The following is a 144,179-nucleotide window of genomic DNA, read 5'->3' as shown; positions in this document are numbered from 1 at the left end:
TTTAATCACTGTGCTGCCCATAGATTAGGTGTGACTGCTAATAAACAATAGCACTACATACAAAGAGCAGCTTAACATAGTGACTACTGCTATAATCTTATTATCATTTGAAATGAGCCAATACAGCACCATGACAGTTGTGATCTGTTACCCAAGGGAGCACACAAACATCACCACATGGAGCACATAGGGTATGCAAGGATTTACATAGCCCAACCATGAAAGCAAAATACGCCAACATTGCGAACAGGCAGTTACTAAAGAAAATGCATACAGCAAAGCTATTTTAACAAGCATTATCTCAACCCCTTGGGCCCCATATCGGGTATCAAAAAAAGGACTGTCATGGTTTAGACCCATCTTGCAGCCAAGCCCCATGCAGCCGCTCACACAACTGTTCCTGACACAACAAATTCCATTCCATTGCAATGGAAAATTAAATCAGGAAGAAATCAGAGCCCAATGGGTAGAGATAAAGAGAGTTTAATAGAATAATAGAGAAAGAAACTGCAAACTACTGATCACAGGGGAAAGGGGGAAAAAAAAAAGAGGGGGGGAAAGAGAGCAGAAAAGAGAAAGAGGAAGAAAAAAGAATTACCACATCACAGTCACAAGCTCAAAGTCCCCCCAACTTGCCTTTTCTCCTGATAGCCTTTTCTCTGTATAGCAGTCATGACATTAGTATGGTATCAAATATCCATTGTCTGCTTCAGCTGGCTGTCTTGGCTGTGTCCCATCCCAGCTTCTTTCGAGGGAGACCAAAATCTTCACTCTATCCTAGCCTAACCCAGAACAGGCATGTAGTGAAAAGACGAGGGGTAATAGCTTCAAACTGGGAGAAGCTAGATTTCGATTGGACATTCAGAAGAAATTCTTCACCACAAGAATGAAAAGGTGTTGCAACAGGTTGCCCAGAGAAGCTGTGGAGGCTCCAAGCCTGGAAGTGTTCAAACCCAGGCTGAATGGGGCCTTGAGAGACTTGATCTAGTAGAAGGTGCCCTTGCCCATGACAGGATTTGGAACCAGGTTATCTTTCTAGGTCCCTTCCAACCCAAACTATTCTATGAAAAAGTGACCCTCTTAGTGAATGAGATAAAAGCTGTGGATGTCTTTTACCTGGACTTTACTAAAGCCTTTGGCATGGTTCCCCACAGCATGATCTTGGACTGGCTGCTCACGACCTGGACATCTGACTGGATGTCCAGACCCAAAGAGTGGTAGTAAACACAGTTAAATTCAGCTGGTGGCCAGTCACAAGTGGTATTCCTCAGGGCTTGGTATTTGGGACTGTGACTGTTTGAGGCTGTGCCTTTAAGGAAGGGGCACACTAGCTAAATGTTTATAAAATATTTTGGTATTCTAAATGAATTTCATTGGTAGGATTGTGGGAGGTAAGGTCTTGGACCCAGGGGAGCTGGGACTTGCTCAGTCTTCCTTTCCCCGCTCTCGCTGCTGGCTGGATTGCTTCTGGGCTTCTGGCCAACACATAAGAACTAACTCCCTGTGGCTAGGCCTCTGTCTGCTGTGCTTACTCCCCTTTTCTCTCTTTTTCTACCTCTTTGGGGGAGAAGGGAGGTAGTGGGGTGAAGGGGGTACAGGGGGAAGCCCCCTCTGTTGGGGGCTGGTTTCTGATCATGTTCATTTGCTGTATATTCCTGTATATATTGTAAAATACCTGTATTTGTGGTGTTACATATAATCTGCTTCCTATGTATGCTTGTAAATATATAGTCTGCTTTTTCTCTGACTGGGTTTAGCCATGGCTTCTTACTCAGTGGGGGAGGGAAAGTGGAGCTTTTCCTTTCAACCCACCACAGGGACAATTCTATTTAACATCTTTATCAATGACCTCAATGAGGAAATGAACTGCTTCCTCAGTAAATTTGCAGTTGTTAGCAAGTTGGGTGGGAGTGTCAATCTGCTGGATGCAAGGAAGGTTCTGCAGATGGGGCTGGATCAATAGGCTGAGGCCAGATGTATGTTGGTCAACAAGTCCAAGCGCTGGGGTTCTGTACTGTTGCTGTAAGGTTAGGGTGCCAACTAAAGCAATTAAGATAAAATGCAAGCAGAGAATAGAGGGACCAAAGACTCCTCTTGAGAAACTTGTATTTGTATCTCTGCTCTTAGTGTGGCTGCACAGGATTGGTGAACAAACTTAAGTTTTCTTAAGAGTTTTACTGGCTAGTGATACTTGTTAAGCTAGTGCAGGTGGTTCCTATCTCATCTCGCAGTTTCTCACCCTTAAACATTCAGTCCAGGGACTTGCCAGAGCTCTTCAATTGGTCCACAGATCCATCAAAGTCACCCACAATTCCCCCTTTTTGTTTTCCTGCTACAAATACTGCTCTGATCATCTGCTGCAGGGCCCTTTGCAACAGATTAATCAGGCAAGGCAACATCAGTAACATTACAATCACAATTAGCAAGATTAATAACCCAGTTTTAACAATCAAAAGAAACCAGCCAAAGAATCCCCATCCTTTAAACAACTCTTCAAATTCTTGACAATCATGACCCTGAATCAACAAGAAATCTATCTCAGCCCTACTTTGCAAAAAGGTATGTCAAAGAGAATCCACCAAGAAAATGCACCAAGAAACAAATATGAAATGTTCTTTTTAAGCTTAAAGGTTCAATCGTTTCAGCAATGTCCTTCCATTTATTCAGTAGAATGCCCACCAGACAGGTGCTGAAAGGATTCATAGGTGTTGATACCGAGAGGCACAGCTTGTCTTGTTTCAGGACATTAGTAAGTGTGATCCACGCATTCTTCTGTGGTTGCTTTGGAATCCACATGACTATTACAACAATCAGTGTCCAGAGGGTGATGAAAATGATGATGTGAAATCCGTAGATTGTTGTGCTGATTACATTCCTCCTTTTTTTTTTTTTAACATGTTCTTTCAGCTGCTTTCTCAGTCAAAATCATGCTGCTGGCCCCATAAGAGTAATTTTTAAATTCAAAATCTTCAACATTTAGGCCCCTTTATTTCAACAACATTTTCCAGGTTCCAAGGACTAAATCCTCATCCTTTGTTAATTCTTGACCCATTATGTTCCCAGCGGCTCACCTACCTCAACCAGGCAGGTGTCAAAGTTTAGGTTCTGGACCAAAAGGCAGTATCTCCACTGCTCTCAGCTACAGTGGGCTCACCTCACTTCCTGGATCACATCAGGGTCACAATTTGTTGCTGTAAGGTTAGAGTGCTGACCAAAGCAACAAAGATAAAACACAAGCAGAGCATAGAGAGAGACACCAAAGACTCCCCTCAAGCAACTCATATTTGTATCTCTGCTCTTAGTGTGGCTGCATGTGATTGGTTAACAAACTTTTCTTAAGACTCTTACTGGCTAGTGCCACTCATTAAGCTAGTGCAGCTGGCTCCTATCTCATCTACTATAGTTACTCATTAAGCTAGCACAGGTGGTTTCCAGAGCTCTTCAAAAGGTCCACGGATCCATCACAGTTCCCCACACTGTACTTGAGTCATAGAAACCCCATACAATGCTACAAACCAGGGGAAGAGTGCTGCTTAGCACAGAGGGATCTCGAGGTATTGGTCAACAGACAGGAGCCAGCAGTGTGTTCAGGTGGCCAAGAAGTCCAACAGCATTCTGGCATTTATCAGAAGCAGTATGAACTGCAGGACCAGAAAAATGATCTTACCCCTGTACTTGGAAGTGGCAAGGATACATCTCAAGCACTGCATTCAGTTTTGGGCTCCTCCCTACAATGACTTTGAGGTGCTGGAGCTCATCCAGAGAAGGGCAACAAAGCTGGTTAGGGGTCTTACGAGGAGCAACCAAGGGCACAGGAATTCATCCTGGAGAAGATGAGACTGAGGAGAGACCTCATCATGTTCTACAACTGCCTGAAAGGAGGTTGTAGCAAGGTGAGGGCCAGCCTCTTCTTCCAGGTAACAAGTGACAGGACAAAACAAAATTACCTCAGGTTGCACCAGCGGAGGTTTAGATCACTTGGATCTATAGTGGAAGTAGACTTACCTGCAAAAGTGTGTAATCTACCAAAGTGCTGACACTGGGGCTTAGTGTACTTTGGGTTTTCTAACTTCTTTATTGGAAAGCAGACACAATGCTGATGCCTGGATATCTGAAATCTTCATTAAGATGTCTGCCTATGACAGGGGCCTTTCTTTTCCCTTCCAGTGAAGTGCAAGGATTGAGAACAAGAAATCTGATTGAATAGTAACACTGAACCAGCCTTTAACACCGGGGAATAGAGAAACAGCTCCTCAGTTGTCTGAAACATCCCATTGCCTCAGTGAGCTTTCCAGTGCTGCCAGCTGGACAGAGTCTCCTTCTGCTACCTGAAATCCCTCTACCTCCCATCAGCCCCTGACAGGTCTCCTATGCTTCTTCATGCAGTCACACTGTAGTGCTGGCTCCATCCAAGGCCATTTGGGGTACAGAGGGAATGCATCCAGGCCAGGATGCCTACAAGGATGGGAGTGAACAGGTGTGCATAGCAACTGGAGAGCAATCCCAGACAGCAGACAGGTGGATGAAGTAGCAGAAGGGCAACACCAGATGAGTGGCAGGTGGAGAGTGCAACAGGAGGGCAATACCAGTTTGTACTTAACTTGATGTTAATTACACCTGTTGAAACCTGAGTGGTTCCTAAGTTGTTTGTTTGTGGGTGTTAAATTATAAGTTGTTTAGATTCAGGAAATAGGTTCCTCTAATGAATGAAGACTTGGGAAGTGGTTGGAGTGGGGAGAAAACCTTGTTCTGTCCTTTGCTTTGAAACTTCACTGGACTTTGGGGAACAGTGTGAGCTTGTGGTTCATTAATTTGCCCCTATCCACCCAGGCCTTCTACAAAAAGCCCTCAGAAGTGTTAAAATGTTGATGGCTTTCTCAATGGCTCGATCGTGTGGAGTTTCTCATTGTGGTGTTTGCTGAGGTGCCCAGATATTTGTAATTAATTTAGTCTGATTACTTCTAATTACTCTTTCCTATCTGCATTGTCTTGCATTTGTAAAGTTTGTATGTAAGTAGCACTGCTATCTATTCATTTAGTTTTGTAAGGTCTCTGTGGACCTTCTTAACCTTCTCCAGTGATGGCCAATCTAAATAACTGTGCTGGCTGCAAATTTTTTTCTCACTCTTTTACCCAGAATATTAATAAAGAGAATGGAGTCTTATTCTAGTACAGAAACATCAAGAATTCCATTGTAAACGTCTCATGATGAAAATTGTCCACTGTTTCTCTTTTTCTGCCTTATGGTTTGTTTAGGTGTTGGGTTTTTTTAATTTCTTAAGCTATTAACTGAATTCTGCTTCCTGGTAGTATTTAATCCTTCAGTCTTTACCATTAGAATTTCTCAAGCCTCTTGCAAGAAATTTTATCAAAGTTTTTTTCAAAACCCAAATGACTTGTATCTATAACAACCACATTATTGCCATTCTAGAAATGTTAGGTGAAAGGGATGGATTTTTGTCTCTAGAAGGTGATTTCTTGCAACATACCTTGCTCAACTACTTGTTCTAAACTTTTCATTACTTTCAATCATTTCCTGTTGATTTCTCTGACCTGAATTGAAATGTAATATGTAACTCAGGAGTCTTTTCAAGAGTCTATTTGTAAGTCCATCTAAAACTTGCATCTACAACTTCTTACACCTCAGTCCCATTCCTTGAAGTTTCTACTATTGGCAAAACTACATTTCAAACAGTCTGCATTAGTCTCTTCTGCTTGTTGTTCTCTCTAAAGAAAAATAGAATGCTTGAGAGAAATGTATAATATTTGCTGGTCACAGCTACAAACATCTTCCAGAAGAACAATCCTTTGACAACAGGAAGAAATTATAAGGCTCATATTCAGGAGGACTTCACTCTCCCAGGAACCAAAAAAAAGGATCTCCTTCATTCTTCTATGCTGCTGACTACTTTCAAGTTTACATTTCTTTGTTTTGTGGATTTTGGTCCACATGCTAGAGCATGCTGAGAAGCACAAACCTTCCTGTGTAAGACTTTCTAATTGGCAAGTTTCTCCAAGGTCTGTTTATACAGCAGTACAGGAAAAACTGCTGGGATGAAGACAAAGGCAAGGAATATAGAGATATCATTGCTGTCTGCCCTCTAAGGGAAGTGAATTCTGTCTATCCACTTCCCTATGTCACTCCCATGCCTGAACACAGGTCCTTGAGCAGTAAGTACTAAGGGGGAACTTCCTAAGGGAGTTCTCGGAAAGGACAGAGCGTGAAACATTCACAGCTTCCCATTTCTAATTCTTCTTTCCTAATGTTCTTGCTTGTAGTTATTATGCTACAAAGGAACAATGCATTGCACTGCACTGCCCCTAAAAGTTAGAGAATTTGAAGCGGAAAAAAAAACTCTCATGTTTTCATGTGAACTTTTCCTCTTTGAACCTTTCCTTTTTCCCACAGAAGCTAACCCATTTACTGTTACCTTAGAGGGACAGCTTTGACATAAAGCACTGTATTTTTATCTATTTTCTACTTTTTCTATTCACACCCTCCCAATCAATTCTGTATGATCTGAGATTAAGAATTGTGATCTCTTTCTTTCTGAAACAGCTTAGAAAAGACAGGTCTCACAGTTTTGCTCAGATTTCACTTGTGTGCAACGGTTGGATATGTCCAATTTTCTAAAATAGCATATCCCTTTTATCAAGACCTTTAAAGATGAAACCTGTTTATAGGTAGTGGTGTTGTAGAATATATATGTCTACTTTCTTGGCTGAACATGACTCATCATTTCCAGAATATTTTCATCTGATGGTTTCAAATCTTTACAAACTAATTAAGCCTCACAGTTCTATACGGAATAAGTTAGATCATGTCTGTGCAACCATTCAGCAGTTTAACTGTAAGAGCAGTATCACATTTTACAATATCAAGTAAGTCTATTTCTTTAAAAACACAATTCCAGTTAAGTTCTCTGAAAAGGTGTATATTCAAGGGGGAAAGAGGTCAGAATGAAAGATGACTCCTCACAAGAATATTAAAGCTAGGGCTACCAAAATTTTAACCTTTCAGGGGACTCTGCATATCTCTGGGTCAGCTGTTCATCCCTACACCCATATGCAGGTTGTTTTACTCCTCCTGTTCTGGTTTGCTTGAGGACTGACCATCAGAGGCACCCTGACCTGTCTCATTAGGCAGGTGGATCTTAGACATAGCAAAAACTCACCCAGTTCAGGCTACCAAGTCTGAACTTGCTGTTTCTAACATCTCACAGATAAAACAAATCTAAACCGTTCAGTAATGTTTCTGCTATTGCACTGTAAATTCCTCTTCCTGCAGATAGGAGACAGTGGGTCACTAGTAATGATTAGGAGACAAAATGGCACATTTACATGTAAATAATTTGGGCACCACTTGAAACTTGTACAAAATCAAGCACATTTCTAGTGCCAAAATCAGTAACTGAGCCTGAACACCTTGTATCTGCCCATGCTGGCAGGAGCTCTTTTTTGTGTTTGGATCTGCTTCAGGGTTTGCAGCCAACATGTTCAGCAGTCTCCACAGCTCTTTCCCACCACACTTGGGCTAATTGTGGGTATGTGAAGCACATGTGCAGAGGTGGGAGCACAAAGCAGGAAGGTCAAGGACTGTTCACCTGCAGCCTGTGGGGGTTCCTCAGAAAAGTTAATTTACAAAGGCTCTGTGTTCTGGGCCCCATCCCTCTAAGCCTTGATGAGGAATTTGAGTAATGGTTCTGGAAGTCAAATACCAGGAATGTACCCTTGGTTTTGAAGGTCGCAGGTAAATCCTGGTCTCATTCTGACTCAAATAACACATTTATCTAAATGCCACATCTAAGTCATAACCACTCATCAAAGTAGTGACTAGGTAGTGCAGCAACTTCTGTTGAAACATAAAGCACCATATGATAAATTGCATCTGCAAGATTTGTTTAGTATGTCAAGCAAATACTACTTCTAAATCAAATGCTAAAACATGCCTTATTTAGTCAAAAGTAAGCAGAATGCTGTAATTTATAATCATCTTGAAGCACACTGCAGCAAAAATGGAAGCAGACTATTAAAATTTAATGCCTATTTGGTGAACTAGCATATTTCTGGACACGTTTAATGCAGCATCATTTTCTCACACCATTGTGTATGCACAAAAAGTCAGCATATGTTTGCCAATGTTTGTGGAAACTAATTGAGAAAAAAAAGAAAAATTATTTAGCTGTTTAAAGCTGACATTGGGCTAGAAAATTGTCAGCACAGACACTAATGGCAGTGGCTCCTTTCTCCTCCTCTAGCCCCCATCTGCTTGCTTTTAACAATTGTCTGTTGTTCTTGAACCCAGCTCCCTGCAGTACAGTTGCTAACAAATATTCATTGGGGTGTCATCTCTGTTTAAAGTCTTGTCCTACACACCTATTCATCTGCGCTAAGTGAACAGCAGCCTCAGCTCAAATTAAGCTGGCATGAAAACAGCCACTGTTAAAAATTTCTGCTGTGCTTCAGCTTAGCTTTGGATAACAGGTGAAGATGTTTCATAACGGAGGCAATTATAGCTCTGTAAGCTCTTTCCGGCTGCCTGTTTAATCAGAGGAATAGAGCACGGTAGCTGCTGGAGCATGTAGCACGGCTGGGCCCAGCCGCCATCAGACCACATTTGTTATCTGCTGGATTGAGCAGGCTGCCTGTCAGGGGCAGATGCTGGGCGCAGTGATTAGCATGCAAAGTGTTTGGAAAGGCTCGGTTGAGGGGGTGGGAGACAGAGCACTTCATCTGAACTTGCTGCAGACCTCCCGCGGAAGATAAAAATCTTCTCGACCACCATTCCTTGGTCTGGAATGCAAACGTGTAAACAGGCTGGCACGGGTGTGTCCAGGCATTGCATGTGCGCACCCACGTGAGCAGGGTGCCGATGAAAATTAAATTACAGGAAGCGCAGAGCTCTGTTTCACAAATAAAGACAAAATCCTGTTTGAAAAATAGTAATAATCAGTGAACTTCTGAGATCATAATCAGGTCTGCTAAAGAAGTAACCTTTTAACACCTGCTCATTAAGATGTAGATGAAGGAGTAAGATGAGTGGAAATTAATAACTAGAAAAATACAAATGAAGCCTGTACTTTCATATGAGAAATGTTATGCTATTGTGACAGATTTTTAGCAATTATGTGTTGTGTTTAATTAAAGAACAATGTACTTCTATCTACCAAATCTCTATTGTTCTATTATTTATCTTTCATGTCACTGCCACATGATTTGAAGTATATTAAAACACAGTCATATACTTAATTGTGTGGATTTGCAGATGGTTCATTTTCAGACAAATATTTTTTTCCTTAGACCTCAGAAAAAAATGTCTAGCAGCCTAAATTGAATTCTTATACGTTGTGATTTCCAGAAATGCAATTCTTGATAGACACATGACTCATGAACTACTTTCTTAGAAATGTGTTAGTGAGAAATGCAGAAGAATGTATTGTGCTGTACATTTTTATTATTATTATTTGGTTGGTTTTGTTTTGGTCTTTGTGTGTGTGTGTATTTGGTTAGTTTGATTTTCGTTTTTCCACAATTGCAAATAGTGAATTTCAATTCTGTGTGTTAACCTACTTCTCTTGTGTTGCTGTAGTGTTTTCTTGAGGATTTGTAATAATGAAAATATAACAATGTGTATTTCAGAAGTGTGTTTGATCACAATTGCTCTTTATCTGCAACATGTACATCTGCAATGTACACTGTACATTGGTTTCCAGAAACAAACCACACATCTGCTTCCTTTTCAAAGTGCAGCCTTAGTTGCTTTGTAATACTTGAAGTTTATCTCTGACAGAGGTAGCACTAACGCTGACCTGTTTCCATATTCCCTTTTTTTCCCCCAAATGTGACATTGAAGGATTCTCCTTTCAATTAAGGGAAAATATTTTCGCAATTATTTTTAATTGCCTGAAAGATTAAATTGTTTGTGAGCTTGTATGCATATTCAAATTCTCATCTCCCCAGCATGTAATTATTTTATGCAGTTCTGACAATGCTCTATCTATTGTCATCTTGGACGATATTCTGCATACTGTTGCTTCCCATGAAAATTCCTACTGTTCCTTATCCCCACAGCCTTTAAAAGCTCTGTGTAACATTAGCCTATCTAGCCCAGTGAAAATGTCTTTACAGATTAGTGTAATGTTAATACTACTGTCTCCCTGCTTTTGACCTAAAGTGGAATATACGGCACTGCTGGAGCAGATGGAATCAGGTCTTCGCTGGAAAGCGGAGATTGCTTGGCTGCCCGCCAACTGCGGTGCGCCGGCGGCTGCCGAAGCGCCAACATCGGGAGGGGTAGCGCCGCGGGAGCCTCTCCTTGTCCTGGCAGGGGGTGGGAAACTGGGGGTGGGAAGGGAGTGGAGGCGAGCATGGCTTAAATTTGCTTTGCATAGCAAAGCAGTTAAGGTTCTTTATCCACAGATGTTTACACAGCTTTCTAGGAGGAGATGAAATGGAAATGTCTTTATGGGTTTAGATTTGAGGCATTCATTGTGTTTTGTTTATAGTGGTGGTGGTATTTTTTTTTACTGTCTTTTTTCTTGGTTTTGTTTTTTGTTGTTGGGGAGGAAGGGGTTGTGTGGTGTTGTGGGGGTTTTGCGGGGGTGGGATGGGATTGGGTTTTTTTTTTTTGTTTGGGTTTTGTTGCGGTTTTGATATTCTTGTTGATTTTGTGGTTTTGTTTTGGTGTTTTTTTGTGGTGTTTTTTTTTTTTTTTTAATTGGGCTTGGTATTTTGGGGGGAGCTTTGCTTGTTTGGTTTGTTGTGGTTTTGTTTTGTTTTGCTTTACTGAAAACTTGGAGGGGAAAAAAGCATAAAATACAGAAAACTCACTTGTAAACATCTAATACTCTTCTAAACAGATATTCACTGGGTGATAAGGACAATTTAGTGTAATGTTCCCATTGCCTTTAGTGAATCAAAACCTTTGTTTTGTGTTTGGGCAGTTGGTTTTGTTTGGCTTCTTTGTTTGTTTTGCTTGTTTGTTTTTAACAAAATATTATGCTCCAATAAAAAATTTTTAAGTGTTCCTTAAAAATACACACTTTTAGATCTCATATGAAGATCATGTGGTGAAAAAAAAATAGAAGTTCATGGAGGATTAGGATGGACATATCTTCTCTTGCATGTTTTCTGTGGCTCAGATATTAAATACATCAATCTCAACACATGCACTCTATTATTATTACACCAATCAAAGCTTTTATTGAATCTGTCACCCCAGATATCTACCTCACTTTCCCTGCCTCGCCACCTTTTCTCCCCTCCATCCCACCCCCCCCCCCCCCCAAACATCACCCACCTTCCCCAAATCATATTTTTTTCTCAAGTTCTGCATTTCCCTAGCTGTAAAACATATGCTGTTTTCTGTCTAAGTAGATGGATAATGTAAGCTGTGATGTGGAGAGCACTTTTTCTTATCATTTGCTTTTCTGAGGGTGTAGTTATAGTAACATATATGTGCTTTTATCTGTGATAAGAACTACCATCTGGTAGCTAAATGTGCACAGCTTATTGCTGGAAGTGCTTATACACATTGTGAAAACATACAGCTTTTGTGTATGTTAGGATACCGCTTATATGTATTATTAATAAACCTACATATTAGCTATTTGAGTATGTCAAATGACTGTAAAATAGAACAGTGATTCTAGACAGGAAGGATTAGGACTAGCACCCTGCCAGCTGTATATTTATTCCAGCAGTATTATTGTGACCTTTTAATATACTGTTTGCAATGTCTTCCAGATGATAATTGTTTGAGGAGGGAAATGGAGCCTCTGACAAAGGAAAAGGCATTTGTTGTATTCATAGAGCTGAAGCTTTCATTCTTGGTATACCAATTCACAAAGATGTGTGCTAAATGTGTGTGAGCATCAAGAGAGACAGAACGTATAAATTTGAGTTACTCTGACCTTTAATCCAGGAGACCAAGAAGAGAAATGCACTAGAAAGGCTGGTTTGTAGCTGTCTGGAGACTGATAAGCTGTAATAAAGGTGCACTCCATTGCAACTCATCTAAAGCTTCCATTGCTATCATCCTCTTTTTTCGATTTTTGTTACCTCAAGTACTTATCTAAATCCCTTTCAATGCCAGCTTGAATGCACTTTGTATTCTCTCCAACGGTGACTGGTGCCGTCTGTGCCTGTCAGTGTTCTTCAGTATACACTCTTTCCCCTTGTTTGACAAGAGCCAGTGCCAACACCTAATTAAGGATAAGCCATGGAGCTCTCTGCTCTATCATTGTCAACTGCTATGTTCCCAGCTTTCTGCCTAGTTGAGCTTTTCTGGCCTCTCAGTTCCCCATGTGAAAACTACGTGTAACTTGGTTGATTTTAGAAACTTGAATGGTAACAGAATCCATAAATCTCTTCTGTCTTATTCTGAAGTAGGTGCATTTGCACATAGATTTTTCTCTTCACATCTATATGACTACACATGAATGCACATGTGTATCTGAACATTTTTCAGACTTCCCTTTCTTTTCTAGTTCCCCCCACCTCTAAATGGTTACCTAGGAGACAATCAGAGGGGTTGGGCCAGTATGTTTCTTTTTCAGATACTGTTTCTAAAACTCTGTGAGGAGCCTAGATTAGAAGGACAGAAAACCACTGGCTCAGACACCTGTCAATCTGTTCTAAGCACTTTTTCTCAATAATACAGATGTATTTAGGTCACAAAACAAAAAATTCTTTCAAGGAGTTAAGCATTTGATAAGCTTGATAATCAGATTAATGCAACTGACAGATGACTGCTAGCCAATTAAATAACTACATGAATTTTTATTTTTTTTAAGTGTAGGCCTGTCTGTATAACCAGGTTAAATCACTTTAAAAAGCAGACTTAATTCTCTGCCTCCAAATCTTTGAATACAAATTCTGATCTGAATTTTATGTAAGCCTCAGTAGTTTGCCAGACACACTGCAAAGTTACAATGGTGATACACTGATTAAGTAATAAAAATAGCTGAAACCTCTAGGGGGGAAAAAAAAGAGATAATAAAAAGGGGACTTCCTTTGCTACTAAATGCATACATAACTGACAGAAAAAAATAAATAAATTACTGACTTCAGTGTTTGAGATCCTGCTTCTTGTGTTGTTAATCTGACAAGCAATGGGTGGAATTTGAGTGTGATTTTCTATCAAATGGTTCTGAATCTTAACTGTGTGCTAATTCTAACATCTGAAAAACTACTTACAACATTCAGGACACATATAGACAGTTAATAGAATTTAGACAGCCCTTCCCAGCTGTACTTCACAAGTTGGCCAGGACTTAATTTTGAAAGATAGTTAATACCATTTTCCTTTCCAGCAATGAGTCTGTCCCTTCCTTGGGCTTTGCCAGTGACAGTAGACTCTGAGATGCTCTGGTTTTCAGATCTTCCTTTTAGTCTCATTTTTGTTCTCCACCCATACTTCATCATTACATTGGATAGGAAGAGAGAGGGGCTCTCATGAAGCCAATTCTCTGAACAGAGTCTAACTGTCTTCATAAAATGAGTATTCATGTTGAATTTTTCCACAGCTGATTTCCTGGGATACTAGAAGGGGGGGGGGGGGAGAAAAAAAAAAAAAAAATTAAAAAAAATAATAAAAAAAAAAAAGGAGGGGGGAAGAAAAAACAAAGGGGAAGAAAAAAGGAAAAAATCAAACCATAAATATTTACCAATATTGAGTAAAAACATGTCAATAGCATCTCTGCTGTAATTCAATAAAGTGTACAAAGATATTGTCTTGTCATTGATCTAAACTACAATAAACCCAGCTTCTAACACTTTTAATTGCTCAGGTATTGCAATGAGTGTTTTGCATTTCAGAGGGTTACTTTCTACATTAAAAGCAGTATTTCCTGAGGAGTAAATCTTTGGAAAAGCTATTTAGAAACCAGAGGAGAGCAGACAGAGTACACTTCACTCATTATCTTAATCTCACTTTTATTTGTTTATTTATTTCATGTCAAGCAGCTCCCCAGCCAAAACAGCTGGAGGCTGAAAGTTAAAACCTGGCAGTGAAAGAGATCATAATGGGCAGATATGCACTTTGTGTGTTCCAGAGGAAAAATGGATTTGATTTGACTAGGTTATGAGCCTTGGAAAATCACTCTTAGTGTTAGCTCAGTACATTTAACAATGATAGTAAAATCAGGTTCAATCATGTTAAATTCTGGAAGTCACATAAATGATTTCAAGAGCTTTAGTCAGGCAGGGCATGGAAAAGATATATTATTGCAATGTGTGTTACCTTTGTATCTTAAGTAAAAAAAAATAATTCCAAACAAGATTACATTGCTCTTCTTAAGAAACAATAGTGTAGACACATTATAAAATGTTGTGGGTTTTTTTTCATTACATTACAATTACAAGAAAAAATAGGCTGACAATCATCTTTGGTCCCAGAAGTCTAAATTATATAATCTTTAACTGCTTTACTGCTTTTTTTTTCATGGAACAGTAGGTACAAACACTCTGCTACTGCTCACTAAAAATATTGAAAAAAATTATACCCCATCTGCTTAGTGTCTGCCATTTTTACTACAGCAATCAGTTTTGTATTACTAGAAGGAGCCACTTCATCTATTTTCCCACAATGCAAACAGATATGTATAAATTACCTTGGATTCTAATGCAGCTGAAGAGTGTAGATTGTAAAAGTCTTGAAGAATGTGTCTATATTAGCAGCTTTAAGCAGAACTGGCTTGAGTATTTCACACAAGTATTTAAATTCAAGTGTTCTTCTCCCTACCCTGCCCAACACCCCATCATAAAGGACATGAGAAAATCCCAGCTACAATTGTTTTGCCTCGGTGCTTTGATTCAGATACTAAAATAAAATTGCTTATATGAACACAACCACTGACACGTGGTAAGAGCCAGATACCTTCTTGCTCAAGGTATTTGTTAAAAGCTATTTTTAAAGCCTTGTAAAGTGTTACCTCAAGGAGATGACAGACCCGAAGAATGGTCATTCCCATGCCAGCCAGAGACAGCAGGGAAAATACATAAAATTTAGCAGTGCAAGAAGCTCTAAGGGCTGTAAAACTAATAGCAACAAAATCAGGTTATCCTCTACAAAATGTTATGCACAGCACTGATATTCTCAACGGTGCCAATGTCACAGACAGCACCACATATGGGGCCAAGATATAATCTTTTTTCTGGCTTTAGGAAACTGCAGTAAGTTCTGCATAGGTGTATGTGCTCTTGTGTACACATACCTACACATTACGCATTTGGAAAATGGCATTCTTACCCTGCTCCTAGCAGAGTACCTGCGCATGTTGGATCTGCTCCAGATTTCCAGCTCTCTGGGGTTTCCTTTGTAGTTAATTTAACTAATAACAAACATGCCTGCCAAATTTTGCTTTGGAGGTTGGCTGCTTCTTGGGCTGCTCTCTGCAGGACCTCCTTTGTCCCTGACATTAGTTTCCTGTGCTCCAGAAAGGCATTCACAATCTGTTCCACATACAGAGACAGTGCCAGAAGGATCCACCTGCTCTGCTTGCTGACAGGCTAAATATCTCTACATTGTTCAAGAAATCCCTAAAGCTTGACCACAAGAGTGAGCAAACAAAATAGCTTGGCATTTGCATACAAGGTATAGGTACTGCTGTCTTGTTTATGAGGTGCTAGGAGGTGTTTGTGCGCTGACATGTCATTAATGTGACAGAATGGGGCTGGGGGGTATTGAAGCAAACAGAGTTTTCTTGAGTAGTTAATATGTGCATTTCTGTGATTGTGGGTACCAGGCCTTTTCATCTTCGTGCTGGTGTTTGATGGCTTGGATTTACATAAGAATCAGCTCTGCTGTTTTCAATCACATGGCACCTTTCCTCTCAGTCCTTGCCCACTTCCAGACTCTCCTCCTATATCTTGCCTGCACTAAAGAGAAGTCAGTCATCTAAGACAGTAGATAAGCCACTCAGATGTTTTACATGACAGCGCACAAAGAGGGCACTGACTTAGAAATAGAGATAACTTCTCAATATCCCAGGAATAGAATAGAATAGAATAGAATAGAATAGAATAGAATAGAATAGAATAGAATAGAATAGATCAGGTTGGAAAAGACCTTCGAGATCATTAAGTCCAACCTATCACCCAACACCATCTTATCAACCAAACCATGGCACCAAGTGCCTCATCCAGTCCCCTCTTAAACACCTCCAGTAACAGTGACTCCACCACCTCCCTGGGAAGCCTATTCCAATGGCCAATCACTCTTTCTGTGAAGAACTTCTTCCTAATATCCAGACCAAACCTCCCCTGAGCCTCCTCTTCTCCAGGCTAAGCAACCCCAGCTCCCTCAGCAGCTCCTCATAGGGATTGTGCTTGAGATCTCTCACCAGCCTCGTTGCCCTTCTCTGGACATGTTCAAGTGTCTCCATATCCTTCTTAAATTGAGGGGCCCAGAACTGGACACAGGACTCAAGGTGTGGCCTAACCAATGTTGAGTACAGGGACAGAGTTACTGCCCTGCTCCTGCTGGCCACACTATTCCTGATCCAGGCCAGGATTCCATTGGCCTTCTTGTCCACCTGGGCACACTGATGGCTCATGTTCAGCCTACTGTCAACCAGTACCCCCAAGTCCCTTTCTGCCTGGCCACTCTGACCCCAGCCTGTAGCACTGCATGGGGTTGTTGTGGCCAATGTGTAGAATCTGGCACTTAGATGTGTTAAATCTCATGCCATTGGACTCTGCCCATTTGTCCAGCCTGTCAAGGTCCCTCTGCAGAGGGATCAACACCTGCCCCCAGCACCACCTGCCCCTATTGTTCCTCGTAAGTACTATGTTGGTAATTTCAAAGTAAACAGTAATGAATAAACCAGAAATGCCATGCACAGTGTCAGCTTCTGGGTTTGTGCTCTCTGTGGAGTGCAATGAATGACACAAAAAAATTGCACCTGAAGGTTTAATTTTCTTTTGTTTACTTTTGGTAAAGTCTATATGTACATGTTCATGCCAGTGTGAACTCAGAAGTCCTGGTATGACCATAAGAAATGTTGTTCAAGCTGTAATGTGTTTTTCAGAATGTGCTCTGACACTCTCATTTTTATTACTGGGTCAGGAGACAAGGATATCAGTATGAGTCCTAAAACATCTTAACTGATAACAATAGCTCCAAGCAAGCAGGTCAAGACTCCAGAGAAATCCAGTTAATGCTACTAAATTTCTTCAAATAAGAGTAGATATAACTCCCTTAGCTCGCATATGCTTTGGCAGTATTTTTTTTTACAAATATGCTAGCACTTAGAGAACACCCTGGATTCCTAAACCTTTTCTAATTAAGGTTAAATATACTCCTTTCTGTAAGCACACATAACTCTCATTAAAGGAATATGGTGTTAAATTTCCCTCCATATGTTGCTTAGAAGGCAAAATTATGAGGTTCCTTTTGCTTAGGGAGAAAAAAGGGAAAAAAAAGTAACAGCATCTTATTATGGTAACTTGGTCACAGAGATGTAAGTTAGTTTCAACTACAGCAGAATCTGATGTCAGCCTGGTAATTACTAAGCAGAGTCAATAATACTTCTCCTCAGTATAATTGCAAATCCAGTACAACCATGAACAGAACTAAATTGCTTGAGAGCAATCAATAGAACTCTCCTGATTGCATTCCCTGGTGTACACATCAGATATAAAAAGGAAAACTGTCCATCCAAGCAAAAGGTCAGCTTTATAAATGAAAACTATGTTATAAAGCAAGGAAGAAGTCTGTCCATACAGAAGCCTCCTGTCACTAGAGGTGACAGGCCTGAATAAGAAGACATATGTTTTGAAGGATAGTTATGCCTACATGAACAGTAATTTGATGCAACTGGAGTGGAGCAATAGATTCATGTAGCTGATGCTGAGTTTCTAATATTTGTTCCCTATGTGGTTTATGGCTTTTAATAAGACTAAATTTCCTCAAACCAAATATTCTCTTCACATGTGGTTCAAAGCCATCTGAAGCATCAGTCTTTGACTCAGATATCTCTGTTCCTATGCAAGGCTGAATGTCATTAGATTTGCACCTGGGGTGGAACTTCTGGTTCAGCTTCCTCTTTGTTGAATGCAGTTCAAGTACGCCAAAACCACAGTGAGGACCAAAGCAAAGCATTGTAAGTGGTAAAGCTCAAGGGATTAATTTTGAAACCTCACTGCTGCTTGAACAAAAATACTACTACAGATGCAGCCAAAGATTTGCTCCAGAAATCTTAATTATTACTTTCGTAAGTGCTTAGGCCCTTATCCTTCTGTTTTTAACTTGCTCAGTCACTTTTCCTTGTACATAACTGACTGAATAATCACATTGCCTTTGGCGCCATGTAGTTCTTACCACTTGAGGTTTTCCTGCAGATATTAAGCAGAGATACCTAATAATTTAATAGAATACAAGATGAGTTTTACTTGCTGTGAGTTTGACAGTCTTGGAGACAATGAATAAGTTCAGTGCTGATGTTGTGAGAGGGCTCTTTTTAAAGGAATGAAAGGCTTTTCTGTATGTGTTTCAGGATTGGAACATGAGGTTTGAAAGTGCTTGAAGTCCCTTGAAACTTCAACAAGAATATTTAGGGATCAGAGCTGTGAGAGCCCAGCTACTTACTCAGGACCCTCAAAACCACTGTGGAAAACAGGTACCTAATCGTCTATAAAATACCCTTGAATATCTCCCCCTGGTTACTGGGTTATTAAATTCTGTTTTTATCATATTGTCATTATTTTCTCCATTTGTAGTTTGGATGGAGTGAAGTGACAACTCTTACTTGTTCTGTTTGCTATATATTTCGTTTTGGAGGTTTCTCTTGCAATGGATTAGCTTTCTAAAGTGCCTGGAGGATAAATCTGCTTTAGCATAAAATTGTTAGTTTTCTCACTACATCAAATTACGCTGCCCACACAGTACACAATACAAAATAAATAAACCTGCACAAAGCTGTGGTGTGGGAAACATCAAGAGTATTTTTTCTTAGGCTGTACTGACAGAAATTGTTTTCTTTCCAGTTTAACTATATCTTTCTTTTGTCATGTCATTTGCTACAACTTTATGAGCCAAATATTTTCAACAGATGCCGAATTTTAAAATACACATTTATTTTTTTTTAAGATGCTCTCATAATGGAAGAAAAAGATATTTACACCGTAAGAAAGTGCTTTGTAGAAGTAAGTATAAAAATCTATTCATAGCTCAACAGAGATAAATAATGGCGGGGACTGCATTTGCATTATGGTATGGATTAAAGTACTGCAGTCAGAATAGCACAATAAGACTGTTAAATAGCTGATAATTTCATCAAGTTGGAACCAAATGCAGAACTACAATGCACTTACATTGGTACTGTAATGCTATGAATATTTTCAATTATCATGCTTAACCTTGCTAAGAAGCTAAAATGAACCCTATCAATACAGTGTGTCAGGAAGCAGCATGATAGGAGCCTGCAACTCTCTTGCTTTCTCTCCCTCTTTTTCTCCCTTTTTCTTCCTGTAAGGGACATGTGTGTATTCTTGCCCACACCTTTTCTAAATTGCTCAATAAATTGTTTCCTGTATATTAATTTGTAGTACTCAAGAAGAAGAAGATGAGAGCACATTCCTCCCCCAGGCCATTTAGAGATCTGGAGCAGAGGCTGAGGAATGAATCCATGAGGAATGGGAGGAAGGCAATGACAGCGTTTCCTCCTCAAAGGCTTTGCTTTGTGTGCCAAAAAAACTTGCTTTACCCAACGTTTCCAGCTTCCTTTCTGTTTTCTCTCATGTCAACAGGTTTACAAGAAAAAGCTGTGGTAGTGAACGTGCGCACAAGGTGTATATAGACACAGAGGGATATATTTCAAGGAGGCCTATGTATGACTGCCTCTGTTGCACATGGTTGCTCTGATGATGATAGATAGTTTCCTTACATGGAATACTTAAAACAAGCAATTTCCATCAGCACCAATGCTGTTCTTCATCCTGTCTACACAGGGCAGTTTGAGCTGTGCTTTTGACATTATTTAGGCATAAAAAGAAGCAGACAGGCAGATTTCAGGAAGAGTTAGAAAATATGTAATTAGTCATCTGAACACTGATGTCTTTTTAACATTAAAAGCCCCTCCAGTGCTTGTATATGATTTAGTTTTCTAAATATCATTTAAAATCTAGTTTTCCATAAGGACAGAATTCCCCATCTTCACTTTCTTCTACCTTTTTGGGCTACTCAGAACAATTAAATCACCTCCATCAATTTCTATATAGATTTTTTTCATTCTTCCACAGTAGTGAAGTTTTATGCTTACCCTGAGCTGATCAGTCCACAATAAAGAAAGGTGAAAAAGTGGAATAGATGAGACTAGAGGGACCCAGAAGAACCTTTTTTGCAGGCTTCCCAGAAGACAGAGCACAGTTCCTGAAAAGTATCATTGTTCACTTCTCAGGATGAATGGAGAGAAGTCTCCAGTGACAGGGAAAAAGAAGTCTGTACATGGGAACACAATGAGCAGACATGTCATGAATGTTAGAGAAAAAAGTTTTTGTGTCCTTATCAGTTTTCATAGCCAATTGCTACTAATCCATTTTAACCAGAATAGTCATGGGATTTTTGTATTAAGGGTCTTTTGATCCCTGCTTCCAAATGGGAAGCTATACTTCCTGATGGCAAGTATAACTTTGGGTTCCCTGCCTCAAGGTTACCCCTTTCTTTCTGTCAAAGAACATCATTTTAGGAAACATTGCCTTCAACAGAATTGAAAAAAAATACATCTTGGGAGAAAGCAAAAGGCAGGGAATCAAATTGTCCTCCACCATTTCACCTGTGGGTGCTCAGTCTCCATAACTGTGAAAAGTGCATGATCTCCTGAAAAATTGCCCAAAAAAGCTGGTTAAGGAGGAGAGAGGAACTTTTAGAAATGTGACCGTTTGAGGCTGTGCCTTTAAGAGACAGACAGTGTGGGGACACTCTGGCTGAATGTTTTCGGTACTAGAACAAAAACACTGAGATATTCTAAACGAATTTCATTGGTGGATGGGCAAAATGCAACTTTAAATTGTAGGGCAGTTGGAATTTTTTCTCAGTTTGGGTTTCAGCCTGTTCTGCCTGCCTGCTTCTCAGTGAACTAGCTGGAGCTGACCTTGAGAAAAGCAAAACTAACCCTGCATGTGCTTTTGAAGCTTAATAGCATCTCCTTTTTTTACTAGCTGCCTTTTTCTCTCTCTCTAACCCCTTTTTGGGAAAAAAAGGGAAGTAGGGGGGGAGAGAGGGGGTTACAGGGAGGGAAACCCTCCTCTCGAGGAGGGAATTTTGTTGTGTTATTTTTTAATTTGCTGTATATTTCTGTATATATATTGTAAATACCTGTATATATTGTGTTATATATAATCTGCTTCCTATATATGCTTGTAAATATAGTCTGCTTGTCCGACTGAGTCTAGCTGTGGTTTTCTTTCTCTGTGGGGGAGGGAGAGCTAGGCCCTCTCTCAAACTACCACAAGAAAATATAGGTCTGTGTGGTGGTGAGAGAAAGTTCAGTTCTCCCACACACACAAAGAAACCACAGCTAACTCAGTTGGAGAGGCAAAGATATGAATAAGCTATATTTACAAGCAGGATGAAATGCAGATGGATATATACACAATATACCGTATTTACAATATATATACAGAAATATACAGGAAAGAACATAATACAGAACAAAACTTTCCCTCCCCCAGCCAGGAGGGTGTCCCCCCCCAACCCCTCCGTACCCCCTATATCCCCCTATCTCCCTTTTTTCCCAAAAAGGGTTAGAGAGAGAGAAAAGGTAATTATTAAGCAGGAAATTCTGTTAGCTCAAAGCATGTGCAAGAATTAGTTTCTTATCTGTTAGTTCAAGGTCCACTCCGTCCTGCACTGCTGTTGCTCAGAGAGAGGCTGAAACAAACAGACTGAAAAAGACAGACTGAACTGACTGAGATTCAAACTGAACTAAAACTTAAAGTTGCATTCTACCAATCTACCAATTAAATTTGTTTAGAATATCTTGTTTTCATTATTTCACCAAAACATTCAGCCAGTGTTCCAGTAACTGTCCCTTTCTTAAAGGCACAGCCTAAAACGGTCACAATCCACCCCTTCTAAACAATTTCCTTGGCCGTTGGTACTGTCCATCCAATCTAAAACAGTATCTACAGTTTGTAAGTAAAGTTCATAGTCCATTCCGGCTATCCTCAGACGTAGATTATTCAGAAGTTCAAGAAAATGAGGAAACAAGAAAAAAGGAAAATAGTTTGTCTCTCTGCAGACGAAGTGAAGAAAAGGGAACCAGGGATACAAGGACTCTCAGTTGACTCAGGGCTCTCAGGGTTCTCAGGGTTCATACACCATAGATTCCTCATGGATTCTTCCTTTGGGCATGAAGTATCTGTACAACACTCTGAAATTAAGCTCTGTCATCTAAAGTTAGATTTCTTTGTGGAATACACTGAATTTAACCATTCTCTTGCATTACCCAATAAGTGTGACCAGGACCTTCAGCTGAAACCACAGGTTTAGCCTCTCCTGAGGGCAAAAATACCCAAACAGTCTTACCTAACAGATTCTTTTCTCTAACAACAGGAACTCTATCACCTTCTACTTTCTGTAGCAGATCTGAATGCGCCGGTCCAGCTCAGTTCACTGAACCTCTACTATTCACCAGCCAAGTTGCTTGTGCTAAAAGTTTTTCCCAGTTTTTCAAAGATCCACCCCCAATGCCTTTAAGAGTGGTCTTCAACAAACCATTGTAGCATTCAATCTTCCCCGCAGCTGGTGCATAGTAGGGAATGTGGAATATCCACTCAATGCCATGCTCTTTTGCCCAGTTCTTTACAAGTTTGTTCTTGAAGTGAGTTCCGTTGTCTGACTCAATCCTCTCTGGAGTTCCGTGTCTCCACAGGATTTGTCTCTCCAGACCGAGAATGGTGTTGCATGCAGTTGCATGTGAACTGGATAAGTTTCCAACCATCCAGTGTTTGCCTCTACCATAGTGAGCACATATTGCTTACCACAACGAGAACGTGGTAGTGTGATGTAATCAATCTGCCAAGCTTCACCATACCTGTACTTGGACCATCTATCACCATACCACAAGGGCTTAATTCATTTTGCCTGCTTAATAGCAGCACAAATGTCACAGTCATGGATGACTTGTGTGATAGCATCCATGGAAATGTCTATGGATCTGTCACGAGCCCATTGGTATGTTGCATCTCTGCCTTGATGTCCTGATGAATTGTGAACCCACTGAGCTAAGAATATCTCACCTCGGTGTTTACAGTCAAGATCAATTTCGGAGTCCATGTCTACTTGAGAAATTCTTGCAGCTAGATCTGCCTGATGATTGTGTTGCTGTTCCTCAGTAGCTTTGCTCTTAGGAATGTGAGCATCAATGTGTCTCACCTTCACTGGAATTCTCTCAATTCGGTCAGCAATGTCCTGCCACAGGTCCGCTGCCCAAATAGGTTTTCCTTTACTCTGCCAACCATTCTTTTTCCAGTCCTTTAGCCAACCCCATAGAGCATTGGCTACCATCCATGAGTCGGTGTAGAGATAAAGCTTTGGCCACCTCTCACATTCAGCTACATCGAGAGCTAGCTGGACAGCTTTTACCTCTGCAAACTGACTGGACTCTCCTTCTCCATCCTTCGCCTCTGCAACTCGGCGTGTGGGACTCCACACTGCAGACTTCCACCTTCGCTTGTTTCCGACAAGACGACAGGAACCATCTGTGAACAAAGCATATTTCTTTTCATCATCAGAAAGGTCATTGTAAGGAGGAGCTTCTTCAGCACGAGTTACTCTCTCCTCTGGAGGCTTTGTACAGTTGGTACCTTCAGGCCAACTTGAGATCACCTTCATCAGACCAGGTCTTTCAAGATTTCCCATTTGAGTTCTCTGTGTTATCAGAGCCATCCACTTGGACCATGTTGAATCTGTGGCATGATGTGGTGTGGAACATTTAGCTTTGAACATCCAATTCAAAACTGGTAATCTGGGAGCTAAGAGAAGTTGTGATTCAGTTCCAACTACTTCAGAAGCTGCTTTTACTCCTTCATAGGCAGCCAGAATCTCTTTCTCTGTTGGAGTATAATTAGCCTCTGAACCTCTGTAACCTCGACTCCAGAAACCAAGAGGTCGTCCACATGTCTCACCTGGAGCTTTTTGCCACAAGCACCAGGTTGGACCATTGTCACTTGCAGCCATGTACAAAATGTTCTTAACTTCTGGACCATCTCAAACAGGTCCCAGACCCACTGCTTGAACTACCTCTTGCTTTATCTGGTCAAAAGCTGCTTGTTGTTCAGGTCCCCAGTGGAAACTGTTTCTCTTTCGAGTCACATCATACAGAGGTTTCACAATCTGACTGTGCCCAGCAATGTGTAGTCTCCAAAATCCCACTATCCCCAAGAAACTTAGAGTTTCTTGCTTGTTCGTGGGTGTGGTAGGTTGAGAGAGGGCTTAGCTCTCCCTCCTCCACAGAGTAAGAAACCACAGCTAACTCAGTCGAAGAGCAAAAGCTATATATTTACAAGCATATATGGAAAGCAGGTTATATATAACACAATATATACAGGTATTTACAATATATACACAGAAATACACAGCAAAGACAAATAACACAACAAAAATCCCTCCCTCAGGGAGGGATCCCCTCTTTGGAACCCCCTCTCTCCCCCCCTTACCTCCCTTTTTCCCCAAAAAGGGGTTAGAGAGAGAGAAAGGCAAGTTACTAAGGAAAAGAGTTGTTAGCAAGCTTCAAAAGCCCATGCAGGATTAGTGTTTGCTTATCTGAAGGCCAAGTCCAGCAGTTCGCAGAAGAAGCAGGCAGGGAGAACAGGCTGAAACACCAAACTCCCCCAACTCCCAAACCGAACTGAACTGAGGAAAAAAAAATTTTCCAACCGCTTCACAATCTAAAGCTGAATTTTTGTTTATCAACCAATGAAATTCGTTTAGAATATCAGAATGTTTTGGTTCTAGTACCAAAAACATTAGCCAGTGTGTTCCAGCAGTGTTTGTTCTTAAAGGCACAGCCTCAAACGACCACAGTGGGATTGGCCATGGTAGAGACTCTGTTTACCACTTCCACTGGAAGTGGTAAACATCCTGCCACTGCACTCCCAGAAACTGGATCTCTGTGGTAGGACCTTTAACCTTGTCTCTCTTGATGGCAAAACCTGCATTCAGAAGAATGTCAATGACTTTGTTACTTCAAAGACTTCTTCAGCAGTCTTACCCCAGACGATGATATCATCGATGAAGTGGATGTGTTCTGGAGCACGACCTTCCTCCAGAGCATCGTGGATTACTGCATGACAGATGCTGGAGCTGTGGATCCAGCCCACTGGCAATCTGTTGAAAGTGTACTGGATTTCTCTCCAGGTGAAAGCAAACTGAGGCCTACATTCCTCTGCTATGGGAGTAGAATAAAATACATTAGCAATGTCTATGGTAGCATACCATTTGGCCTCTTTGGATTCCAGCTCATATTGGAGTGCCATCCTGTCTGGTACTGCTGCACTCATGGGTGGAGTTACTTCATTCAGGGCTCAGATGCCAGTTGTCAGATGCCAGTCTCCATTCTGCTTTCGCACAGGCCACACTGGACTGTTGAAAGGTGAATGAGTTTTACTGACGACTTTCTGACTCTCCAGCTGATGAATCAGATTCTGAATGGGCAACAAAGAGTCACGGTTGGTTCTGTATTGTCTGTGATGCACAGTCCGAGAAGCAACTGGCAACTTAATGTCTTTTATCTTATGTTGTCCCACAACTGCAGATTCATCAGAAAGCTCAGGTCTAACAGACAGCTTCAATTTTTGTCCATCAGCTTCTACAGATGCTACTCCAAAAGGCCATTTGTAACCTTTAGGGTCTTTGAAACACCCTTCTCTCAGAAAATCAATTCCCAAAATACAAGGTGCATCTGTATGCACCTGTATGTCACAACTGTATGCTTCTTCCACTGTTTACCAGTTAAACTTATATCAACTTCTACCTTAGTTAACTCTTGAGATCCACCAGTGACTCCCAGAATAGTTATAGGCTCTGATCCCTGATAATTTGATGGCATTATGGTGCACTGAGCTCCTGTGTCAACCAGGGCCCTGTACTTCCAAAAATGTGAAGTTCCAGGCCACTGGATGTACACACCCCAATAGATTCTGTTATCTCTCCTCCCCCTAGTGGGAGGAGTCACAGTCTGTAACTTTATAGAATCACAGAATGCCAGGGGCCAGAAGGGACCTCAAAAGATCATCTAGTCCAATGGCCCTGCCAGTGCAGGACCACCTATACCTGATCACACAGGAATGCATCCAGGCAGGTCTTGAATATCTCCAGAGAGGAAAACTCCACAACGCCCTTGGACAGCCTGTTCCAGTGTTCTGTCACCCCCACAGTGAAAAAAATTTTCCTCATGTTTCCATCAAACTTCCTGCGACTCAACTTCCACCCATTGCCTCTTGTCCTGTCACTAGGCATCACCAAGAAGAGCCTGGCTCCATCCTCTTGACACTCACCCTTTACATATTTATAAACATTAATGAGGTCCCCCTTCAGTCTCCTCTAAACTAAAGAGTCCCATCTTCCTCAGTCTCTCCTCATAAGGAAGATGTTCCACTGCCCTAATAATTTTTGTGGCTCTGTGCTGGACTCACAAATAGTTCCCTGTCCTTGAACTGAGGGTCCCAGAACTGGTCACAGTATTCCAGATGTGGCCTCACAAGGGTAGATTAGAGCGGGGAGGAGAACCTCTCCCAACCTACTAATCACCCCACTTCTAATACACTCCAGAATGGCATTGGCCTTCTTGGCACATTGCTGGCTCATGGTCAGTCTCGCAGTCTCCTTCACTGTTCTCCAGCAGGTCACTCCCCAACCTATACTGATACCTAGGGTTGTTCTTCCCCAGGTGCAAGACTGTACACTTGCCTTTGCAATTCTCCCTGCCCAGCTCTCCAGCCTGTCTAAGTCTCACTGCATGGCAGTACAATCTTCCACTGTCAGCCACTCCATCCAGTTTTGTGTCATCAGCAAACTTGTTAGCAACGCACTCTGTTCCTCATCCAGGTTGCTGATGAATATATTGAATAGAACTGGTCCCAGTACTGAGCCCTGAGGGACTCCACTAGATAAAGGCCTCCAACTAGACTCTGTCCCATTGACCACAACTCTCTGACGTCTTTCCTTCAACCAGCTCACAATCCACCTCCCTACCTGATCATCCAGACCACATTGCCTCAGTTTAGTTGCAAGGATGCTGTGGAAGACAGTGTCAAATGCTTTACTGAAATCAAGATAAACCACATCCACTGCTATACCATCATCTATCCACCTGCTTATGTCCTCATAAAAGGCTATCAGGTTGGTCAGACGTGACTTCGCTTTGGTAAAACCATGCTGACTGCTCCTAAGGACCTTATTGTCCTTGATACACCTAAGGACATCACCAAGGTTGCTCTGTTACTTTTCTGGGGATGGAGGTGACACTGACTGGTCTACAGTCACCCCTGGAACTCTAGCCAAATTTTTTTTTTACTTATATTTTGGCACAGACTGGTGTTGATTTTGATTGCTTAGTAGAACTACCTTCATTAGAAAGTTAAGGGAGTATTGTTAAATAAATATTCAGTAGTACTGTGGACTCTAGAGCATGCTTGCTTCACAGAGGTGTTCCCAAACATTCTATTGCAGTGAGGAGAGGGGCTGAAAAGCTTATCTGTTTTCTGCCCAAGGTTTATTAACTCCAGACAAAAATGGTTTTGCTCAGACAGCAATGTTAAATCTCAGCCTAAAATCATGCAAAAGGCAAATAAGGACAATATCAAATGAGCATCAGAATAGGAGGAATTTCCAGGTCCTGTGGAACAAAGGAAAAAGGGATTCTGGCCACAACAGCTAAGAACTGCTCATCTTGAACAATTTTCCATGACACCACTGTGTCACTGAAAGCATCAGATCTTTGTCATCTATAATGGGGAACTCACCAGTCACCTGAGCACCTCTTGATGCCTGAACACAGCTGGATGTTTGAAAAGGAAGGTCAGGAATCTGGAAAAAGGGATATGGGCTAGAATCAGGACATGCCATTTGACTGAGTTTGACCACCTTGCTTAATGAAGGTTGAGAAGAAAATCTCATTTCAAAATGAGATTCTGGGGATTTGCTGTTTATCATGGATCTGTTTTCCAGTTACAAATACTTAAATCTTCCAAGATACAACTGATATCCACACCAGCAGCTGGGCTAGAAGCCCACTGCATGTCTCCAGTTGTAACTATTAAATTTAGTTTGCCCAGAAAAAGGGAAGACTTGTGGAACTGCACTGTATTTATGTTTCCCTTCTATCTGGTCTCTTAACTTCTGTATGTCTCAACTATCCCAGTTCAATTTAAGGAGTTAGAAGGCTCTTTCATGCACAAGCAAAATGTCATCCAAATGTTGGGTGAAGCATGCTAGCAATCTCTCATTTCTGGTTTCCTTTGCCATTGCTTTTACTGTGCTTGTCATGTGTGAAGGTGATGTTCTATCACTGTCCCTCACGGAGGGACTGTTGGTGTGCATTCCTGGTGTAGCTAACCCAGGCCTTTCAGAGTGATCTGAGATCTCCCTGTTGCTTCCACCCACCACAATATCTCTGGAGCTTTCCAGGGTAGCTTATCAGCTTGTCTGATAAGCTTTTTGAGGGAGAACTTTGATACAGAGATCCTTCTTTCCAGAAAAAAAATGGCAGCTGTGTGAGAACCTTGAAAAATCTAGACCATTCTTTTATGACAAGTTGTACTCCTTGGGCCAGAAGAATTTAGTAGTGGGAAGGCAATATTTACACCTAAGTGGCCTGAAAAATGTTATGTGGAACCTGTCAAGTGTTGCACTGTCAAACAACTTTTCTTTGTGTTTTAGTCTCTGTAGATCTATATTAGAGAATCAAACAAACAAAAACCCCAACAACAACACCCATATTTCTCAAGTTATCCACCTGAAATATAAATGACTCAGTTTTCCCATTGAGCTTTTTGAAGTGCTTGCTGAGATTGCTCTGTATCTCAACACGAGACTTCACCACACAATTTGCCTTTTCTCTTTACACTTCCCTTTAATTTTTTTCTGCTTGGTGACTCTTGCAATCTGACTTCAAGAGCCCTTCATAGGTTTGTTGTCAAAAGCATTAAACTCCCAATGCTCAACATGTTCATTCCATTTTACCTGCCCTATAGTCTTGTTTATGGTTGTTTAACACTGTTTTTATATGGTCCTTAGGTTTTTTAGCTATAGTCAATCTTTGAAAGCTGGCAGGATGAATTGCTTGGTTTCCAGTCTTCAATGTTTATCTCCCCTTGGATCTCACCATCTGTTCATATTTGGCAGTGCAGGTAAATGATTTTTATTTTTTTAACTTCCTTTTCTTTGCCCTGTTTCCAGGCATCAAGAAGGATTTGGTGATGCTTACTGAAGCTGATGAGTCTGACTGAAATTTTCATTATGAGTTGTGTATTGCCATCTTTTCAGGGGCTTACTTTGCGTAACACATCCTCATGGAGTATAATACAATGATGTCCAGAAAGTTTGGACTGAGCTTTTTTCCCCTTTCATTCAATGTGTTCCATTTACCTTCATTTCTTAATGTCACATCTCTGTACACATCAGCAAGCCACATATCTATTATTTCAGAATTAGCATCTGTTATATATGAGTTCAATTCCAGCATAGTCACAGCTACTGGGGACAATCTTGCCTCCATACAATAGAGTCTTGAACTTCAAAGATGCTGCCCTTTGTTTTTTCAAGTTTTTCATTCTATGGTCAGTCTCAGAATGACTGGAATCATTCACTCTCTTTACCTTCTGGATTACAAAGTCTCAAGGAGAAATCTCAAAACCTAGTGATCTATTGCACCCTTCTGCTTACAGTTGAAGAGTAAGGAAACAAGGATGGAACACTGAATGTGGAAAGAAGGCATTTGTTTTTCTTATATTAATTACCTGTAGCAGGAAGTTTGACTTTGAAAAACTGCCCTCAATTTTAAAAGTACTCTGCTGCTACCCCAGATAACTGTATTTGTAAGCATTTGGAGGTACAAATGCTATCTCTCGGAGGTGGAGGTAATATCCTTCTTGTGCACTTAAGGCATTTGACAGTTTTCTCTCACTGTGCCTCTACTTTCATTATTTTCTAAAGTTGACACCAGAGTCAAATGAGATCAGCTTCTAGTGTATTCTTTAATGAATTACTGAAGGACAGTTAAGGATTTGCCTTATGAAAGGATTCATCTGAATGAAAACCCACCTGCTGTTCCCTTTTGTCATTCAACTGTCCTCAGGCTCTCTCCTCGGTCAGACCTGTGAAATAATTTGCCAGTTGTTGCAGTCTGTCAAATATGCCCGTTAACTAGAAGTCATTTCCATACAACAGCTGTCCCTCCGTAGCTTGTGCATGGAGTTGGTTGTCGGTACCCTTCCAAAATCAGAACACACAGCTATTTGGAGTCCTTCTTGGGAATGCTCATAAAGAACCCAAGAGCCAGGCCGACACCAAGGCTGAGTGCCAGTCTGGGAGTCAGAGTCCTTCCTGCAACAGCCTCTAGGATTTTCAATCATTTTATCTAGTTCATTAGGTTACAGTCATGCTGAACGGGCAAAGTGGATCTTGTGTAATGGTTGGTAATGTTTTATCTGCTGTGCAGTTAAACAGAGGATTATGTTTTTTAGCTCTGTCAGCCAAGCATTTTTTCTGAACTCGTGAAAATTATTTTTTTACCTGTCTTGTAAGAGTCTTTTGCAATATTTTTCCCTTCTTTTCTAGCAATTTTTGGTAGCTACTGTAAAACCTCATGCAGGACTATGAGATCCTTTAGACAGCTTAGTGGGAGTTTCTCGTTCATACTGACTAAAGCCAAAGGACCTGTGCTAAAAGCATTGTCTGGATAATTGGGTGATTTCTCTATTCTAGATTGTGTTAAAAAAAAAATTGATCAAAACACTGAAGGCTCTATTTCTTGGAAAAGAATAAAAATGTTTCCTGACTTCAACGTTGGCTGCCTGATTGAGAAAAGCTTGATTGGAAAAAAGCTTGTCTGTTTTTATTTTCTCCAGCTTACACTAATGGCTTTGCTTGTTGACTTACCTAATAAAATGTTTTACTACACTTCAAGCCCTGTATGAAATTCTGCTGTCAGAATACAAAAAAAGCAGAGTGACACCAACTTGATCCATGTTTATGACTTGTTATTTATGCAACAAAACATAGATTTCAAGGCCCTGCTAATGTTCTGTAATGTCTTCTATCATTGAGTCCTGGAATATATTTCAGACTTGGATTTTAGTATTGTGTGAGACGTGTTTCACATATAAACGTACATAGAATAGAATACATAGAATAAACCAGGTTGGAAGAGACCTTCAAATCATCTCGTCCAACCCATCAACCAATCCAACCCACCTAAACAACTAAACCATGGCACCAAACACCCCATCAAATCTCCCCCTGAACACCTTCAATGATGGCAACTACACCACCTCCCCAGGCAAACCATTCCAATGGGCAATCACTCTCTCTGTATAGAACTTCTTCCTAACATCCAACCTAAATCTCCCCTGGCGCAGCCTGAGACTGTGTCCTCTTGTTCTGGTACTGGTTGCCTGAGAGAAGAGACCAACATCTGCCTGTCTACAACCTCCCTTAAGGCAGTTGTAGAGAGCAATAAGGTCACCCCTGAGTCTCCTCTTCCCCAGGCTAAGCAACCCCAGTTCCCTCAGTCTCTCCTCATAGGACTTGCATTCCAAACCCCTCACCAACTTCATTGCTCTTCTCTGGACTCATTCCAGCAAGTCAACATCCTTCCTAAACTGAGGGGCCCAGAACTGGACACAGTACTCAAGGTGTGGCCTAACCAGTGCAGGGTACAGGGGCACAATGACCTCCCTGCTCCTGCTGGCCACACTGTTCTTGATGCAGGCCAGGATGCCATTGGCCCTTCTGGCTGCCTGGGCACACTGCAGGCTCATGTTCAGCCTACCATCGACCAGCACCTCCAGGTCCCTCTCAGCCTGACTGCTCTCCAGCCACTCTGACCCCAGCCTGTAGCTCTGCATGGGGTTGCTGTGGCCAATGTGCAGAACCCGGCACTTGGATGTATTAAATCTCATGCTGTCGGACTCTGCCCATCTGTCCAGCCTGTAGAGGTCCCTCTGCAGAGCCTGGTTGACTGAAATGACCATTTGAATCGCTGCATTCTCTTATGCTTAAACTGTTCCTTGCTCTTTTGTGTGGGTTATACACTCATGCGTCATAGCATTGGCAGAAGGTAGGAAGAACAGCATACACTAAGCACTCTGTTTCACCACTCAAAACCACACAAAGCTGTTGTTCAGGCTTATTTGAGTCCACTTTAAATATCAGTTCTCGAGTGACTTATGCTGAAAGAAAGCCAGAACCACCACACAATGTCTCTGAATTTACTACATGACTTGAAAACATGGGTCCTAGTAAAATCAGGTTAAACTCTTGGTGAAAGGTCATAGCCATATATACTAGTTGTGCTGCAGCTGGTTGGTTTGGGAGATGAGTGATTCTGTTTGAATATTCTCAGCTGGTTCAGATTTTCTGACTTTACTGTATTTGTAACTGCTGAGAATAACCTGTGATAAGACGCATACATTTGGGGCTTTTTTGATTTATTTTGGTACTTTTTTTTTTTTCACACAAATGGGAGAGGGTGTCACTTCTTATACGGTTGTGCTGGCACCACTGAGAGAGCAAGAGTGAGGCAGAGTAAGGGATAAGGGTAAGCAGATGAGGACAGTGACCTCTTAATCAAGTTAAGCTGTAGTTGCAGCACATCTGACTGTGCCCTGAACAACTTTAATTTAAAGAAAAAAAAAAAAAAAAAGGCAAATATTTACATGGGGATGGCCAGGAGCCAGGGCTGAAATTCTGTCCATGCTGAGCATGCAGCTGGGAGGAATTTCCCGGGTTCATGAATCCCATACCATATTTTTTCCAAGAAAACATTTTTGAACTGATCATGGTCCACATTAAAGTTTATTTTGTCTGCTGACCTTCTACCCTTGAAATCCAAACATCCCATAGACTTCATTTGGATTAGGATTTCATTTCAAGTGATAGTTCAACAGAGCCATAAATATTCACAGAAAGTTTCTGACTAACCCTTCAGACTAGTGCTTTCCCCACCACATACCCTGATGACATCTCTCTTGCTGTCTGCTGCTTAAAGACACATGTGCTCAAAGTGCTGCCTTACTTTTTTTAGGAAGAACCAGGATGACTCTATAGGTTTCTGTAAGAGGGTTTTCTGAAAATGAAGCACACTCTGCTGCACAGTTAAGAAAGTTCTGTGGTTTAAGTTTCTGCTTCCCAGCAGGTAGGTGGTAGCAGGAAAAGATTTCTTGTTCTTTTTATTTCACAGACCTTGCCTTCACCCAGGCTGTGTTCTGGTGATAGATTTTTTTGCCAAGATAAAAGGCAAAGATGAAGAGTGTTGGAGGGTACTATTAATCTAGCTTACCTTATTGCAGCTTTTTGCCATTGCTAGTGAGGGTAGGTTTTTTTCCTTGCTGTGTAGCTGTATTTCCTTCTCAGCCAGATCATACCTCCCAGTTGTGCCTATTTTCATTTGCCAGTCCTAGAGAAAACTTGTTAAATGGGGTCTTCCCTTTGCTTTCCTAAAATTGTACTTCTCTGCATTTCAGCTTTCCTTTCACAGAGGATTTTTTATTTTCCTAATTTTATCCTTTCTGTACCTTTCTGAAGTGTAGTGGAAGGAGAAAAAAGAAAATGAGATAATTTGCTTGTCTAGCAAAACAAATTGTATGATTTAAAAGTTGTTGAGCTAAAGAAATACTAAAACCTCTAGGAAAATGCTAACATTTGTTCGGATGTTTTTGTTTATTTTTGGAGCTGTGGAATATCCATGATTTTCAGTGTTTTGACCTTTACTTTGAAGAATGTCATAATTGTGCCAGCAAACACAGCTGTCAATATTTTCATTTCACACCTCTTTATAGAAGTTCATAAGTGACCTATAAAATTACACATACTGAGCATATGTGATTTCAAGCAGGAAAAAAAAATAATAAATAAGTATATAAATAAAAATGTGTCTATTTAAAAGTTACAAAAACACCAAAATAAAAAAAAAAAAATTTGTTATTTCAAATGCATTTTACAGTTCTGTAATGCAAAAGCAAGCCAGTCAGGTCTTTCTTCTTTTAAGTCAAAATGATTAACCTCCTAGTCTTTAACATGGACTGACGCAGTGCCTGTGGCCATTATGGCAAATGACCACGTTATTGCATTTAGGAAATTAGCTACTGTGTACTTGTAATAATTTTGTCTTCATGAAAATAGCTCACAAATTTTAAGCAGGCAGACTTATTACAGGAGTTAGTTCTTCATTTAGATACACACCATCTTTCTGTATTCATGTTGCTTCATCAGAATGTATTTGAAAGGATCTTTGTCAGCTAGCTTTAATATTAGATGTTTTCCTTCTGAAGTACAGGGAAAGGGAGGAGGAAAGTTATATAACTTTCAGTATGCTGTACACTTCAGAGGGAAAACAAATAACTTAAAAAAAATTCCCCAGTTATTCTCTTTTCATGATTAGTGTAACTGTTCTAACTGTTAGGTAGCACAGGTCCGTTTCATTATGACCTTTTGCTGTCCTTCTTACACAGGCAGCCCAGAGCAAGGTTAAGTATCATGGTAATCTCTACCATGTCCGTGTTGCTTCCAGGTAGAAAACTCTGTCATGAGCATGTAAAAGATTATTTTGAAAATTTCTTTTATAGGGGTGGAGGAGGGAAGGGAATGGTGAGGATGGTAGCATTGGTCCAGCCTTGAAGAGATTTCTGAATGCCCTTATGTTTCAGTTTGCACTGAAATCCTAAACTGTGCTTTGCATGGTTTTGCATTTCAGTAAAAACAGTTCACATAGTTCAAGTCCTAAAGTTACATTAATAAGGCAATATGTCAAAAGTATAAAGGCACAATGTTTCTAAATAGGGTAGAGTAATTGTGTCCTTGGAATACACGACTTTTTGGTGCCATGAAAATCCTATGGGGGTCTTCATACCTAAGTCTTTTCAGTTCAGTGTTTTAAACAATTAACTCATTGATCCCTTTAACATCATGTTAATTCTCTTGCAGATGTAAATTAGCATACTTTCTCTCTGGAGCTTTGCATGATACACAATGAATCTCAAGAAAATAATGAGCAGAGATATCATGGAAACTAACCTGGAAAAAATATTCCTCATCCCACAATTTACGTTGCAGAACTAGGTAAATATTTGATAACTCAAAGAAAATGTTAGGTTTCCAGCATTCCCTTACCTCTGCTAGAGTGCAAAAACATTCATTTTCTTTAACACATACAGGTTTCTTTTTTCCATTTTCCACAATCATTTAATATGAAATGAAGGCTGTCATCTTTTCTATTGGAGCTGTCCACACTTGTAATATTTAAATTTTAAATCCAAATTATTTCAGATTTCATCACAGCATATTCTTCATGGGTACTATGTACTGAAATGCCTAGAGTACCTATGAGCTGGTGATCATGCCAGGAAACATGAGAGCTGGTTTTGGAGGTCCAGTGGTGCTGAATAGAGACAGGAGACTGGTGAAAGATGTAAACATTCACATCAGACTCTGAGAACTAGGAATCATCTCCCTGGTTTGGAAAAACCACAAGAATGGCAAATGCAAAGACTTCTTTACAGACTCCCCATTCCAGAAGATTACAAAAACATTTAGCTAGGTTGTGCCAGCATTTCATTTTTATAGGCATGACATGATTTTAAGTCTTTGTTTAGTATTTATTTTGAGTTCCTTGACAAAAGCATTATACAGAGAATGCATGCAAAGTATAATCCCAAGCTGCTCCTAGAATACCACTCTCATTTTACCAATGAGCAGTTCATGGACAAACTTTATTAGAAATAAAGGTTTCATTGAAATTGCAGTTATCCCATCTTATAATACTTTCTTAAACTACTCATACTGCAACAGAATTATTTTAACTTTATATTTAACTTTATATTTAACTTTATATTAAACAGTCTGCAAATTCATTTTGTCCTTGGTCCCCTTGGTGTAAAAATAATACGTGTGCCAGGTAAAAAAATCTGAAGATTTTTTTGACATGAGGTAGCTAACAACCTGGCCTAAAAAACTTACATCCAACAACCTCTTCACAGCTATGTGGGCTAATGTGTGAACTCATTTGTTATATGGTATGGGAAACAGCTCCTTATAGTAGGGGTGGGGAGGTGGAAAATCAGCAACTCTATTACTCAGCTATGCACACCACTTAAAAATTTTATTGCAAGTTGGGCCCAAGCCTGAGAGTTGCATTACTCAGAAAGTAATCTCTATTGCTGCTTGGGAGGAGGATGCCAGAATTCCAGCAGATGAATGCCTTGGAGAATGCAATAGTTTTCAATGTGTTCAGGGGATTACAGTTCAAAGACAGAGGCAAATGCTGTGCTCTTCTGAATGGCTATTGATCGACTTATACACTTAAAGGATAAGGATGGAATCCTTCAGAAGACCAGGGAGCTGAAGGCATATATATATATAAATATATATATATAGAATTTATTTTTTTTTAATAAAAAAATTCTGTTCTTTCCAGGGCTTGAATCTAGTACTCAGGGTAGGGGACATATATATCTGGGTGCTGCTGAAACAGGGCTTTACTGAAATAGTTGAAGCACAGTACCTTGAAAACCAGGAGGCTTAGTTGTCAAGGACAGGAGTATATATCACTCAGATCAATGTCTTAAAAAATGTGCTTGAAATCTGGTAGATGATGCTTCAGTGAGTTGAACTGAATTTTTTAATAAAAAATATTTGATGTATTACCTTCTAGAAGGTTAAGTACAAAACATGGGAACTATTGTTTGCTTAAATTAACCCAATTATCAGCTTTTCTGGCTGGGAAAGAAGGAAAGGGGCAGAGACATCGAAATGTTACTTCTTATTTCATGCAGTTTTCTTATATGGAATCTTTTCTTGTGAACAGCATGGCCTCTCCCTATGTAGCCTGCAGTCACTGATAAAGCATATATATTTGAACAGAGCAAAAACTTGAAACTTACGTGTGGCATAAGCATTCCTCATTGCTCCCTCATTTATTGTTGTTTTAATATGCAGTTCAAAATTACCATCACATAACTCAGCATAGTCACTTCTCTTGTCTCCCAATATAAATCAGAAGAGTGCAATGAAAAGATTTTTGTAGCACCAAAGCAGCCTTAGAACTCACCTGTCTTTTGAAAAATAAACCATACCAGAACTTATGAAGTGCAAAGAAAATATACATAGAGCAGAGCAAAAGGATAACCCTGGAAAAATAAACTAATGTAAATGGATAGTATTTCTGCCCTTTTTAGGAGGAGTGGTGAAAAGATGGGCTTCACCAAAGAACACCAGTGTGCATAAAGGAAAAAAAGTACCTTCGAAACCTCTTCTTATTAAAGTTCCATCCACTACCTCTCATGTCATGGGAAGAAAAAAATGGTCCAGTGGAAAACAAAATAGAACAAAACCAAACCAAAACAACAACAACAACAACAACAAAACCCACCAAACAAAAAAATAAATCAGTTCTCTGAGTCATAGTGTTTTCTTCTGTGAAGCGTTAGCTAACAAAACATTGATTCTCCTGACCTCTAGAGAGAGAGGTCAGGAAGGAAGAAAAGGGCTTTTCCACCCCAGATCATTCTCTTAATGTTTTGCTATTCTATGCAGAATACTTTACTTAGTTCAATTGTAAGGAACTGGTTCCAAACAGATTCCCTAAAGAGATTAGAATATACAATCATAAGGATAAACTAAGTATCAGTAAATGGAAACAACCAGTTTTGAGGACTCTATTGTATCTTCAAGATTTGAATACAACTGAAAATGTCATCAGTTTTTGTATGCAAGTAGCAAGAGACCAAACAAAACTGTAGTGATGCACAAAGTGGGAAAAGTCTTTAGGGATATTAAGCCAATTCAGAACAATATGGAAGTAATCAAAAGTCAGTTGACAGACCAAATAAGACATTACAAAAGAAAAGTACAGACTGAAGCTGAGGCAGCTTAAGAAATGATGGATGTTGGTAAATGTAGTGTGTTTACATAAAAGACTGAGAGATTACACAAGATACAAAATAAGTAGTGTTGGTTAAATCTCTTGAGGTTTGGAGCTTTGTTTTAGCTAGAGTAAGCAGCTCTAAGAGGTTTGGCTGTTTACTCAGATCTTCAGTATTTCAAGCTGACAGACAAAACTAGAAAACTGCATAAAGGAAAAATACACACAGAAATCCTCGCACTTTCTTCTTTAACTTGTCCCCTCCCCCATCTTCTGGCATCTTTTCTAATGTTTCCCAGAAGTATGCAAAATTTGACAATGACCCTAACATTTCTTCAAACATCTTGTTTCCCAGTCAGCATTTGAATTACATGTGTTGGCTACATGCATGTGTTCTTCTTCTAGAATGACTATGATTTTTTAATAATTCTAGTAAGGGAAGCATGGTTTCTTACCGAATGTGCATGGATATGACAAAATGGAGATATGAAGCTGAGATAAAACATCCAGATTTTAGTATAATGTTGGTGGGGTTTTTTTTCAAAGGCTATATGGAATGAGGGGACATCATAGAAATAAATAATAATGAAGTTTAAAATGCTCCATAGAGGAAAACAAGATTAATTAAAATTATCTCAAAGGTCTCTTCCAACCTGGTCTATTCTATTCTATTCTATTCTATTCTATTCTATTCTATTCTATTCTATTCTAAATTACAGGTGGCACATGTGTGCTGCAATGAAGGACCCAGCACAGAAGCTCTCCTATTAGTTGTGCAATTCAGCTCTTACATGCTGAGCCTAGACATCACTGTGGTCAGGAGTCCTGGTTACAAATCATCCTCACACAACCTTTTGGGTATATGCCAGAAAGTTCCCAGTTTTCCTGTGCCTCTGTTTCCAGGTCTTACCCCTCCACAAAACCAGGGCACATATTCAGATCAGAAATGTCTTTGTTGATTGCAGTGAAACAGCTGGATTTGGAATGGCAGTAGCATGGATTCCAGGCAGCCAATAGGAATCTGAGAGTGGAAAGATTGTGGTTCCATCTTTTAGTAGTGAATGGACTTGGAGATGTCAAAGGAGTTTTAACCACTCTTTCCTCTCTTTTAGTGTTTTCCAAACAGTTACCTTCCCTCTTTTTCTGGGACAGAGGCATAGGTCACTAAATATTCTCTAGATGTAGCTGGGTTTCTGCACTTCACATTATCTCTACATTTTACTACATGGATTGTGGACCGTCTCTCTTATCTCTGGAGCAGCTATAGAGACTCCAGATAACACTGGTCCTTAATGCTATTTGTATTCAATCTCCCCACTTACCTTAATGCTATTTGTATTCAATCTCTCCATACTTAGCAAAACTTGTCACTGATTTTGCTTACTGCTACTCAAGAAAATCTTTTAAGGTCCTTTCTAATAAAAATGTTAATCTATATGTCAAAGTTTGTGTGGTTTGATAGCTTATCAACTATTTAATTTATTTTTACAGATAAATGTTTTATTGTTTTAATGTTGTGTTAAACATGCTAGAAATATATCTTCCAATTCGGCACTGCTCTGTGTATAGACTTGTATGACACTAAAGGCAACATTCACATCGCTGACCAGGGTTTGAACTTCATGTCCTGTGATAGAATGTGGTAATTTGCATTGGCTTTCCATATCACCAATGAAGAGAGAGAGAAAAGACTTATTCTGAGGGTGGCATAAACCATGTCTTCATGTCAAGCATCCTGAATTACTCTAAGGAGAAATGCCTCTTTCCTGCTGCTGTCTGTGTAAGGAGTCTACAGAGATCAGCATCCTAAAGTCAGTGCCTAGAATCAGACAGTGTGAAGTCCCTCTTAACACTGTTTCTGCTACCAAATGTGTACTCTGAAGTATGTACAGCAGCTGTAAATGCAGGGTATTTTTCACAGGCTCTCTTTCATCTTTTTGTCAACAGTGAGAAAGAAAACTTCCTGTCTGAACAGGAGGCACACAGGATGTATATCCTGTAAAGATGGATTCTCCTCTTAAGGAAACATCTTAAACTAAAAAGAGATGAGCACTGGTAGGAAAGAAAATACAGACAGCAAATACCGAGTCACTGTTTCCATTAATAGGAAAATGATGTAATCTTCAAAGTGAGGCAGTGTTTTAAGCCTGCATATATTTCCACAGCAATTGCCAGAGATCAGCTCTAGAAATCTATAAACAGCAAAGATCACATTCTAGATTTTGCTTTGCTAAACAACTCTTTCCGTGAGGTCTTTAAAAGACCAGAAAGGAACTTGAGAAGTTTAAAGTCATATGATATGAGAGCACATTCTCAAAGTGTTTATCCATCAGCTAAAACTATAAACTTAAGCATGCAAGTTAAAGAAGAATCGATGATTTCAAAGTCAACAAGGGCTTGCAGTTAGCTGTAACTAATTTTAAGGGTTTTTTTTTGTGTGAACTCTACTCTGATCACACTCCTGGATTTACTGTTGTTGCAAAAGTTGTGTTCCAGTATTTGCATGACTGTGTTCCTGGATATTAAAACTGATTCACCAACCATACACATTGCAGAGAAAAAAAATCATCCTCTACAGGCAGAAAGTATATTTCTGTCTTTCATATGTGATCCTATCCATAGGCTTTATTCACTTATATTTTGCATCACTATGTATTTTCTTTGCCACTGGCTGCCAATTTCCATTATGAATTATTGTAATCATAATGTACTCTAGTTCTAATAACAAGGTTTGAGCCAAAATCAGTGGCATCAGCTGACAGAAGATGACAAGTTTACTTGCTATCTCCACCATGCATACTGTGCAGTTGGCAGGTTTGTTACGAGTGCTCTAGGAGTTTGGGAGGTGTTGTGGGGTTTTTATTTTTGGGGGGTGAAGCACAAGGAAATAAGTTAGTAGTTGCAGGTAGATGAGATATAAAGTACACAGCTCTTCTCTAAGAAGATTGATCTTTGTTTTCTTATTTTGATCTTTCTTAGCCAAGACACATCCAGGGCAAGAAGACATGTTGTGAGAATCTTCTTAGGTTGACTGTCCAGAGCCCCAAGCCTTTGAACAGAATAATTAAAGATCACCTTTAAATGGCAGGATTTAACAGGGACGCTACTCTGAAGCTTATGTAGTCTTATGGTTTACCAGGCTTGTTTCACTTCCAGGTGGCCAAGAAGGCCAATGGCATCCTGGCCTGCCTCAGAAATAATGTGGCCAGCAGGAGCAGGGAAGTCATTGTGCCCATGTACTTAGCACTTAGGCCACACCTAGAGTTCTGCGTCCCGTTCTGAGCCCCCCAATTTAAGAAGGACATTGAGACACTTGAAAGTGTCCAGAGAAGGGCAACAAGGCTGGTGAGAGGCCTTGAGCACAAGCCCTATGAGGAGAGACTGAGGGAGCTGGGTTTGTTTAGCCTGGAGAAGAGGAGGCTTAGGGGAGACCTTATTGCTGTCTGTAACTACCTGAAGGGAGGTTGTAGCCAGGTGGGCATTGGTCACTTCTCCCAGGCAACCAGCACCAGAACAAGAGGACACACTCTCAAGCTGCACCAGGGGAAGTTTAGGCTCGAGGTGAGGAGAAAGTTCTTCACAGAAAGAGTTGTTGGCCATTGGAATGTGCTGCCCAGGGAGGTGGTGGAGTCACCATCCCTGGAGGTGTTCAACAGGGGATTGGATGTGGCACTTGAAGCCATGGTTTAGTTAGTCATGAAGTCTTGGGTGACAGGTTGGACTTGATGATGTCTGAGGTCTTTTCCAACCTTATTGATTCTATGATTCTATTCTATGATTCTAAGAATTTAACCATTGTAAAATGGATGTGTTCCTGGTAAGTTCCAAAAGGACCATCTATCCAAATGTTATTTATGCAGTACTTTACCTAATAGACACAAAGTGGACTCATTCAGTTCTGGGACATTGTATATGAAGTAGTCTTGCATATTGTATTGCCCATGTTTGCAGCTGTAATGGGTTGGGGCAACCCCCCCTCCCCACCGCATGCAGAAACGACGACTAAAACAAACAGATTGCAAAAGTGGTGGAAAGTTTAAATAGAGAACAGTGAGTGTGTACAAGAAAAAGAAATATAGTGACAAGAAAGAGACCAAAATAGACCCAGAAAGACCCCAACCCCACCTGAGGGTGCACCCAAAACCTCCAGGGCTCCTCCTTCCCCCACCCCCACCCCCCCCCAGCTAGGCTAGTCTCAGCTGGTCAGATCTGAGACTACCCATCCCTCCGTGGCCTTGGGCCTAATCAGGTCCATGGCTGTGAGATCTCTCCCCCAGTTACCAGGTCTTGGAGAGGAAAGGAAAGAGGAAGTGCCAGACCCTGCCACAAAATTTATAGTGGTGCAAGGGATTGGGGTAGAAATACATAATTTCCTGTGTCCACCCACTGGGCTGGACTCTGGACACAGGAAACACCCCTGTAGCAGAGGGCACCTAGCCCAGACTACAACAGCAGCACTACTGCATTGTAGTAGGATCTCTCTAAGGTTCAGATCTTTTTATTGAGTCGTATGATACTCTACCGCCAATCCTGTGAATCACTGGGGGCTGACTGAAGGCTAACAGCATTTCATTTCTCACTGTCAAACACTTGAAAAGCTAGACCTGGCCCTTAGAGTATTCCAGTCATACAAAAAGTAATTGCTACAGCAAAGGGCTGAGCAATCATTTGTGGATGATTTTTACTGCTTTCTGAAATGAACAGAATTTGGGAACAAAACCAGAAGTGCACTGTATAATTCAAACAAAACTATGACAAAGTGTATGTAACTAATGTGTAAACTACAGAACAAAGTGCTGCATTCTAGTCTTTCTATTCTTATGTCTTTTTATCTGTTGGGGTTTTTTTGCATGTAAATATTCATAAAATATTCAGCAACAGTCTCATTATTTTTAACTAGAATATACAATGGAGACAACTGAGAAACAAAGAGTTTTCTGTCAGGCTCTGTAGTCTATCTTCAAAAGAAGTGTGTACTGCCTTTATGATTGAGAGTTGATTTTGCTTTTCAGGACCAGCATGCATAATTCCTAATAATAATTACCACCAATACCCAGATCTGAGCCTCTAAATGTTACCTGCACAGCTTTGTTTCTTTTTTTTTTTAAAAATCTTTTTTATCCTTTCTTATTGTCTTTATTGTTACCATTTTTTTCTGATTTTTAAAATTCTGTAATATTTTTCAAGGAAAGAAGGAAAGATCTCTAGTTTTAAATTATTGTTTTGTAGGCTTGCTCAGTTTAGCCTGATAAGGACAGGTGATAACTTGTATTAGATCCTAGAGAAGAAATTATTTTCCATTTGTTACATTTCTCCCAGTCCTGAAAATTGGAAAGGTCAGCTACACAAATGTAATTTCACTGGATGTTTTGTACACAAACAATGCAATCATAAAAACACTTGAGTACACATGAGTAGCTCTATAACCTATTACTATTTTAGAACATAAATTATTGTGAAAAAAATGCATTTAAATTCCTCCAAATTAGTGTTACTATTATGTTTTAGAAGTACAATTTAGTGAATACAGAATTTAAATACACTTAAGTTTTAATTACAGGCTCGCTACTGAAAGAGACTGAAAGATGACTATGTAAAAATATTCCAGTCATCCAGAGTTCACAATAAACTCAGTATGTTCCTTGATGCAGAGCAAATTTATACCACATTATCTGCAATTTTGCATAAACCTCACAGTGCATTACAGCATCTAAGTAAAATGAATGTTAAAGATTATGCAGATAAAAACAGTCTTTAAACTACTTTCAGTAAACTAGTTACTTTGTACTTGTTTTCTCAGATAAACAAAAAGAAAACATGTTTCTGAGATAAACAGATCCTCTTTCAATGATCACAACGTAAGTGTAAATGTAAATCTGAAATGTTACTTCAACTTAAGAAGAAATTTAAAACATAATGAAGCATATGAAAATGCTATTGGAAAAGCAAGGAGACTGTATCACAGGAAGATCTGTGGCTAGTGTATACTCAGTCAGAGAGTCTCAGTTCAGTAGAATCCATAAATCCAAATCCAAGTGCATAAATAACTGCCAAACAGACTCAGAAAGAAAGGATCATGATAACAAGGATAGATGTTGGTAGCATGTGCTGAGAACTGCAAATCAGATCAGAAAACACATGCCAATACTGAATCTGTGGAACAGCTGCCAAAGCAAACTAGGAAGTATAGTAATCAATTACATCTCTTCAGAGTCTATAAAGAGTACCCAACATTTCGTTATATACGTGCATTCCAGATGCTGCTATTTTAACAGAGTGGCCATGGAAGGTTGAAATGGATCATGCAGTGCATTTTAATAGTTACATTTCTGGTGCTACAGCAAGAAAGCTCATAACTAAAAATCAGTGAAGAAAAAAAGTCTTTTGTTTGTTTGTTTGTTTGTTTTAAGGAACCTATAGGAGTGCATCTTTATAGGAAATTTTGAATTGTCTAAGAACTGATTTTTTTAACTGTTGCTAACACTGCTTCTCAAATATTAGTATCATATGGAATTAAATAAGTGGATGTATTAGCTGGTGATTCAGGGTATTTCAGAAAAGTGTTTTGGTAATGATTTCATATACTGCTTGAAGAGTCTCAAAATTATACTGCCTAGAGTTACAAAAAGCTTATTCTTTCTATAATGGTATCTTGTTAGAATGTGGGTGGAATTACTGGTTAGGATTTTTAGCAAAGCAATGGCATAAAATCTTCTTGTTTTCTGTAGATGCTCATTATATGCTAAGGTATTGAATTCTATGCAGTGAAAACCAGTGCATAACTCAAAAAAAGATACACCAGAAAATTTTCATTTGCATTTTTTATATTATTCATTATTACCACCCAGTAACTTGAGGGATTGTAAGCAATCTGGACATTTCTTTGGATTCACAAAGAGGGCAGTAAACTGCTGGAACAAGTTGTCCAGAGAGGTGGTGGTGGTCTCATCCCTGGCAACATTCAAGGTCAAAATTGATGGGGCCCTGAGCAACCTGATCTAGTTAAAAATGTTCCTGCTCATTTTAGGGAGTTGGACAAGATGACCTTTGAGGGTCCCTTCTATGATTCTATGACTTACCACAGCACATGTCTGTAAGTAAATATGATTCTAGTTTTCCTGAGATGCTTATGTGAATACCAACCCCGGCAAATGGATTTATAATATCTCTCAGGAAATCACAGCGTATGAGGTTGGAAGACACCTTTAGAGATCATCTATCCAATCACCCTAGCTCAAAGCGGTCAGTTATAGCTCAGGTGTCTCTTGATATGACAGATACTCCAAGCTTTCCTGTGTATCTGTATGTTTTGTCTGTGTTTTGCATGTTTTGTATGTTTTGTCTGTGTATCTTTTCACTAGGGAGCGCAGAACCGGACCATACACCTAGACGTATTTTTAGTGCAGTGCTGCAAGAAGGGGTAAGGTCACTTCCTTTTTTCTACTGTAGCCCAGAAGGTTGCTTGCCCTTCTTTGTGGCAAATGTACATTGTTGCTTCAAGTTCAATTCAGCATCCAGTAGGACTCCTAGGACCTCTGTCAAGCTGCTTTCAGCCAGTCGGCCACCAGCGTGTACTGGTGTCTGGGGTTATTTTCCCAAAGGTGCATGGTTTTGCAATTCCTTTTGATGAAATTCATGACATTTGTTTGAGCCCTCTTCTCCAGCTGTTCTCTCTGAACAGTAGCACTACCATCTGAAACAATCAGTTCCTCCAGTTTTGCATCTTCCACTTAGTAATGGTGAACTTCACCCCATGAACTGGGTCAGTAATGACAACAGGTGGGTTAATCCACCTGTTTCCTTCCAACACAGAAGTGATGGAAAAGTAACACACACAAAAAATACCTCTGGCTTGAGACAAAGAGTTTTACTGAGAAAATGAGATAAACCGGTGCACATTACCTTAGCCTATTTGCAGAGGAAAAAAGGGGGAGGAAAAAATCAGCAAAATGCAGCATAAAGCAGAAGACTAATGAGATAGCCACTTCCCACACATCTGCCACAATTCACACAGACAAAAACACCAAACCAACACACAAACGCCAGAACTCAAAAGCAGTAACTGGAACAGGAAGCCTCCTATGTTACATTCTGAACTTCAAGCCTCTTAATACTATGCTCCAGCCAGCATTTTGATTTTGAAGCTGGCTGTTTTGAATAACAGCTCATCACCAGAAAGAATGTATACAGAATATCAGCACATTGGCCTCAGTCACTCCTGGAAAACAAGTACTTCAACATAGTGAACACACCATGGGGGAGGGGGGTGGGGTGGAAAACACCACCACACACCCACAAAACTTAATAAGCCCCAAGCCTTAACTGAATCCTCATGTTTTCTCCCTTCTCATTAGTAAGGATCATCCTTCTGGTCCCTTCCAATCCTGACTGATTTATCTATTATCTATTATCTCAACCCTTTTATCTCCTGTTAAAAACAACTTGTGTAAGTCAAGACAGCTGCTTTCAAGTACCACATTGGGCACCAAAAAAGAATGTGAAGGGTTAACCCATCTGTTTCCCTCTAACAGAGGAGTAAGGAAAAAGTAACACACACAAAAAAAACTAACCCAAACCAACCAAACAAACCAAAAAGAGAACCCAAAAGACAATAACAAAAAATACCTTGGGGTTGTGTTGATATAAAATGTTTTACTGAGAAAATGAGATAATACAATGCACAATTATCTTAGCCTATTTGAAGGGGAGGAAGGGGGGGGAAAGTGCAGTAAAATGCAGAAAGCTGCAGCATAAAGGAGAAAAGTGGCAAGCTAACCAGCTCCCACTCATTCAGCCACCATCCCTGCAGGAGAAAATAAGACTCAAAACATAGAACCCAAAATCAACAACTGGAACAGTAAGCCTCTCATGTTACAATCTGAGCTTCAAGCCCCGTAATACTTTTCAACATCTATGACTGGCTTGAGGCAAGATTCTTTTGAATAACAGCAGCAGATTTCAACTCAGCCCATGACACAAGGTTGAACAGTACTGGCCTATAGAATCAGAATTGAATGTCCTCCTCTAGGGACTGCTTTGCTGTTAAATATTATGTCTCTGATTGCAAGCAAAACTTTTGAACTCAACAGTTCATCCAGTTTGCTATTCACCCCACTGCCTGCTTATGTACCCCATACATCATCACTTTGTCAATGAGAATATGATGGGACACAGCTCCAAAAGACTTGTCGAGGTCAAGATAAACAATATCTATTTTTATCTTCATCCACTGAACTAAGTAGTTCACTATAGAAGGCTGTAGGGTTCATCAGGCATGATTTTCCCGTTTCAGATCCACAGTGATTATGCTCAATTACCTTCCTTAACTTTCTGAAACTTTTACTCTAAGGAATACATAAAGGTTTATGAACTTCATCTGCATAATTGTGATTTACAACTGTTATGACATGGACATTGTAATATTCTCATACCTGTCAATCTCAGCATTAAAAGAATGGTACTGATGTAAAAGCAGACCAAAATAAGAGCAAGACAAAGACCAAATCTGATTTACACTAAAAGCTGTGTTTAGCAGTGCTGTTTGAAGATTAATTTTCTGCTTTTTTCAGGTTGACCAAATGTTACAGTGTTTTATTTCTCCCATTTACTGTATATGGTAAATGATTAGTATGATGTCCTTGGCCATTGCTCAGCAACAGAACTGCTGAAAGATTATGATCTCTTCATAACATTGCTTCCCTAATCTGTCCAATCAATATGGCAGTATTCCTGAAAGTCATTATCTGGATTGAATGTGGTCTTGAGAGACTTGCAATTGCATAATTGCAGCAGAACAGGAAGTTACATTGCGAAGAAGAAATTTTTTTTTTTTTTAAAATAAATCTTGTTTATATGCCTAGGGAGAGGATATTCATTCTAATAGTTCAGTTGCTGCAGTTATCTAGAAGAAGTTGTAAATCCATTCCATAAAAACATTGTCATATTTTTCCTCTCTCTTTATCATTTAAAGCAGAACAATAAAACTATCTTGGTGACTCTCTTCCTTAACTGTCTCTAAGTGTGTGGAGTATATTTACAGACTGACTGCCAATGACAAATCAACAGTTTGGTGTAATGTTCTGCTCTCATTCGTATTTGCTTACTTCTGAGGATTCTTATTTCCAAAATATGCATTTCCTTTTCCTCTGTATTTGCTGCATTATTGCATCTCTGTCTACCACCACAGCCAAGTGTCTGTCAGCATTTCTACTATGAACCCTCTATTTAGAGTTCAGAATTCACATGTTCCCATTAGTCTTAAGTGGAATTTACAGTGATTCCTTAGCCAAAGAAGGGCTTCCCTAATCACCCTCTAATGTAATATTTTTTTTCTTTTCTTTTGAGCACTCACAATATTTGGACAATGTTCTTGTAATCACAGAAACATTGGATCTTACTGAATCTAATTCCTCTTCCCTGTTCTTGAAATTCAGATCAAGCAGAATTTTTTATCTCAAAATTTTATTTTGATAACTAATTTATAATTTTAGTATTTAATGTGATTTTGATAGCATGGCTTGAAAATTATTAGAAAAAATCTTGTGCAAATAAAAGAATGCTTAAGTCCATATTTTTATTCTGAGAATACCAAGGTTTGGAACTTTACCTTAGAGATGACATAAATATTATTCTTTTGCAAGGAACGTGCAACTTGCTTTGCCTAGTTAGAGTTTAGAGTTAGAGATAGAGTTCAGAGTTAGAGTCTCCCTCTGAGATTCTGTACCACAGAGCATTGCTCTACCGCAAAGTTGTTCAAGTGTCTTTGCACAAGAGTGAGACTATTTTGGTGATCTTGGCTACAGTTATATTCCCAATACAGGTTCCACCTCGAGTGGGAACTGGTGATTCAGTACTCAAATGCTACCATTTCCTCAATGACATTCATCATTTATGTATTTCTTCTGCTAACGCTGGCAACATGTAAGATGTCATATTACATATTATTACAACACTTCTTAAAAATTTTGTGTTGTAACAGATTTGTAAGGCATGAGGAGAGGGAAGGAAAGAAACACTGCTGGAAATGAGTATTTGTTATTTCATTGGATGTTTGAGAATTATAAAAACAAAGCTGAGCTCACCCTCAATCTTTGACATGTGGACTTCTTCAAAGATATTCATGTTGTTAGGCACACTAAGCAGTAGGCAAATGATCTCATATGCAAGGCCTGTGAACATTTTCTAACTTTGGTTTTTAGCACGTGTCTGGCAGATTCCTTTGAATTCACAGTATCACAGTATCACAGTAACTAAGGTTGGAAGAGACCCCAAGGATCATCAAGTCCAACCTGTTCCAACAGACCTCACAACTAGATCATAGCACCAAGCGCCACGTCCAATCTCCCCTTGAACACCTCCAGGGACGGCGACTCCACCACCTCCCTGGGCAGCCCATTCCAATGACAAATGACTCGCTCAGTGAAGAACTTTTTCCTCACCTCGAGTCTAAACCTCCCCTGACACAACTTGAGACTGTGTCCCCTTGTTCTGGTGCTGGTTGCCTGGGAGAAGAGACCAACCCCCACCTGGCTACAACCACCCTTCAGGTAGTTGTAGAGGGCAATGAGGTCGCCTCTGATCCTTCTCTTCTCCAGGCTAAACAATCCCAGCTCCCTCAGCCTCTCCTCATAGGGCTTGTGCTCAAGGCCTCTCACCAGCCTTGTTGCCCTTCTCTGGACACGTTCAAGTGTCTCGATGTCCTTCCTAAACTGAGGGGCCCAGAACTGGACACAGTACTCAAGGTGTGGCCTAACCAATGCAGAGTACAGGGGCACAATGACCTCCCTGCTCCTGCTGGCCACACTATTCCTAATACAGGCCAGGATGCCATTGGCCTTCTTGGCCACCTGGGCACACTGCTGGCTCATGTTTAGGCGGGTGTCAATCAGCACCCCCAGGTCCCTCTCCGTTTGGCAGCTCTCCAGCCACTCTGACCCCAGCCTGTAGCTCTGCATGGGGTTGCCGTGGCCAAAGTGCAGCACCCGGCACTTAGACTTATTAAATGCCATCCCATTGGACTCTGCCCATCTGTCCAGTCGGTCAAGGTCCCTCTGCAGAGCCTTTCTACCCTCTAACTGACTAACATCTGTTCCCAACTTGGTGTCATCTGCAAACTTGCTGATGACTGACTCAACCCCCTCATCCAGATCATCAATGAAGATGTTAAAGAGGATGGGGCCCAGCACTGATCCCTGGGGGACGCCACTGGTGACTGGCCGCCAGCCGGATGTGGCACCATTCACCACCACTCTCTGGGCTCGGCCCTCCAGCCAGTTCCTAACCCAGCACAGAGTGTTGTGGTCCAAACCACGAGCTGACAGCTTAGCTAGCAGTTTACTGTGGGGGACGGTGTCAAAGGCCTTGCTGAAGTCCAGATAGACTACATCCACAGGCCTCCCCACATCCACCAGACGGGTCACCTGATCATAGAAGGAGATCAGGTTGGAGAGGCAGGACCTGCCCTTCCTAAATCCATGTTGGCTGGACCTGAGCCCTTGGCCCTCCTTCAGGTGCGCAGTTATTGCCGCCAGGATAATCTGCTCCATCACTTTCCCTGGCACTGAGGTCAGGCTGACTGGTCTGTAGTTTCCAGGTTCCTCCATCCGTCCCTTCTTGTGGATGGGGACCACATTGGCCAGTTTCCAGTCACCTGGGACCTCTCCAGTGAGCCAGGACTGGAGGAAAATGATGGAGAGCGGCTTGGCCAGCTCATCTGCCAGCTCTCTCAGCACCCTAGGATGGATCCCATCCGGTCCCATGGACTTATGGGTGTCCAAGTGGCTCAGCAGGTCCCGGACTAATTCCTCATGGATTTCTGGGGCATTACACTGCTCCCCGACCCTATTACCCAGCTCAGGAGGCCACTCATCCTGGACTCCTACCTTGCTGTTAAACATTGAGGCAAAGAAGGCGTTCAGGACCTCAGCCTTTTCCTCGTCTTTGGTCACCATGTTCCCCTCCAGGTCCAGTAAGGAGTGGAGGTTCTTCTTGCCCTTCTTTTTAGCATTGATATATTTGTAAAATTGCTTTTTATTATCTTTCACAGAGGTGGCCAGCTTCAGTTCCAACTGGGCCTTTGCCTCTCTAATTTTATTCCTACATAATCTAACCACTTCCTTAAACATACCTCGAGAAGCCTTCCCCTCCTTCCAAAGGTGATACAGCCTCTTTTTTTCCCTTAAATCCTTCAGGAGCTGCTTGTCCATCCAGGCCGGTCGCCTTCCCCGCCGGCTCATCTTTCGGCACATGGGGACCGCCAGTTCCTGTGCCTTCAAGAGCTCCTGTTTGAAGTAGGTCCAACCCTCCTGGACCCCTCGGTTCATGAGGGTTGGTACCCAGGGAACTTTACAAATAAGTTTCTTAAAGAGGCTGAAGTTTGCCCTCCGGAAGTCCAAGGTGAAGGTTCTGTTGGTACTCCTCCCTATCTCCCTGCATATTGAAAACTTCACTATCTCGTGGTCACTGCACCCTAGGCAGCCTCCCACGGTCACATCTCCCACTAGCCCTTCCCTATTGGAGAGCAGCAAGTCAAGCAGAGCCTGTCCCCTGGTAGGCTCACTTAACAGCTGCGTCAGGAAGCAATCCTCTATCCGCTCAAGGAATCTTCTGGACTGCCTTCTCTCTGCTGAATTAAGTTCCCAGCAGATATCCGGCAGGTTGAAGTCCCCCACGAGGACAAGATCTGATGATCTTGAAACAGCTTCCAGTTGTTTATAGAATAATTCATCAGCCTCCTCATTCTGGTTGGGTGGTCTATAACAGACTCCAACCAGGATGTCAGATTTGTTGGGTTGCCCTCTGATTTTAACCCACAGGCTCTCAATTCCCTCATCTTCCACCTCGAGTTCTGAGGCAGAAAGTGTCTCCCTAATATACAAAGCCACCCCTCCTCCTCTCCTCCCTCGCCTATCCTTCCTAAAGAGCCTGTAGCCCCCCAGTGTAGCACTCCAATTGTGCCTGTTGTCCCACCATGTTTCTGAGATGGCAACTATATCATAGTTGCCCTGGTGGATTAGGACCTCCAGCTCCTCTTGCTTATTGCCCAGGCTGCGTGCATTGGTGTACATGCACTGCAGCTGGGCTCCTGAGCTCTCAATTGACCCTACCTTGTGCTCTACTCTTACCTCTGCAGAGGGACCGATGTCTTCACCCACCCCCTTCAGACCTAGTTTAAAGCCCTCCTAATGAGTCCTGCCAACTCTAGTGCTAGGACTCTCTTGCCCCTTCTAGATAAATGCACCCCATCAGGACCCAGGAGGTCGGGTGCTGTAAAAGTAGCCCCATGATCAAAGAAACCAAAGTTCTTCCGCTGGCACCATTCCCTGAGCCACTTGTTGATGGTGTGGGTTCTCCCGTTCCTCTCAGTGTACTCCCCTGCCACTGAGGGAACTGAGCAGAACACCACTTGTGCGCCTGCCCCATCAATCAATTGTCCAAGGGCCCTGAACTCCTTCTTAATTGCCCTGGTGCCCTTCCTGTCGATCTCATCACTCCCAGCCTGTATTACCAGCAGAGGGTAATAGTCAGAGGGACTGATGAGCTTGGGGATTCCCCTTGCAATGTCCCTTACCTGCGCCCCAGGTAGAGAGCAGACCACCCTGTGGGATGGGTCGGGACGACATATGGGTCCCTCAGTACCCCCCAGGAGAGAGTCCCCAACAACTATAACCCTTCTCCTTTTCTTTGTGGAGCTGGTCGTTATAGCTGGTAGTGGCCGCTTGGCCTTAGGCTTGGCCTTAGGCTGCTCCCTGGAGCTGGTCGTTACAGCCGGTGGGGACCGCTTGGCCTTGATCTCCCCTCTGGATGGCTGCTCCTCAGCCCTCTCATCCCCACCGCCCTCAGCCCGCAGGGCCTCATACTTATTATGCAAGGGCAGCGGAGGGGGAGGAGATGGCCGGGGTGGATTTCTCTTGCCACCCTTGGCAGGGACTTGTGTCCATCCCTCTCCGTTTTCAGGGGCCCGTCCCTCAGCAGGGGAGATCTGCAGAGCCTTCTCCCACAAGTCTAACTCCCTTTCACTTTCCCTTATTGACCTTAGCCTAGACACCTCCTCTTTCAGCTCGGCCACTTCATCCTTCAGCTCAGCCACCAGGCTGAGGAGAAAGTTCACCTGTTCACACCTGACACAGGTGTCCTCACCCTCTCCCTCTTCCTCTATTCCAACTGCCAGGCTGAAGCACTCTCTGCAGCTGGCAGCCTGGACTCCAGCATGCTGGAGAAACAACTCTGTCTGGGTAGATGCTGTTTTTCTACCCTTGGTACGAGTAATGACCATGGTGCAACGTGTGGGTGAAAACCAAAATTTTTTTTTTTTTTTTTTTTTTTTTTTTTCCTCCCAAGCAGCCGAAAGGCTCTCGGCTACCGAGCCAAAATGGCGCCGCGCGCACAGCCCGCCCGGGATTTAAATCTCCCGCGGCTGACGTCAGGCACTAGCTCCCGTGCACGCTCGCGAGAGCACGAGCCCGCCTCAATCCCTGCCCCCGAGGAGTCCTCCCGACCCGCTAAACCCCGAAAGCAAGGCAAAAAGCCGAGCAGAAACTCACAAAGCGAGCGGTGCTGTCCCGAAGGAGCGGTTCTGACCGGCTACCGAGCCAAAATGGCTCGGATTGTTAAACTGTGACTATAAAAGTCAAGAATCTACTGTCAATAGAAGCTGAGGACTGTTTAAAGATGAGCACTATTTTAATTCTGTCTTCCATTGCCCAAGAATTTGGCTATAGGTTTTGCTGGAAGAGGGAATGTTTTATTTTCTTGAATGCAGTGTAAATGAAAGCAAGAAAAAATCATAAAGATGCACTGGTATCTCAGGTCTAAAGATGAGAGTGAAGGCAGGTCTACAAGAGTGGTTAAGGCAGTGATCACCAGGGATTGGGATCAGGCAGGGTAAATGTGGGAGGCCAAGGCATGCAGTGCACCATGTCTGCACTAAGAAGGTGCAGGCAGCAGGAGGGCAGGTAAGGGGCAGGTGTACTTGGGGCACTAGAGGCACTTGTCTGCCTACAGGCAAAACTCCAACATGGCAGAGTACAATGTGCATCTTCCTGTTGAAAGAGAATGAGTGGTGACTACCTAGGTGAGCCTTCAAATCTTTGATTCTTGTTTCACTCATCCTATGCTGATTAAAAAAAAAAATTAAACACACCAGAAGAAACACAGTAGTAAATGCTTCTTTTTACTACACCTTAAGTCTCCCACCTGAGAAAGGTCTATTACTATGTTACATAAAAACACTGACCCCAGAGGGTATTTACAGCAGTCTCCCAGATTCCAGGCTGTCATCACAACCTCATGAGGCAAAACATGATTATCTCTTTCTTTTTAATTTTTGCCCTTTTTTTTTTTTTCTGAAGAAAAATGCCTACAGTATGTATCTCTGTAACATTTTCAAAATGTGGGGGTTTGGAGGTTTTGGGGTTTTTTTGCCAACCAAGATCTACCTTGATTTAATGAATATATATATATGCATGCATGTTAGCTTTTGTGTATGCTTGTATATAAACAGAAATTATACGTCCATAAACAGAATGAGGCCAGATTTTCTAAATTAGAGGCATTTTTCTGCAGTTTGTTTAATGGACAATATTTTTCCACATGAAGATGAATTCAGAGATTATATTTATGCAGGATATCAGAATAATTTTTACTGAAGAGCAAACCAACATTGTCTTGGCACAAGAACATTAGTTGCCCTATTTAAATGTTTTTGCCTAATCATAAAGATTTATGTTGTGTTGCATTGCTATTTTCATAGAATCATAGAATCAGACAGGGTTGGAAGGGACCACAAGGATCATCTAGTTCCAAAGCCCCTGCCATGGGCAGGGACATCCCACACTAGAGCAGGATGGCCAGAGCCTCATCTTAAACACCTTCAGGGATTGGGCCTCAACCACCCCCCTGGACAACCCATTCCAGGGCTTCACCACTCTCATGGTGAAGAACTTCCCCCTCACATCCAGCCTGAATCTCCCCACCTCCAGCTTCATTCCATTCCCCCTAGTCCTATCACTACCTGAGAGCCTAAGTCCCTCCCCAGCCTTCTTGTAGGCCCCCTTCAGATACTGGAAGGCCCCAAAAAGGTCACCTTGGAGCCTTCTCTTCTCCAGACTGAACAGCCCCAACTCTTTCAGTTTGTCCTGATAGGAGAGGTGCTCCAGCCCTCTGATCATCCTCGTGGCCCTTCTCTGGACACACTCCAGCATGTCCATATCCTTCTTGTAATAGGGGCTCCAGAACTGGACACAGTACTCCAGGTGGGGTCTCACCAGAGATGAGTAGAGGGGGAGAATCCTTTGACCTGCTGGCCACACTTCTCTTGATGCAGCCCCAGATCTGATTGGCATTTTGGGCTGCAAGAGCACATTGAGAGCTCACATTGAGCTTCTCGTCCACTATCACCCCCAAGTCTCTCTCCTCAGGGCTGCTTTCCAGCTAGTCACTGCCCAGCCTGGATTTGTGCCTGGGGTTGCCTCAACCCAGATGCAGGACCCTGTACTTGGTCTTGTTGAACCTCATGAGGTTGGCTCGTGCCCACCTCTCCAGCCTGTCAAGGTCCCTCTGAGGGCATCCCTTCCCTCCAGCATGTCTGCTGCTCCACACAGCTTGGTGTCATCAGCAAACTTGCTGAGGGTGCGCTCAATGCCACTGTCCATGTCACCAACAAAGATGTTGAACAAGCCTGGTCCCAGGACTGATCCCTGAGGGACTCCGCTTGTCACTGGCCTCCACTGGGACATGGACCCATTGACAACCACTCTTTGGGTGTGGCCATCAAGCCAGTTCTTTATCCATCTAGTGGTCCACCCATCAAACCCATGTGTCACCAGTTTGGAGACCAGGATGTGGTAGGGACAGTGTCGAAGGTCCAGGTAAACAACATCAGTTGCTCGCCCTTCATCTATTAACATTGTCATGTGTTCATAGAAGGCCACCAGGTTTGTCAGGCAGGATTTGCCCTTGGTGAAGCCATGCTGACTGTACCAAATCACCTCTTCACTATTCTTCTGTGTCATGTGTAACTACAGTTTCACTTTCACAGAATCACAGAATGTTAGGGGTTGGAAGGGACCTCAAGAGATCATCTAGTCCAACCCCCCTGCCAGAGCAAGATCACCTACACCAGATCACACAGGAACTCATCCAGGAAGGTCTTAACTATCTCTGTAGAGGGAGACTCCACAAACCCCCCTGGGCAGCCTGTTTCAGTGTTCTGTCACCCTCACAGTGAAATAATTCTTCCTCCTGTTTCCATTGGACTTTCTATGCCTCAGCTTCCACCCATTACCCCTTGTCCTGTCACTGGGCATCACCGAGAAGAACCTTCTTTAAAGAGCATTGTCAAAATTTCATGTTGTCTCTCTATATAGTAAAGGAGGCTTTTGAGATATTCAGGTATGAAAACAAAGGTGACAGCATTGTTATTACTGGCAGTTGCTAAAATGTTGTATGTCAGTAGAACATTATAATCACTTCTTATAATCTTTTTGGTAGGATGAGGATACTAGAAGTCAGACTAGTGCAGCATGGCATGGGATATTGATTGATGGCACAATATTTCCACTTTTTAAAAAGTGTTGGATATGGGAGGCTCTACAGCATTAATTTGTAATACCTCTGAAGGGAAAATGTAGTGGCAAGTGTATATGACATTTTGTGAAATTTTGGAAACAAGCAGTAAAATTTTATTTTATTTTCTCAGAGAAATATAAATTAATAACAAAATGTCACTCAGTTTGGTTCTCATTCTGCTTGTGAATTTGTGAATTTAAAAGTAACAACTACTTAGGTATCTTAACTATGACCCTACAGCATTCACTTATAGCGAGAAAGCACACCACCAACCACTAACGTGTAGTTTTTGGCCAGTCTTCCAAAGCTTAAAGCAAATGACATGGGAAGTTAATTTTAAATGGAATTCTATTCTATTGTTGCCAGCACTGAAAATATAGTTGTTAATACCAAGATATCACTCAACAGAACAGTTTCTGCTAGGACACTAATTCTTGATCCAACAATTATTTTATGAACAAATCTGAATGCTGATTCTATGTCTTTCCTGCAACACTTAGGCAAGACAAGGTTTGGTCTAGCAATAAATAATAAAAAGGCATTTTGCTTTTGGTTTTGTTTTTCCTGAAAACTGACCAGAATCACTTTTCTAAGCAGTCACATGCAGCAAAAATGCTGTATTACAGCTGATGCATATGAGGATAATGTCTCTAGTATGTACTGTGGAGCGGAAAACCTGCTAGAAAGCAATGAATCTAGAAGAGCTTTAGGGCATGTGGAGATAATGTGCAGTGCTGTAATCAAGATGGTGAGACCAACTTTCAGTATATAAAGGAAGTAAAAGCTTGTGAATGTGACCTGGCACCTGAATATTTAGCCTTGCATAAGGATATTAATTTTTCTGAAGAGAAAGGTGACCTATTTTATCCAGGCAACTACTCTAGGCCAACGATCTCATGTAGAGAAGGAAAATTTCTCAGTTTGAGTGACAAAAGTGTAACCAATTCTAGTGGCTGAGGGTAGAAAACTATAAAATGCTGAGGTTTATGAGGTGAAAAATTACTAACAAGAAAATGGGAGTCTGGGTGTAATCTGTTTTCAGGAGAAATTCTATAAATTACTGCAAATATCTAAGCTAGACATAGTTAGTGGCTCCTTTTCATTTTCTATCTTTGATTGTCTGCACAGTCTCCTGGAAAGTATTACTTCATGGACCTAACCATTCTTGTCTCAACAACATTGTGGAACTAAGTAAAAAGTCATTTTTTTTAAGAGAACTAATCAAATGGTCAAGAATACTTGCCTTTTTTTTTAGCTTCCCTACTGGGGTGGGGGGGGTGGGGTTGGGGGGCGGTCAGAAGACTTCTGTCAGCATTTTCCACCTTTTCCAGTCTTCCTGGAGGAAATACGCTGGAGCATATGTTCAACATTAAAGTGACCACATGTTCTGACTGGGAACTAGGATGGAAGGCTTTCAACAAGTTAACAAATAGAGTTTGGTAGGTCTTATCTTTGCTAGAGTAGCCTGCATAGGCAGCATCTATGCAAACTTTTAATACATTCATGGCATTTTTTTGACTTTTTCTCTCTGCCTGCGGCCAACAGTTACACAGTCCCTAGAAAACTTACATAATTTATTCTGTTATTATTTGACTCATTGTGAAATCACCTATCAGTTAAAGGAAAATCTGTGATATTCAGAAAACTATAAAGGATAACCTCACCTAGAACTCTATGCACTTACCATAAAAGTTATTTCTATATTTTACTCTTACTGTAGGAACAATCTTGTTCATTCTAACAGTTACTTTCAAATCCAGGCACTAGTTTTAATGAGGAGTAGGGTATGTTAATAAGATAATAATGATAAAAGATGCTTATCTTAATTCATACTTACCCTTTTGAAAAGTGTCAATATTCACATATGTTTAATTAAGCATACAACAAAGGCTTTAATCTTTAAAACACTCTCAGCAATGTCAGATAACCTGAATAGCTCTTTGACTCTCCTACCTGCTGTAATTCTTATGTTCATGTTACACTGAGAGAATTTCAGAGATATGTGGCAAGGCTTAGCAGTATGAGTAACAGAAATTTTTTAAGATAACTCTAAACCATTGTGAAAACAAATATCACTGGTTTGCTGCAAAAGAAAAACACATGACACAAGGAGGTTTCACTAGGTTGGAAAATACAGATTTTGAAATGCAAAAATGATCTGCAATAGTAAGAAGCTATTCAATTCATAAAGGATTATTTTGGGGGTCTTTTCTGTCTGTGATAGTCTTTCTGCCATCTGCCGATCAATACCATCTGTTCTTTAGAAACACAAACTTGTAGAAAGCCTGACTAATTTTTCTTCACAAGTGGGTAAAATTCAAGATAAAAATGTCTTTCAATCCATAAGAGAAGGACAGGACAAATTAGACTTATAAAGGAAAAAATCCATGTCATGCCACTCTAAAAGTGCATTCGTCTTTACACTCCCTGCTCAGATGCAGCTAAGGGAGCTGCTTTTCATACAAGTTTCAGCTGTCATAATCCTCCTTTCTCCACCTCAGGGTAGCCAGTTGACTTGTATGCCTGTGACTTCCTTTGGTTTAAAACTGCAGGTGTGGTACTGCTTCACCACCATTTGGATGGATTTTCAAATAGTCACATTTTTAGACCAATTAGCCTCCAGTCATGTAATAAGCACGTCTCTAGTGTTACGTTTTGGCTATTTTGCTAGTTTAAAAGCAGCAGATGTTTTATGAGTGTAAGACTTCCTTCACCCTCCAGAACATGATGCTCTCCCATTTATTCAGTAAAGACTGGAATTATAATTTATAGTTGCACTATTTCAATTTTTATATTTGTCCCTAAAATGAAATTGCCAAGAGGGTCACTTCAAACATTTCTGCCACAGCTCCATCAGTGAAGGAGCACTGGAATTACTCTGGTATGCTGCAGTCGTCCCACAGATGTGTAGCACGTATCTAAGAAATAATGACCCCATATCCCCATATCCAAACCCTTATCTGACAAATTGTAGTTCTTCTTTAACAGTGACGTATGTATCAGTCACACCCAAGATCACTGCTTTTGGGAACATATACAATATTGATTTTCCAAGGCAGAATTAATGGCATACCCTTTACTTAAAAAACAAAACAAAAACAAAACCACCAACAACAAAATTTAAAAGAGCTGCAATATTAGCATCTCCATGTCCTGTGTGCAGCATGCTCCATCGTTCTAGATTTGGATGGTTAAGAATTACATACAATTATGTAGAATAATGTGAAGCCTTTATTTTTATTTTATTTTCAAATTTTGAAAGTAAGCCAGTATATTTTCCCTTGGTCTTCAGAAACAGAATTGTGTGTTTTCTGAATGATGGGTGCATATATAACCACATTGTTATGGCTGTGGCGGCAAGTTTGTGCCTTCAATTTGTAAAACATCAAACAGTACAATCATAGAATACAATCATACAATCATAGAATTGTAGAATCAATAAGGTTGGAAAAGACCTCAAAGATCATCAAGTTCAACCTGTCACCCAAGACTTCATGACTACAAAACCATGGCTTCAAGTGCCATGTCCAATCCCTTTTGGAACACCTCCAGGGACAGTGACTCCACCATTTCCCTGGGCAGCCCATTCCAATGGCAAACAACTTTCTCTGTAAAGAACTTTCTCCTCACCTCAAGCCTAAAGTTCCCCTGGCACAGTTTGAGACTGTGTCCTCTTGTTCAGGTGCTGGTTGACTGGGAGAAGAGACCAACCTCCACCTCCCATCAGGTGTCCCCTGAGCCTCCTCTTCTCCAGGCTAAACAATCCCAGCTCCCTCAGCCTCTCCTCATAGGGCTTGTGCTTGAGACCTCTCACCAGCCTCGTTGACCTTCTCTGGACATGTTCAAGAGTCTCCATATCCTTTTTAAATTAAGGGGCCCAGAACTGGACACTACTCAAGGTGTGGCCTAGCCAGTGCTGACTACAGGGACAGAATGACTTCCCTGCTTCTGCCGACCACACTATTTCTGATGGAGTCCAGGATGCCATTGGCCTTCTTGTCCACCTGGGCACACTGATGGCTCATGTTCAGCCTACTGTCAATCAGTACCCCTAGGTCACTTTCTGTCTGGCAGTTAAATGGTAACAGCTTGTCGAATCATGCTGTTTCATGCAGATCTGACAGAGCAAAAGGTTAATGCCACAGATACCATGCCAATCATCAAGTTCAGAGACCTGTAGTCATAGATACCCATACAATAAGTCTGACAATAAATGCTGAAGGATCCACCAAAACTTTTCATGTACTGTGAAACAACTGTGGTCACAAACCTTGTAACTACCACTCACAACCAAATTAAGACAGGAAAGAAAACTTCTGGCAATTACTTCAGCCCTGAACTCAGGGAAAAACATGTCAAACTGGCAACTAAGAAATTCCACTGTTAGTACGAGACTATCTGAAAAGCATCAGAAGAAACAAACTCACTCATAGTGTTTCTCTCCCTGTAAATTCATCAAATGCATAAAGGTTTTTCCAGTCCAGTTGACATCCAGCAGAAACACCAAAATTATTAATATCTCACGAACTGTCAATGCAGTAATATGTCAGACAGCAAGTTCCCGCTTCATGCTGCATACCCTCATTCTGACACATCAAAAGCATGAGAATTTCGTGTACTGTCTTCGAGAATTTTTTTCTATGATACATTTTTTTTCTATAAACTTAACTGACCCTTCAGCCATAATGCAGAATACATGGTTTAGTTCCAGTATTTTTTATTGTATGTATTCTCTTAAAACCTCTTGCTGATCTTGGAAATCAGAATTTGGCTTGAGTTGAAACAAAGTTCACTGGAAGTTTATGAGTGGTTTTTATGCATGGGTCCTATTAGTACCTCTGGTATTGTCATTGAGCTTTGACCTTAATGGTTCTGTTAGCAGAACCTGTTTTAATGAAACTCATACACTTTTAAGAAAGGATAGTTTCCATCAAACTGGCACTGACTTGAATTTTTAGGGGATTTTTAGGAAACCTTTCTTGGATTAGTGGTAATTTTGGGGGTCATCTGGAAAGAAATTTAAATCATACCAATACGTCTTATCAGTTTATGTTGTTACAAATCTATTCCTGGGGAGCACACAATACCTGTAATGATGACATTGCATTCCAGCTTGTATGGAAAAGCTGGTGGTTTGCAATGTCCAGGACCCTGTAGCATTAGTAGTGCTCAATTTTGAGATGCTTTGAGAAGGTGATTATTTGTAGCTTTATATTTTGTATTGGTTTGGGTTTCTGTAAGACTATAAACTCTATGGATAGGTAGAGTATTCACAATCTAAAATTGTAAGAAATCATCGAGTCCAAATCATCTTGTGGTATTTATGTACTTAGAATATAGGAAATTCAAAAATGTTATAGGTATAAATTCTATTGAGCTGTGTAAAAACATCTGTGTGGAATTGATGAGCAATAACCCTGGATAGATGGCATGTTTTTGAGCAATAGTTCTATACATAGGCACCCACTTAATTCAAGCATTTTTGTACTCATTGGCCTGTAGTTGTAATGCAATTGCAAGCAGAGTTTTTCTGTGATTTCATCTAACTCCAGCATCTGTGTCTAGTTAACATAATCATATTCATGTTTCTCAAGTGAAACCACACACTAACCAAAGTCAGTTTTTCAAAATCTTCATGTTCCTCTGTATGTTTGTAAGAATCTAACACAACAAAATGAAAAATAGGCAGGTTTTCAATGCAAGATTAGTACAGGGAACAAGCAAAGCTTGGTCTTGTGTGGTTGTAAAACTTCCTAATAATTTCCTCAATAAAATTAAAGGTACTAATTTCAACAAACCTGACTTTTGTCTCCTTCCTGGTTTTGAAAGACATTTTTTATGAAAATGCTGGAAAGTACTTAATGTCTTACACCTACTCATCTCAGTACTACAGAAGGTGTTGCACCTTGCCAAAACTCTCCTAAAAAATTTAATTTGGTTCCTAAGCTGCTTTGACACTTGCAAAAGCCTTATTCAAATGTTAATATAAGCAGGGCTTGTAACAATATGGTCATGAAAAATGCTAAGAGAGTATGATGTTTTCTTTCACAGGTATTTGTTCTGAGGTTGGGAGGTGTATAAAAGTTTGGAATAATTATTTGGGGAATGTGGATCTCTACACTTATTTTGGTATTTGGTTTTTCAGAGGTGTGGTGGTGGTGGTATTTTTGTACAGATTGCTTAAATTCTCTAGCACGTGATGTGTCTTCACAAATGGCTTTATTAGCAAAACATTTTCTAAGCAAAGAATTACAGTATGGGCACAGGTACAAAAAGCAGGAGAGTGGGAAACAACAATTTTTTAAACTGTTTTCTATACTGCCTATGCATTGCTTTCTGGTATTATACGCCACTTCTACTGTCACATACAGTGTCTGATGCTTTAAGATTTAAAAGGCTGCAAGGGACCACAGTAACAATCCAGGCAGATATGTCCTATATTGCAAAGGTTAGTGACAGTGTGTTCTTTGAATCAAAACTGTGATTTCCTTCTATCTGATCTTGGTTTCAAGATTTTGAACAGCAGCATAAAAGCATGTTTCTGTTTATTTATCCTGATTAATTCAGTCTGGGCTGCCCTCCCTTTTCAAGCCTGAATTTGACTAGCTGTGCTGGTTTTGACTGAGATAGGCTTAATTTTCTTCACAATGGCTACTATGGGTGTAGGTTTTGGATTTGTGATGAAAACAGTGTTGATGGCACAGGGATGTTGTTACTGTTGTTATTACTGATGAGCACTGCTTACACAGAGTCAAGGACTTTTCTGCTTCTCACACCACCCCATCAGCAAATGGACTGGGAGTGTACAAAAATTTGGGAGGGGAGACAGCTGAGACTGCTGACCCAACTGACTAGAGGGGTGTTCCATACCATATGACATCATATGATCATGTAAATCTGGGGAAAGAAGAAGGAAGGAAGTATGTTTGGAATTGCAATGTTTGTCTTCCCAAATAAACTTTAGGTCTAATGGAGCCTTGGTTTCCTGCAGGTCACTGAACACCTGCCTGACAATGAGAAGTAATGAATTGATTCCTTGCTTTGCTTTTCTTGTGTGCATGGCCTTTTGCTTTATCTGTTAAACTCTCCTTGTCTCAGCCAACAAGTTTCCCCACTGTTACCCTGCTAATTCTCTCCCTCATCCTACCAGGGTGGGAGTGAGCAAGCAGCTAGGTGCCAGCTAGGGTGAAACCACAATATTAGCAGACATCTTCTAGCCATTGGTTTTTGTTATGTTTTCTTCTATTATAGAGCAATTTATAATCAGATTTCACTTTTCCTCTTCAATATATTTCCATAAGCAAGGCAGTTTTGAGTTGGGGAAATGTATTTGACTCATTGCTAGTAAATATAAACTTCTAATCACAGATCTGGATGTTGAGAGGGGAAAAGAAAACTACAAGCAATTATACAAGCATTTAGATAAATATCTATCCTTCCCTCTCCACAGCCTCAACTTTTCAGATGTTTTCTGTGGGTTCCGCTCAGTCTATCAGAGTTCACCCAATGAGGTGAGGGTGGCAGAAGAGACTGAGATTCTCTGCCCAATGGCTTTTCCTTGTTCTAAGCCCATTTTTTCACCTTTTAAATTTTTTTGTTTCTGTTTGAAGATTCATTTTTTGCCACTCCATGTGTAACCATGTCTGTGGCTCTGTTCCCTGTTGTCACTGCTACAGTGCAGGTCACTCACTAATTGCAGGACCTTCAGGGATATATCTACACTCTTTTGGCATGAAAGCCACCCCACGAGTGCATCTCCAACTGCCAGCAGCTGCCACTGCTTCTCTGCAATATAGCTGAACACCACATGCTGCTCCAATTGGATATAGAGTTTTGGTATAGAGTTTTAAATTTTTTATTTTTCTCCACTGTTCCTTAAATGGATTTCAGAGCCATCTGTAGTGGTTTTCATCTGTCTGTCCATGCAGGTCAAAATTGCAACCCACTGATCCTTGACCCTGGTAATTTCTGTCCTTTCTATGCACATGCATAGTAGTAAATTCACTATTACTTCTTCTGGGCAAACAAACAGGCTAAGCTAACTAAGTGACTCAAGACAAGGCCTGTTTTCCAGATATCATTTTAGTTATACTTATTTTCAACACACTCATAAATCCACATTTTAGGAGTACAGACATTGAATGTGACATACCAGTACACAATTATTTACAGTGTGTAGAAATGCCAACCTTACTAGTCAGATTTGAAAGTGCACCTGCTTGGATATCTGCCACTGTTATGGTTGCTGCTTCAATGTGTGATATAAAATGACATTGGAGTTAGGTGATTTGGGCAGTGACTGGCTGGAAAGCAGCCCTAAGGAGAGAGACTTGGGGATGCTGGTGGACAAGAAGCTCAACATGGTCTCTCAATGTGCACTTGCAGCCCAGAAAGCCAATCAGATCCTGAGCTGCATCAAGAGAAGTGTGGCCAGCAGGTCAAAGGATTCTCCCCCTCTACTCAGCTCTGGTGAGACCCCACCTGGAGTACTGTGTCCAGTTCTAGAGCCCCTATTACAAGAGGGATATGGACGTGCTGGAGCATATCCAGAGAAGCGCCACGAGGATGATCAGAGGGCTGGAGCACCTCTCCTATGAGGACAGACTGAAGGAGTTGGGGCTGTTCAGTCTGGAGAAGAGAAGGCTCCAAGGTGACCTAATTGTGGCCTTCCAGTATCTGAAGGGGGCCTACAAGAAGGCTGGGGAGGGACTCCTCAGGATATCAGGTAGTGATAGGACTAGGGGGAATGGAATGAAGCTGGAGGTGGGGAGATTCAGGCTGGATGTGAGGAGGAAGTTCTTCACCATGAGAGTGGTGAATCCTTGGAATGGGTTGTCCAGGGAGGTGGTTGAGGCCCTGTCCCTGAAGGTGTTTAAGACCAGGCTGGATGAGGCTCTGGCCATCCTGCTCTAGTGTGGGATGTCCCTGCCCATGGCAGGGGCTTTGGAACTAGATGATCCTTGTGGTCCTTCCAACCCTGACTGATACAGTTAGCAGCATGTCTTGAATTGTACTATAGAAGTTCTTTATTCTTACTGTTTGAAGTTTTTGCTGCCTGATTTAGACTGCTGATATATATGTCCAGCTCTTGCAAGTAGGATAAAGCCTGTCTTGCCATACAATTCCAGATGAAAGTAGGTTGAAATCAATATTACCTCTGTTTTATTTTTTTTTTGACAACCACACCAGGGAGACAACCAAACCATGTTGGGAGCAGGTGTCAATGTCTTAGAGGCTAGGAAAGACCTTGACAGGCTGGACAGATGGGCAGAGTCCAATGGCTTGAGATTTAACAAGTCTAGGTGCTGGGTTCTACACACTGGCCACAACAACCCCATACAGTGCTACAGGCTGGGGACAGAGTGGCTGAAGAGCGGCCAGGCAGAAAGGGATGTGGGGGTACTGGTGACAGCTGGCTGAACATGAGCCAGCAGTGTGCCCAGGTGGACAAGAAGGCAAATGGCATCCTGGCCTGGATCAGGAATAGTGTGGCCAGCAGCAGGGAAGTCATTCTGTCCCTGTACTCAGCACTGGTTAGGCCACACCTTGAGTACTATGTCCAGTTCTTGGCCCCTCAGTTTAGGAAAGATGTTGAGTTGCAGGAATGTGTCCAGAGAAGGGCAACAAAGCTGGAGAGGGGTTTGGAGCACAAGCCCTGTGAGGAGCAGCTGAGGGAGCTGGGGTTACTTAGCCTGGAGAAGAGGAAGCTGAGGGGAGAACTTATGGCTGTCTACAACTACCTGAAGGGTGGGGGTTGGTCTCTTCTCCCAGGCAACCAGCACCAGAACAAGACGACACAGCCTCTAGCTGCACCAGGGGAGTTTTAGGCTGGATGTTAGGAAGAAATTCTCCTCAGAAGGAGTGATGGCAATTGGAATGGGATGCCCATGAAGGTGGTAGAGTCACCATCCCTGGAAGTGTATAAAGTAAGATTGGATGAGACACTTGGTGCTGTGGTTTAGTTGATTAGATGGTGTAGGGTGGTAGGTTGGACTTGATGATCTCAAAGGTCTTTTCCAATTATTTAATTCTGTGATTCTGTGCGATTAAGAGTACTTCATACTGGTTTTACAGGTTCAAAGTGGAGTGGTTTTGCATTGTATGAAGGTAATAACCTCTTCAAAGAGCACATGAAATTTTTGCTAGCCTTCAACTTCATTAGACAGTTTGCAAGGAATTCACTTAGTATTAAACATCAATTATCTGTAATTATTTTTCAGATATTTAGAAAGAAAGCCATAGAAATTATTTTTCAGCTCTCCTTCTGCAGGACCATTTAGAAGTTAAATACCTCTAGTATCAATATAGCAGTATAACTACTCATTTGGGATTTCTATGAGCCATAGAGCTGGAGGCTAGTGAAGCAGTTCTTTTCCCTTGTGCTTGCCCTCCTGATCTCACATTGCCTAAGCACATGTTGTAGGGAATGAGACCCTGGGCTGGCAGGACATCATTCCACCACACATGCTTCCTTCTCACAAGAGGAGCAGAATTTCTTTGGAGGGCCAACACCACAATTCCGCTGTAAAGGTAGCAAGAGAAGTAATTAAAATGCAGGATGCCAGTTCCCTTTTTCAATCAGCTCAGTGCTTTCAGAATAGGACAAACCTGTTTTCTTAAATGAAGTTTCAGTTAAAAGAAATTAAATTGTTTCTTCCTGTGGCCTGCTGCACAAACTCCTGTACCTGTCTAATGGCCTTCTGTAATTATTACCCTAGTTGAAATGCATTTAAATGCAAGGCTTATGTAGGTCATCTGATTTCCTTGGAAAAGTTGAGCTGCACTCAGACATAAAACCAATGTACTTTCCATCTGACCTTTTTAATTTGCCAGTGTTGAGCTCTGCCACAGGAAACCTGGTTTGATGGAAACTGTGTCTTTTGAACACTGGGATCATTAAAATATGGGGACTAATTTTAATATATTGGGTGCTTTAATGTACAATGCTGTGTGAAATAACAGTCTCCCTTTGTATGTTCATTCCAGACAGTAATTAATGGATGTACAGTCACCTATGTGTCTATGAAATTTTGACACTCTTTGCTAAAGTAAGGCCTCCTGTTTCAAATTTAGACTGCATGTGTCTCTAAGTAGTTACCTGGCTTGGACGTACATACATTTACATTTGAATTATGTAAATGTATAAACCAGATATTGGTTAAATGCTGGACCTTGGTTTTCAGGCTTTTGTTTTATTGTTTAAGACTATTTCCTATACTGTTTTCCTGTTTCCTCTCTAGATAGTGATACACATTTCAGATGGAAATTATACCATTTAAAGAGAAAATTATGGGTATCATTAACCTGTTTTGAGATTAACTGGATGCAAAAAGAAACTTCAAGTGCTTCAAGATCTCAAGCTTCTCATAAAGAAGGAATTCCTTTAAAATTAGAACTAAATTTTGTATTGCTTCCTAACACCATCAACATCTAATCTTTTTGTTTGGCTTTTTTTGCTAGTTTGTTTGGAGGGTGGAGGGGAAGTCCTTATAAATAGTGAAAGCATGTTTAGTTAGCTGTTTTCCATTTTTATTTTATCTAGTTAACTTTTTCATTAAATTCACTATAGTCTTTCCCTCAGTATTTTTGAGTGTAGAAGCATTTCACCAGGGTGGGATATTCTCCCCTTAGTTTGCCTGGTAATGCACTTTATTGTTATTTATTGTGTGCCAGAGTCACACTGGAGGTCTCTTTCCTTCTTTGGCAATTTGAGAGCCAAAAGGCTGAGATTCTGCACAATTAGGGGCACAGAAATAATGCATCAAAGCAGGACTTAATCAAATACGAGTATGGATAGTTGGGCTATCCCTTATTCTACCTATCATACACAGCAATTACAAATTTTCTTCTGTGCCAAAGTACCAGACAGAAGCCTCCTATGCACACATCAGGATCCTAGTAAATTACACGGAGAGCAATCAGATAATCTTGTTAGTATGACTCACTTCAGTGCAATTTCTTTGCTCCTCCCTGTATGATTAATTACAATTAAATTGATGTTGCCAGCAATGATTCATTTACAAGTTGAGATGCAGAGCAAATGAGCTAAGCAAAGCTGAGTTGGCATTGCCCCTCACTTAAGAAACTGCACAAGGGATCACAATTCACAGCTAGTCTTGTGATCCATGAATAAAAATTGGCTAGGTTGAATAACTGCAAAATTGCCATTTATTGTTTTGAAATAGCTGTTCAGGGAAAAAAGAAAAAGTTTAGCTAAATACAAAACCAAAGAGAGTGAAGTGTAGATACTCTTAAGTATAGCAGCTTACACAGTTGAATGCACAGGGACACAGAATGGAGGGACACAGAGAATATGTTTTTTAAAAGTCTCAGAATAACTTAGTCTAGATTGAAAATGTGTAAATTTGAGTAACAAGGTGGTAGAAAACTATTTAAATTGAACTTAACTGCTCAGCTATTGTTAATGACCAGTGTGAACTGTGGCAACTTCAACAAATCTCTCCATATAATTTTTGCTTGCCAGGCAATGCTAGTTGTTACATATCCAGCACACTAAAATTTGCAGCCCATGGAAGAAAAAATGCATCAGGTTTTGCCTTGTGAAACTCTTATGAAGTCAATAGGATTGTGCAGAACATGACCTCTAATTGAAGGTTATTTAGATGTTGTCAGAACACATAGCCTACATTAAATTTTCAAGTTCTTAGTTGTATTGTTTCAGAAAAATAACATTTTTTCCCTTTGCCCTTTTTGCTCCAACCAGAAAATATAAGGCATTCAATGCAACCTGTGTTATATTTCATAATAACACAGTATGTGGGCTTATAGAAATGAAAAAAAAGATGTACTCAGATATACACACTCTAGCAATCTGTAATGTATGCTGGCAATGCACGAGTCTAGTAGACTATTCATCCTTGTGTGTATTGCAGGGATAAAAACTGTTGTTAATGCTAGCCTCTTGATCTTTGAGTTAAACATGATGTCACTAAAATTAGTCAGGCTTTTGTGTTACATCAGATTAAATTACTGGCACATCCTAGCAGAGTGATCAGCTAGCGAAAAATCAGCTGTGTTCAAGAACATCTGGATGATTCAGAGTTCAAGAAACTACATATCAGGTATTATAATGTATGTAGGAGAGTAGTTTTTGTGTTTATCTTGAAATTCTTCCAGCTCAAATAGGACAATGAACAGAATTGACATTACTGAAATTCAAGTCCTTAGTTAAAGCCTAGATGTGGTTTATGTGTAGTTTTATGATATCCATGCAACAGTTTAGACCTTCCTGACCTCCTAGAGCTGTTGAAGAGGCCATCTGTGTAGCTTCCCAAAGGAACAGGCTCTGTTGCAAACAGTTTGGTTACACAGAGATCCCTGAACATTTTGCTCTTTTCAGCCTCTAGTGTTTTTTTCAAACAGAACACGAATGATCTCTTCTCTATGGAGTGTAGACTATTTTTCTGGTTTCCACTGTAAGCTACTTCTAGTTTTCAAGTTAGGTGTTTGCATTTTCCAAATACTTCTATTTTTTGAGACTGAAGTGGATGCATATAAGGTGCTTTTTTCACACACCAGGTAGTCTCAGTGGGAATGCAGTAGGAAAGAAATATTCGAGTGGACCTGTACCAGCACCAGATGAACAGTCTTTCTCAAATAATACAATATTCATATTAGCTTCTTTTAGTAGAGTAATGTCCACCCAATGGAAAAAAAAAAAATCACCATCATCTTGTTCCTGCTTCTTGGGTACACCTTGTAAAAAAGGCTAAGGATCAAGTTCATAATAAATGCATTCTTATATGGGCAGTCAATACTGAGATAAAGAACTTGAATTTCCTTATCACTGGGAGAATCACACCTCTATATTTCAAGTGAAAATATGACCCAGGGTCTGCCATCTGTAAGATTACTGTACCCTATTCCGTAAACATGGTGTTCCAGTCAAAAGTGCTATTAATTTGGCACTCTTTAAAGTATTTAAATCACAGTATCAGAGTATCACAGTATCACCAAGGTTGGAAGAGACCTCAAAGATCATCAAGTCCAACCTGTCACCACAGACCACATGGCTACACCATGGCACCAAGTGCCACATCCAATCTCCTCTTGAACACCTCCAGGGATGGTGACTCCACCACCTCCCTGGGCAGCACATGCCAATGACTCTCTCAGTGAAGAACTTTCTCCTCACCTCGAGCCTAAACTTGCCCTGGTGCAGCTTGAGACTGTGTCTTCTTGTTCTGGTGCTGGTTGCTAGAGAGAAGAGACCAATTCCCTCCTGGCTACAACCTCCCTCCAGGTAGTCGTAGAGAGCAATGAGGTCTCCCCTGAGCCTCCTCTTCTCCAGGCTAAACAATCACAGCTCCCTCAGCATCTCCTCATAAGGCTTGTGCTCAAAGCCTCTCACCAGCCTTGTTGCCCTTCTCTGGGCACAATCAAGTACCTCAATGTCCTTCTTAAATTTAGGGGCCCAGAACTGGACACAGTACTCAAGGTGTGGCCTAACCAATGCAGAGTACAGGGGCACAATGACTTCCCTGCTCCTGCTGGCCACACTGTTCCTGATGCAGGCCAGGATGCCATTGGCCTTCTTGGCCACCTGGGCACACTGCTGGCTCATGTTTAGGTGGCTGCCAATCAACACCCCCAGGTCACTTTCTGTTTGGCAGCTCTCCAGCCACTCTGTCCCCAGCCTGTAGCTCTGCATGGGGCTGTTGTGGCCAAAGTGCAGTACCCGGCACTTGGATTTGTTGCATGCCATCCTGTTGGACTCTGCCCATCTGTCCAGTCAGTCGAGGTCCCTCTGGAGAGCCCTTCTGCCATCTAACAGATCAACATCTGCTCCCAACTTGGTGTCATCTGTAAATTTCCTGATGACTGACTCAATCCCCTCATCCAGATGATCAATGAAGATATTAAACAGGAGGGGGCACAGCACTGATCCCTGGGGGACACCACTACTGACTGGCTGCCAGCTGGATGTGGCACCATTCGCCACCAGTCTCTGGGCTTGACTCTCCAGCCAGTTCCTAGCCCAACACAGAGTGTTGCTGTCCAAGCCACAAACTGGCAGCTTAGCCAGCAGTTTGCTGTGGGGGATGGTGTCAAGGGCCTTGCTGAAGTCCAGGTAGACCACATCCACAGGCCTCCCCACATCCATCAGGCGGCTCATTTGATCACAGAAGGAGATGAGGTTGGTGAGGCAGGACCTGCCCTTCCTAAATCCATGTTGGCTGGACCTGAGCCCTTGGCCATCCTTCAGGTGCGCAGTTATTGCCACCAGGATAATCTGCTCCATCACTTTCCCTGGCACTGAGGTCAGGCTGACTGGCCTGTAGTTTCTAGGCTCCTCCATCCAACACTTCTCATGGATGGGGACCACATTGGCCAGTTTCCAGTCATCTGGGACATCTCCAGTGAGCCAGGAAAATGATGGAGAGTGGCTTGGCCAGCTCATCTGCCAGCTCTCTCAGCACCCTAGGATGGATACCATCCCATCACATGGACTTGTGAGTGTCCAAGTGGCTCAGCAAGTCCTGAACTAATTCCTTATGGATTTCCAGGGCATTACACTGCTCCCTGACTCCATCACCCAGCTCAGGAGGCCACTTGTCCTGAACTCCTCCTGCCTTATTGTTAAAAATTGAGTCAAAGAAGGTGTTCAGGACTTTTCCTCATCTTCAGTTATGGTGTTCCCCTCCAGGTCCAATATGGAGTGCAGGTTCTTCTTGCCCCTCTTTTTAGCGTTAATATATTTGTAAAAATGCTTTTTGTTATCTTTCACAGAGGTGGCCAGCTTATGTTCTAACTGGGCCTTTGCCTCTCTATTTTTTCTCCTTCATAATCTTACAATATCTTTAAACGTATCAGGAGAAGCCTTCCCCTCCTTCCAAAGGTCATACACCCTCTTTTTTCCCCTTAAATCCTCCAGGAGCTGCTTGCTTATCCAGGCCGGTTGCCTTCCCTGCCGGCTCATCTTTTGGCACACAGGAACTGCCAGTTCCTGTGCCTCCAAGAGCTCCTGTTTGAAGTAGGTCCAACCATTCTGGACTCCTCGGTTCTTGAGGGCTTCTACCCAGGGAACTTTGCAAATAAGTTTCTTAAACAAGCTGAAGTTTGTCCTCCAGAAGTCCAAGGTGAGGGTTCTGTTAGTGCTCCTCCCTACTCCCTGCATATTGAAAACTTCACTATCTCATGATCACTGAAATCCCATTTTAATTTAAACAGATTCATAATATTTCTCCTGATATGTAAAATGGAGACAGAAAAATATTAACAACCCTTCTAGATTTAAAACACACCACACACCAGTGTCCTCTTGAGAGCTCAAGCTGAGAGCATCAGAGTTATGTCAGCATATTTAACTCTTCCTGTTCGCAATACAACTACACAATACACCTTTTTAGTGATCACAAGAATACAAAAACACTTCTATAGAATAATTGTGTAAGCAAGATACTGAGGTTGAAAAGGTAAATATTGCCTTCATGTATCTTTAGTCTATAATGCTCCACTTCTTCTTGAGTTGGAAGGTTTCCCAGTTTGAATATTAATTCCTAAAGAAAATGCAAGATATATCGGTATCCTGTCTCCCAAAGGGTAAGTTCATGTTTACATCAGCATAGGGAGTCTGGCTCTGTGTGAACTGTCATTGTTAAACAGGGCTTTCTCAGAGAATGCGTATACTCCTCTTGAAGCTGTTATTAGTGTTTGCAAAATTACTCTTATCTTTTAAAGCAAAGAAATCAGACTGGCTCAAGAGATATGAAACAACATTTTCTTTCAACTTATGTATCCAATAAGTGATAGCATCATGTTCTAGCATCCACCATTGATATAACTCATAGTGGTCTATTCTTTGAAGTCAGTTAATCTCAGTTGACATTATGTGCGTCCTGTGTACTCAGGTAAATTTTCCAATACCTCACACACCTCCTTTAAATATTGTATGTCTCACACAACTCACAGAAATGATCTGCGAAGATCTGAGGACCTTCTATATTAACACTGATTTTATTTTATAATTTCTTTTTAGTAGCAGAAGAATTTATCCTATTGAAGTAAGACAACCAGTACTCTACAAAATTATTACTGGGAATGGGCTCAAACGAATAGGGTAACAGGAAATTCTGCTTTATTTCTGTTCCTATTTATCACTAAAATGAAGTGAGTTTTCAATCTTACTAGGTTATTGTGAAGTCCTGGATGTAATAGGAAAGTTCCCTTTATGTGAAAAATAGTTTAGTACTATAGCCAAAATTAAGTTTAAAATAAGTATATTTCAAATTAATGTCATGTTTATACTGCAGTATTGAAATTTATGCAACTTCAACACTTTTTAAAAAATACATTTTCTCATTAAGGTGCCTACTTTTTGCCTCATATTACAAGTACTGTATAAAATTTATTTCAAATTAAGGAGCCAAGTTCTTTTATAAAACTGGTGTTAGATGGGAGAGCCAAAATCTTTAATTAATTTTTTAATTTAGATTAAAGGCTAAAGAGGAAAACTAAAGAAATTATCTCTTTTAGGTTACCTTATGAAGTAAATCCTTTCTTTTCAGAGAAGTTCAAGTGAAATTTCAGGTTAGATTCTTGTAGTTTCATTTTATTTTGTTTTATTAATCTCTTGGTTCAACCCTGAATAAAAACTATGTTCATGTAACCCTGAGAGATTGTGTGAACACACAGAAAATACAACAGTAAACAGGTGGATATTGAATAATGTAACAAGACTCATGGTATGGTGTGCTGTGAAACCATACGAGCCTTGAGGCTTGGGAATACTGAAGATCTTGTAATACCATATTGCAAGGTCTTCATATATTAGACCATTTCGATGTATCACAGTAGATCATTTAATAACATATACGAACAAGTTATTTTCATGTTCTGTTGGCTGGCAAAAAAATCAATTTTAAGTAGTATGTAATTGTGATCCTTTGGTCCTAAGACTCAGATTCAGTCTTTTCTGGGAAAGCATAAAGGTGTAGTTTTAAATTAATTTATACTTACCATGTCTGCTGGGGTTTTGATAATTTTTTAACTATATCTTTCACAAAGAGTCTTGGCTTCATATTTAAGATGCCCATATGGAAGTCATGTCATTTTAGTTTTGTTTTTTTTCTAGATTATTCATGCAAAACTTTTTTCTTTTGTATGAAATTTCATCACGTGTGCTGGGCTGGTTATATCTGACATTTAAGTCCTCACTGAAGTTAATGAACCTTGTATTTTACTGATTGAATTAGTTGTGTGGATTAGGCATTTGGGGAGATTTTTTTTTTTCTCAGACAAATGGGTGAAAACTCTGGCAAACCCCTGGCCCATACTGAAGTTCACATTTGTCAGCCTGCACTACTCAACTAACTTTTCCAAGAATGATGACAAGTACACTTTAAAAAAAAAAAAAAGAAAAAGGAAGGACTTCAGGGCCTGAATTACTCTCATGTGAAATTAATTAAAGTAAAGGGATTTTAATAGAATAGGAATAAAAATAAGCATTTCAAGTCATATGATATTATACATTTCCTTTTATTAAAGTTATAACTCATAATCATAAAGTGTTGTGGTTTGTTTTAGTTTTTTCTCCAATTTTTAGCACCAGACAGCAAATTTCCTTTTTTTTAAGAAATATATGGTTTATTGTAGCTTATTTGCACTCAGTGTTTACTTGTTCCTTTCAGGCCTGTCTTTACAAACCTAACACTTTCCCATTTCTACTTAAATGCCTTCAATGGCACTTTATTCTACATGGTTAACCAAAGGCACACTTCCCACACTCAAACCAAATATACATAGAATACATACATAGAATAAACCAGGTTGGAAGAGACCTTCAAGATCATCACGTCCAACCTATCAACCAATCCAACCCACCTAATCAGCTAAAACACGGCACCAAGCACCCCATGCAGTCTTCTCCTGAACACCTTCAATGATGGCGACTCCACCACCTCCCCAGGCAGCCCATTCCAATGGGCAATCACTCTTTCTGTATAGAACTTCTTCCTAACATCCAACCTAAAACTCCCCTGGCACAGCCTGAGACTGTGTCCTCTTGTTCTGGTACTGGCTGCCTGGAAGAAGAGACCAACATCTGCCTGTCTACAACCTCCCTTCAGGTAGTTGTAGAGAGTAATAAGGTCACCCCTGAGCCTCCTCCTCTCCAGACTAAGCAACCCCAGCTCCCTCAGCCTCTCCTCATAGGGCTTGTGTTCCAAACCCCTCACCAACTTCATTGCTCTTCTCTGGACTCATTCCAGCCAGTCAACATCCTTCCTAAACTGAGGGGCCCAGAACTGGACACAGGACTCGAGGTGCAGCCCAACCAGTGCAGTGTACAGGGGCAGAATGACCTCCCTGCTCCTGCTGGCCACACTGTTCTTGATGCAGGCCAGGATGCCATTGGCCCTCTTGGCTGCCTGGGCACACTGCAGGCTCATGTTCAGCCTACCGTCGACCAGCACCTCCAGGTCCCGCTCGACCTGGCTGCTCTCCAGCCACTCTGAACCCAGCCTGTAGCTCTGCATGGGGTTGTTGTGGCCAATGTGCAGAAGCCAGCACTTGGATGTGTTAAATCTCATGCCGTTGGACTCTGCCCATCTGTCCAGCCTGTTGAGGTCCCTCTGCAGAGCCTCTCTACACTCCAGCAGATCAACTCCTGCCCCCAGCTTGGTGTCATCAGCAAATTTACTGATGATGGACTCAATGCCCTCATCCAGATCATCAATAAAGATGTTAAAGAGCACGGGGCCCAGCACTGATACCTGGGGCACACCACTAGTGACTGACTGCCAGCTGGATGTGGCACCATTCACCACCACTCTCTGGGCTCGGCCCTCCAGCCAGTTTCTAACCCTCAGCCCTCCAGCCAGTTCCTAACTAACAGCATGCTCCCATCCAAGCCATGGGCTGACAGCTTGGCCAGGAGTTTGCTATGGGGAACAGTGTCAAAGGCCTTGCTGAGGTCAAGATAGACTACATCCACAGGCCTCCCCACATCCACCAGGTGGGTCACCTCATCATAGGAGATCAGGTTGGTGAGGCAGGACTTGCCCTTCCTAAATCCGTGCTGGCTGGGCCTGATCCCTTGGCCATCCTGGAAGTGCTGTGTGATTGCACTCAAGATGACCTGTTCCATAATCTTGCCTGGCACTGAGGTCAGGCTGACAGGCCTGTAATTCCCTGGCTCATCCAAACAGCTCTTCTTGTGGATGGGCACCACTCTGGCCAGCTTCCAGTCTTCTGGGACCTCTCCAGTGAGCCAGGACTGATGAAAATTGATAGACAGTGGCTTGGCCAGCTCATCTGCAAGCTCTCTCAGCACCCTAGGATGGATGCCATGTGGTCCCGTGGACTTGTGGGGATCCAAGCAGCTGAGGAGAGCTCCAATCCCCTGCTCATGGAACACAGGGAAACGAAGCAGTTCCCTGGCTCCTTCTGCCAGATCTGCAGGCCAGCTGTCTGGAAGAATTTCTGTCCTGCTAGTAAAAAATGAGACAAAGAGGGTGTTAAGTACCTCTGCCTTTTCCTCATTCTTTGATGCAACATTTCCCTCCATGTCAACCAAGGAGCGAAGGTTGTTCCCTACCCTTCCTCTTGCTATTAATATATTTATAGAAGGACTTTTTGTTGTCCTTTACAGCAGAGGGCAATTTAAGCTCCAATTGTGCTTTTGCCTCCCTAATTTTCTTCCTGCATGATTTGGCAACAACCTTAAACATTCTGTGGGTTGCCTCATCTTTCTTCCAAACATGATACACCCTCTTTTTTACCCTTAGTTCTATTAAAAGTTCATTACCCATCCAGGCTGGCCATCTGCCCCGGCGGCCCATCTTCTGGCACCTTGGCACAGCCTGTTCCTGCGCCTTCAACAGTCCTTCCTTGAAGCAGGTCCAGCCCTCCTGGACCCCTTTGTTTTTAAGGGCTTTATCCCAAGGAACCCTCTGAATTAGTTCCTTGAGCAACCTGAAGTCTGCCCTCTGGAAGTCCAGAGTGGAGGTCTTCTTGCTGCCCCTCTCAGTTTGACCGAATACCGAAAATTCAATTATCTCGTGGTCGCTGGCCCCTAAACACCCTCTGACCACCACATCACCCACCAGCCCTTCCCTGTTGGTGAAGAGGAGGTCAAGCATAGCCTTACCCCTGGCAGACTCTCGGAGTACCTGGAATAAGAAGCTGTCCTCCATGCACTCTAAGAACCTCCTAGACTGTCTCCTCTCTGCTGTGTTGAGATCCCAGCAGATGTCAGGCAGGTTGAAGTTGCCCATGAGAGCAAGGTCAGGAGATCTTGAGACAGCCTTAAGGTGCCTAAAGAATGCTTCATCGACATCTTCTTCCTGATTGGGTGGTCTATAACAGACTCCAACCAGGATGTCTGCCCTGCCAGTGTTCCCTCTAATTCTTACCCACAAACACTCAACCACTCAACCCGATCATCCCTTATCTCCATCTCAATTGCATCTAATGCCTCCCTGATGTGCAGGGCCACCCCTCCACCCCTTCTTCCTTGCCTGTCTCTCCTGAAGAGCCTGTAGCCGTCAACTGCAGTGTCAATCATCATTCTGTGCATTTTGCTTAGGGTACCTGTAGTGATGGAACGAAACTCTTCCTAATGTATGAAAGTGTTGCTTTTTTAGGGTATAATGTAAGATTTACCTGTAACCTATGGTGTGGTGGGTTAATGCCCATCCTGAAAAACAGGGTGGAGGGCTTGTGAGTGCTTAGCTCTCCCTGCTGAGCATTTTCCCCCGGGGAAACTGAATCTGCTCCACTCCTCCCTCCCTGCCCAGCTAGGGTATAAAAGGGAAGGCGTTGGAGTCATTCGCTCCTTTTGGCTCTTGCCTCTCCTGGATGAGAGTTACTGCAGCTACCTTCCTGCTCCTTTGCCATGTGGTTGGGCCTGATACTTCTCCCTGCTACCTCCTCGCCTCTTCAGAGAGAGACTGGTTTTGTATTCTTCTTCTTTGTCCCCCTCCCATCCATCCTTGTTCCTTGCCCTTGTGAACCGTATATGTTGTTTAAAGAAAACTCTTTACCTCTCTACTTCCAAGTCTACTCCAAATTACTGTTTGGTGGATTTGCTCCTTTCCTTTTTTTCCCCCCTCTCTGTTGAGAGGGAGGAGGGGGGAGCAGAGGAGAGATTCTCAGCCTTGCCCCCCAGCTGAGCTCTTTAATCCCAGTTAAGGCTTAAACCACCACATATGGGTAACAATAAAGGAAACAGGAAATACTTTATTATTTGCATCATCTCAGGAGCTGGCAACTTTCAATGATGTGTGGTTCAGACTCCTAGCCATTATCATTTGAAATGCCAGAAGAAAAGGGTTCAAGAATAAGAATATAGTAAAGCAAAAGCCATGAGAGAAACCAAGGGTTCAACGTTAAATCATTTGCTGTAGGTGTCCTAGTATATTGAATGGTGGGTTGGGGTTTTTTCGGTGGTTTTGGTGGTTTGTGTTTGTTTATTTGTTTGCTTTTTTTGTTTTATTTCTTGAGGAGGGGAGGGTGGAAATAAATGCATAAAAAAGAAAAACAAACCAAAACAAAATCCAGAATCCTCCAAAAATGACATTTTAAAACAAGGCCAAAAGAAATATACAAGCAAAGGAAAAAAAAAAAATTTCCCCTGGTTCTTCAGATCACTGTCTTCATACTAACATAATTTTAGCAACTGACTGAGCTGTGGGATGCTCCAGCTTGACAGCCTTTGGCACTCTCTAAGACTCTTTTCAGTGAATGTGACCTAACAAAGCCTGGTAAATGCAGCTGACGTTCAATTTCACATGCAATGTATAGCGAAGGCTGTGTGCATACTCCCTTTTCAAGGAAAATGATTTTATGACTTGATATGCATTAGTACAAATGAAGCTTAATACAAACACAACATTAAGAAACAGGCATCTGCCATCATAAAAAAAAATTACCACAGATTCTGCAGAGATCTTTATTTTATTCTTCAAGAATATATTTATGCCAAATAGTAGCAACTAACAGTTGTAGAAAGACAAATATAGGGTTTTTTACTACTACTGCAGAGGAGCAAAAAGGAATGAAAGAAAGAGGGACCATATGTGTAGTGTATTTGTTGTTACAGCTTGCACTGATTAAAACTGCGTTTGTCATACTATACATCATTGTACTGTAGTTGTAGTAAATGTTCCTTGTAATGCATCTTCAAGTATAAAAATTGCCTCAGAAAAGAGTGTTTAGGAAACTAATTCTATTGAAACCAATGAAGTGTTGACATATTGCCTGATGTGGATTTGTTTAAGGAGGCGTATTTTAGGTTATAAAAGTACAGTCCTTAAGGCAAAAAATCAGTGACTGCTTGGTATAGTGACTGAGAGAACACTGCAACAGTATGTTCAGCAAGAAACCCCTCATTAATCCTTTCCTGTAATTCTACCCTATTCACCTTCCCCCTTGCCTGACTCAATAGAATTTAAAACCTGCTGTCAGCATAGCAACTAACCCAGAACCCATTCATTACTCAGTCAAGGTATTTGAAATGTTTGCTGATTTGTGCATGAATGGTAACACAGTGTAAATCTGGACCGAGGAGAGCTTTTTTCTCCCTGTCAGTTTAATTGCTCTTGTATGATGTGTTCAAGTGTTAGGAATCCTCAGAGGTTTTGACACCTTCATCAGTTTGAATGACCATAGTATTTCATTGCACCCAGACACAGAGGAAACCCAAATGTTTGCAGCAGAAAGGAAATAGGCATCACTTATTAAAAGCTGCTTATTCACATCAAACTGGGCCACTCAAAACTTCTGGTGCCTGAAGCCTCTACTAGAAATAAACATAAAAAAGCAGGCATCCTTCTGAATCCTGAAAAGCACTCCAATGTGACAAAATTAAGCAGCATAGTAATTAGAGGAGGAGACAATTAATTCAGTGAACTCAGTTGTTGCCAGAAGGACACACGCCATGATTTTACAGGACTTCTGTTGAATGGAGAAAAAAGGCAAACAGCATTTTGTATTTACATGGTGCCCACTAACTACTTCCTCAGCAAAAGGCCTCTCTAGGCTCAACAACCAATAACAGCGTTGCAAGCAAGATACTTAACTGGACTCTCAAGAAAATGTCTATGTGACAGTCATTTGCCTGACATACTAGGACGGTTTGTTGCTGAGATATAAGAAAGGCAACAGAGGCAGAACACTTGGACATCTGTGATGAGTCTCAAAGGGCTACTCCTTTTGGCAACACTATGCCAGGATTTTGTAGTGTATCCTGCCTCACAGCCTTTGACAATTGATAGAGGGGTTTGCTGTTTGTTGTTTTGCCATCAGCAACAGGTAGGGGAAGGGACGGGCAGATTATAATTTCTATTTTTGGACAGATAATTAGCTGAGTTAAAAGAACTTTCCATTCTTTGTCTTTTCCACTTCTTTGCCTGACAGACTTTTCTTCTTTTTTTCTTTTTTTTTTTTCACCACAGCTCTTGCTCTGTCTCTATGCTCTATACAACACTGCAGGCTTTGCTACCTGCAGTACAATGATGTTCACACACATACCCACACACAACTCCCAGCCTCCAGTATTGGCATTGTCCAATATCAATTGCTCATACAAACTGCACTGTAACAATGGATCACTGAGACAAGCAACAAATGCGATGCTGCCAACCAACCGAATAAATCACTGGTGTAATTCCTTGTACCTCAGGGGAACTCCTCACAGGCTGAACGTGACTCAAAATCTAAAAGTCCTCTCTTGTATGGCATGAAATCAGCAGTCAGGCTCTCAGCTGCCTAAGCATATGTAGCTCTGAAATTGGTAGTGCTTTCACCTCACCGGCCCTGGCAGTGAGGTCTTTAGGCCACAGAGATGTTTGTCCCTTTTGAATCAGGGATCCTGACTCTGCTTTCATAAATCTCTGCAATTGCAAAAGTGATTTCTGACTAATCTGACCAGCTAATACGTTTCTAACTTCCAGTGGAAAAGAGGCTCTGCTTCCGTTAATTATTGTCAAGCCCCATGCTAAGGAGTTTTTTCACTGCGGTTTAGGGTTTCATGCTGATCCAGTTGACATAGCTTGGATCAGTTTGACCTGCTACTGCTGTTGTTATCCTTTGATCCGGAGCAGTTTGTAATTTGACCCATTCAGATGACTTTCTTATAATAGCCCTAGCAAGACAAAACCAAATCAACTCCATTTATCTTAATAGGCTTTTTTTCAGACATGAGGCCTTGCCAATCTTTTGTGCAGAAGAAAAAGAAATCTGTGTATCTGATGGGCTTTGAAATACCATCTGGTGTTTAATGTTATTGTGCTCTGTTCTCATAGTGCTGTGCTGAATCATATCTTAGAAGTTCAACAAGCATTTATTCAGAGCCACTGTTCAATATGATTGTGTCAGTATCAAAAATTTGGATGTACCAAACGCAGCCTCCAAACAAAGCAGATTTTACAGACGCTTCTCCCTGAGGTCCCACCAGCTGAGAATACTTTTCAAGTGTGAAGCCTGTGTGCCTTACATCTTTAGCTACTATTTGAATGCAGAACAATCCTGTTTAACCTCTAAAATCATTGTTTGAGACATAATCATATGTGTTACAGGACAGGAAGGGCTTTTATTAGTGATGTGTAAATCTCCCAGAGGCTGAGCTTCTGAGAACCTGCCTCTTTAGAGGTGACTAATCTGGGTTTCCAGGCACCCTGCACCCCTTCTCTTGAAATGATGCTTCATGCTTCTTCAGTATTTACAGTATTACATTGAAAATAATAATAAAATAAAATAAAACAGGTGTATCTAGTTTTTTAACTAAAGAGGTTCTTGTTATATATAGGAAGAACGGCTCTCTCTCCCAAATGAGATTATCCACCAACATATGACCTACATACGATAGACAGCATATGTATCTTTAAATGCTGTTCTCTGCTCCTGACTTTCTTATTTTTGTATTAGCAATCTCTGGATAGAATCTTGGCTTCCTTGAAGCTGGTGGCACAGTGCCCAGTGACTTCGATAGGGTCAGAATTTCACCTTCTATGTATTTAGTTTTCCACTCGGTTTACTCTGAACTCCATTTTTCATTGCCTTCTTTTTTTTTTTTTTTTCTTTGCCCTCTGCCTGCTTCTTTCATTCTTTCTTCCCCTTCCCCCATCTTTACTGAAGCATGATGTGAACCAAAGGACTTCTCAGATGAACTTGCAACCCGTCATCTTAAAGAAGTTATTTGACAAGCTGGAAACACAAAATTCTAATCCAATCTTTAATAAAATTTTATGCCTAACATGTTTCTATCATTGTACACTTGGTCTCCTTGTACTTCTTTTTTTTCCATTTCAATAGAGATGGATACGTACTAATAACTTTTTCTTTAAAATATATGCCAATCAGGCAGATTATTTTCTTTCATATTTATTTACTTTAATAAGTTACAAATTATAACAATCCTTTGTGCAAATAATTATCAATTAATCTTTCCAAAGTGTTTCAATTTCTGAGTTTAGAGCTTTCAGAAAAGCAATATACTGTTCTGTTTTTATTTAATAATGATTGGAATGCTTTCATATGAGACACAATTCTGGAGCATTTTCTGCATAATATTCATAAACTAGCTATTTCCCCTGAAAGGCATTTTTGCTTTTATACCTCAGCGAACAGCTCTTTTTGAGTAAACAATCCATCCTTGACTCATTGTGTATACAGAGAGAAGATGTGCCTTTGATTGTTGTTTTAATAAACTGGAAGTCTGCCAATGTTCTCTGAGAAGAGGAAGAGAGCATTAATGATACCACTGTGAGGCTTGTCCTTGTTTAGTCTTACAACAAATTTAACCCCCACTGGTCATTTTTTTTCCGTACTGAAATGGCTACTCAGGCTAGTAAAAAAAGCACAGACTAATAACTGTTGTGATTTGGAAGGGGGAAACTTCTACTTGGCATACTTTAAATTCTTCTTATGGCACTTAGAGGACAGTGATTAATGGGTTTGTTATCTATCAAAAAGCTTCAGTTTGTGTTATCTATCAAAAAGAACCAGTTTGTGTTATCTATCAAAATGTTTCTCTCATGTTGCCTGGTGTGGGACAGGATTTATGGTAAAGAAAAACCTGCCATCCATCCATAATATCTAAATCTATCAACTCCACATATTCATGCAAATAAAGTGAAATGATAAATCTGTAGCTATGTGAGACTAAATAAATAAATAAGCAGAGAAATTTTGAACTGCCAAAACAGTGTTCTGAAAAAAACAAAGAAGTTATTTCCTTCCAGCTTCTTGAGCTACTAATTTCTTATTAAAACTAAACTAAGAAATTGCCAGTGATTTTGTTAGTAATGCTCAGTAATTTTTTTTAATTGTTTTATTTTATTTCATAGTTCTCTGGAAGTCATCTGTGATATATCTGATAAGCATCATAGATTTTTATACAGAAAACTCTTATAAAGCTCTGCTTTGTTCTCTAGCTCTTAAGCTTTCATAGATAAACCCGCCTGCACCTTGCATAAAGCACACTTCTCTCCATCTGTCAGGCGGGGAATTCTCCATATGAGAGCAGCAAATGCAGCAAGAGGAGAGGAACATATGGCCTGTCTTAGTTCTCTCACCCCTCCCCCTGTTAGCTTCTGATTGCTCTCTGTCATGCATTTACATTTTTTAATCAACTCGTATAATGTTTTATCAGTCTTAGAATACTAGCTAGGGATTGCAGACGTGCCAGTTTCTGCCATGTAGTCTACATTAAATGATTGTGATTGCCCAAAAGGAAGGGACTTGCTTTATGTCATCCTACCTGTTAGGGAGAGAATAGGACTTCTTCTATAGCATGATTAGCTTAACCTTTGTGACTTTGAGATTAGTGAGAGCATGAAATAGGCATAACAGCAGAATTGTTGCGTTCCTAATATCTTGCTTATTGCAGACAACCTACATATTTTGAGATAAGATCATGTCTTTTTCACAAAAATGTTGTCATTTGCTATGACTTCTGTTTACTTTCCTGATCATGCAGAAAGCTTGCTGACATATCATGCTGTAACCTCAGGTCACCAATGAGATCAACAGCAGTAACTTGATAAATTTGTGTCTTTCTTCCCCTCTACCATGTTTGCTCACATTATTGCCAACATCTACAAAACATTCATTATGGAATAGGCACTTGATTTTTCTGTTGTACTGTGCACAAACACAAGCTACAGCTCCCTCAGGAGAACAAATTTGTGATTATTTTTTCCAAGATTATTGCATGTAATCAAATTAAGTGAAATGGTGTCCTTGGATGCAATTCCATCCACCCATTGGTACGGATCCTTCAACTATTACTAAGGTCAGCAGGTCAGCTTTGGTTCCACGTTTGGAGATTTAAGCTATTAAGGCTCAGAATAACCTCCAGCAGTTTCTTTTCCTTTTAAAGGTATTCATTATGTTTGTTATCCAGTAGAATTAACTTAATATGTTGCTAAACTTTGTTCACTTTCAAGCAATCCAGAACATTTGTGGAGGGTAATGGAATCAATGTTTTTACTTGAATCCTAGATGTGCCAACGAAGAGTAATGCTCTTCTGGATTTGTTACTTATAGAGAAGAAAAAACTGACTTGAGTTCTTGCTTTAAAGATTTCTTGAGGACCAGGTGGTTAATTCTTCTTCTTCTTTTTTTTTTTTTTTTAAGTAATGACATATGAAGAATAACTTGGTATATTTGTTTGCAGAAATATGCAATTACTTAGCTATTACAACAAATTCATCAAACACAAAGAACTACTTCAAGTGTGAGGGAGGAAAAAAAGGGGGAATCACAACATCATTTTATGTAACTTTCAAGTCTGACCATTTCCTGACCTTGAACAAATGTAAAAAAAAATCCAAAAGCTGAAGCCTAATAACGAGACATTTGCTTTCAATCCACTATTAAATTAGTTAGTCAAACCTAATATCCAAAGTGCCTCAATGGGTGTAATTAAGCCTAATTAGACTTGGCTACTTTCTCAAATGTGTAATAAAAAGGGTGAAATAACATCCCTAGATATACTCACTTTTTTGAGATAAAACCCAGAAAATTTCAGAGAGATTAATTATGTTATAATAGCAATATTTTTATTGAAGTAGAATTACGTTCTCTCCCATGCCCTGATGATAGTAGTTACATTCTCTTCCAGCTTTCCTTCTCTTCCAATTTCCATACGCAGTCACTATCAAATGCCTCCATCATATTTAAATAACATGGTGTTTGATCCTTGTTTGATGTTGGAAATACAAGGTTGCTGAAATTACAACTAGGGGGTATGAGTGTATGTATGGATATGTATTCAAAACCTGTAACTTCAGAATTTTTCACCCAAGTAACTGAGTTGCAGTCAGTTGAATTTATGGCAATTGTTTTGCTCCAAAACTCTGATTAAATTAATAATATTTGATCCAATATATTAGAAATTATGCATATAATATTACTCATGCTGTTTTGTTAGGGTAATATGATACCTAAGATACAGTACGTTTTCTAGTCAGACTTGTATTAGTTCTTACAGATAAATTTTACTTGTATATTCCCTTCTGTGCTTGGCAGGTAGGCAAAGAACATGAATGTAAGAAGTATGGATATCTTCACCTAAATACCATGGGGGATTTGGCATCTAATCCGGAAAGCAAACAGCTGGTTGACTTCCATCATCCCTCATGTCTCATCCTGTCTTGTGAGAGGGAAGGAATGTTCACTGCTAGGGAAACCTAGAAGACCCAACACACCAGGAATTTTTCAGAGGAAACAAGAGGGTGCAGTCCTCTTCCAAATCCTTTTTCTCTGTCAATTTTCCCTTGTCTTCAAGACAACAGCCTTTGCAGCCACTTGCAAAAGTGACACAATGTGATCAGAAGTCATGAGAAGCCTGGGTTAAGACCGTGAACATTATAGTGGGCTGGAAATTAAATAGATCAAATGGCCTAGATAGGAGAGCCAAAGGAAAATAAATTTATTCCCTTCTGAGAAGGGAACAATAAAACCTTTGAATTGCACAGCAGAGATGAAGGTTGCTTTACGTCATACATTGGTTAAAACTTGGGTTCTGCTTTATATGAACTCTCATATGTAAGTGTTCCATTTTTACACACTATTTCCAATTAGAATAGAAAAAGTAGGAAAAGGTGCAATTCATTGTGCAAAATAGATTTTTGTGGAGTTTTTGTTTTGTAAAGAATAAGAAATTCAAAGAAAGGTCAAGAACAGTTTGAAACTGCTATTCAAAATCCTGTAAGGCTTCATTTTGCCATATACACAACAAAAACATTTCATACCAAAGGGGAACAGAGAAAATATGAACTAAGGTAGGTTTTCACTCTTCACTGAATACACCAATAAACAGGACAGACCATGATTCTTAACACTGGCTCACTCCTACAGTACTGTATCTTGTTAGTATCATTTAGTCATATGAAATATGCGGTATATAAATATTTCTCATTCTGCACATATATTCCTTGAAGCTTCATAGACAGGGATGTCACTTGTAAGGAAAAAGCAATACTGTTTTTCTCCTTCAGACTTTGCTTCACTTTCCTCATTGGCTAAGGTTAAAGAAATCATATAGAACATTTTTTGCTTATTGCTTTGCCTTCCATTTTGGATTGCCTGCTTCTCTGCTTGCTACTATTCCGATCTCCTGAAACTATTAATTTTTTTGCTGCCTACACCTGTGGCTAGTGCACCTAGAAGACATTACAAGTGGCATCTACATGAGGGTGTATCAGAGCTGAAACAAACCAATCACAGAAGCAAGCAGGTACAGAATCCAGTATTTGGGTAAATAGTGGAACTCATCTTCTAACAGACTGGTGACGTGGAAAAACATCTGTGCTCCAAGTCAGACTATGGTAAGAGAAAAATGTTAAGGAACAAAAGGAGTCAGATGAGTACATACATAAATATTTGCTTAGTCTCAGAAGATGGCTAGACTTGAGTGGTGCTTTTTTTTTTTTTTTCCTTTTTTTGTTTCCTTTTCTCACTCGCTGAAACACTTTTCTACTCCTGATGAACTCCACATCATTGCTAGAATACTTTGGCAACTGCTTTAATTAGGTTGGAGGAGGTGGTAGAGTCATCATCATTGGAGGTGTTCAGGAGGAGACTTGATGGGGTGCTTGGTGCCATGGTTTAGTTGTTTAGGTGGGTTGGGTTGGTTGAGGGATTGGACACGATGATCTTGGAGGTCTCTTCCAACCCGGGTTTTTGTGGTTGGGAAAAACATGGAACAAGGTATTCGTAAAATATTATAACACAATTATAACATAATTATTGAAGAAAAATTATTGCAGAAAAAGTGATTTTATTTATTTTTGCTATTTTTGTAAACACTGTTTTCATGATGTTTTTAGTTAATTGCTGGTAGTTTATCTAGCTTTGGATGTTGCACGTGAAGAAAATAATTGTCCTTAACAGCTCTAAGAAATCATTCTTAAATTGGTATGAGAGCATATGTGAAGACCAGTTGTGGTAACATACTAACATGGACCTCAGAGTTCTATCCTGAGATTTTTGCTTTTCTCTATATAGTGTATGAGAGTTATTCACAAGATAGTAATCTCATCTCATAGGGAATTCTGTTGTCTCCCTGGAGCCCAAGTTAATGATGTTACCAGAAGGCTGCCCAGACTGGTACAGCCCTCTGACTACTATCCTTTACTAGTTATGCAGATAGGGAATGATGATGTTGCAACCAGAACTCCCAGGGCTATCAAAAATGACTTCAGGGCCCTGGGAGATCTGGTTGAGGGGTCAGGTGCTCAAATAATTTTTTCATCAATACTCTTAGTTGCAGGAGGGAATACCATAAGGAACAGGTCAGCAGCCATAGTCAACAAGGGGCTTAGAGGCTGGTGCAGTCAAAAGAATTTTGGTTTTTTTGATCTTGGTAAACTTTCTACTACACCAGGCCACCTGGCAACAGATGGAGTACATCTGTCCCAGAGAAGGGGAAAGGTCACAGTATATGAGAATGGCCTGTCCCCCAAAGGTAAAAAGACTCTGGGAGGGGAATTGGCAGATCTCATTGACAGGGCTTTAAACTAGTTTTGAAGGGGGAAGGGGCTCAAACCGGTCCCCTGAGGCAAGAGTCTGGGGGCGATAAGCTAGAGTCAGAGGTCAAACCAGCAGCCCAGCTGAAGTGCATGTACACTAATTCAAGAAGCATGGGTCACAAACAAGAGGAGCTGGAAGCCTTGTTGCAGCAGGAAAGTTATGATGTAGTTGCCATCACAGAGATATGGTGGGACGACTCACATGACTGGAGCGCTGCAATTGATGGCTACAGGCTTTTCAGGAGAGACAGGCAAGGAAGAAGGGGTGGAGGGGTGGCTCTGTACATCAGGGAGGCATTAGATGCAATTGAGGTAGAGATTAGGGACGATCGGGTTGAATGCTTGTGGGTAAGAATTAGAAGGAAGACTGGCAGGGCAGACATCCTGGTTGGAGTCTGTTATAAACCACCTAACCAGGAGGAAGATGTTCATGAAGCATTCTTTAGGCAGCTTAAGGCTGTCTCAAGATCTCCTGACCTTGTCCTCATGGGCGACTTCAACCTGCCTGACATCTGCTGGGATCTCAACACAGCAGAGAGGAGACAGTCTAGGAGGTTCTTAGAGTGCATGGAGGACAGCTTCTTATCCCAGGTGCTGTGTGAGCCTACCAGGGGTAAGGCTATGCTTGACCTCCTCTTCACCAACAGGGAAGGGCTGGTGGGTGATGTGGTGGTCAGAGGGTGTTTAGGGGCCAGCGACCACGAGATAATTGAATTTTCAGTATTCAGTCAAACTGAGAGGGGCAGCAAGAAGACCTCCACTCTGGACTTCCGGAGGGCGGACTTCAGGTTACTCAAGGAACTAATTCAGAGGGTTCCTTGGGAAAAAGCCCTTAAAAACAAAGGGGTCCAGGAGGGCTGGACCTGCTTCAAGGAAGGACTGTTGAAGGCGCAGGAACAGGCTGTGCCAAGGTGCCAGAAGATGAGCCCCCGGGGCAGATGGCCAGCCTGGATGGGTAATGAACTTTTAATAGAACTAAGGGAAAAAAAGAGGGTGTATCATCTTTGGAAGAAAGGGGAGGCAACCCACGGAATGTTTAAGGTTGTTGCCAAATCATGCAGGAAGAAAATTAGGGAGGCAAAAGCACATTTGGAGCTTAAACTGGCCTCTGATGTGAAGGACAACAAAAAGTCCTTCTATAAATATATTAATAGCAAGAGGAAGGGCAGGGACAACCTCCACTCCTTGGTTGACATGGAGGGAAATGTTGCATCAAAGAATGAGGAAAAGGCAGAGGTACTTAACACCTTCTTTGCCTCAATTTTTACTAGCAGGACAGAAATTCTTCCAGACAGCTGGCCTGCAGAGCTAGCAGAAAGAGCCAGGGAGCTGCATAGTTTCCCTCTGATCCCTGAGCAGGCAATTGGAGCTCTCCTCAGCTGCTTGGATCCCCACAAGTCCATGGGACCAGATGGGATCCATCCTAGGGTGCTGAGAGAGCTGACAGATGAGCTGGCTAAGGCACTCGCAATCATTTTTCAGCAGTCCCGGCTCACTGGAGAGGTCCCAGGTGATTGGAAGCTGGCCAGCGTGATGCCCATCCACAAGAAGGGCCAGTTGGATGAGCCAGGGAATTATAGGCCTGTCAGACCTCAGTGCCAGGCAAGATTATGGAACAGGTCATCTTGAGTGCAATCACACAGCACTTACAGGATAACCAAGGCCTCAGGCCCAGCCAGCATGGATTTAGGAAGGGCAGGTCCTGCCTGACCAACCTGATGTCCTTCTATGATCAGGTGACCCACCTGGTGGATGTGGGGAGGCCTGTGGATGTGGTCAACCTGGACCTCAACAAGGCCTTTGACACCGTCCCCCATAGCAAACTCCTGGCCAAGCTGTCAGCCCATGGCTTGGATGGGAGCACACTGCGGTGGGTTAGGAATTGGCTGGAGGGCCGAGCCCAGAGAGTGGTGGTGAATGGTGCCACATCTGGCTGGCAGCCAATCACTAGTGGTGTGCCCCAAGGATCAGTGCTGGGCCCTGTGTTCTTTAACATCTTTATTGATGATCTGGATGAGGGCATTGAGTCCATCATCAGTAAATTTGCTGGGGGCAGGAGTTGATCTGCTGGAGTGTAGAGAGGCTCTGCAGAGGGACCTCGACAGGCTGGACAGATGGACAGAGTCCAACGGCATGAGATTTAACACATCCAAGTGCCAGGTTCTGCACATTGGCCACAACAACCCCATACAGTGCTACAGGCTGGGGTCAGAGTGGCTGGAGAGCAGCCAGGTAGAGCGAGACCTGGGGGTGCTGGTCGACGGTAGACTGAACATGAGCTTACAGTGTGCCCAGGCAGCCAAGAGGACCAATGGCATCCTGGCCTGCATCATGAACAGTGTGGCCAGCAGGAGCAGGGAGGTCATTCTGCCCCTGTACACTGCACTGGTTAGACCACACCTTGAGTCCTGTGTCCAGTTCTGGGCCCCTCAGTTTAGGAAGGAGGTTGACTTGCTGGAACGAGTCCAGAGAAGAGCAACAAAGTTGGTGAGGGGTTTGGAACACAAGTCTTGTGAGGAGAGGCTGAGGGAGCTGGGGTTGTTTAGCCTGGAGGAGACTCAGGGGTGACCTTATTACTCTCTACAACTACCTTAAGGGAGGTTGTAGACAGAGGGATCTTGGTCTCTTCTCCCAGGCAGCCAGTACCAGAACAAGAGGACACAGTCTCAGGCTGCACCAGGGGAGGTTTAGGATGGATGTTAAGAAGACGTTCTACACAGAGATAGTGATTGCCCATTGGAATTGGCTGCCTGGGGAGGTGGTAGAGTCGCTGTCATTGGAGGTGTTCAGGAGAAGACTTGATGGGGTGCTTGATGCCATGGTTTCGTTGTTTAGGTGGGTTGGATTGGTTGAGGGGTTGGACGTGATGATCTTGAAGGTCTCTTCCAACCTGGTTTATTCTATGTATATTCTATGTATCTTCTTTGCTATCTGAGGAATCACCAAATGGAATTTATAGAAAGTAGAAAGGTGTATTGGAGAGGAAAGTTCAGTGTTATCTTTTAATTAAGGCTCACAGCTCACAGTGTCACCCACACCACCACACTGTGTTACTGGCTTGGTGTCTGTTACCAGTGCTTCCCAGGGCACTGTAGACTTGTCTTCATTGCTGTCTGCCTCATGTCTGTCTATGTAATACCAAAATCCTGACACTAGGAAGCAAAGGCATTTATCTCTATTTCATCTTCCACTGTATTTCCAGGAAAATGTAGTTTCTGCTGCTTCTCATTTAATTGCTTACCAGTTTGGTGTTAGCACAACAGGGAATATATGCTTCTCCCCTCAGTTTCTGAGGTCATAATGGCAATGTTTGTTCTTTCATGGAATTAAATTTTTCCTCCCTTCCCATGGCATGAAAACAAGAATTTATCCTGAGGGAGAAAATTAGACCACTTTGGAGCCTAAGTTGGCTCTGTGTGCAATAACTGCTCTGTGTGCAGTTACTGGAGGAAATGCAGAAACCAGTGGTGGGAAGAGGGACAGAGAGGAACAGTCTCATGTTCACAGGCTCTTGTATACATGGGAGACTTCAAACACTCTGATATCTGTTGGAGGAACAACAGAGCAGGGCATAAGCAATGCAGGAGCTTCTCAAGTGCATCAACAACAATATCCTGACCAAAGCAATAAGAAGTGAAGGAGGAGAGGTTTTCTGCTGAATCTCACACACACCAATGGGAAAGGGCTCATTAGGCTTGTAGAGGTCAAAGGTAGTGACCACAAGATTATGGAACTCAGGATCCTGAGAATAAGGAATAGTGTAAAAAAAAAAAAAAAAGGTCACAGCACTGAACTTGAGGAGAGCAGTCTATCCCAACAAGCAGGAAGACAGAAAAAACCACCAGAAGGTGTGTATAGATATTGAAGGAGATCCTGGCAAAACTCAGACACAAAAATGAACAGGGGTGGGTAACATGGGAGGAATACAAAGACATGCTCTGAGCCTGCAGGGGAAAGATTAGGACAGTCAAAACCCATATGGGATTGAATCCTGCCAGAAGTGTCAAAACCAAGGTATTCTATAAGTATGTAGATGACAAAAGGAGAAACAGGCAAAATGTGGCTGTCACTGATCACCTTGTTATCTTTCATATGCCTTAGCATAAATACCAGGAGGATCTTCTCCATGATCATAGAAGTGAGACTAGCTGGTCTGTAGTTCCCTGCATTTTCTTTACACCCCTTTTAAAAAATGGGAGCTATGTTTTCCTTTTTCTAATCTGTGGGGACTTTGCCAGACTACCATGACTTCTCAAATATGACAGGTAGTGGCCAAGCAACCTCAGCTACCAGTTTCTTCAGGATCCATACATGAATATCGTCAGGTTCCATGGACCTGTGGACCTTCATGTTGTCTAGGTATTCCCAGACCATATCTGCACTTACTGTGGGTGGTTCTCCTTCTTTCCAGACCCAGACACTTTCCTCTGTGATGTGGCTCAAGTGGTTACCAGTGGAGACTGCAGCAAAGAAGTCATTGAGTACTGAGTCCCTTAAGAGGAGCTGGAGCTAGCTGATCTTTAAGATGTCTTCCAACTCAAACCCTTCTATGACTCTATGGAAGGACAAAGAAGCACCAGTTCTTTTTGGGTGGAGCCTGATGGCAGTGGGCAAAACTAAAATACAAGAGTTTTTGTCTGAACATCACAAAACCCTCTTTCATTCTGAGGATAACTAAATACAAAAAAGGCCAGGCTGCATGAGGCCTTGAGCAACCTGGTCTGCTAGAAGGTGTCCCTGTCCATGGCAGGAAGGTTGGAATTAGATAGTCTTAGAGGTCCTTTCCAACCTAAGCCATTCTGTGTGATTCTGTAAGTATCCAGAGAAGTTGTGGAACCTCTGTCCTTAGAAATATTAAAAATCTGTCTGGACATGGTCCTGTGAAACATGGCCCTGCTTCAGCAGGGAGGTTGGACCAAAAGATTTTCAAAGGTCTCTACAAATATCAGCCATCCTGTGATTATGTAAGTGTGGGAGAGATAATTATTATCTTTTCTTCAGAAGATGCTTTGCAGGCAAATTAGTTAATTTGTTTTGAGCTGTAACATCATATTTACAAGTGACACATAGCTGTAGTTTTGCAAGCAGGTATGGAATTTGTGCTTCATATGTGTGTTTCTGGCAAGCAGCAATCAACACAGTTTGAAAAAGATTTTATCCATTTATGGCTTGCTATTTATACTTATCTATTTTGAAATTCAAGTTTAATATTTAAGATATTTTAAATAATTGATAATGTACTTAAATAATTTATCACTAGAAGGATACTTTTTCACAGAGAGGCTGCATCTATTTACATTCCACAGTTCTTGAGGAAAGATGGTAGTTGCCCTTGAATTATTGCAGTAATTGTCTATGAGGACTTGCAGGAAGTCTCACAGAAGTAAATAGCTTTAAGAGGTGCTCCCTTCAGCATGAGCAAATAGGGTAGAACACCACTGTCAGAGAGAGCTGAAAGATCTATATATTAGGGCATAGGCACTACAGATGCAGCTCTCCTCTCACTGATGGAGCAAAGAATTATCCATCAGGGAAATGATCTGAAAGAGGGAAGAATCACCAAATGATCTGAAAGAGGAAAGAATCACCTCACCTTCTTCTCCCCATCCAGTGCTTAGAAATACTTTGTGCTCATAAATACCTTTCTTGCACTTCAGGTGCTAAAGGTCTGGCTGATGGCAAGGTGCTCTCCAGTGGGGGCTTAGAAGAGTGATGGTGTTTGGGTTGTTCAGGTTCCCTTAGAAAAGTTGTTGCTCATACATAAATAAAAACTGGAATTTCATGTTGCATATTAAATTACTTGAAATGTTGAAATCTAATTTCTCAGCAGTAATCTCTGCAACAACAAAAGAACAAATAGGTTGAGGGTGTGTTAGGGCATAAAGTAGTGTTTGTGATAAGAGGCTTTTTATACATGTCTTGCCACAGCATAGACAAAATATTGCCTTGTAAAATCTATCCTGTACTACTCATTTATTCATTTGTGTGTCCCATTCTAGTGAATGCACCTGAAAAACTGCAAAATTCACCATAACTGAAGTAAAGAATGTCTAAAAATTCCTATTTCATTCAAGAAAATGAGGAAGTAGAAGATTTGTGCAATATAGTTTTAAGACGGGAGGCTTTTGTGACTTTACTACTTTGTAATTACAATTTCTATTGATGCTACACCAACAGATGAACTAATATAATCTACATGTAAAGCACCCTTAAATTCAGAAATACATTTCCATGGTTATAGGCATGCATGTATCCAAATGCTCTGGTTTGTTACTCACTCCCTAAGCGTCTTTTGAGGAAAACAGCACACCAAAATAGCATGCAGAATTTCACCCATGAGATGTGAAAACAGAGCAATATTATCCATTTCTCCATTAGGCTCGTTTTTTTTCTGCCATGTCTATTTGTTTATGTAGCTGTTGAATTTAATTCTCTATTTACCTTATTTTTTACTCTTTGCAGAAATAGTTCTGAATTATTTGATTTACATCAAAGTTCTACAGAATGATTGTTTCATGAGTTTCAAAAGACACAGTCAAATGTTTATACAGAAGAAAAGTTATTGGAGATTGTTACTGTGTCATACTTGGCTTAATATTTTCCTATTTCACTGATGCCTCTCTTCTTTCATACAACCTTATCAACTATGTTTCCACTAACGAGATGTTAAAACATCCCAAAAAGTATATAGGTTTTTTGCTGTATAAAGTCTAGTAGGATTTAGCATTTTGTCATCTTCCATTTCCTAACATTGTTCTGAAATATTTTCACTTTCTATCACCTATATTACAGGGAATTCATATATGTGTTTTCATTAGTTATTTTGGACTATGTTCATGTTTTGTTTATATAGTGGTTTAACATATATTCACAACAAAATTAAACATGACGAGACAAAAGTAGAGGTTTGTGTAAAATAAGTGTGAAGTTACTATTCTTAATCTGAAAACAAACAAACAAAACCAGCAAGCAAACAAGAATTCCCAATATCATGGGATAATATGGAATTAAATTGTTTCAGTGTTTTTTGTAGCCCTCCCATCTCTGAATGGTGACTTTGCTGTACAAGGACATTACTCCTGTACTCCCAATGCATTTCAAAACTAATTCTGCATTACTAAAAATAATTCTTTTCCCACATTCCCCATAATCTGAAACATCTACTCCAGCCTAACACATATGCTCATGATTTATGGTAGGCTTGAGGATACAGTAGATTAATGTAGGGAGTACACTACCAGCTGACTTAGCAAATAAATAAATATATGATCTGCTGCTCTTTATCATCTGTTTTACATGCAGAGCTGAAGATGACCACTTGAAAGAATGGTCAGCTACATTTTTCACCTTAAACCAGCTGGTTTCTTTACAATGACAGTAAGGTCTGTGTTGAAGGCATTAGACCTTGAGTGTTGACCCGATACAAGGATAATAGGTATGTTTTTTATCATCACTTGTCCTCCCCAGCAGAATGGACTGTGGAAAAATGTTTTAATATTGTGCTTAATAAAGGTGGAATTGGCTGTACCTTTGTTTGTGAACTTATACTCCTAAAGAAAAACAAAAACTGATTTTGTCACCCTTCTAGGCAGTAACTCCATATTCTTTGTACATACAAGGTGAAAGTTCAAATCTTCTCTCTATTAGAACAATTAAAGAGGAATCTTGGAAGTCTGCCAAATTCCTGGTAATTGGGAACTTTCTACAGATGGGCAATGGAAAGTAACTTCCATGTCCTTTAGCTATAAATATTTATGAAATTGTCTCACAAGAAGAGAGGTGAGAGTTGAGGGAGAAGCAAGCCCTTGCAGTTTCTAAGAACTCTTACGAAGTTTGAAAATGATAGCCGCTGTTATGTGATACCCCAGCACTCATGCTCCTGGTGAAACTGATCTTATGATGCAGCACACGATTTCTGCAGGGGTCTGTTGGATGCAATTCACAGCTGTCTAGAAATGCCCTGTAAATCTTGTCCTTTAAACCAGCTGGGACTTATTAGGAGAGCAACTGTGTGGGGAAATTCACCTTCACTGAGAATAAAGAAAGAATTGTCAGGATTGTCTATGGGGTCTATCTATCTAAACTTGTATGAAACCTCTTTACCCCCTCTCTTTTCTGTTTTCCTGGAGGGGAAAGGTAAGAAGAAGAAGGGAGAGGGGAGAGGGAGAGGGGAAAGGGAAAGGAGAGAGGGGAGAAGGCAGAGGGGAGAGGGAGAGGAAAGAAAGGAGAGGGAGAGGGGAGAGGGAGAGGGGAAAGGGAGAGGGGAGAGGAGAGGGGGAGAGGTTCACACAGAAAAACTGTTCCATACATCCTATCCCTTTTTCTGCCTGAAGCCAGCCTATGCCAAAGTTGCTTACTACAAGTAAATTCACCTAAACATAGACACTAACTGTAAAGCCATGTTCTTATAAGATTAATAAATTCAACCATTTCTATATCAAAAATATAGACTGTCTTGTAATTCGCAACAGTGGAGAGCATTCTTGAAGTGAGGTCAATGTTCTGGGGCATCCACAGGCTGACTACCCAAGTATGTGAGTTCTTGCTCACTCAAAAGGAGGTGACAATGATGATGCCATGTAACAATTAAGATCTGATGGCTCTGTTTTAGACAGACTGTGCTAGCAATTAAAAAGAAGGAAGGAAGGGAGGAAGGAAGGGAGGAAGGAAGGGAGGAAGGAAGGGAGGAAGGAAGGGAGGAAGGAAGGGAGGAAGGGAGGAAGGGAGGAAGGAAGGAAGGAAGGAAGGAAGGAAGGAAGGAAGGAAGGAAGGAAGGAAGGAAGGAAGGAAGGAAGGAAGGAAGGAAGGAAGGAAGGAAGGAAGGAAGGAAGGAAGGAAGGAAGGAAGGAAGGAAGGAAGGAAGGAAGGAAGGAAGGAAGGAAGGAAGGAAGGGAAAGAAACTGTGTCAGTTCTGTGAAAGTGTTTTTAAAAATCATTTTCACTCTCCATATATGAACATAGGAAAATTTCTGACCTGATGTGGCAGATTCAAGAGAATAATGTTCTTTAACTCTTATAGGCACTGGGTAACATCTCTAAAACAACTGCAGGTCTGTGATGGTGAAAATACTGGTTGGGCTGTGCTCTGTTGTGACAAAAATAGCCAGGCATGTTGTCTGCAGTTAAACAGGGAACAGATCTGTTTATTGGGGAGGTGAAGGACAAGCCAGAGCAAAATGAAAAGAACAAAAGAGAGAAATTACCATCTGAAAACTGGACATCCTAGCAGATAACTGAGAGCCCTTGCAAATTTACCCTGCTTGGAAATCTGACTGAATAGCTAAATTTTCCTTTGTTCCTGTTCAGATTGTGCAGAGCATTTAGTGGCTGTAGAGGTCTACAACTGAATTGTGGATTGTGTTAATGTCCCTTTTGTTCTTGGTTTCTTCCTTATATTGTCGCTAAACAATAATTCATTTTGAAAAAGTTGATTAATTCCAACAGCTACTGTAAAATACCTTGTGCAGAAGAAAGAAATACACTAAAGAGAAAGCAAATAGCCCATGTCAAGGGACAGGTTTTAAAAGAAAGATTTCCAGGAATCAAAGAAGTAGCTGATGAGCCACTAGAGCTTTCCAGTAACACTCTGACTTTAAAAAAATCTGAATTTGTTTTAATTTCTCATAGTTACAAATCTCTTTTCTTTTTTCTAAGCTGCACCAGGGGAAGTTTAGGCTCGAGGTGAGGAGAAAGCTCTTCACTGAGAGAGTCATTTGCCATTGGAATGGGCTGCCCAGGGAGGTGGTGGAGTCCCCATCCCTGGGTGTTCAAGAGGGAACTGGACATGGCACTTGGTGCCATGGTCTAGTCATGAGGCCTGTGGTGATGGGTTGGACTTGATGATCTTTGAGGTTTCTTCCAGCCTTGGTGATATTGTGAAACTACTGTGAAACTGTGAAACTAGAAGAGACCTTTGAGATCATCAAGTCCAACCTATCACCTAACACCATCTAATCAACCAAACCATAGCACCAAGTGACTCATTCAGTCTCTTCTTAAACACTTCCAGTGATGGTGACTCCACCACCTCCCTGGGCAGCCCATTCCAATGGTCAACCACTCTTTCTATGAAGAACTTCTTCCTAACATTGAGCCTAAACCTCCCCTGGAAGAAGAGACCAAATCCCCACCTGGTTACAACCTCCCTTCAGGCACTTGTAGGGAGCAATAACATCTCTCCTGAGCATTGTCTTCTTCAGGCTAAGAAACCCCAGCTTTCTTAGCCTCTGTCGTAGTTTGGGCTGGGTGCCCTCTGCTGCGGGGGTGTTTCCTGTGTCCAGAAGTCCATCCCAGTGGGTGGACGCAGGAAACTAGGTATTTCTACCATAATCCCTTGCACAACTATAAATTTTGCGGTGGGGTCTGGCACTTCCTCTTTCCTTCCCTCTCCAAGACTTGGTAACTGGGGGAGAGATCTCCTGGCCAAGGCCACTGGGGGATGGGCAGGCTCAGATCTGGCCAGCTGAGACCAGCCTAGTAGTAGGGGGGGGAAGGAGGAGCCCTGGGCGTTTTGGATGCACCCTCAGGTGGGGGTTGGGGTCTTTCTGGGTTTACTTTGGTTCCTTTCTTGTCACTATGTTTCCTTTTGTGCACACTCACTGTTCGCTATTTAAACTCTCCACTACTTTTGCAATCGGTTTGTCTGAGTCGTTATTTCTGCGCGTGGTGGGGAGGGGGTTTGCCCCAACCCATTACAGCCTCTCCTCATAGGGCTTGTGCTCCAAATCCCTCACCAGCAACTCAACCTCTTTCCTAAGCTGAGAGGCCCAAAACTGGACACAGTAGTCAAGGGGTGGCCTAACGGGTGCTGAATACAGGGGCAGCATGACTTCCCTGATCCTGCTGGCCACACTATTCCTGATCCAGGCCAGGATGCCATTGGCCTTCTTGGCCATCTGGACACACTGCTAGCTCATGCTCAGCCTACTGTCAACCAGTACCCCCAAGTCCCTTTCTGCCTGTTAAACCCACTTTCTTGTTGACAGCCTCTTGCAACCGCAAAACATTTTCTAGAGCTGAAGATGCCACACAGAAATAACTTGAACTCACTGTTGAACCAGTGTGTTTCTGGAAACAGTTTTTAATACTTGTCTTTATTAAAAAAAAACTGTCATCACTAACAAATTTTATCTGGGCCAAGCTGTGATCTCCACAAAGGAGGAATTCTTGGAAGAAACTGTGCTGTTTCCTAAACAAGTTCTGTGGGCAGAAGGAAAGACCCTCACTGTTTTCACAGGAGCTAATGTAGGTGTGATTTTGTGTGTGTGTGTGTAAATATGCAGAAATCAAGGGTTTCTATGAGACTGAAAATAAGCTCCTTCTTGAAATCTGTTCATGGTTCCTCTATAAATAACATGAAGCCTTTTCACTTAAAGACGAGTTATACTTGTATGTTGTAAATTGCATTTCTGTGACAATAAAGGGACTTTGTAGCTCTTGCTGTACAATAGAAAAGCCTTCTAAAAAATAAATAAATTAGATCTAAAATAATAAATACTCTGGACTGACTTCATCCTTTTTACCTTTGATTTATTTGGGGAATGAAGTAATGAACTATGAACTTTTAGCTAGCTCTAATTTTGCCTCAGGATTGCTTCTGCCTATCATAAATTAGTGTTGTTGTGCATGAGGAACAAATACAGCTCTATCTATTTCAGCCCATTTTATTGCAATCTTTCACTGCAAAAGAAAATAAGGTTGGGAATGTCTAGTTTTCACCCATTGCTCTTTCAGACAATTCTGCCTTTCTCGTTGTCCGCAGTGCTTGCTCTCAAATAAGTGATTATGTTGATTTATTGACAAAATTCAGTTTACAATAAATGTCATCCTAGGGTAACATTATCTGAAGTGTGTGTACTGAGTAGGTGTTGTCATACATCAAAAATGACCAAACTTGTTAAAAATGGTCTTTTTTTCCAGTATCTTTATCAGCTATCATCTTGTCTCAAAAGAATGAAATTGGAAATGTTAGTGACATGCTGAAATCACTTGCATAGACTGTAAATTAATTTTTTACTGCACAGAATGACTTCAGGATTAGACAAACACAGGGGTGATCTTTACAATTGTTCTTTCTAACCTGTATTCTATCTGAGACTGCCTTTGCATATGCTTGCACAATTTTATTAGTCTGTCTTTGCCTGATAATTGAAGTGTCTGATGTGGATTAGGCCCTGGTTCCTCTTGAATCTAAATAATCATACCAATGCCAGAATTTGCCTAAGCTTCAGATTTTCAAATATTCTTCAAATATTGACATGCTTATATTCCCTTTCAAATAACAAAAGGAGTTCCTTAAGCCTTACCAAAAGTGTGGTTGCTTTATTAAAAAGAAAAAAAAAAAAGTCATAAGCATAATAGCTAGATTTTGCTCCTCAGCTCTTTTCAAACTGTTTTTAGCAACAGATGCATCAGAGAGATAGTTCAATGAAAACTTGTTTTGTAAACCAGGCAACCTTTCTTCTAACTGTGGCAGACTTATACAAGAAGAATTTTAAACAAAAGCATTTCCAGCAGCTAGATAAACAAGTGGCTTGCTGAGAAAAATGGAAGTCTCATGGTAATTCCTCTGCAGAATGCAATGAAGAATAAGAGCTCTCATCTAGAAAGTGACAAAGCCATTCCTAGTCCCTTTAGATTAGCACTCTATCTTTCACCAAGCAAATATGCTGCTACAGGTGCTGGCCTATAAACCAAACAGAAAAATGTCACACTGGTGACAGAGTGAAACTATTAATCTTTATTTGACATGTATCATAATTCTTAAATACTTTGGTTTAGGAGTGAGCTTTCCTAGAAACTCTCTTCTTAAAGGTGAAAGGCAAATGTCTAAACTGTTATAAACAAAATGCTCTTTCTGAAGAGACTGCAACTAAACAGATATTAGGTGGTTCAGGGGCATGAAGACTCTTGTCCCAGTGTTGATTAGGTCAGAAGCAGAACTAGAGATAAAGCAGAAATTTCCCCAGCTCCCAGTTCGGTGACCTATTCACTTGGCCACAATTGCTGATAAGTGATGACATTGTCACACACAAAATTATTTGAAATATTTTCTCTGCATCCTTTGCATCATTCTCTTGTACAGCTTCTCACCCCCCACTAATCTCCCCCCTCCCCATCCCAAAAAGTGTCTGCTAAGGGGTGGTTAAGACTTTAGCACTGCCTTTCTAATAGCTCTTTTCAGTCTCTCTCATTTTCCTGCTAAACTGATTATTAAACAAAATGCAATATGCAGCCAGTCCCAGATTAGCTGTCTACATAGCTTTTTTAAGTGATTCCCCTCCCCCTTCCTCCTACCTTTTGGTCAAAAATATATAGTTTCCATCTTATTATAGCTGGCCTCTGCTCAACCTTTTGTGCAAGGCTGATTTAGTTTTTTCAGCTCAGTCACAGCAGGAAAGATAAACCCTGAACCACATGATGATGTTGGCAGTGTCAGACAGTGGAAATGAAGTCTCCGGGGGATATCAATTGACATTTCAACAGTTTGGCTGCCAAAGAACAGGCTTGCACACACACACACACATACACACACAAAAAATGTTCAAAGTCTTGAAAGGTGAAGGTACCATAAGAAAACTAGCACATATTTGTGCATGGAGTAACTATTTTACTTTATGTGTATCTTTACATTACAGATGGAGACCCACCTTAGTTCTCCAAAATTAACACTAAGTTCTTAGGAGTTGTAAGTAACTCTGACATACTTTAAGAAGTGTAGAGTTACATTTAAAGTGGGACTATGTTTTATTCCAGTAGGAATTACATGGATGCAGAGCTTGCAAATGTAATTCTTTAAAATTAGTTTATAATGCAGTAAGCTTAGTTTTTTCTTGTGCATTACACTTGGCTTAAAGATCTACACAGATCTATGGCCTCATTTAATGCTAATTCACACAAGTAGCAAACAAAATCTTGATGAATGTTTTTGAGAGAGAAGTTTTTTCTCATCTGACTTCTGCATGCTAATTTTTTATTCATGCTTTTATTTTTCCTTAATAACAATTTTTTAAAAGGCAAGAAAGCAGAAGAGCATATTCAAGACATACTAAAACGTCTGTTTGAAGTCTCCCACCCCCTTTCCTCTTTTTCCTTTCTTTTCAATGACATTTCCTATGATTTCAGAAAGAATAGCTATTGCCTCTCTTGTCAGTTTTGTTTTGTCAGCTCTGAACGCTGGGTCTTGCTTTGCCATTTCCAAGGTCTCTTTCAATCCCTTGAACACAGCTGGCACTTCAATCAAGAGCTCACACCGTGAAGAAGCTGGCAGTTGATCCCCAACCAACTATGTGAAAGATATATAATATATTTCACAGTACACAGTGGAATACCCTTTTCATTTCATCATGAGGAGACTGTTTCACTCTGGAGTTCTTCTATACAAAAATATTAATAATGTCCCATTCTCCTCAGGGATGTGAACATTTGGGGTTTGAACTTCAGCGACCCCATCTTGTCAGGTTGATATAACTTTAACAAATTCAGTAAAGGAAGCTTTTTCATGCCTTGGTTTATAGTTTTGTTAGATTCACATTTGAGAATTATTTTTAATCACTTCTTGGAAGAAGTTCTGGGAATTGAAGGCTGTAAGGAGAGACTGTGGATACTCAAAGATCACATAATTGAACTGCACTGTTGAAGGAATGCTGAAATATCTGAAACGTTTGTTTTTGGTAACTATATTTCAGTTAAGAAAGACACAACTGAAAGCTCTTGGATTTTCTTCTGCTGTGTTTACTCTTCAGTGTGTTAGTAGATTCCTTTAAAAATATTCATGCAAAATTCCCTTTAGCTTAAGTAAGGACTACAACATGAGTGCAAATCTGGGAAATTTTCATGAATTTGTGCACCAAGTCCTCCCTGTAGAGGGGAAAAATAACTTTCTTGATTTACACGTACAGTCTAAACTAATGTGCTTATTAACATATTTGCTTTTAAAATGTGCACATTTTGAAGTCTGTCAGAATATGTTAGAAATGATCATGAAGGAGAAATGTTCACCTTATTTTTACAGATTATAAGCATTCTTGCAATTCCTCATTATAGGATGTGGGAAAACAAAGACACTGGAGGCTCTTAGAATTTTTAAAATACATTGAAAAGATAACATCCACTCAATTGAGAAAAATCTGAAGCCCATTTATTAATGAGTTTGGGGAACCCTGCATGTTTGCTTCAAACACAGATGGATCCCATTTTCAACAATGCCTAAAGTGAGTGGAATGCACAATACTTACAGAAAACTGTCTGCTTAAATGGTTTGGTGTGCTTATAGGACCTATTTTTCTTCTTTCTTCTTTTTTTTTCTATTAATATTCTCTCCATTTCTTCACTTTTTTCCATGCATGAAATGACAACCGTGGCTAGTTTAGCGAGATGTTGGTGTAGGTTTCCTTTATTACAAAGGAGACATGGCACTGTCAGCGATTGATCTAACAGCAGGCACACTGGCCTGATAGCTGAACGCTGTGCAGAGCTGTCCTTGGGCTTTTCTCCACCTCTTTGAAGTAACCCTACCTTGCCTGGTGAATGGTTCCACTCCTTAACACCCAGATATGACTGTAAACAAATTGCTCTTAGACAATTTGGGTTGCAAATTTCCAAATGTAATTCCAAATGTTAGTTGAACATTTGGTGAAGCACACTGTACTTGCTTTACACAGGCTTAGATGCAGCACTCTACCCAGCATTTACGAGAGTAAGATTCACTGTCACCATAGTGAGACTGGGTCAGTCTAGGAATGCTTTCAATATAGCTAATGAACTGACATGCATAATTTTGCAATTACTTGACCTAAGGGGAGACAATTCTCATCTTTAATTTCTTTTATTTTATTTTAAGCATAACAATTCACCCTGTATATTCAGTTATGTATATAATTCATACAGAAAGGATATGATACACTATATATATAAACAACTTAATATGTTCATATGGAAGAAATATTTTTCTTATTATGTATTTTTGTGGTGAATCATATTTAATTTTTTTTTTTTTTTTTAAGGCCCATGTTTGGTAAGTTTGTACCCACAGCTGACATAAATGGAAAATTCTGATTAAGCATGAATTGCAGATGCCTCATTTCCAGGCATTTTAAACTTCAGGCTTTAAATAGCCAATAGCTGAAACACTTTATCGTAAAAATAATAGCTTTCCTGAGAATTTAATTAGGTCATCTACAGGGGTTATCTTTGGCACTCTGAAATTAGCTTTGTTGCAGACACTTGGGAGGACAATTAGGACCCATCTTATTAGCGCTGAAGGTTAAAACTCCAGTGCTGTGTTGTATCAGGACATAATCTTTCATGCTTCACAGCTCTAGTTTTCACAATCAGCTGCAGCAGAAACAGTAGAGAGGGAAGGGAAAAGCATAGACCTGAAAGAGCTAAATAAATATCCAGTTTAAGAAAGTTCCTTAAGGCTTTTTATTCAATGAACCTGATAAACATAACTCAGAAGAAGAAATAGGGCTGGTGGGAATTGGTGAACAACAATTAGATCCAACAAATTCTCTTAATTGAATTCTCAACATTATATTTAAAGAACAGGATATTTACATAATGTTGAGGTTCAGCTTTGTTATTGTTGGGGGTTTTTGTTTGGCTGCTTTGGGGTTTTGGTTTATGTTTGGTTTGTGCAGGGGATTGTTTGGTAGGTTGGGTTTTGTTTGATAGGTTGCTTTTTATTTGGTTGGGTTTTTGTGGAGGAATGTTAAATAACAAGCTACATTAAACATTCTTGTGGTAATCACATACATTTGCTCAAAATCAAATTGTTTCATTTTCATTTTGGTTAGAAAATACCATACTTTGACAGCTGTACTGATATGAAGCATGAAAGTCATGAGAATGATTTTATGTTCACATGATAACTATGGAAAAAACTATATCACAAAATCTCTATTTTAAAATACACACTCTATTGTGGAATTGCTGAATGAAGTCTGTTTCTAGATTCAGCATAATTATTGGCAAAGATTTTTGTTTGAGGCAAATAAGTATTTTATAAACCTGTATTTTCCTGTGATTAAAGGACAATGTGATATATTGCTTGCTGGCTATACACAGCCCTTTCATAGGAAGCCTCCTTCCCACATGTATTGTGCAACAACAAGTAAAATGACCCTCCAGGGTCATGGGATAACACTCATGGGCTGTCGCTTGCCCTTCCTCCCCCCACCCCCCAGCCTTTTTTTTTTTTTTTTAAGTGGCACCTGCTGTTTTACACACTGGAAAAATGGACAGGAAACAATTACTACCAAAAAAAAAAAACAAAAAAAAAAAAAACAGAAGTAATGGGGGAAGGTGAAGGATAAGAGAAAAGAACTTAGCTTTACATTTTCTTGGCATTTTCTTACTTAGCAATGAACTGGTATTCTAGGGCTGTCAATTCTTAGTAAAACCTCACTTAACACTTGCAGAAATACTCTTCTGTTGCTATACTCTCTATTCATGAACATTGAGCCAATTGATAATTGGTTTTCCTGTGGAGATGTGAGAAGCAGGCAATGCTTGTTTGGTTTTCTTTTTAACAGATGAATAAAAAATCCTACAGTGATACAATAACAGCTGCTAGTATTTCTAATTTTCTCATTGTTCTTAAACCTCTCTTAATGCGTTTGTATGTGATTGAGTTATATTTGTGTAGAATGATGAAAAGCAACAAGATGTGAAGATTTATTTGAAAGCCAACCAACAGCTCTGCCAAGCAAGAAGAGAATATAGTTTATTAGCTGCCTTTTCAGACACTATTGTTTTTGTTTTGTGCAAAAAATTTCTCTTGTCCCCTCTTAGCCTCTCATAGTTCTTCCATGCAAATTATCTTTGGATATGGAATGGATATAAATTACAGCTCCAAAGCCCTTAGAAAGGATAAAGCAAGCTTGAATTAAAAAAAAAAAAAAAAAAAGTAGTTTAAAAAAATGTTGGTTTTTACAATGTAGTTAAAGCTGCAGGCAGATGGACATGTTCTCTGATAGTTTAAGGAAGAACTTATCCATTTTTTAGTGGTGATCAAATCTTATTAGCTATATTAACTGTGTTAGGGAGAGCCAGATATTGAATAACTATGAACAGTAAACTAAATACAACAGAGATAGCTAAGCTTATATGGGGGGGAGGGGAGGTTGTTTTTCGGTTTTTTGTTTGCTTGCTATGTGGGGTGTACATTTCTTTGTTTGAGTGTTTTTCACGTCATACTCTAAGCATTTAATTGTCTTTTCAAAATAATTGAAGTATAATTTCTCTGAATCTTTTGGGCAGTGTTTCCTATTTACATGGGAATCCTGTGTCTTGGTCAAGTAATCAGAATAAGATCTGCACACAGATTGTACCTCAGCTCCCTAGTAGGAATGTACCCTGGAAGGTTATGAATACAAGGCTGTGACTACAACCACCATACAGCAAAGAACTGATGAATGGGTCTGGAAGATCAATTAGCAATGGTTTCAGTAGGTTTTTACCAGGATTTCCTGGTGGCAGTATGTCAGTGCTTAGAAAGTTCAAATGTTAGAATGATTTAAGGGCATGGAGGACATATAATCAGGGTTAATAAAAAAACAGTCAGAAGCATCTAATCTATAGATCCCAAAGACCCAGAATACCCCCTCGAAGGTGAGCTTTCTTGAATTTTTTCCCTGCCTTGCTTATTTTCTTATTTAGGATCATTTTGTTTTGTTTTGTTTTGTTAAGTGGTACCTATTCCTGTGGGTAAGACTAAGTGTCTTGCCTTTAAAAGGCTCTGCCTTACTGTTCCTCTGTTATATCAGGCATTAAGTGACACTGGGTGTACTTGGCAGGCAAGGCTGATGCCTCTTGAAAGGTAAGAACACCATGGTAGGATAAACTTAAACAAATTATAAGAATATATGAAACAAAGGTGCCACTGCTTTTGATTTTCAGTGTGATTTCCACTGTGCCATAGGACACACCTGACCACTGATTTCAATGTACTATTGTGGTGGGTTAATGCCCATTCTGAAGACAAAAACAAAACTTGCGGGTACTTTGCCCTCCCTGCAGGGGGCTTTGTCCCTGGGAAACTGAGTCTGTTCCACCCCACCCCCCCCCCACCCCCCCCCCCCCCCCCGCCCAGACAGGGTATAAAAACCAGGACATTGCAGCTATTAGGTCTCCATTTGGCTCCTGCCTCTCCTGAATGAGCACTACTGTGGCTGCTTTTCTTGCTCCTCTGCCACGTGGTCAGGCCTGATCCTTCTCCCTGCTGCCTCTGTGCCTCTTCAGGGAGAGACTGGTTTTGTATTCTTCTTCTTTGTCCCCGTACCATCCATCCTTGTCCCTTGCCCTTGTGAACCTTACCTGTTATTGTTATATATATATGTATATGTATATATATTTTGTTTAAAGAAAACTCTTTACTTCTCTACTTCCAAGCCAACTCCAAATTATTGTTTGGTGGATTTGCTCCTTCCTTTTTTTTTTCTCTCTCTGTTGGGAGGAAGGAGGGGGGAATTGGGGGAGAGATTCTTAGCCTTGCCCCCACCTGAGCTCTTAACTCCCAGTTAAGGCTTAAACCACCACAACTATCCATCAGACAACCTAATATCTAAAGTGTTGCAGCTGTGTGAGCTACAATCACCCTCAGACTTTTCTTAACCAAGTAAGCTCTTCAGTCGTGATTTCATTCAAGGCAGAACTGAGATCTGTAGAGAAGGGAGATGAGCTCTAGGCACAGCAATAGATCATTTTCTTCTAAAGGCTGATTCTAAAGGTTGTGGAGTGTCCTCTTGAAACTTTCAATGTCCATCTGGATGCATTCCTGTGCAACCTGTGCTAGATTTCATGGTCCTACTCTTGCAGGAGGGTTGGACTCAATGATCTTTGGAGGTCCCTTCCAACCCCTAACATCCTGTGATCCTGTGATCTAATTGACCTGCTGGCTATTGAGGTTACTGACAGATGAAGTAAAATGTGTTTCTTTTCTCTGGAGTAAGGAGCTCGCAAGAGTGCATCTATGCAATGACCAGTCAAGGGTCTCACTTAATCTACTAAGTGAGTTACAGCATTCCTTCTCCAGGGCCTGTTAACAGTGCCCTTCCAATTATACCATGCAAAAGACTATTCACCACCAGTGTGGTTGTACACACAGTATTACTTTAGAAAAGATAAATATTTCTGTCATGAAAATCCTCATTGTTCTAGTAGCAGTATACTGCTCTTTCACACTCTGATTCTCCTTGGCTTTCTTCAACAAAAATAAAGTCCACTTTCTTTAAGACTCTCAGAGCCAAAGAATTCTTACACAAATCTCTGTATTTACAGCAAATACTGAAAACATGAGGGTAAAAATACTGTGATGGTTTAACCCACACACATTAACAAAAGCTCAGCTGAACCCAGTCGGAGAAGCAAATGAGGCTGTATTTTACAAGCAATAATGGAATGCAATGAATATATACACAATACACAGTATTTACAATATTATGCAGGTATTTACAAAAAGCAAACAGCACAGAAATCCTCCTTGGGCAGGAGGATTCCACTTTGCCTCTCCCAGCCTCTCCCATCCCTTTTTCCTCTGGTTAATTAGAAGAAAAGAGAAAAGGAAAGGTATTAGGGGAATGTCAGTTAGCTCAAAAGCGTCGTTATTAAGACAGTACTTCTTATCTCAAATTTTGCTGATAAGTGGTCTCTCTCTGTCCAGCACAGCATGCATGCCCGCAGAAAGAGACAGAGTGAGACTGAGATAAAAGAATGAGAAATATTGCTATGGAACATCTCACATTTGACCAATGAAATTTGTTCAGAATAATCTTTTTTTTTTTCCTTTTTACACCCAACTGTAGATTTGCTTGGATTTTTTTTTTAAGGTACAGCCTAAACTATCACAAATAGTTTTGCTGATTTTTTTTTTTTTTACTTTGCTACTGGGATCATGAAGTCACCAATTTCATCTTGGGTGAAGTTTCAAGAATCTGCTTCAAGAAGGCTTCACAGAGAAAGTATCATCTTTACCTTAGCTTCAACAGAGTATCCTCATGAAAGAAAATTACTGACTATCCCCATACAATATGCTACTTTTTCAAGAAAACACAGTCAACTGAGTCAAAAGGCTCCCTGCAAAGCTAAGGAGGCAAATGGTTGCTATAACCTTCTTATCAAGTTATATAAATCTGGCATTTAACAATCTATATAATCACCATATAAATGCTCAGCAATATATCTGTTAACACTTATCTATTTGAGCAGTCAGTCTAGTTTCAGGTAAATAAATACAAATAAGAGTTGTACCATTCTGAAAGAGTCCAAAAGAGAAGAGGTCTTAAAGTTATACAGTTCTAGCCTAGAATATTGCTTCATACAAAAGCATGTGCATCTTTGTCTTCTCTTTTAACACTGTAAATCTTTAATAGGGAGTACATGAAATAAAGGTTTATCATAAATATTGAATCATGTTTTGCTTGAGGCTGTAAAATTCTTAGTTTTACTGTGGAAAAGCTGTATGACCTCCTTTGATTAATAACACTTTTTTTACATAATCCAACTTGCTTATATGTTTTGCTAACTTCACATAAGAATTTTAACATACGTTAAAGATATTTTCATCCTTATCAGTCTTTGAGTAAGAATAAACTGACTTATTGTGCTAAAATGGACAAAGGATGGTTTTGTCAGGCTACATCTACATAGTAGAAGGCAGGCAAATGAGAACTTGCTCCAAACCAACTACAGCTGAATCTGGTCCAAACTAGAAGCTGTGTAACCACATTAGAATGGCACTGAGCCCAAGCTAATAAGCCCTACTAAGAGGCACTAAAGCAGTTACACAATTTTTGGATCAGAGCTGGCTTGTCTCCAGCTAGCTTGGAGTGTAATGTGGGTGATCTCAGGTTTGTCAGGACAAGGCAGCACAAACAGAGGCTCAGATCCCTGAAACATGCCGCTTAATCTGTACTCTAAGTTGTTTCATAGCTTAGTGTAAGAAAGAGATGTTGAGCAGGTAAAGGTGAGAACTGCAGATTTTAGGACAACTATTTGCATATTACATTATTACTACTATTCTTTCAACTTGTTCCATTAATAGATCCATTTGGGAGATAGTTTTACTGTGCACATGAAGGGACTGCATGAAGGATATGTTCATAAGACCTAGGCAACATTAGTTTAAAGAATGTTTTTCAATTCTTCCATTTTCTTTTTTTGTATGTTTAAAATTCATATTTTATTTGGTTTTTTTTTTTTCCTCAGTTCAAAGTCACTCTTTTCTTCATTGTCTCCTGCTATTTTCCCTTGTGCCAAAATCCATTCTTGTATTAACTGCATCGTTACTTGTGGCTAGACCTCTGCTAACTTCATAAAGGGGTTTTGGTTGGTTCGTTCGTTTGGTTTGAGTTTTGTTGATTGGTAGGGTTTCGCCTAATAAGCAGACACAATCAGTGTTTTGACTCCTCCTTCTCTTTTGAAATTGTTGGTGTGGGATTGCTGCTGGAGACACAGAGACTAGAAAGTCTTATTGCATGAGTGTAATTATGAATGTTCCTTCTCTAAACTCTTGTAGGATAATGTACTTTTACTTAGTAGGCCACAAAAAGGCTTTGAAGAAACTGGATCTCTGAAAGGGTACCAGCAGACCAAAGTACCATGTTCATCTGTTTGTCTCCCATCCACTGTGACTTCTAATGTATTTTAAGTTAAGTCCTACTTGGTGTACTCTGAATCAAATTCTTTAATAACTAGTTCCTGGCTTAAATCACATTAAAAATATACTCCTAAAAGTACTCTCCTGAGTTTTCCAGGTTTTTTTAAAGAAATGACAATTTCTCTACAGAGAGGAAAGAGCATTTGAAATAATGTTGGATATTTTGCCAAGTCTGTCAAAAGAGTAACACTTCCACTTTCTCGGCTCTGTCTCATTAAAATTGTATTCTAATTCTGTCTCAACTTGGTCTCTTTGCTTCATAAGTCATTGCCTGCTCATTACTTGTAGTGTGAGAGATGAAATTTATTCAAACCTGATAGCAGGGATAAAAAATTGAAAGGCAGGCAGCTGGGAGAAATGAAATTAGCTTATTCTAATGCTTTTTTGACAGAATTTTTTTCATTGCTATGGGTTACTGTAAGTGTCAGTTTGGATTTGTCGTACTATCTTTGTTAGGTTGTTGGAGACTTTTTTTTTTTTTAAAGACTGTCTTAAATGCTTTCTTTTGCAATACTGATTGGAGCAGTATTCACTGTGTTGATAATACAGTCAATTTTTTTTTTGCTACAATAGTCTGTAATTACTTTATCATTATATTTGCCTAATAAAGATTAAATTTTTGCAATTGTTTTAAAGTGAGTTCTTCAGCCCAGTATTTAGATAAATAGGATACATTCAGTAAGGTCCAGGCAAATGATAGAAAATGCAATATAACTTACATGCAATTTCATGTAGAATACAGAGGGGAGCTGAGCTTTCTAACCCAAATATTCTCTCTCAAGCTTTGAATGTCAAAAGAATACACTAAGGAATTTCTAGTTTTGAATATAGGAGCATATTAGAAGCAAATTGACTTAAAACACAGCACTTTTCCATTATAAAATTGAGTTGTTAAGGAATTATATGGTCTAATTACTGAACTCGGTATTTTTGACTGCTTGGATTATGAACAGATATTGTCATTAACTAGCTAATTAAATTGACTGCAATAACAAGCAGTAATTTAGAAATATGTTCTAAATTAGTTTTTTATATGAAAGCAAAGTCTTTGTTGATCTATGCATGTGATTAATGTCAAGTGTCATGAATTAGCTCAGGGATCTCCAGTGGAGGAAGGGCACTATACAGAGAAGTATGTGTATTTGACAGAAACAGATGTAATCAGAGGAGCCGTTTCTATTCAATTAAAAATCTGAATTAGAAAATGTTAATAAGCACTCATACATGTATTTTCTGGGAGCATACAACATAATGTCTCAGTACGAAGGTAGCGAGTTATATATTTCTCTCTAAAGGCAGATCATTATTGCAACTGAAATACAACCAAGTATCTTAATTCAGAATACTTTTGCTTGAATTACTTCATATTTTGCTGCTCATAAAACAAAGCACAGGACTCTTAATTTTTATATGCTTGTATACTACAAACACCTTCAAGTAAGTTGTTTGTTAACCTGTTAATAGTCTGTTAATTAAAAATGGTGTCTTAACATCTTCTAAGAATACAGATACAAAAATGTCCTATGTAATGCATCTAGATTTGTGGTATTATCTTTATTAGTCAAATGCACACTAACTTAAATGCAAATACATACTTTCTTCTGTCACACATGTAGAGTAATATTCACTATCTGTGTTCAGCACATTCCCTGAGGGTACACTGAGCATACTTCCAAGTAAAGCATTTTGACCAGGTGACTCTGCAGAAAATGTATGCTGTCAGGACATGCAAACTTGGTAGTGGAGTCTTTATTCTAGGCTTTGCTTTATCTTCCTGTGTAAGAGTCTTGATATACTATTCCTGTATTATTTGTTCACTGTTTAAGGAGGAAGCTAGGGTTGCTTAGCTTGAAGAAGAGGAGACTCAGGGGTGACCTTATTGCTCTCTACAACTACCTTAAGGGAGGTTGTAGACAGGCGGATGTTGGTCTCTTCTCCCAGGCAGCCAGCACCAGGACAAGAGGACACAGTCTCAGGCTGCGCCAGGGGAGGTTTAGGCTGGATGTTAGGAAAAAGTTCTATACAGAGAGAGTGATTGCCCATTGGAATGGGCTTCCCGGAGAGGTGGTGGAGTCACCATCATTGGGGGTGTTCAGGAGGAGAATTGATAGGGTGCTTGGTGCCATGGTTTAGTTGTTTAGGTGGGCTGGATTGGTTGATGGGTTGGACGCAATGATCTTGAAGGTCTCTTCCAACCTGGTCTATTCTATTCTATTCTATTCTATTCTATTCTATTCTATTCTATTCTATTCTATTCTATTCTATTCTATTCTATTCTATTCTATTCTATTCTATTCTATTCATGTGTATTGGATGAAATGGTTTACACAGATTTAACCGTAAAAGCACAAAAGATAGATATAGTAGTGGGAAATAGATCTACAGGGGAAAAACATTAAAGATGTTCCTATTTTTTAAGTCACCTGAACTGATTACTAAATAATATTTGCAACCAGTGAGTTAACAGGAGATGAATCCCAGAGGACCAGTAATCTCAGTCTGCAGCAGTCCAAGCATCACCATTCTCAGTAGTCTCACATAGGAACAGACAAAATGTCATCTCGGGTATCAGTCCTCCATTTGGTAATAAAATTCTATATGGAAACAATGGAACACTAAGAACTATCTTTTTTTTCAGTCATTTATGTTTATAGAAACAAGAAGACCCTTGGTAATTTAAGATTTGTATGTTCAGTTAAGATAAGAACTAACAGACTAGGGTGAGCGTTCTCTTTCAAAGACCACCTTAAATAGTTTTAACAGAAAAATCATACTTATAAAAATCATTTCATATTATCCAGCTACATAGGCTCCCAACTGTATGTCATCAACTGGGCAGCAAATTTTAAAGACAATTTTATTTGTCTTGCACTGATAAATAACAACCAGATTCTGTATTTATTTTATTCAAATGAGATCTCAGTGAATAACCTGTCCTTCATTTTGATCATAAAAATTAAAAAAATGCATACCTGGTGTTAATTAAAATGAGACTAAGCTTCTGAAGGAAACCATTTAAAAAAAAAAAAATTTAGAAAACATTTGAGCTGACCAAGAAGAAACATTTGAGCTGACCACACCGAAGAAAATATAACAGCTATGAGACTGGAGTGCATCTTAACTCTAACAGTTCTTGAGATAAATGGACTAAATACTCTCCACTCTTAGTCTTGAGAGATTCTGCCTGGAAATCTGCAGGCCCATTACTGTTTTTTAAAACTAGTTAACAAACTCAAGGAGCGATAGGCACAGAAAATGCAAATTACGCATTTGTATTTAATAAAAGTGATCAAGACAAAAATTAGTCTCCAAAACTTTCAGTTTTTGAATTCTAGAAGAAGGAATATTTGAAGGCACATAGGTAAGTAAGGAAGACATAAATTCCAAATGGTATTTTAAAGTTACTTCATGCTGGATTACCGTTCTCTGTTTAGAAAATTGTATCTGCTATCAAAAGATGGATAATCTTTCCTATCATGACTCTTGGTTTGATGAACACATACAACCTTAGAAGTAGAAGAAAGAACTTTAAGAGGTTGATGAATTTCTGCAAGGAACAAGGAGGAGACATCAGGCAGGACCTGATGACCTGAAAGGATAGAGGTCCAACACATATGCTCCCAAGTCAAATCAAAAGACCTGGAAGAAATTCCAAGCAGAAGGTCGCAACTAACTCGTGGAGAGTTTTGTGGTTACAAACACCACGTAAATTTTTCTGAGTACTTGTTCAGAGTAGTATCTGTGAACTGAGGAAGACAGCCCTAGCTAAGTGCATAACAAGAGTGTTACAATATACATACTCTAAGACAGCTGAAGAGTGTGAAAAGATGTCGTGTCTGAGTCACTTTAACATTACGTGCCCAGAGATCTGTTCTTTTTGACAAATTAACTGCAAATGCCTCTTGAATCCTCTTCATAATGCTACAGGACTATGCTGTAGTTGAGGGGCGGAGGGATGGCAATTGTTTATGATTGTGAGCAACTTCATAAATGTGTTTACAAGCAGAAATCAGTTGAGGTGGAAACAGATCATAAGTCTTAAGAAGATGTATTGCAGAAAATTATCACAAGAATGTGTGTTTGTTAGAAGTTAAATACATGTCTGATGAGAAGTTTCTTAGAGATGACCATTTCAAGAGTACCTACAAGTAGTGAAAGCAAAGAGGACCAAGAAAAGAAGGTGTAATATGACTTGTGTGTTGTCCACTTGCTAAATGCAGTGAGACTAATTTAAACATTAAAAAAAATGCCCTGTCTTTTGAAAAGCTTTGAGAGGCAAGGGTAGATATATAGCTAAGAAAGAAGCCATTAAAAATGAAATTATGTTTTAACAGAAAATAGAATTCTTGCATGGATAGGAATGAACAGCTTTTTTGTTAGAATTTTAAAGCTTTTTAACAAATGGAAGTGTCAGAGAGTATCAATTGAGATTTTTGCTTTTAATTGTTTTATTTGTTTGTTTGCTTTTTCTTTTATTACATGGATACTGGTCCAGATTTTCAGAACTGTGAGAAGAACCCCACTAGTGTGGTTCAATTTGAGTATGCTTGGGTGGTACAGAAACTGAAATGCACAGTGAATAGAGTGGAACTAAGATTGCAGGTAATCCATAAATCAGGTTCAAGGTATCTGAACTGAAGAGGAAATGTTCTTTCTTAGTAGCAGACTCTTTAAAGAGATTTTTCTATAGCTCATTGAGTAGCTGTGGAATATTTTCAATCACAATTAACACCCCATGAGATACCAGGTGAGTTGTTCAATGCAAAATTAATAGATGCGTCATTTCAGCCACTCTCCTTTCTGTTTCATTTCAAGTACACCCCAAAACCCTTACTATGTACAGAGTACAAGATTATAATTTTATAAGCACTAGAAAAATCCTGTCACATTCAAAGATCTCCTCCTGTCATCACTTACTGTGGCAATATTTTCCCTCATATCCTTTAGTGGGATTATCTAGCCATTTAATTCCCAATGGAGAAGTCCGTGTACTGCTAGAGAAAAAGCTTTGCTTCAAAGACATGGGAGCTGTTATCTTCATAGCAATCACAAGTTATCTCAACATAAAAAGCTTCTTAAGCAAAAGTTTTTTTCAGGATTACCTCCTAGTGAATTAAAACAGAAGAAGTGCTGTTAGAAGACTGGCAGCTATCTCCATAGACAGAGATCTGGTTCTACAGAAAGAAAAGAGAGAACCTCTCCATAACCAAAGGAATAAGTAGGAGATGTATTGATTATGGATTCTCCCTGATCATTCTTGTTATTTGACTAAGGCCAGTCCCGTGTTCCCTTTCTTGGTGAGTGACATCATCCTGATGGCAATCTGCAACTATTCAACCCACAAAGTCTGCAGTCAACTCTGAATGATGAAATCCTGGGCCTAATATAAAATCTGACCATAGTTAGAAGGGTGCAAATGCAATGGCACTTTTTGAGGGCAGCTGGCTTGTTCTTTTTTGTGTCCACAATGTTGTGCATACCTACACCCACGGTGTTCAACAGGAAGAGCAATGTGAGCATGTTTTGGGTGACTGAGTAGATGAGTGGTTGCACAGGTCACTGTGACAAGAGTTGGTCTAAAATAGATAAATGCCTTTGAAAGCAGAAAGGTATAATAAGCCATGACAGTAATTATTTATGGCTCTGCATTATGAAGCCAAATATCCTGTCATCTATCAGGGCACTGAAGTGTCACCATTGCCTCTGTCTCCTTTCCCACCTGTGTCTATTTAATCAACTGTATTACTTTGTGACTGATGTGTTTTCAAAACACATTGATTGATTTGGTTTCAAAAAAAAAAAAGAAAAAAAAGAAAAAATTAAAGAAGAACAAAGGCACCTGCAGATGCTGACCTTGCCATGTAACTTATAGATAACCTTCAAGGTCCCTACCTTATGACTCAGGGAAGAAGTGAAGGCAGGGAGAATTTAAGATACCTTTACATTTCATGCTTTTGCCATGGGAAAGACAGGTTTCTGGAAAGGCTTAGTTCCACTGTTATGGGTTTTTGGGGTTTGTGTGTGTGTGTGTATTTGTGTTGGGTTTTTTTTAGTGCGTCTTGAGGAATTGCTAACCTCTTGCCTTTGCTGAAGCATGTTTGCCTGTCAGTCTTACAGACATCTTCAGAGGGGCAGCGGCTGCTCCTCTGAAACAGTATGACTAATGCTTTCTTAGTTTTGGTGACCCCCTCAATAGGTTTATCTCAGCTCAGTGGACCTATATAGTATTGTACAGCTCCCTGTACAGCTCCCAAAGGTTCTCTTAGGTGTAAATCTTGCCACAACTGCCCAGCCAAATATCATTCATCTGGAATGACAGCCACACATTTGGTCTAGCTGTCATTCCATCATTTAAGTCAACTGCTATTGCACTTAAGGAAGACCACCAGCAATAAGCTGCTGATAAGGTAGCCAAGCCTTGCTCACTCTTCCCCCCTCTCTGTCTTTCTGCTAGCTCTTTTGTTCCTGTTTTGCATTTCAGTGTAGCAGTATAGAGAGACATATGGTGGAGCTGCTGTTGCCAGCCCTGTGTTTTGTTCTTCATTCTGTTTCTGACTTGGAACACGATCTCTGTGCCTCAGACTCTGTGCTTCAGCTTTTACAGAACATTTTACAAAAAGTCCTTTGAGATCTACAGATGCAAAAGTTTACTCAGATACAACCTAGAATCCCATGTTTTCAATTATGATGTAAATGACAGACGTACACTCATTTTATTTTTGGAAAGCGTTATAAAATATCTTTGGAATGTAATTTGTGACCTTGTGAAAACTGACACTTGGTTTTAAAAGAAGCTTTTGCTTTTGTCTGTTTAAGTAGAACTCTCTGTTGACAAGCAGTTATTTAGGGAAATAAACGCAACTTTGAATGAGCTTAGCTAATGGAGCTTTAATGTGAAAGGAAAGAATTACAGCACACTGGGAATTTTTGTAGAAACAGAGCTACAAAGAAGTTGCCACATTTGTTTAAACTGTGGTTAAAACTATGGCTTGGGAAAAGACAAAAGAGCGTAGAATTGGATAGTTACTTTATAAATGTGAATGTAACAGAGAGAGCTCATTGGTTTAGTAGATCTGTGCTAGATTCCCACAGCCCTGAACAAACAGTTCTCAGCCTTATATTTTCTAAGCTTTTGTCTTCCCACTTTGGAATTCTGACTACAGGCGCATTACCAAGCCAACTGGATTCACTACAAAGCTCCAGTGTAGCTCTTTTTATCGCAAAGATCAAGACAACAATTGTGTGCCTACAAGAAAAGAACAACTAAAACCGTCGAGCAAACATTAAAAGAACAATTCTGGAGATAGTTGCCTTTGAACTGCAATAATGGGCAACATTCAGTCCTGAGATTTGAATTCCGAGTAAAAGGAATTCATTACCGACTGCCTTTCCTTGTAATTATCCAAGCTGCTGGCAACATATATTTTCGGCAGCATTAATTTTGTGCAATGTAATATTTGGTCGTTGTGCTGAACCCCACACAATGTCAGCATTGTAAATCTGCTTTATGGAGTTAGTTGTGTTTATTATAGAGTTTGTATATGAAAAAGGAAGAAATCTAAATTTTGTGTTGGCTTCTCCCCAAACCACAGAAAATGGAGTATTGTTTTACAAGAGCTTATTCTGAAATATCACTTCCCGAATATAAAAGTACAGTATTTGTGCAGATGCATTCCACAAGCATGCACAACGTCCAGCTGAAAAAATATAGCAAGAGCTGACCCCTAACCTGTTTTCTTTTTCTTTTCGTTTCTTTTATTTTCTTTTTTTTTTTTTTTCAGAATAGTTAGACCAGTTTTACACTTTTGCAAGGGCTGAGGGTGTGGGGCAATAACTACAATTTTAAAATAAATGCTTCATTTTGCAATTTCTCAAATGTAATTTAAGTTGGAATCTACAAGACACCAGTTACTCAGGATAATTCTGTTTGAGGATCTTTGACCACTGTTATTTTAGTCCTGGCACTACAATCCTAAACCATAGAAATAGTTTCAGTGAATCATCCTGCACTCTTTTATTCTTCCTCTCCCTGTCTCTACTCTTCCTTTTTAGTATATTCATTTTAGAATCATTGTTGATCAGCTACCTGGATCTTCAGTTTTTCTTGGAAGGAGGTTGCATACTTGGGAAAGTCCTTTCCAGTATTTTAGTGTTAATAGAAAACTTGCAACATGTAAAGTGAATTGGAAGCATCTGGTTTCAGACTGGGATTCTTCCCTATTGTATAGATAGGTGATGAACTATACATGGGATGTGAAGTCTATGCAAACTGGATTTATTTATGACCTATAAATGGTAAAAAGGACAACACTTCCATCCATTGAAGTATGGGCAGACATGCGGTCCCTCTTTGGTGTCTTCAGCTGCTTTTGGTCCAGAAGGGTTGTAGGGATGCAATAGCAGCAGCCTCTGCGGTTTCTGCGGCGAAACAATTAGCTGAGTGCTCATTGCCACATGAAACACCTGTCAGGCTACTTGGTTTCTCACCCACATAGTTGAAAGACAACAGAATGGCAATTCAAGCAAAGGGTTTCCTCTACCCACCACCTCGAGGATGCCCCAGAGCTGGTACAAATTTGTGATAAGAGTTCTGTCTGATTAAGCTGGAAAACTTTGGAACAAATCACATGTTTCAGACTGCACCAATTAAAGGTGCAGGTTTACAAGGGAGGTCTTTAAGACTCGAATGAAAATAGCACTAGCATCCTGGAAAGATGTGGTGGAGGAGGCGTCTCTGTGTATTTCACAGTGCTGCATAGTGTCCTGGATGATTTCCAAGAAGTTGTTGACTATGACTCATGCAACATGGGGGTCATACCTCGCAGGTCCCATTACATGATCCAGTAAACCTTCAACTTGAAAAGCATTTAACTTTTTTTTTTTTTTAATGTATTTTTTAAATGGGAACTACTCCTCACTTATACATGTTTACATAAAAGCATGTCTATTACATAGACTATATAAACTCAAATAAATTGTTCATAAATGTAAATATTTTGGGGAAAATGGATAATTTTCTAAATTTCACTGGGTTAAAACTTTTCCAAGTTATGACATGGCAGTGTGATAGCCATTCAAAACAAAGGAGGAAGAGAAGTCAGGAAAGAGCAGGTCAGTAGGGGTGGATTACAGCATTATCAGGAATATACACTTCTTTTGGGGGGTTGTTGTTTTTTTCTTTTCCAGTTTTTGAAATAAGTGTCTTTGTACAAGGCGAACAGTCCTCATTTTCTCCACTCTGCTCTAGTCAGGCTCTATGAATCATGCTGTGTTGAGGCATCAACAGAAAATAAACTTTTCTTTTGATCTGAAATTGTAATAGGTCTATATTTGTTGTCTCCTTTTGCTGTAGGGAAATTCATGTTTAGCATTGCCAAAAGCTTTGGTATATTCAGAACAAACAAAAATAATATTCTGACCCTGCAAAGGATCTCTGTGACAGCCATGGTGAGTATGAATGTTCTTCCACTGTTCCACTAGCAATTTGATCTTTTTTGTGACTGGATTATGTTCTAGTACAGTCTGTCCAAAAACTATTTTTCTTACTATTACACACCTCAGAGGTGTGTCCTGAAACCTGGTTCATTGTGTTCATAAAATTTTGTGGAAAGCTAAAATGAAAAGTGCTGCAAAAACTTGAATGCTTATTTTTCCAATCTACTGATTCCAGTTACATAAATCACATAATATCAATTAAAAAAAAAATAAAATAAAAATCACTTTCCATTCAGCCAGCAACACTAACCATGATATCATACTGAGAGTTCAGTTATGACCTGATAATGCTGAAGCAAGTTTCTATTTTCTTTTAGTTTCTCTTTACATGTATAACTTTCCTGAGTACACCACTTCAGATGTAAACTGTAGGATTCCCACCTCATTTCTACTTTAGAAGTTACATCTTCATGTCAAGGTGGTATTTGCCTTCCTGGAAAAAGGTACTGAGGCTTTTTTATTAAAAAAGAACCACCACCAACAACAACAACAAAACCCACCCACACCCATATATTGCTGAATTATCTCAAATTCACTCATTTCAGCAAAGAAGTTTGAGTACTTTTTTTAAGGACTAGATGATAATACTGGTTGTGAGAGGATAGTACAAGTGCATTAGATATCCATCAAGTGCAGTTCAATAAAGGCAATCAAAATGAAAATAATGTAAAAGTGTGCCACTACCATTAGATTTTAGTAGGTATGTGAAGTTACTTGTTTTAAATTATCTGAAGTTAATAAGAAATTGCTAATTTGGAAATGCCTACAGATTCAAATGAACTTTAATAAAGTTCTAGGAGGAAAATTAAATATTATTCATATATATACTGTAGATTTAATATGCAGGTCTAAGAAAATTGCTATTAAAAAGTGATCATACAATCATGCATTATTTATACAGTTATAAGATATGCATCAGGTAACCTGAGTTGTATAGTACTATCGTAATATTTACCTTGAAATGCAAGTCTTCAGCTTATTAAAGATAAAAATATAGGTTATGCTTTTCAAAGAATATTATCTTAAGAAAACAAATTTTTAGATTAACTTTTGAAACCTCTAAAAACCCAAAAGGCAGATGTAATCCCCTCTACATTAATTGCTGTTTTCCTAAATGAACTTTTCTCATTTGTTATAAAGCCTCCAAGCAGAAATCTCATTAAAATAGCACTCAGCCTCCAGTTTGAAAGCGAGGAGGGGGTGTTTCTGGGAGAAAAGGAAAGAAAATAAAAAGTGTAAATTTCCCCATAGCTTGGTGCTGTACTGTGCTTATTACAGCATGTTGCTAATAAAACTGAGCACTATAATCTTATAAATTAGAACAATTTCCTCTTAATTAGTGCTTTTTGTTCATCAAAATCCTGATAGTACTGGACATTATTAACTATAGACTATAAATTAGATTTATTTGTACCTATATATCAGGTGCTACCTGTTAGAGCAGAAACAATACCTGTGCAGCCCTAACTCTAAAATTTTAGTTTATTTAAAATAATAATAAAAACACAAACAAAAACCAAGACATGTCTCTCAACATTGTTTCTGGCAAGGGATCATAAATTTAGGCTGGAGGTGCTAGAAAACAGATTTTTGCCATGTGTGGGAAGAAATGGCTCCCTGGGGACAGAAGAATGGAACAAATTTCTGCCATTTGAACCATTTAATCTATCTGTGTCTTTTGGGTGTTTCTTTAATAACATTTGTGAGATTCTTTTGTTTAAAAAAAATGGGTACTTTTTCTTCCCTTTAGAGTGGAGAATGAAAAAGAGGTAAGTCTCCATTTTCACTACTAGAGTTTAAAGACTATGGAAGAATCCACACAACATGAAGACAGAGTGAGTAGACCTCTTTCCTATGTCAGTGGTCAACACAGCAGTGAAAGAAGAAAATGAGACCCTTATGAAAATTTCTTCAACTCTAGTTGTAAGGTCCATATGCAAGTGAGACAGGGTGTAAGTAATGATAAGTGTCATATAGTCCCTGAATCCTGAATGAGCTGCACTGTCTGCAGTTAAGTTTGAAATGACAGTCATTCACTGTGATCTGCAGAGGTGTCACATAGTATGGGTCTGCTTGAATCCCTCTCCTTTCCATTAGAATGATTTTCTGTTAATGAATTTGCAGAAGGCAAGAGGTTAGTACATTGCATTTTAGAGCTGAGCATCAAAGACCACTGCGGAACATTCAATGCTTGTGCATGTCTCTTGTTAACTCATATGGAAATCTGCAGCAAGCAGTACCTGTTGGGCTGCATTAGGAGGAATGTTGTCAGCAGATCTGGGGAGATGAACCTTCTCCCTTGCTCAGTATGGTGTTGGGTGATACGTTGGACTTGATGTTCTCGAAGGTCTTTTCCAACCTGGTTTATTCTATTCTATCCTATCCTATCCTATCCTATCCTATCCTATCCTATCCTATCCTATCCTATCCTATCCTATCCTATCCTATCTTATTCTATTCTATTTTATTCCATTCCATTCCATTCCATTCTACTGCTGAGAAACACCTGGAGTCCAGTTCTTGGCTTCTCAACATGACACATGGACAGACTACAGCAAGTCCAATGAAGTGATGCAAAGTTGATTAAGGGCTTGGAGACCTGTATCGCTAGATACCCAGGCACCTGACCTGGAAGACAGGGATGGAGGGAATAGAGTGCACCCCTAGTAAGTTTGCAGACGATGTGAAACTGAGAAGAAGTGCTGATCTGCTTGAGGGTAGGAAGGATCTGCAAAGGACAGGCCAGATCAATGAGCCAAGGTCATTTGTATGAGACTTAACATAGTCAAGCACCAAGTCCTGCACTTGGGTCACAACAAAGCTATGCAACATTACAGGTTTGGGAAGAGTGGTTGGAAAGCTGCCTAGCAGAAAAGGCCCTGGGGATGCTGGTTGACAGTCATCTGAATATGAGCCAGCAGTGTGTTCAGGGGGCCAAGAAAGCCAACATGCTGTTGGCCTGCATCAGGAACAGAATGGCCAGGAGTAGAGGAGTGATCATGCCCCTGTACTCAGCATTGTTGAGGCTATACTTGGGGTACTGTGTTCAGTTTTGGGCCCCTCACTACTGGATGATGTTGAGGTACTGGACTGTGTCCCCCACAGCAAACTCCTGGCCAAGCTGGCAGCACATGGCTTGAACAGCATCACTCTGTGCTGGGTTAGGAACTGGTTGGAGGGCTGAGCCCAGAGTGTGGTGTCACATCAAGCTGTCAGCCAGGCACTAGTGGTGTCCCCCAGGGATCAGTAATGGACCCCATCCTGTTCAATATCTTTATTAATGATCTGGATGAGGGGATTGAGTCCATCATCAGTAAATTTGCAGATGACACCAAGCTGGGAGCAGGGGTTGATTTGTTAGAGGGTAGGAGAGCTCTACAGAGGGACCTTGACAGGCTGGACAGATGGGCGGACTCCAAGGGCATGAGATTTAAGACATCTAAGTGTTGGGTTCTACACATTGGCCACAACAACATCACGCAGTGCTACAGTCTGGGGTCAGGGTGGCTGGAGAGTGGCCAAGCAGGAAGGGACTTGGGGGTACCGGTTGATAGTAGGCTGAACATGAGCCAGCAGTGTGCCCAGGTGGCCAGGAAGGCAAATGGCATCCTGGCCTGAATCAGGAATAGTGTGGCCAGCAGGAGCAGGGAAGTAATTCTGCCCCTGTACTCAGCATTGGTTAGGCCACCCCTTGACTACTGTGTCTAGTTCTGGGACCCTCAGTTTAGGAAAGAGGCTGTGTTGCTGGAATATGTCCAGAGATGGGCAACAAAGCTGATGAGGGGTTTGGAGCACAAGCCCTATGAGGAGAGGCTAAGAGAGCTGGGGTTGCTTAGCCTGGAGAAGAGGAGGCTCAGGGGAGACCTTATTGCTCTCTGCATCTACCTGAAGGGAGGTTGTAGCCAGGTGGTGGTTGGTCTCTTCTCCCAGGCAACCTGTGACAGAACAAGAGGACACAAACTCAAGCTGTGCTAAGGGGAGGTTTAGGCTGGATGTTAGGAAGATATTCTTCACGTAAGGAGTTATTGACCTTTGGAATGGGCTGCCCAGGGAGGTGGTGGAGTCACCATCACTGGAGGTGTTTAGGAAGAGACTGGATGGGGGGCTTGGTGCCATGGTTTCGTTGATTAGATAGTGTTGAATGATAGGTTGGATTCAGTGATGTCAAAGAAATAGAATAGAATAGAATAGAATAGAATAGAATAGAATAGAATAGAATAGAATAGAATAGAATAGAATAGACCAGGTTGGAAGAGACCTTTAAGATCACCGTGTCCAACCTATCATCCAACACCTCCTAATCAACTAAACCATGCAACCAAGCATCCTGTCAAGTCTCCTCCTGAACACCCCCAGCGATGGTGACCCCACCACCTCCTCAGGCAGCCTATTCCAATGGGCAATCACTCTCCCTGTGTAAAACTTCCTCCTAACCTCCAGCCTAAACCTCCCCTGGCACAGGTCTCTTCCAACCTGGTTAATTCAATTCTATTCTGTTCTATTCAAAGAAGGGTAACAAAGCTGATGAAGGGTCTTGAACACAAGCCCTGTGAGGAGCAGCTGAGGGAGCTGGGGTTGTTCATTCTGGAGAAAAGGCTGAGGGGAGACCTCATGACTCCTCAAAGGAGGTTGTGGTGAGGTGGCAGTAAGTCTCTTCTCCCTAGTATGAGGTGATAGGACTAGAGGAAATGGTCTGAAATTTGTGCCAGGGAGGTTTAGACTAGATATTGAGAAGAATTTCTTTGCTGAAATAGCAGTTGGTTATTGGAATAGGTTGCCAGGGAGGTGGTAGGGTCACCATCCCTGAAGGCGTTCAAGAAGCATGTGTACATTTCACTTCAGGACATAATGGCCATGGTGGTCTTAGGTTGGTGGTTGGACTTGATCTTAGAGATGTTTTCCAACCAAAACAATCCCCTGATTCTATGAGAGGAGAGGCTGAGAGAGCTGGGGCTGTATAGATAGGACAAGGGAAGACTGAGGGGAATTTCACCTGTGTGTATAAATATTGAGGAGTCAGGGGAGCTAACAAAGATAGAGCCAGACTCTTTCTAGTGATTGCACAAAAGTCATTGATTGCAAATTGAAATACAGAAAATAGCATTGAAGCCTCTTCTTTTTCCTTTTTTTTTTTCTTAATATGAGAATAGCCAAAATGCAGCAGGTTCCCCAGAGCAGTTGTGAAGCCTCTCTCCATCTGTGGAGATATTCAAAGCCCTATATTCAGAGGTCCCTTCTGACTTCAATCCTTCTGTGACTTGCCAAGAATTGCAAGTGAATTCTGTGACTCACTATGCTGTGCAAGACCTCTTAACCTCTTATTTTTTTTTAATTGGTGAATAATAATATAGGATCACAGGATGTTAGGAGTTGGAAGGGACCTCAGGAGATCATCAAGTCAAATTCCCCTGCCAGAGCAGGACCATAGAATCTATTGCAGGTCACACAGGTATGCATCCAGATGGATCTTGAATGTCTCCAGAGATGGAGACTCCACAACCTCTCTGGGGAGCCTGTTCCAGTGCTCTGTCACCCTCACAGTGAAGAAGTTCCTCTTCAGGCTGAGGTGGAACGTCCTGTGCTGTGCTTTATATCCATTGCCCCTTGTCCTATCACAAGGTGCAACTGAGAAGAGCCTGTCTCCTCCCTTTTCACACCCAGCCCTCAGATACTTATAAATATTTATTAAATCCCCTCTCAGTCTTCTCTTCTCTAGACTAAAATACCCCAGGTCTCTCAGCCTCTCCTCCTAGGGCAGTGTTCCAGTCCCTTCATCATCCTCATAGCCCTCCGCTGGACTCTCTCAAGTAGATCCCTATCCCTCTTGCACTGGGGAGCCCAAAACTGGATGCAATATTCCAGGTGAAGTCTCACTAGGGCAGAGTCGAGGGGGAGGAGAACCTCCCTCAATCTGTTGGACACATGCCTCTTAATGCACCCCAGGATACCATTGGCCCTCTTGGCTACCAGGGCACATTTCTGTCCCATGGATAACTTGTTATCCACCAGGACTCTCACGTCCTTCTCCACAGGGCTGCTCTCCAGCAGATCACCTCCTAACCTGTACTGGTACAGTTTATTATTCCTCCCAGATGCAGAACTCTGCACTTATCCTTGTTGAACCTCATTTGGTTCCTCTCTGCTCAGCTTGCCAGTCTGTCCAAGTCTAGCTGAATGGCTGCACAGCCTTCAGGCTTATCAGCCAAGACTCCCAGTTTGGTATCATCAGCAAACTTACTTCATCAATGTCATTGAAAGGTACTGATCTTTCATTAAGCCCAGAAGTGTGCAATTCTTGTTTGCAATTTTTTGGAGCAATGTTCCCATAAGATTTCAATCCTGGTGTTTAATTTCAAGTTCTTTTTTTTTTGTTTGTTTGTTTTTGTTTTTATATTTACTGCAGGTGAAAGACTTCAAAGAGCTGATCCCTTTGCTTCCCAGAAAAGCACCAGTCAAAACTGAGAGGAAAAAGCAGCAAACATTTTCTTCCACTTTTGTAATCCCTGTGAGGGTCCAAGACTGTTGGACATGACATGGGTTCGAGGTATGAGATGCAAAGGAATAGTAGCAGGCTCCTCAGGCTGCACTAAGTCAGCATTCCACAAACTACCCGGCTAGTTGCAAACCAGCCACAAAAGCAGGAGCTGGTGCTCAGGAGAGAACAAAAGTGCCCCAAACTTGTCCCACCCAGCTTGTAAGCTGATGGATGCCAAGACCAACATTAATCACAACAAAATGAACTAATTTATCATTAATGTTTATTGAATTCCATGTAAGTCAGCCTCCCTCCTCAGTGCTGTCAACATCTCCCTTTTAAAAACTAGTAATAGCACTTGAAGACAATTATTTCTAGAATACTAATGTGTATGTACATTTTCTGTATGAATGTATCCAAACTACATGTGGTGAGGTGACATTGTTTATTAACATAACAGTATACTCAGGAGGATCCATAGAAAATATCTCATTAGTTATTTTTTTTCCCAGAAAAATAGCTCTCCCAACAATAATAAGCAGAAGAATTATAATCAGGGAGTTGTGGTATTTTAAGGGGATTTCAAGATGGACAGATCTGGAGCACCTGCCCTGTGAAGAGAAGGACCGAGGCTGACAGTCTGGAGAAGGGGCAGCTCTCACGCTCCCCCCCTGCTAGCATTAACTCTTGTCTCGCAGTTCTAAAATCCTGAGATTGATGAATAAGAAGCCCTTTGAAGGTGAAAGATAAAGAAGCAAACTGTTGTTTAGCACCTCAAAACCCATTTTTTTTCTACAATAATAATATTCCATAGTACAGTATATTAGATGAAAAAGAAGGTATACAAGAGTCAGAGAAGCAGCAAGTTTATTTAAAAAAAAAAAAAAAAAAAAAGGTTGCTTTTCACTTGGTTTTTTTGTGATCTAGAGAAGGTTTCCTGTAAACTTCAGAAAAGAAAAGCACATTTACTTCAATGATCTGCATGACTATTTCCCAGCTCTTTGTGTTCAATAAATATTCTTGAAAATGAAACAAACAAACAAAAAGTGTATAAATGTTTGTGGAAAACAAATAAACAGATCTCTGAACACTATCTAAAGAGATACATTTTGTTCTATCATTGCAGCATATGCTTGAAAACCATTTACAAAAGTCTTTTCCACTTCCCTCTGTATCAGCACCTTTACTTACTTGCACTCAGTGTGTTTTTTCCATATGCTATCCCTAAAATACAGGATTCTACAAAACAGCAAATGCAGAGAAGCTCGAGGAAAAGAGGTATTTGACATATTCTCCTTATTAAAATCTTCTGATATCCCTTAAATATAGAAATCTTAAGCCAAATAAACAGTGACTGAAATTGTGTACTTACTGGTTTGACAGTTACATAAAACACAGCAACACTCTTTTATTGGCTACCATGATGGGTCATGAGTGTGTAGTTTTTAAGTTAATAGTGATCTGTCTAGGCTTTGTGCTGCAATTTGATAGGCATATCCCAGCGTCTGATCACATCAGTGAGGTTTGGTATCTTTCACAAGCAAAACCAAACAATGTACAGCATTAATAATTTACTACTAGGAAACAGAAAGGATGGTAAAGCATAGAGAGTGAACTACATATAGAATCATTTACATTACAAATCCCATACTACATACACGTAAAGGATTGCTGTCTGTCTAAATTAGGTTCATGTACTGTTGCATACCATACTTTAATACCAGATTTGGGGTATTTTTTTGTTAACTGCACAAGTCCTGTTAATCAAACACAGCGCTATCATTTTAGTGGCATATGATATACACCATCATCACTTCTGGGATAAGGTTGTTTGTAAGGAGGAGGTAACAAACAAACAAACAAACAACTAACTCAGACAAAAAAATCTGTTAAAAAAGTGTTATTTTCTAAATGTAATACACTGTCTTAGTTATTTTAATAACTCATAATATACACTTCAGGGTTTTTTTAACCATACTGTAGGTAACAATACAACATTGGTGGTCTTTATTGTGTGTTGGGGGAGGTTATTTGCTTGAAAGTGGTTCTAAAAAAATAATAGGATTATTCTCATCTTTCATTTAGCTTAACGATACACTACATACATTTGTCAATCAAATTAGAATTACTCTTAGACCATAATAATGCATTTTATTTTAGCCAATATCAGTCAGACCTGATTTATTTGCTTAATACAAATCTAATTGACTTTCAGGCTGCTCTTCTCTTTTCAGCTGTTAACCAACCAAGTACATCTTTAATTTCCAAGACCGATGGTTTGGTAGCAGTTGAGAGGAAGAATGATTTGCATAAGGCCCCAGAAGGGTGCCAAAACTCTTCACGCTTTAAACAACAGCCTTTATTATTCTGTAAGTGGATGTGTTGAATTTTCATGCTTTTGTTTCCAGTTCAGCCCTGACAGAAAGAATAAAGTAGATTTTGCCAGCACCCCTGCTGTGCCCTGAGGGAGAAATTCAATGTGCCTCATTTGTCTTAATTGGAGAACCGCCCTTAGCACCAGCTTTTTCTATGAATATATTAACATAACAGACAGAAAAGTCTAAGCCCACTTTTTTGTAGAAGTATGTTTTTTCTTTATAAGAAAAATAAAAACTGGGAAGAATACATACATCATCTCCTAGTCTTCTTGCTGTTATTGTTAGTGCAAACCACACTGTACAGGAAAAAACGCATCCAGCCTAATTTATCTCCTCGGTGTTGTTAGAACCTAAGTAAATATAAAAGTGATAAATACCACTCATGATGGAGAGCTGAAAGCTGCACTTTATTCTTCATAATGTACTAATCCTATATATTCTTTTCTTTGGCTGGTTCTGTTGGTTTTTTTTTTCTGATGAAAGAGATAGTTTTACACAAAGATTGATGGGCAGTAACTAAGAATGAACCAGAAAAAAAACTCCACAGTCTTGGAAAAGTGAATTTATTAACACTGAAACAAAATGCAGTTATCTCTGTCAAAGGAAGAATTTGAACCCCATGCCTATTCATTTGAGAAATACTAAATTCATCTTCATGTTTTCCATTTCATAAAAGAACTCTAATCTAGACAAACAATTTGTGCAGTGCAAATAATTTCTAATTCAGGGATCTTTCAGTGTTAGATTGAGCTAATGAGATTTAAAGGACAGGTTTTAGAAGTATTTAGTTTACATATTCTATGACTAATATTAATATTTGCATCTGTTAAACCAGCTACCTATTGCTCATACATGAAAAACACAGAAAATAGAATGGGAATGTGACTGCATTTTAGAAATTCATGAATCCATATTTAGTCTTGATATTTTTCCCCCGAGGCTCCAAGGCACTGCATCAGTCACATGTCCACTTACACAGAAGCTTTCTATAGATGTTAGAATAAAGGCTTTGCTGTTGGAGTTTTTTTAAGCATCTTGTAGACATTATGAAAAATTAAAATATTCTTTAGGGCAGGATTTTTTTCAGTCAGCTGGATGAGTTAATAGCTTTGAGGTTTGATTCCAGCAGAAACTGGGGTAGGGTCATTAGCATAGCCCCTGGAGAAACAGCAGACTCTTAATTCTGATATTTACTTTTGCCTGTTCTCAGTGGCAATTTATCAAAGCCAGCCAGCACTGTAACATTAGAAGTTTTTTACAATTCTTCCTCCTCCTCCTATTACTCATTACTGAACCCTTTTTCTTTTTTTTTTTTGTTTGTGCACACCCTCCCTTTGACAGATTCAGCTACTCTTGGCTGGACTCTTCTTAAGTCTTGAAGAGCGGTAATAGAAGACTTTGCTTTCTTCTGCAAATAGATCTGCAGAATAATTATTTAGCATAAGGCATTTTTGAAGGTATGTAGACATCCCACTCTGAATGGCAACATTTTATAATACTTTAACTGATAATCCTAGCTGTTTGGCTGAAGAAACAACCCAGCAAATAATAAAGGCAAACTTACCCTCATTGCCACTTTTTTCTTGCTCCCTCAGTGTCTCAAGTATACTTTGCCTCATTTTTCAGCTAGAAGTTATTCAGAAACAGGGCTAGAAGAGATAACATTACAGGATACCTCTCAGAGCAGTAAAAATTAAACCTCCTTTGTCTATGTGTTGTCATGAAACTTTCCAAGGTATTACATTCTCTTATGGTTTGTTTGCTAGGAAGGAGGTCAAAATTTGTTAATATGACATAAACAAATTACTGCTTCTTGAAGTAATATGATGGTAGTGGAAAATGTCTTGTCTCCTCACTGTGCTTTGTACATTTCCTGCTTTAAGCAAATTGCAACAAATGATTTGTGTGGAAACAAAACTGTAACCTAGGTAGCAGGACACATTTTGGGTTTATACCATTGTTATTTGTTATTGTGTTAGGAAGCTTCTATGAATAGCACCCTTTTGATGGATCAAGTCATCCTCTCATTTTTTTCACAGCACTAAATCCTCTTCCAATGCTGAGCAAAACAGATGGTCACAGACCAAAGAATGTACACTTTAAATAACTCTCTGCTGATTATTTACATGTGTAGCACACTGCTTATTCACAACAAACCCCCTTGTCTTATCAAGTCTATTTGTCTTTTGAAGTGTTTAATTTCTAGAGTTTTGTAAGATGATGTAGCCTCCAGTCAGTTGGATCTGTTGTCATACAGGTCCCAGAGAGCAGTAGTGGGTCCTTCACAAGGAATTTCTTTCAAGCCTCTAGATGACTCATTCCTCAGTCTGACACTGTATTTACTCATCCTGTCCCCATGATGGGAAAGAGATAGCTACATTTTCCTTCCTGCTGGAACAAAAAACACCTGCCTCCTATAAGACTCTCTGGGAGAGAGTCCCTTTATGATACTGTCAGTGATGGAGACTGGAGTCAATACAGATGACCAATATGATCAAGTATTGTTCTTTTATTGTTCCAGTATTGTAGAACTACAGTGCAAGCATAGTGAGTATAGTATAGCACAGTAAAGTAAAGAAGGCAAAGAAGAAGTGCGTATTGAGGGAACTTCTACAACTTACATAAACTCGGAGAGCATTGTTGGCATAGCTTCCTTGGTTCCCAGGAGTGACCACACATCGCACTATTATAGATTATTGGTCCAACTACTAATGACACGTGAGGTTGTTGATGCAGGTGCATGTCCTGTTGTTCCAAGATAACTTTCTGTGCTTACAGCTACCAGTTTCCTGCTTTAGTTACATGCTGCAGGCGCAGCACTGTTTTGCTACACTGCTAGCTACTTCTGCATTTACACTGAGCATGCCCTACTACCATGTCAGGCTCTAGGCCTGCCAGATTGCTCACACTGCTCATCGCTGGCATTGCCACAGGATACCACTTGAAAAGCCATTCTAGGGTGGAATGGACACTGAGATTTGTACTAAGACTAGATGAGGAATGGATATCTGCTTTCTGCATACAGCAAGTATGTGCTGTCTATGTGCCAGACTATGTGGACTTCTGTGGAGAAATGAAGTGGTGTTTGAGGGAGAAAAAAATATCAACAGCTGGGAGCATGTATAGAGTTAACAAATCTCTCCTCTCATAAGTAATTCTCTCCTTTGGGAACCATAAGCTCAACTCAATAGTTATGAGTTCAGTGTTGAAGTTAGGTTCTACATATGTTGATCCACACAACCACCCAAGTGGATGCACAACTCTAAAAAAAGATACAATCACGCATCCTGTCATTTTTTTTACCCTGATTCAAAAAGACATCCACTTTTAAAAATAGCTTTCTGCTAAGTTTTAGTATGCATAAGCACCCAATCATCTGTTTCCAGCTGTATCACTCCATTGCTGAACTTTTGTAGATTCACAAGGCTGCCTGCATGTGCAGTGGCTCTATACATTTTCCATTCATTTCAGAAAATGAATAAAAGTCCCATTTGTGGTGGCTTTAAGGCTATCCCATATTTCTCACTGTTAAGTCCTACATTACCAGCCTAGATCACTGAAGAAAATTAAGGATATTTTATGTGTTCCAGTGGGTGCACAACTGAAAAGAAGTATTCACATCTTAAGTGCACAGAGTGTAACTATTCATACATAACATAAACAATATTCTTTTCCAGGAATATGGCTTTCAAGACACAGCTTGCTGAGGGTAAGACAGTGTCATTCTCACTGTTCATGAATAAGGTAGTGTGCGAATCCACAACATACATACCTTGTGTGTAGCATCTGTGTCTTAAAAAATGTTCTCCATTTCCATGTCACACAAGGGTTACCATAGCATGCAGTTATTCCTATTTAAACTCTTGAGTAAATAGACATATCTAAATGCGTGCAGTTTTCTGCTGTGTTCTGAGCTGTCTATTCCACAGACCTGCAGTTAATGAAACATCAGCTTTTATGAAATTGTCTGAAATACTTGCAAAATTTCTACTTTATTCATCTCATTAATTCATCTTATGCCTCTGCTGGTTTGTTTGTCGGTTAGTTGGTTTGTGGAGTTTGGGGGTTTTGTTGTTACAGTTTTTGGGGGGTTTGGTTGGTTGGTTGGTGGGGGGTTTTTGGTGTGTGGGCTTGCTTTTTCTTTCTTTCTTTTTCTTTCTTTCTTTCTTTCTTTCTTTCTTTCTTTCTTTCTTTCTTTCTTTCTTTCTTTCTTTCTTTCTCTTTCTTTTTCTTTCTTTCTCTTTCTTTCTCTTTCTTCCTTTCTTTCTCCCTTTCTTTCTTCCTTTCTTTCTTCCTTTCTTTCTTTCTTTCTTATATGATTCAACAGGACCAAACAAAAGGTTGTAATGTACAGCCATGGTGTGTATGTGGTGATGATATGCATAAACAAATTCTACATAAAGAGAGGGAAAAAAATCCTTTCCAAATATTTTTGAAAGATTAAAGGCTAGAACATTTGCATTGGCATGTGAACAACCTAATTAACTCCTGTGAACAGATTCCTAATGTTCAAATGATGATTTAGTGGAGAAAAGGTTATTCTTTCTTTAATAGTTTTCATTATTCAAGAGCTGGTGAGATTTCAGTGCCCACCTGATGTTTGTTTTCCTAATGTTACATAAATAGAGCACTGAATTCAAAACTTAATCTAAGACTAATTTTTAAATGTTGATTAATTGCATGCAAGAAACTACAGTGATTGCATATTCTTCATTTATAGAGACAGGAGTATGAATAAATGGTGGTGTTACACTGTAAATGCCAAAGACTTCTCTGCAGACATGTCTTGTGAAAAACAAGTGCTGTCCTTATCAGAAAAGATCTGGAATTCAGAGCCCTCTACAGTGACTTTTAAGTTCAGTGTTCTCACAGATACTTAATCTAAAAAGTTGCTGGCCTGCCAGAAAGCCATCAAAACGCATTTGTCACTGGATCAAAATCAAATATGTATTCTGGCTGTTAAAAAGGGCTGTATTGGACTAAATAACTGTACCATTTTAAACAGTGCTGCAAGATTAATGATGACACTGGTTGTCCAATTTTCACCCTTGGAGTAGTATTACAAAAATGTGCCCTTTCTGTACACCTGAGATTACACATATCAAATGCATCATTCCTTCTGCGGAGAGTCTTAGTAATGGTCTATATTTCCTGCTCCCACACCACAAAGGAAGATCAGCATGGTGGGGGTGCAATTTATCTTGGGGAGGGAGTTGCTGAATAGAACTATCCTTGTGGGTATTATATGGGTTAACCACCTAATCACAGTGAACACTTAACAAGTGTATGTCTCTGACATATAGGCCTCTGGCAGGTATTTTTGAGCCAAAGCAAATGAACTTTTCCTCCCCAATGTCACATTTTTAGATGTAAAAGCTATCAATAAGCAATTAACTTTATATTCTCTGACCTAATCCAAAATCCTTGTCTCCTGTCTAGTTTATGGCACCCTATTGCTAAGTGTAAGCACAATTTTACAAGAGAATTCCAAAAACAAGGTTTTATGAGGATATTTTTTCCCCATCCATGCATTAGAATATGTATGAATAAACAGCATAGTTGGCACTTTTCAGTGTTTTTCTCCCAGGTTGGATGCCAGAACACTCTCCAGTGTTTCCATTAGCCCAAATAATGACTTAACAGTCAACAACCAGCTTCATGACTTTCCGCAAAATACTGAGCTGCTTTCTGTCTTCTGCTACTCAGGTCGGAAGCAGTTGAACTTGGAGGTCAGTGTGGATAGAAAAGAGCAATATAATTGCGTACCTCAGAAGCCAGATGTTTAGTAAAATCATGGAGAATCTTATCAGGAAGCATCACTGAAGTTCCTGGGAGATTCACCACTTTCTCAAAGGAAACTGGAAAACTGTACTCCAAAATACAGTTGTTGCTTAGCAGTAATATACCAAAAGAAATAGCATGTGCCTACTTTTGCAATTTATGATGTTATGCATCCTATCCCTCCTTCTCCTTATTTTTCTTGCATTTCTTTCTAATGCACCTGTAGTACATGCTGTATCTAAGTGTTTTCGATTTATGAAATAGTTGTTTCTTTTTGTAGTTTTGAAATATTAATAAAAACATAAAAACTTCTTAGACATTGATTACCCAAAAGTGCAGGAAATACAAGAGCATCTCTTCTAGGCATAGTCCTTCAGTAGCTTCACACAACTAGTGGAATTGTTTTACATGTTTTCTTCAATATCACGCTGTTGCATGGCACAACAGCTAACAGAACTTGTGAATTTTGATTGTAAAAAACTTTCATGAAATATGAGGGTAGACATCAGCTTTTTGCAAATCTGAACTTGATTTTTTTTTTTTAATCATGTCAAGAAAGGTAACATATCTAGGAATGAAACTGTGGTTGAGTAAATCCCAGTTAATCACAGAAAAGCAAGAACCTGATTTATGACATCATAGAAATAATCTGCATCACAAACAATTTTTAAGTTATTAGAACCATTAATGTAGATATAAACAAATAGATATAAACTTACACACACACATATATATGCATATGTTGTCCCACTACTTTACCCTTCAAAATGTGTAATTCAGAAAGAAGGTACTCAAAATTCTACAGACTCGTTTAAAACAGCTGCTGAAGCAGAAGTACCAAAGTCAACACACACATTTGGTACTTCAATAGTTGAACTGGCCAAGTTCAATTTGTGAGATGGGAATTACAGTCTAGTAAGCACCATCTGTCATCTTCATAGATACAAATATAGAAATCAGTGCACAAGTGGAACAGATTTCTTGTACTAACCAGCTAACTTTTTGTGCTACATACTAAGAACAATGAAATGAAGCTAAGCTGGATGAAAGATGTTATTTTTCCAGCCTCTCCCCTTTTGGCATATTTTTTTCTTTTTCTCTCTGATTCAAGGTTTAATCTAAGCTGGAGAGTTTTTCAAAGAATGTATAGAAGGTTGTCTTAAATTGCTAGAAGTACAAAATTATGGTAACTTCCTACAAAGCTTTCAGTACCTTTGCAGTAGGATGGATTTTGAGTTGGAGGAGTGAGTGTGGGAGTGGGACAGAGAAGGGCAGAGAGAGAGGGATGGTCATTCTCTATCCGTGTTACTGCCAGAGCTGTGGTAGTCTGAATGGGAACTGGTTCTTTCAATTAATTTAATATTCTGCTTCTGCTTTCATGCTTGTGAAATCTTCCATGGGAAAAACTTGGAAGACAAGCTTCCCATGGACACCCTCTTCTGATTCAAGTGATGTTTAGACACTACTGTATAAAATTGCACCATGTAGATGGATGTGATAAAAGCCATACATGAAAACCTTGATCTTTCTTTCATACTGCAGTCTTCAGACCTAACAAAACATCTTTTTAGAGGCTTCCCTTTTGAAATAATGCTGAACTGATATTCTTTAGAATTCTTCAATCAAGTTTCTGCTCCAATCTTCAGAAGTCAGTTAAAACTAAATTTCTTGTTCAGTCTGACCAGTTTTCAGTAGAACATCTGAATAGCTCATTGTATTAAAGCTAAATAAAAGAATAAAATAAAATAAAATAAGAAACCACCAACCAACCAATAAAATCAATCAAACAAACAAACAAACCAAAACCCTGGGGAGTCACTTTGCCTTGAAACAACATATCAATGGAAGTGTTGACTTTCCTAAAAACATATGCCATGAAATTCTTGCATGGGTATAAAAGCTGTCACAGAAGAAAAGAACAATGCAGAAAGATATATGTGTGAACTCATGTTTCTTTTTTTGGTATTACTGAATATAGGACTGCTTTACCTTCTTGACTGTAACACTCAAATCAGGTCAATTCAGCTTCATATATTTTATTCCAGTATCAAATTAATCAAGTCCAATTTTGAATCTACAACAATTTATTCTGTCAGTCTCAAATTTCACTCATTCCTCTAACAGGACAAAGATTTTCGTCTCAAGGGGTGATAGAACTGAACGATATTATCCACCTAACAAGCCATTCTTCACCAAGGTGTGGATGTACTACTAGTATACTACTAGAAGAATAATGTCTACTGAGTGTGTTTGCACTTAAATGTCACTATAATAGTCCATGTCTGTGATGTTCAGTTACCATGAAAAGCTACTGGCAACATTATATTCTTCCTCAGTTGTCAGCTGCTGATAAGTGGGACAGTTCTATCCTCAGTGATTCTGGGTATGGAAGGATGTATTATTCAATTTTTCTATCTAATGTAGGTATGACAAGACTTTTCAGATAGGTGTAGACCCTGCATAATTTAATATAATTTAAGTCTCTCGTTTCCCACATTGTAATTAGAATATATTAAACTGTATCAGTGATCCTGAATATGAAAGTGCACAGTCACTAAAGTACTTCTCACCCTAATGTTATCCAGTCTGCAATATTTAAAGAGAAAAGAAGGACTAGCTGCAAATTAACATTCTCTTTGTATAATATTTATGCAGGAAAGAATGAGTTGAGTACATGATTTTTCATTTCTAGATAGTTAGGGATGAGCTGCAGAAGAGAGCATCAATCTCTCAAGCTACTACTACAAATCAAAATGTCATGGAAAGCGAATTGTTCTTTTCTTATAGTTTTTCAGCACTGAGGTTTCTTTTTATTTCCTCTTGCAAAATTCTTCATCAAAAGAAAAAAAAAATCACACTTCTGATTAGATAAGAGCAATGCCATAATCTCTCATACATTAATTTACATACTGTATTTGATATATGAAGTTCTCATGGATCATTCCTGTCTTCTCATGGCTAAATAACTTTAAATTATTTTGCAGCTCCCAAGGGCTAGTCTTGATCAAGAGGAAGAGGAAGTTTCTGACAGTTTTTGCATTTATTTTGTTATCACATTAGGACTAATTTTTAAACAGGGCTCTGTTAGGGGCTTTTGTTTCTTTGTTTCATTGTTATTTGTTTTGGTTTTATTATTCATACTTGCAACAGTCATTGTCTGATGTTTAGGCTTATTTCTGAGGCATGAGTACACACACCTGTCAATTAAGAGTTTACCTGTGTGAGCCTGAGGATACACATTCCTGTGACAAAACTGTGTTTGTTTATATCATCTTCCTCAGCCTCCAGTTGTAATGTTCACAGGGAGTAATGTCTTTCTCTATTTAGTGGTCCTGAGCCACTTCTTGACATGATTTAGCATTAATTCTGCCTTTCATTAAGAACCTAGAACTTGAGAGATGTGAAGGACTTGAGTGAGTTTCTTCACTGAAGACAAAATGCACTTGTGGAGAATAATTTGTTTCTTATAACATGGAAGCATTTTTAACAGAGCTCCTGAATTTGATGGGGTTTTATGAGTTTCCTGTAATGCTAACATTCTCAGGGACATAATTCTGTCAAGTGTTGGCACAAATCTCTGAATGAGTTTTGGAATTTCACATCAGTTTTGAATCAGTATTACAGGTCAGATCCCAGATGTATCTATAAAGATGATGAAGAAGTATGTTATCTTATGATACAATGTATTTTATCTTATGATGCACCTTTGCTTAGCTACAGAAATTTGTCTTACCACAGATACTTTCTAAACTGAAATTAATTTACCTCCACATGTGTTCTGTACCTCTGCCATGGTTCAATTGTAAAAACTTAGGCTTGCCTCTCCTATTTAATTTTCTGCTCTGTTACTTAGAGACAACTCAAGAAATTTCTGTGAGGTTTGGAGCATTAAATATTAGTTTCTGGTAACCTTGCCTGTCAGTGTCTCAAATATCATTTGAGACACAGGTCAGATTTCACAGAAAGAACTGTAGAAGTGCATATGAACTACTTGTGTGTGGCTCAGTGACCCTCATCAGAAAACCCCAGGCCTTAGAGAAACCAGGCCTTTTATCATATCATTCTACCTTTAAAATAGATTTAGCTCTTCCAGAAGATTATTGTGAAAAGATCAAACATTTGACAAGTGTTACAGTACAGCATGTAAAGAGTAGAAGGCAAAACAGTCTGCACAAAAACAGATCAATTCCCTAAAGAAAAAGAAAATAAGTAACACAAAACCAAAACCAACAAAAAACCTAAGAATTGTCACATTGCAGAGGAAAACAAGGTGCTAAGATTTCTTAATGTATGCATTGCCTTGGGTTTGGGTATCATTGGGGATTTTGTTATTTTTGTTATTGTAGTTTTAGGTTTCAAGTCTTTACAGTGTGGTATTATGACACTGCAGGTATATATTACTTGACATCCACAAATATGTTACCAGCTGTAAGATAGGTAAGAGTGTAATGATGCGTATTTTTGCCAGAAAAAGCAGGATCCTCAGCAGGATCTCTCTTCACAACAGCAGTCTTCATCATGGAAACTTGTACCCACTAATACTGAAATAGCGGGTACTCCGGTGTTATGGTTCTCAACGTGACTGTTACGCTTTCATCAATGTCTATATAGGCATAGGTCCTCTGGAGATCTGTTCTGCTTCTGAATAAAGATAGGTAGATAGACAGATAGATTTATTCCTTAGACATGGCTGAGGCAATATTTCTTTGTAATAAATTGTTCTTGCTCAAATAATTCAATTAGTAGATGGATCTATAGTTATCTTGGACTCTAAGTCACCTCCCATCATGCCAAAAAGTACCACTTCTTAGATTTGCTTACATTTGTTTGATCATGAAAAACAATGGAGAAATTTATATTACAAAGCTGGCTTTTCAACTGTTACATTATTTGTTCTTCTAAGACACTGTGAAGACCTACAAGAGATAAAGCATATATTTTAGCATTGTATTGTGTGTACAGGGGTGATAGAAAAGTAATTTGCTATTGCTGTTTCACATCTGAGCCTTAAATGAATGCTACTTTCTATCTTCCTCTAACTCTAAGTACCTTAACCATGATACAAATCTTTCTTCAAAGTATGTTCTAAATCCCACTGAAAGAAGAGAGTCTTTCCATTGGGTTCTCAGGATTTTATGATAGTCTTCAAAAGCCAAAGAACAGAGCACTGCAGAAGAGGAGAGGCAGATGTAAATTAGCACATTCTTCTCCTATGCTGTTCAAGAGATTTCTCCAGTATTTGTCACCAGATAAAAACACCCATTGAGATCCTCACCCCCCTATGAATTGTTTGATGTTTTGTTAGAAATTACCCTAGATAATCAACAACAACAAATTCACTTATCAGCTGCATGATGCTGGTAAATTCCTGTAGAGTTAGATGACCCATTGCATTTATGGATGCTATTTTATGTCTTGTTGTTTGCTTTGAACAGCTACCCATTCTGTGGAAGACAAATACATCTTTTATGCTTCTTAATGTATTCACCTGCTAGGAAATCAGCAGGTATGTGGGGGTGGTATCACTCATCTCTCTGCATATTTTTTCTTCCTCTTATTGTTTACTGGATGGTACAAACTGTAGCACATAGTTGGAGATTTTTTCATAGCTTGTGACTGTGATGTAATAGTATTGTCATAATTAATTAAACTAAAACATATAAAAAGACATACTTTCTTGGGGGGGGGGGTAGAGGTTAGGAAATTTTGAAGAAAATTGAATTAATTTTGTAAGAAAAATACTTAGTTCTGAAATTAATTTCTCAGCATCCAAAAGCTGATCATTACAGTGCTTAACCGTGATGTGCTCCCTTTTTGGCAGTACTTGACAATTATCTAACTCCTATATTGGTATAGTGGGATTTTTACTATCTTTCGCTATCCATTTTTTCTTTCCCAAACTGAATTCTGTCTTGTACCTCAGAAAAATTTCCTGTTTGCCAAAGGGTAAGGAACTTACAAACTCTTGTGTGTTACTACCAGGTGTTAAGTGTGCAATTTTCCCCCTGTACTTCTTACACATAAAGCCTTTTCTATACCACTCGTAACTCTGGTGACTCACTGTTTCATATCATTAAAAAGATGTCAGTGCCTCTTGAAGATGTATCTCTTCTACTTTAGACTCGAGGTGAGGAGAAAGTTCTTCACTGAGCAAGTCATTCGTCATTGGAATGGGCTGCCCAGGGAGGTGGTAGAGTCACCGTCCCTGGAGGTGTTCAAGAGGAGATTGGACGTGGCACTTGGTGCCGTGGTCTAGTCATGAGGTCTGTGGAGACAGGTTGGACTTGATGATCCTAGAGGTCTCTTCCAACCTTAGTTATACTGTGATACTGTGATACTGTGACAGGTGGAACTTGATGATCTTTGAGGTCTTTTCCAACCTTACTGATTCTATGATTCTATGATTCTTTTCCAGCTTATTTGTATTTTATACAGTGTTTACTACTGTACTGAAAATATTCAATGACTACAAGCTTTATCTTAAAGAATTGATAAAACCTTTGAAATTTAAGGGTTTTAAATATTTTATTTCTTAGGGTATTTGTTTATTAAGAAATTATTATTTTAAATTTTGCAAGAGGTGGTGACCTGTTAACAGCATAGTTGTGAAAGGCAGAGGACTGTGCCATGTGGAAGACAACAGTGGATACAAAACTGTTCTGCTTCTATGTTGGTTTTAGGAGAGGAAAACTAAAATAGCAGAGGTGTTTTGAGTAGAAATTATTTATATTCACACAAAGAAAAAAAAAGAAGAAAGAAAAAAGACAGCAACAAAAAAGGAAATCCTTCATATTGAGTATGCTCATTGAATCTTTACTTAGTGACCTAGTAACATGGTTTTAATGTCATGGTGAATTAACAGCTTGACAGATGCACCCAAAGTGATTAAGAGGAGAATTATGATAACAAAATGTGTCACTGGAGTTGCTTATTCCGTTCCTTTTCTGTGTCAACTCTTAATACAAAAGTGAGCTATCTACAATGCTAAGGACAAATTCTGAGGTGGGAAATTTTTTGCCTCAGACCACTAATTACAATGATAAGGGAAAATTACAAACATTTATTTTCTAAAGCTTCACTGTGTTTGGACGAGGGCCCTTGAACACTCCATTTTTAAGCGCAATGAGAGGAAATTTTGTTTAAGGAAGATACCCTGTACTCTGCATTGGCTAGGCCACACCTTGAGTACTGTGTCCAGTTCTGGGCCCCTCAGTTTAAGAAGGACATCGAGACACTTGAACTTGTCCAGAGAAGGGCAACAAGGCTGGTGAGAGGCCTTGAGCACAAGCCCTATGAGGAGAGGCTGAGGGAGCTGGGATTGTTTAGCCTGGAGAAGAGAAGGATCAGGGGTGACCTCATTGCCCTCTACAACTGCCTGAAAGGTGGTTGTAGACAGGAGGGGGTTGGTCTCTTCTCCCAGGCAACCAGCACCAGAACAAGGGGACACAGTCTCAAGCTGTGCCAGGGGAGGTTTAGACTCGAGGTGAGGAAAAAGTTCTTCACTGAGCGAGTCATTCGTCATTGGAATGTGCTGCCCAGGGAGGTGGTGGAGTCGCTGTCCCTGGAGGTGTTCAAGGGGAGATTGGACGTGGCACTTGGTGCCATGGTCTAGTTGTGAGGTCTGTTGGAACAGGTTGGACTTGATGATCCTTGGGGTCTCTTCCAACCTTAGTTACTGTGATACTGTGATACTGTGATACTGTGATACTACTGCAAATTTGTTTGCACCTTTGCATGGGGGAAAGAGTGGGTAGGCTGCTGCTGTGCAAATTCATGAAGAGTCTTGATTATGTTATACTTCCTGCTACTGAAGTCTGAGGTAGATAGATGAGAATAAAAATAAGAAGTATATTGGCCTTGCTCCTTTACAAGGCATACATAGAATGCATAGCAAGTTTATACTCGTATCTTTGACCCATTAGTTCAATCCAGTCTAGTTGTGGGCAGCCCTGCTCCCAGGTTAATGTGCTTGTTCTTGCCCCTGATTCTTAACCATAAACCCCCCAGTCATTTCTGTTAAGCTCCATACAACCAAAACACTGGCAGAAATGCAGGAACACCCCATCACCCCAGCTTCCTTGCCTGGTCTTTCTGAAGAGTTTATAGCTCTTGACTGTAGCACTCAAGCCATGTGAGACAATGCACACATTTCTGTAATGGCTACTGTATCATAATCTTGCTGCTACACCATGCTGCATGCAGTTCAAATGTACTTCAGCTGGTCTAATGATCCAACCAGGGAGAAGTCCTAAATCCAACCTGACTGCTCTCAGGTGCGCCCATGGTTACTAACCTGTCAATGATCCTTGTGTCTTTCCTGCTGCATGAGCCTCCACTCCCTGCCTCCACTGCTGTGGTAGACTGAAAGACCTCACTAGCACATCACACTTCAAATATTGGTATGCTGCTCCCAAGCTTATTTCTAGCAAGCCCAATTTTGTGCCCTCCCCCATTCAAATCTCATGTAAGGGTCTTTCAATGAGGCCTACTAGGTCCTGGGCTAGGATACTTTTTACCCTCTGAGACAGGTGTATCCCAATTGTTACCAGCAGGGCCAGTGTCCTGTAAATCAACCCTGGCTGACTACCCTGTCCTCTGGTGACACCAAGCTCAGAGCCAGATTCTTCCCATTTATTTCCTCATCACCCCCCAAAGCTGGAGCAATACCAGTGTTTCTGGTCCCTTAATCCATTTTCTTAAGGCACTGCAGTGTCTCTCCATTGCCCTTGGACTTCTTCCTGCTACTTA

This window comes from Dryobates pubescens, chromosome Z (genome assembly GCF_014839835.1).
Source record: "Dryobates pubescens isolate bDryPub1 chromosome Z, bDryPub1.pri, whole genome shotgun sequence".
Classification (NCBI taxonomy): Eukaryota; Metazoa; Chordata; class Aves; order Piciformes; family Picidae; genus Dryobates; species Dryobates pubescens.
Note: the sequence above shows the minus strand (reverse complement) of the source record.